General features: G+C 40.3%; 8 protein-coding genes and 2 long non-coding RNA genes across 20 annotated transcripts; 6 read left to right on the forward strand and 4 right to left on the reverse strand.

Moving 5' to 3' along the window:
* Nucleotides 1–9,091: 9,091 nt before the first annotated feature.
* Nucleotides 9,092–12,240, reverse strand: LOC116049464. Its single transcript, XR_004104868.1, has 3 exons — nucleotides 12,016–12,240; nucleotides 9,519–9,654; nucleotides 9,092–9,137 (listed from the first exon to the last, which is right to left on the reverse strand). It is a non-coding gene; the product is annotated as an uncharacterized LOC116049464 (long non-coding RNA).
* Nucleotides 11,476–44,813, forward strand: dgat1b (diacylglycerol O-acyltransferase 1b). Of its 2 annotated transcripts, XM_031299133.1 has the most exons (18): nucleotides 11,476–11,995; nucleotides 12,754–12,841; nucleotides 14,616–14,656; nucleotides 16,019–16,101; nucleotides 18,842–18,894; nucleotides 19,441–19,546; nucleotides 23,010–23,138; nucleotides 23,858–23,926; nucleotides 24,077–24,180; nucleotides 24,726–24,764; nucleotides 24,981–25,022; nucleotides 25,116–25,160; nucleotides 25,709–25,821; nucleotides 26,190–26,255; nucleotides 27,372–27,459; nucleotides 27,622–27,684; nucleotides 28,234–28,385; nucleotides 44,790–44,813. In XM_031299133.1, the coding sequence occupies exons 1-17, from the start codon at nucleotides 11,760–11,762 to the stop codon at nucleotides 28,381–28,383; spliced, it is 1,515 nt and encodes a 504-aa protein (XP_031154993.1). In that variant the 5' UTR covers nucleotides 11,476–11,759; the 3' UTR covers nucleotides 28,384–28,385; nucleotides 44,790–44,813. The 2 variants fall into 2 exon arrangements, with proteins under 2 accessions (XP_031154993.1, XP_031154991.1); XM_031299131.2 differs by lacking the exon at nucleotides 44,790–44,813 and having other exon boundaries at nucleotides 28,234–29,670.
* Nucleotides 30,578–45,888, reverse strand: LOC116049465. Its single transcript, XR_004104870.1, has 4 exons — nucleotides 45,827–45,888; nucleotides 41,494–41,508; nucleotides 35,251–35,255; nucleotides 30,578–30,588 (listed from the first exon to the last, which is right to left on the reverse strand). It is a non-coding gene; the product is annotated as an uncharacterized LOC116049465 (long non-coding RNA).
* Nucleotides 34,663–42,118, forward strand: LOC116049463 (G-protein coupled receptor 20-like). Of its 2 annotated transcripts, none has more exons than XM_036006172.1 (7): nucleotides 34,663–35,198; nucleotides 38,837–39,116; nucleotides 39,222–39,488; nucleotides 39,591–39,835; nucleotides 40,068–40,152; nucleotides 41,019–41,144; nucleotides 41,317–42,118. In XM_036006172.1, exons 2-7 carry the CDS (start codon nucleotides 38,919–38,921, stop codon nucleotides 41,500–41,502), a joined length of 1,107 nt encoding a protein of 368 aa, XP_035862065.1. In that variant the 5' UTR covers nucleotides 34,663–35,198; nucleotides 38,837–38,918; the 3' UTR covers nucleotides 41,503–42,118. The 2 variants fall into 2 exon arrangements, with proteins under 2 accessions (XP_035862065.1, XP_031154994.1); XM_031299134.2 differs by having other exon boundaries at nucleotides 34,664–35,223.
* Nucleotides 43,287–60,239, forward strand: slc45a4b (solute carrier family 45 member 4b). Of its 3 annotated transcripts, none has more exons than XM_031299128.2 (13): nucleotides 43,287–43,440; nucleotides 45,523–45,745; nucleotides 50,387–50,575; nucleotides 50,855–51,034; nucleotides 51,449–52,119; nucleotides 52,369–52,518; nucleotides 52,609–52,857; nucleotides 53,048–53,167; nucleotides 53,577–53,676; nucleotides 55,463–55,543; nucleotides 55,688–55,818; nucleotides 56,860–56,928; nucleotides 57,209–60,239. In XM_031299128.2, the coding sequence occupies exons 2-13, from the start codon at nucleotides 45,529–45,531 to the stop codon at nucleotides 57,488–57,490; spliced, it is 2,439 nt and encodes an 812-aa protein (XP_031154988.1). In that variant the 5' UTR covers nucleotides 43,287–43,440; nucleotides 45,523–45,528; the 3' UTR covers nucleotides 57,491–60,239. The 3 variants fall into 3 exon arrangements, with proteins under 3 accessions (XP_031154988.1, XP_031154987.1, XP_031154989.1); XM_031299127.2 differs by lacking the exon at nucleotides 43,287–43,440 and adding an exon at nucleotides 45,186–45,371; XM_031299129.2 differs by lacking the exon at nucleotides 43,287–43,440 and having other exon boundaries at nucleotides 45,470–45,745; nucleotides 52,372–52,518.
* Nucleotides 60,240–60,840: 601 nt separating this feature from the next.
* Nucleotides 60,841–80,088, forward strand: LOC116049456 (DENN domain-containing protein 3-like). Of its 4 annotated transcripts, none has more exons than XM_031299119.2 (28): nucleotides 60,841–60,987; nucleotides 65,207–65,354; nucleotides 66,125–66,299; nucleotides 66,497–66,574; nucleotides 66,747–66,862; nucleotides 66,999–67,123; nucleotides 67,239–67,350; nucleotides 67,580–67,699; nucleotides 67,790–67,888; nucleotides 68,791–68,910; nucleotides 70,766–70,881; nucleotides 71,083–71,238; nucleotides 71,332–71,428; nucleotides 71,529–71,632; nucleotides 71,846–72,033; nucleotides 72,185–72,344; nucleotides 72,577–72,772; nucleotides 72,905–73,073; nucleotides 73,946–74,205; nucleotides 74,290–74,460; nucleotides 74,801–74,930; nucleotides 75,563–75,670; nucleotides 75,949–76,088; nucleotides 76,675–76,835; nucleotides 76,987–77,123; nucleotides 77,494–77,612; nucleotides 77,945–78,082; nucleotides 78,490–80,088. In XM_031299119.2, exons 2-28 carry the CDS (start codon nucleotides 65,271–65,273, stop codon nucleotides 78,706–78,708), a joined length of 3,798 nt encoding a protein of 1,265 aa, XP_031154979.1. In that variant the 5' UTR covers nucleotides 60,841–60,987; nucleotides 65,207–65,270; the 3' UTR covers nucleotides 78,709–80,088. The 4 variants fall into 4 exon arrangements, with proteins under 4 accessions (XP_031154979.1, XP_035861968.1, XP_031154976.1 ...); XM_031299116.2 differs by having other exon boundaries at nucleotides 60,842–60,987; nucleotides 66,494–66,574; XM_031299118.2 differs by lacking the exon at nucleotides 60,841–60,987 and adding an exon at nucleotides 61,872–61,907 and having other exon boundaries at nucleotides 66,494–66,574.
* LOC116049457 (potassium-transporting ATPase alpha chain 1) lies at nucleotides 79,447–90,755 on the reverse strand. Its single transcript, XM_031299121.2, has 24 exons — nucleotides 90,040–90,755; nucleotides 89,278–89,379; nucleotides 89,034–89,093; nucleotides 88,592–88,795; nucleotides 88,244–88,357; nucleotides 87,963–88,097; nucleotides 85,651–85,768; nucleotides 85,263–85,531; nucleotides 84,962–85,040; nucleotides 84,696–84,815; nucleotides 84,429–84,538; nucleotides 84,179–84,313; nucleotides 83,780–83,972; nucleotides 83,386–83,561; nucleotides 83,098–83,234; nucleotides 82,701–82,851; nucleotides 82,238–82,406; nucleotides 81,770–81,924; nucleotides 81,385–81,508; nucleotides 80,913–81,058; nucleotides 80,644–80,777; nucleotides 80,161–80,262; nucleotides 79,879–79,970; nucleotides 79,447–79,771 (listed from the first exon to the last, which is right to left on the reverse strand). Exons 1-24 carry the CDS (start codon nucleotides 90,049–90,051, stop codon nucleotides 79,743–79,745), a joined length of 3,066 nt encoding a protein of 1,021 aa, XP_031154981.1. The 5' UTR covers nucleotides 90,052–90,755; the 3' UTR covers nucleotides 79,447–79,742.
* Nucleotides 90,756–92,517: 1,762 nt separating this feature from the next.
* tbrg4 (transforming growth factor beta regulator 4) lies at nucleotides 92,518–98,966 on the forward strand. 4 transcript variants are annotated; one of them, XM_031299126.2, is made up of 11 exons: nucleotides 92,518–92,646; nucleotides 93,228–93,728; nucleotides 93,847–94,167; nucleotides 94,642–94,816; nucleotides 95,324–95,481; nucleotides 95,573–95,683; nucleotides 95,778–95,922; nucleotides 96,975–97,208; nucleotides 97,602–97,713; nucleotides 97,826–97,940; nucleotides 98,601–98,966. In XM_031299126.2, the coding sequence occupies exons 2-11, from the start codon at nucleotides 93,312–93,314 to the stop codon at nucleotides 98,700–98,702; spliced, it is 1,890 nt and encodes a 629-aa protein (XP_031154986.1). In that variant the 5' UTR covers nucleotides 92,518–92,646; nucleotides 93,228–93,311; the 3' UTR covers nucleotides 98,703–98,966. The 4 variants fall into 4 exon arrangements, with proteins under 4 accessions (XP_031154986.1, XP_031154984.1, XP_031154983.1 ...); XM_031299124.2 differs by lacking the exon at nucleotides 92,518–92,646 and adding an exon at nucleotides 92,664–92,731 and having other exon boundaries at nucleotides 98,601–98,704; XM_031299123.2 differs by lacking the exon at nucleotides 92,518–92,646 and adding an exon at nucleotides 92,766–92,786 and having other exon boundaries at nucleotides 98,601–98,704.
* Nucleotides 98,967–101,160: 2,194 nt separating this feature from the next.
* Nucleotides 101,161–113,985, forward strand: nacad (NAC alpha domain containing). The gene is made up of 10 exons (XM_031299114.2): nucleotides 101,161–101,484; nucleotides 104,830–105,113; nucleotides 105,229–110,635; nucleotides 110,904–111,152; nucleotides 111,535–111,626; nucleotides 112,321–112,389; nucleotides 112,513–112,659; nucleotides 112,751–112,885; nucleotides 113,052–113,174; nucleotides 113,702–113,985. The coding sequence occupies exons 1-10, from the start codon at nucleotides 101,400–101,402 to the stop codon at nucleotides 113,714–113,716; spliced, it is 6,606 nt and encodes a 2,201-aa protein (XP_031154974.2). The 5' UTR covers nucleotides 101,161–101,399; the 3' UTR covers nucleotides 113,717–113,985.
* Nucleotides 113,986–116,052: 2,067 nt separating this feature from the next.
* On the reverse strand, nucleotides 116,053–120,641 carry glipr2l (GLI pathogenesis-related 2, like). The gene is made up of 5 exons (XM_031299115.2): nucleotides 120,305–120,641; nucleotides 119,619–119,727; nucleotides 118,173–118,276; nucleotides 117,650–117,727; nucleotides 116,053–116,379 (listed from the first exon to the last, which is right to left on the reverse strand). Exons 1-5 carry the CDS (start codon nucleotides 120,315–120,317, stop codon nucleotides 116,213–116,215), a joined length of 471 nt encoding a protein of 156 aa, XP_031154975.1. The 5' UTR covers nucleotides 120,318–120,641; the 3' UTR covers nucleotides 116,053–116,212.
* Nucleotides 120,642–130,856: the final 10,215 nt, after the last annotated feature.

The following is a 130,856-nucleotide window of genomic DNA, read 5'->3' on the forward strand; positions in this document are numbered from 1 at the left end:
TGTGACTTGTACTTTATTCTACGATTGTTTTTTGTCAAATAACTTTTAGTTGTATGTAAAGCTCTTCTGCCTCTAAATGTGTTATACAAATGATGTTTGATTCAGATTGACTGAAGGTGAAACAGGCAAGACCTGTTACATTTATTCAGCAGGCGTCCTATAATTCTGTCACCTCAACAGCTTTAGACACTCTCCTGCTCAGGCTTTAAGCATGCGTGTGTGTTTGTGTGTGTTTGTGTGTGTGTGTGTGTGTGTGTGTGTGTGTGTGTGTGTGTGTGTGTGTGTGTGTGTGTGTGTGTGTGTGTGTGTGTGTCTGTCTAGCTAAGGAGGAAATTCAGGGAGACTGTTGCCACCGCTGTTTCAGCACCCAACAGTAAAGTATTGATCTCTTGTTTCAGCAGCTCTCTCTTTTTCCATTTCTCTCTGATCACTCTTCCTGTCCTCCATCCCTCTATTCACGCTCTTTCGCTTTTCCACAATTTATTGCCACTATATTTAATTAAATGTTATTTTCTATTTCCATTTAGTGCCTTCCCTAATCATCATAAAACTCAATCTAATGCCCTTCCCTTTCTTTCTCTCCTCTTTCTCTCTCTCCTCTTTCTCTCTCTTACTTTCTCAAATTCTCCCTCATTCCATCCTTATCCCTATTCTCCTCATGCGGTTTTTCCGCCCCTTGCATCCCTCTCTTCCTGACTCCTACAGATGTTAACCTTGTAGCGCAGTTTCCTCAGGTTGGAGAGACACAGACAGAGAGAAGAAACAATGCAGAGCTCAATACCTCCACCCTCAGGTGATGATGTGAACTTTTCTCATCGCTAATAAAATCAAACCTTGATGATTCATGGATTTTTACAGCAGCTCTGTAGAGGGCTGTAAATCATTTTAAGATATCGTCCTCATAAACCTTGGCACGGAATCATGGTTCTTTTGCAGACAGAGATGTATAGTATCGGGATGCTGCGCTCAAGAGTCTCCTGAAGACTTTGTTCACCTGCAGACTTTGAATGGAACTTAAACACCTTTTTCTTCGAGCTATTATTTTCAATACAGCTAAAATACAATGTTGCAATAGTTCTAGGACAGATAGATAGGCAGACAGACAGACAGACAGATTACTGCACTGCTTAGAATTTCAAATCAAGAAAAAAAGAAAAAAGACCAAAAGTCATCACAACTTAACATTGTAAGTGATGTGCGTCGGTGTAGGTGTGTGCGCGTAAGAGAGAGAGGAAGAAAGTGTGTGTTGTCAGTCTCATTGCAGTTTCTGCTCCTTCACAGTCAGCCTGCGTCAGTTAAAACGCTGAAACTGTCATTTTCCCTGGAACAACACACACACACACGTGCACAGACACACACACAAACACAGGTAGTCGCACACACACTTTGTTGTTGTTCATATTAAATTCTGGAAAGAAGTTTTTCTCTTTCTGCAATAAATAAGTGGACCTGTTTTAATTTAACAATCCTCATTATTCTGAACACCCACATGGACGTGAAGTGTGATGCTGCTGTTTATAAATTAACTTCCTGCATCTCCCAGGACCAGTTTAAATGATTGAGGTCTTATAGGGTGTTTAATGCTGGAACAAAGTGTTTTCGTTGTTACCAGCAAATTTCTATGAATCATCACAATTTATCAGTTTATATTTTACTGTAACAAGAGTTACGTAAATCCCAGCTGGTTCATATTTAATGGGACACTTAAGTGAATGAAAGTTAGGAAGAAATTAAATTCCTGCAGATTTGAAGCAGTTAACAATAACATCCTTCCAATCAACTAACCCTTCATAAAGATACTACAAATAATCCCTGCTATGCCCTTGGTAGCCACACACACACACACACACACACACACACACACACACACACACACACCTCTTCTGGCAGCAGATCAAGAGAAGAAAGCTTGCGCGTGTCGGTGTGTTTTCCTGTATTGTGTGAATTGTGTCTGTGCTTGTGTAGTAAGTAAAACAAAAACGGCTTCTTGGACAAATCCAGTCTAAATAATCTTCCTATCCTGGCCGTCCAGATACCAACACTGGGTCCCATGTGGCTTCATTACTGTTGCTGCTAATTAAGCAGCTCCAAATAAACACCATCATATGCCTTCATTAACACAAACACAGCAGCATCAACACATGCTTAAACTGGATGCATTTGTTGGTGTTGACATGGATAAGTGTGGAAATACATTATATGTTGTGGATAGTGTAAAAAAGTAACACTATATATAATAGAATGCATTTACTATTCCTTGTGAAGTTTATATTCTCAACTACGTTTACCATACCATTTCTGCATCGTCTTACCACTTAGTAATCTATGTCTAGGAGCCTAATAAAGATGCCAGACTTTCATTTGTTGATGTGAATTTGTTGAATATCATAAAGACAAACCCTTTTAAAATATATACTTTACATTTAGTGTAACAGTACTTTAAAATACTATTCATAATGGTGAAACAGGTAACAGTGATGGACTTAAACTTTTTTGAATGATAAATTCATATTCCTGCTTGTCTGGAAAACATGGCTATTATCAGTGAATATCAATACCAAGAATTATCGTTAACCCAAAAGTATAGTTGAAACCATAAGCCGATTAATTTATTACTTGATCAATGGAAAATTATGCAACAATTTGGGCAATCGATTAATCATTTAAGTAATTTTTCAGGCAACAAGACGAAGAGTCTACAGCCATGCTAGCAGCTCTTTGAGGATGTACTTCTGCACAGCAGTGCTTTGAGCCAAGTACGAACGACCGCATGCTAACATGTTCACCCTGACAATGCTGATGTTTAGCAGTTATGTTTACCGTGTTCATTATCTTAGCTTAGAGTTCGCTAACATGCTAAACACAAGGTACAGCTGAGGTTGATGTCTTACATTTCGCAGGTATTTTGTTATAAACCAAAGTACTGATGATGGTGCTAGGTGAAAAGTCAAGGGCTCACCAAAGTTATTGCAATTCATGGAGGGACATTAATGACCAGACCAAATTTCATGGCAATCCATCCTACAGATAGGGAAACATCTCATTCGAAACCACTTACTAGAGGAAAAGTCCAAAAGGATTCATCCTCTGGAAACCGTGAATGTAATCCATTTGGACCAAAGTAGTGACCAAGTGACTGGCGTAGCTATCCCTACAGTCACACTGTACTTTACGGTCAAACAATGAATCAAAAAAATAATCACAAAATGAATTGATATAATACAAATAATAGTTAACTGCAGCCCTACCAAATTTCATAGAGGTATGATATGTACCGTAACTACAACGAACAAATGGAGACAGATCTATGGTAAAACCCCTCAATGTCCACATGTCCACACGTGTACTGTATAAGCACTGACATCACAAATAATTAAACTGTGCCAACATTAGTGACTCATACTGGAGGATAAAGCTGTCCTTTACCCATATATCAACCTCATGACCATTCACTCACTGTATGGACAATATAGGAGAGTCAGAGTATATCCACCTCCTAGAATGCATCACTGGATGGCGATGTGATTTATTAGCAGCCGGCAAGAGGGTAGACAACAACTGAAGATCTAGTTAGCTTAGTTAATATAATTAATTTGCAGTAAAAAAGAATGTAATTACAAAAGAGCTGAGCGTAGAGAAATCATTGAATTGAGGTGAATTACATCAGAATGCAGAAAGCAAAATGCTTTGAAGTCCTTTAAGGACAAGACACACACTTTTTAAAACTGTGTCAGGCTAAATAGTAACATTTGTGTCAGCGCATATACATACTGTACTGTACATGTCCTTCTGAATTCATACTCTGTCTGCACAGCAGTGTGTGTGTGTGTGTGTGTGTGTGTACGTGTGTGTGTGTGTGTGTGTGTGTGTGTGTGCGTGTGTGTGTGTAATAATGAGCAGAAGATAAAACATAATTGTATGCTAAAATCTCAGCACTTCAATTTATTCCTCCATTACAGCTCAGAATGCAGAGAGAGAGAAGTCTTTGATTATGAAGATGTTAAAAGCTAGAACACAATGTAAACAACAGCAGACCGCCAGACTGAACTTGTACATTTTCTTTCATCAAAAACAGAATTGATCCCTGATTTGCATACAAAGACATTAGGCTACAAAATGCTTGGAATGTGCAAATGTTTGAGGACTGCAGTGTTGCAGTTTTTTCACAGAGTTTTGCTTCTACAAAGTGTGAGGTTGATAATGTCAGAGGAGCTGCAGAGCCAGAGAAAAGCTGTGATAAAATGCTTCATAACCCTGTGAATAAAGGACACCTCGCCTCTCTTCTCATAACCCTTCAAATCTCCATCTTTCCCCACCTTTTCCATTTCCAACAGTTTACCCTTGAGCACCCTTTAAAGTAAAAAAAAACAACAACAGTATTACCAGTATCCTATGTTAAAGTCACAGACCAGAGTGTGTTGCAGATAAAGGGAGGAGAGATTATCTGTACCTGTACAAAGGTCGAAGTGAAAGCATTGTTGCCTCACATTTTGAGCTATTAGTTTTTAACGGAGGAGGAAACTGCTTTTAGGAAATCAAATAAACTGAGTTTAGATAACAGGTGTCACAAACTAACAAACTAGCATGTTGTGTTGAATCTTGCAGTGTTAATGAGTGATGATTTTTCAGTGACAATTATATGGAGTTGACAAGTTGATTGGAGTGTTTGTTCTCTCAAAGAGTTGATTTCTGACTCTGGGGCAAATGTTCAAAACTGCTTCAAGTCTCCAATGAACTCTAAAGGGTATATACAGTTACCCTATGTTCAAAATGAACACTGTTTATTTGTATGTCGTATTTGTTTAAATGTCACTAAATATATGATTATGCTGAAGTTCAAATGTCAAGTCAGATGTGAGCTAAATATGCACATGACATTGACTTAAGTTGGTTTTCTCCCCAACCTTCCTGAAACTTCATGAAACCTCAAAAGCATATCTTTACATTTTGAATTTCAGTCTGTTTTTCATTACCACACACTTGTCACATTGTGGAAAGTAGTAGCTACAGTAGAAACGGTTCATTTACCTGCAGCTACCAGTAGCTAGTTTTTTCAGGAAAGCCGAATCAATTAAAGAATTATTTTAGCAATTACCTCGCTGCATATTTATGTAAATATATTTTGTAATTTTCTATAGGGACACTAATTTAGTGAGATTTTCCATTGAATTGATAGGGAGTAAATCACAGAGAACAGATTGTAGCATTGTCTGTGGTGATGCAATTATTGGAAAAGTTTCCCAATTAATAGCAAAAGAATAAAACATTCTACAAGAAACGATCAGCATACGACCGTATTCCCGGGTTGTGTGTGTGTGTGTGTGAGGAATATTACTCACTCTTTCAAAAGTAGCAACATGACATCATGACTTCGCATAAACATACACGCCCACTTTCTAAAGCCAAGTGGCGTGTTATCTGTACTCATTTTGAGCGCCGTATACAGCGGACGGGTTGGGTTTAGGAAAAGAAGAAAGCTACGGTTGGGTTTAGGAAACGTGACACGCAGGTTGAGTTTAGGAAAAGAAGAACCGGATGGGTTTAGTAAAAGAAGAAAGCGACGGTTGAGTTTAGGAAATGTGACACGTGGGACACGAAGGAAACGTGACACGCAGGACACAATCCTCGGTCTCCTGGGTGAGAGTCCTGTGTTTGACCCATCCACCACCATGACCAACCTCCCTATGCGGATTTTTGCCCTTTCATACTACTCGCTACGACGTAAATTCACACGCAATCGCAAGGTAATGTAAGTCAATGGAGGCCAATGGCTTTGATAAACATGCTAAAAAGCGAGTATGCGTCACACCAAAAATGGCATACGAACTGGCGTGTCATACATACGCCACTTTATGAGATCAGTCTGAAGTAGAATGACTAATGATGCCACACAGTACCAAGCCGAAAAATAGAAATAAAGTTGGACAAATATTACCTGAGGAGATATTAGCAACCAATATTTCTTTTTTTACAACGTGCTTTACGATTTAGGCGTTTATATATGTGTTTTTTTTCCACTTTGAAATATATATTAGAGGTGAATAGTTAAAAGCAGCTAATATTTTGAACCCATGAACCTTTTCTCAATCCCTCCCTTTGCGCTTGATGTTTTACACCAAAACACATCCTCACCAAACCTTCAAATGCATGCAGGTTTGAAGGATGAAATTCTCCAAACTCAACCTATTTCACAGTAGGAAAAACACTGCGTCTCCATTATGTCCCTATACGAAATTGTTTCCATTTTACATCACGCTCATATAGCGAGTGGTGAATGACATTTCCCCGGGCCAACTGTTAAACATGGTCTGCTAAACACACACACACACACACACACACACACACACACACACACACACACACACACACACACGTATGAAAACAAACTGTGTTGTCTCTCTCAGCTCTCTGTCTAACTCCCACTTGTGCCCTTTAATATTCTGAAGCAAGTCAAACTATTTGAGGTGGCATTATACTGTGCCTGCTGCTTGCATGTGTCCAATAAATATCACAACAGTGGTAAACTGCTCTGATTGTAACCTTCTACATGATATAATTAGCTTTGAGTTTAATGGAAAAAAACAACACTAAATGACATGGGGTAAAGAGTGAGGAGTTTAGCGCAAACATGACATCTGACGGGTTGTGATTCATACTCAAACTGACAACTTTGTCAGCATGAAGCATGTGTTTACAGCCAATGAGACACAGGTATTTAACATCACGTTGCACCCTGAATGACAGCGATGTTATGATCACATAAAATATGGAGGTGTTTTTTTTTATTTTATATATATTTCATCAAGACAAATTATGACGATGATGGCAGGCAAACATTTTGTTTGACTGAGAGGTGTTTTTTCCTAAAGTGCCGTTAAAGGTATTTTTGCAATAAGTTTGTCAAAGTTCAATAAACACCAAACTGCTGAAGCTGACTAGAAAACAGAGTGTTTATTGACTGGCTGTGAGGGTCTGATGCAAATGAGGAAGTTGCGCTGAATAATCTGAATGGACGAAACACAAATGCGGTCCTCAGGCACGACAAAACATTTTTTTAATACCATACCTCTCAAAAAGAGGCAAATGCAGCACTTTCAATCATTTATACACTGGTAAAAATCACTTATGTGATTAGGATATAAATCCTTAATAACTAATTTTCAACAGTAAAAAAAACCCCTCAGATGATGTCTGGGAGAAAAAATAAATTACACCTACACACTACATGACACTATTAATCAAGAATGAGATCCATCGAATTACCAATACTCCAACTAAAAGTCCCCAGAGTCATAGCCACAGCACTCTCGTAGATGTAACATCATTCTCACGTTCCTACAATAATCAAGTTTAAAAAATAAGCATAGGATCATAAGCTCAGGAGAAAAGGTCTGTTTTTTTAACCATGATAGAAGGATTTCCAGAGTGCAGTGTGATTCAGCAAGGAAGGGAACCTGCAGGGCTCTTTAAAGAATATGATTTCAGATATACAGAATAAGAAAATAGAAGGTTACTCTGTAATTCTCACTATCCTTGGAAGGTTATTCCACTATTAGAAAGCTAAGAAAAGTAAAAGCACCTGTGGTTATTTTCCCGCAGGGAAAGATGTGCTAAGAGTCCAGTAATACAGCATGCTGCATGGGCCAGAACACTAAAATGGACCATGATCTGGATGGGATAGCTCTGCCAGGAGCTTGGTGGTGCTTTCAGTTTGATACATGCAGCTACATGCAGCAGATCTATTCCAAGGCCCTTGACAAGAGGAAGTTTGGTATCAATTAATCCCTTCAGCTACTATTTTCCCACTCTCTTCCCAATTCCAGCCATCTAGCAGGAAGTCCATCTCTTTCTTTCTCCCTCCCACCCTTTCCCTCCCTCAGACACGTGGAGATGGATGGACAGTGTGTGCAGGAGTCCTTGGCTCAACTGCAGAAGTGCTGACGTGGCGCCAAGCCCTCTAACAGCGTGATGACGCCTCTATCTGTCTCTCCATGGTGCACTCTCTCTTCCTCACACGCATATAGACACCCACAGGTGCATTTACAGATAGGTACTTCACTTACTAATGTGAGGCTGAAAACACATAGACAGAAAAGTGCACTCTCTCACACATTATATTTGCATATAGATTGATGTGCTCACACATGCACATGAACAGGCACTGGTGCATGCACGAACACACCTCTCTATCACTGTCTGTCCACTGACACCTTTATCACTCCATCCAGTCTCCTATATAATCAGCATCAGTCTCTATTGTCACACTCCTACCATCACCATCACAAACACACAGGCTGTCACACAGACGCACCCACACACAAACACACTCAGGTCAGCTGAGTGATGTTGGTGTGTATTGCTCTTCTGCTTGTGTTAAAGTGAGTCATCTATCCTTCCACAGCTTCATTACAACCTGCAAGGGCAAACACTATCTCTCGCTCCCTCTGCCTCTCCAGATGGAGGGAGAGAGAGACAGATATTCAGTAGATAGTAAGTGAGATCTCTCTCTCTCTTTGTATCCCCCCATCTTGCTCTTTCTCTCTCGTTCCCTCGTCTCTATATTTATCCTCTGTCTCTACATCTACTGCCTTATGTCTTATGTTTTCAATCACACAGTCTTCTTTCTTCCTCTCCAACCTAGCCTTAAGCAAGTGCCAGCACGGTTAAGCAGCTTGTGATGTAAACATTTTAACCCACTGAAAGATGATGCAACAGAGTAGATAAATGCACCTAGACAGATGTGACAAAAGTATGTGGACACCCCTGTCCAGATAACTGTTTGTTTGGGGCATTGTTTTATGGTTTGGGGAACACAGCGCAGTGTCAATTAAGGGCTATCTTAATGCAACAGGATACAAGGATATTTTGTACCATAGTGTGCTTCCCACTTTCCAACAGGAAAAAAAGAAAGAAAAAAAGAAATGTTTTTCTCACTTTCATGTTGAAGAATAAGAGCCCCCAGTAAGCTGTTACTGTACAGCCTCACATTAGTGCCTATGTTTTTGGAATAAGATGTTCAAAATGTCCCATATGGGTGTAATTTTCAGGTGACCACCCCTAGACAGGCAGCTAAATGTAGAATGTTACGGATTCGCAGCTCAGACAGAGAGCTTGTAGAAAGCTTCAGTTTTTGAGGCCTATACAGAAAGCATGAAAAATGCATAGGTAAAACCTCTTATTCTCTAAATTTTGAATGGCTAGCTGTTATCAAAAATAACTGTATCTGTAGAGCATTAAGCAGACTCGCACGCAACAGTGGCTTCTACAGCACACTATACATAGTTCAACATCGAATCATATTTCCAACTTTCTGAATGTGCCAATGTCCAGATCCATCTCAAAATAAGAAACAGTCACTTATATTACTTATATATCACATATATACTAATGTATTCATGAATGTGTTTTGACTTATCACCAGGGAAGGCTGTGACACAGATAATGTTTTCACGAAACACAGACTTTAGGTTTTTCAGCTGGGACCCTCAAATAAGACACAACACAATGGCATGACTCACCAAAATGTTGAAGCAAGATTCAAGTCTTGGACTCCCTCTACTGGCTCGTAGCAAAGGCTGATAGAAAATGCTGTGGAAATTGTTGCACTATCGTGGCCGAGACGTCTCTTCAATGTAATCATGCTGCTCAGCTTCCCTGAGGAAGATTATAACAAGTTGTAAGAAAAGACGCCAGCCAAATGCTGAAACTCTGGAGGAACTATGCTGCTTTTATCCCTTTAAAATCAAACAACAGACCAGCTTTTAATCACACTGTACTGTCAGCATGAACAAAAGACAAAAAAAAGCAAGACGGAAACGGGTCAAGCTTAATGTATTTTAATGGTTCAGGGGAAAACACTGTAGTTCAGCAAAGACTTTAAGAGTTAAAACAATTAGTCATAAGTTTTCTATTGATCCCTCCCTAAGGTCGCTTATCCCAACAACTGCAGACAGGCTCATTACTCCAAAAGACATCCTTATAGACAGTAAGGACTGATAAAGCTGGATCAATGCCACTGATCAGTTCACACCACAGTATTGATAAGCACACAGAACTAGAATAGACAGAAAGGGCATTCTAATTAAACGAAAGCTTTCAAAACAGTCTTTTGGCTGCTATACACAAGGAGTAACAGTAACTTACAGGGTGAAATATAATTACCCTGTTTGCCACAGTCTCAGGGAAGATAGTTGAAATCCCAATTCATTATAGTACTTTGGCCATACAGTCAAAAGAGATCTGCATCTTTAACTAGACTAAAAGTCCATATTAGGCACACTAGTAGACCGGTCAAGCTGTAGTGCTTATTAGACACCACAATACTATGGATGGACAAAAAATAGAAACTTAACTTTTTTTTAATCTGTGCCAGTAATGGAATAAAACAAATAACGTTTGGCATGTTTGGAGGGTGAAACCAGAGGAAACGCCATGTTGTTTCCTAAATCATAAGAGATTTACTTATTATTGTGGCCATTGTGTGTGAGGTCATACTGAGCTTGTCAGGCCCAGCTCTACATCATCAGACTTAGCTCAAATTTCATCTGCCTAAACTGCAATAAGCTCAACATCCATCAGGCTCATGCATATGTGGCTGAGCCACTTCACCCATATTTGTCAACTCGCCCACTTAGATCTAATATGCTAAATTTACTGTCTGCCCCACGCAGCCAGCTTAAGACCCGAGGTGATTGATCTTTTGAGTCTTAGCATCTAAACTATGGAATGCTCTGCCTCCACCCTTACTGTCTGTGGTTTCTGCGGATTTTTATTTTAAAAATCAGATAAAGACCAAGGCTACCTGTTTAGACAGGCATTTGGCATTATTGTGTAATACTGAGTGTGCATCATGTTCTCGCTGTATTGTGTTTCTTGAGATTGCCTCTTTAAAGCACTAGTTTGTGACTTATGTCTGTGATAAGTGCTTTTACAAAAACATATTACTTACTTACTTGAAAAACCCCTCAATCATCAAGTTTGTGCCCAACAAGCCAAAAGCAAGTATGCCATTGCTGATTGCTGAATAACTTTCAACTAACAGCTCCAGTAGGCCTATAACTTGTATCCTTTGTAGAACCACTGAGAGAGTTCTAGCTAGTCATCTGACTTTCTCTGTGGACAGGCACTTAGACCCACTTTAATGTGCCTACAAAAGCTGCAGAGGCACTGCTGAACATGCTTAACATCACTAGCCTACATTATATGCATCCTAAACAATGTCAGTTTTTTTGTGTGGATTTAAGTTCAGCTTGAAGACACATCTGATAACTGAGCAAACTCCATGATGATCATGTGATGTGATAGAAAGCCAGAACAGAGCTACTAAATGGTAGAACGCTGGTATTTATCATGCATCAGATGCACTGGGCCTGATGACAGGGAGTCAAAACAGTTCTATTGTATCTAGGTCTATTTTGGGAGGAGCCCAGGCTTGCATGCAGCCTGGCACCTAGTTAAATGCTTCCACGTATAACCTCAGGGTCTGACTCACCTGTTGGTTTACAGTGTGCAACAGTCAGTCAGACAAGTTACAGCAGCAGGCTGCGCACTGTGGCGTCATGAATACACTCCTACCTCCTTATGTGAACTGTACGGATATTTGAGCTTTGGGCGGATTGTTTAGCAATAGCAGGCGCAGCCCATTGGCTTCCCTTTCTTGGGCTAACGTTACCAACCCTACGCTACTATCACAAGTAATGTTACACTGTAGAAGTAAACTTTGAGTAGATTTAACTAGAGTTGTTTTTTTCTCGGTCATTATGGGGGACTCGGGCGCGACCGGGGCCTTAACTCGCAGGAGAAGGGCAACTTTGGCAGCGGGTAAAGGTGCGGATCTGCTGCCGATGAACGGGAGGTCTGCAGCTGTGCGTCAAAGCTCAGTGACCACTGACATTACCAGAGACAACGGCCAGGCAAAACGAAATCGTTCACTGGAAACAGTCCAGTCTAAATCAAAGACTGAGAAGCGCAAGAATGACATACGTGAACGACTGAGGTGAGTTAAACTAAACTTACCAAACTGTTGTTTTGTATGAGGAAAGTTCAAAGCAGTCGTTGTCAAATATCTAGCTAAACGGCTAACGGCTAAATTACATTAAGTATTAACACCTTATTTAGTTATCATACGTTGTAACGTTAATGTTAGCTAATTTGCAGCAGACCGTGATGGGTTACGGTCACGGTGGCTGGTCAGGGTCGTTTGGGGTGACGTCCCATAAACCCTGTTGATTTTGTGTCTGTTGTCGTTGTTAACGTTGTGTGTGCGTCTGTGACTGTCTGGGGCTGTTCATTGATTAGGGGCGTATCTAATAAGGTCCCAGGGTGAATTGTGGGTTAGCTTGATAACTTAATATAAAGCCAAAGTATACCATGTGAACTGATTAACGTTAAGCACTGGTTGGTATTAAGTGTACCATTAGGCTAACTAGTCGGCTATACTTTATTGTGGTGTTCTCGAATTAAATAATGAAAGTAACGTTAGTTTGGGGACAGATTGAACCACACCTTCGAAAATTAGACCAATTCCCCCATTAGTTTTCTGAACTGTTGCCACAACAATGTTATTATTGGGTGTAGCCTATTGTTTTTGCTGGCATATATTCCTTTCTTTCTTCTTACTAAAACTGCCAGCAAATCTAGAGGTCAGTGTGTATGTTCATAAGACAACAGTCGATGCAGTCGATATGATGCTAGAGTCAAATTAAAAAAATGTGGATTGTTTCACCCATTTATTCATCTAATTTATTGCCGTAGCTGTCATAAGACACAGGAGTCCCTGCTGAGTTCTGCCAGTGGTTACAATAACTACAGAGGAATCCTCAACTGGTGTGTGGTCATGCTGGTAAGACACAAGTTTGCATACACACAAATAAACATGCATGTACAAATATTTGCATACATACAACACCTAAGCCATATCCACATGATGGATTGAAAACAAATCTTTTTAAATCTGTTTTGACTCCCAACTAAATTTGTGTCCACTACTTTTTGAAAGCATTCTGCAAATTGGATTGGATGTAAAATTAACATTTTAAAAAACATAGCCTAGGCCTACATAGAGGATGGTGACAACTCATTCACAAACATTGATAATCTGCTTCCAGTTGGTTAGCTGTGTTAGGAAACCATATTTCTTGTTACTTCTGACTTGATTTACAGATGGAACGTGATTGTTTGTCTTACGTTTCAGTAACAACAGAGAAAAGACATGTTGTCACTGAATTATTTTTCTGTATCTGTTTTTAGATGACTGCATGAGTACGAAATAGTGATAGAGTAGGTCTTGACCACACTGTATAATTTAGAGAAACCCAACAATTTCCCCAAGAGCATGCTTTTGGTGAAAAAAAAAAAAATAATAATAATATAGCAGGTTGCTTATATATCTGAGGTAGGTGGATATGACATATTTACATGTTTAAATTATGTGTTTAACACTAAATAAATATAGTATTTACTTAAAAGGTGGATGCTTAGTGTTACAGGGTTATTTCACAGGTATTGATCCTGACACTATGGACTGGTGTTATCATAGTGACTGTGGGAAGAAATTGTTCTTGTGTCTGGTTGTTTTGGTGAACAGTGTTCTGTAGTGTCTACCAGAGCAGAGAAGCTGAAACACGTTGTGTCCAGGGTGTAATGGTACTGTAGTGATGCCTCCTGCCCGTTTCCTGACTCTGGAAGAGTGTATAAGTCCTGGATGGAGGGCAGGTTGGTACCAATGAATTTCTCTGCAGTCCTGACTGTCCGTTGCAGTCTGTTCCTGTCCTGTTTGGTGGCTGATCCAACCACACAGTGATGGACGTGCAGAGGACAGACTGGATGATTGCAAAGTAAAATTGTATCAGCAGTTCCTGAGGCAGGTTGATGTTCCTGAGCCAACACAGGACATACATCCTCTGGGTGGTCTCCTGTGATGTCCTGCAGGCCTCTCCACACAGACGCAGGGTTGTTGGCTTGTTTTTCAGTTCATCAGAGTAGCTTCTCCTTGCTACTCTGATCTCGCTTTTTAGTGTTTGTTGGTGAACATCTCCTGTAACTGGTGATGTCTTGCAGGCCCCTAATGTGAATGGAAAGTGTTTGACAAGTTAACAGCATTTTCAAATCCATCTTTTTTTTAATCCTAACTGAGATAATGCCTTTAACATCACCCGTATACACTTCCATCTTCCTCTGTGTCCTCGTGCTGCAAAGCCCTTCTGTTAATCCAGGCTTTGAACACAGATCGTTGTGTTCATCGCAGGAGGTTTTTCTTCATTCCCACCGAACTTCTGTCCCATCCCCAGGCATAGAGCCTTTGTGCTGGGTAATGAGATATTACAATTTATTTAGAAAAAGGAAGAGCGGGGAGGAGGAGAATGAAGAGGAGGAGAAATAGGCTGAGGAGAGGATAGACATGAGATATAGGGAGAGGTAGGAATGCAACAGAAGGAGAGAGAAAAGTGTAGAGAAGGAGAGAGGGGATATGGAAGGATGCATTTAATGGATTAAAAGCGTAGAAATTACAATATGAACAAATGAAAGAAACATACAGAAACAGAGAGGGTAATATTGTGGAAATACATACATGAGACAGTTGGGTGAATATCTTCAACTCTTGCTTTGTGTTACAGGTGTTGAGTAATGCTCGCCTCTTCTTAGAAAACCTGTTAAGGTGAGTAAGTTTGGACTCTTTTTTTTTTATTCCTGTCTTTTTCCTTTGTGTGTCAGTGTCCTGGTTTTGTGCATGCTGGTTCGCTGGAATGGAGTATTATGTTATTAGTCACACCTGGGTATTTCCTGCTATGACAAGTCTGCTAATGTCTGCTGTAAAAAAAAGTCTTTATATTAGGGCTGTCAGCATTAACGCGTTAATCGCGATGCGATTAAGGGCTGAGCATAACGCGTTCATTTTCTTTAATCGCATTAATCACATGGCGCCATTCATTAATTTATTTTACACTTCACTCGGCTTTGCGTCGTGCCTAGCAACACCCCTTAACTGTTCTAAAATCACTAGAATCTAGCTAGGCTACTATTTTGACCCTTTGCCACACTTTTACTTATCATCAAGCTGCCATACTTCCTCGTAACACATCCTGCTGCTGCAGGCTGCAGGCATGATGGAGAAAGACAGCAGCAACACAATTCTGAATGGCGCTTTTTATTTTCCAAAACTCCAGGATGGCTCAGTAGACAAGTCGAAATCCATATGCACATTGTGTAAACCCGAAATAAAATATCACCGAAGCACGTCAAGCTTGAGCTACCACCTACGAGCTAAGCATAGTAGTACAGTTAATGTGACTCAGGTTGATGCTAGTAGGCTCAGGCAAAGCACTATTTTGGAGAGTGCTACTTGCCGACCTGCGGATGAAACCAAATCCCCAAAAATTACTACAGCTCTTGCAAAATGGGTGGCAACTAACTGCAGACCTGTCAGCATCGTAGAAGTCTCGGGTCTTAAAGACATACTACGGTTGGCATGTTCTGAATTGTGCAATAATGACAGATTCACACATTTTTCTTTTGTTTACAGTAAATAAATAATAAACAAATACTAATCTTAAAGTCAAGTTCATAAAGCAACTTTCTTTGTATTCATTTGATTCACAATCAAGATACACTGGTAAGAATTGCTTTCCATTGTTAATATGTACTTAAAAACAGTTCTGAAATGCAAAATAATAGAATTATAATCATGTGATAAAACATGCGATTAATCGCAATTAACTATAGAAATTCAGCAATTAATCGCGATTAAGAAAAAATGTATCATTTGACAGCCCTACTTTATATGAAACATGAAATTAAACCGTAAACAATTTACTAAACTAAAAATAATTAATTTATCTTGTATAGTAAATAAGTGTGCAGTGCGTAGTTCTTAAATATTTCAATTGGGGGGAAAAATTGACTTTATTAATTGACTTTAAAATCAATTTCTGTATTCCGGAAATTTACACATGCATTTTCATTTATATGTATCTTTTTTAATCTGCCATTTCCTTTTTTTTCTTTTTTGTTTGTTTGTCAGGTACGGTGTTCTGGTGGACCCTATTCAGGTGATTTCCTTGTTCCTGAATGATTCCTACAGCTGGCCAGCCTGCCTGGTGATTGGTAGGTACACTTTCCATCTGTCCAATAAGTCACCTGCTAAGAAAGCAACAACATAATCACAAACACAAAATTAAACAGCATAATTCCTGTGGTTAAGATAATAAAAAAAAAAAAAAAAACTGTTGAACATTAGGAAAAATAACCTTAATTTGTAATTAGTAAGGGTTACAAATCACATAAAATGGCACTTTTGTTAAAAAGAGTTTTAAAAAAGAAAATGGGATGGAAATAAAGGGATAGATGTTGAACCAAAACTAGAATCACTCCTAATCACCAAAGCCTAAAAATGATATGATATACATGGTAGTCAAATTCACGCATATGAGTGCAGAGTAAATCTACTGCTAATCTGAACGTGTCCCTAAAACAAGCAGTCTAGCAATAATACTTAAAAAACACAAAGAAAAACTACTTTTTTCAGTTATTCTGAAAATAAATCATAGCATTTAGATACAAATTAGGTAGAATACCTCAATTGCATTTAAAAAAAAGCCCTGGTTTAAGACACACACAGGCACATGCTATATTCAAAGTTTTTTCCATATTTATTTTTATGGTATATTGCAGTGAAGGTCTGCAGTGGTGCAGCTTACAGTGTCTCTAGAGGGACAGTCACCTGCCCTATATACTGCACACTGGTGCTACAGAGAGAGGAAGAGAGTGAGAGAAATACGGGTGAGGAGAGAGAGATGAGTGGGGGCTGAAAGGAGAGAAGCTGCGAGTGGGGAAGCTTTAAATGGAAGAGAAAATGAAGTCATTTAAGGTCTATAGATTGGGTTGGTGGGAGGAAAAAAGTGCAGGGATGAAAAAATAGAGGCAAGTTGGAAAAGGGGGAGAATGAATGAGTGGGGAAGCACGAGAGAGAGGGCTGATGCGCAGTGTAAGAGGAGAGGGAGGGAGGAAGAGATGGATGGAGTTAAGGTAAATGACGTTGGTTAAAAGACAGCTGAGGATGGGAGTGTGTTTACAGTAGCATCAACAGTAAAGCAGCTCATTCCCAGAGGGTATTCAGTACTTATAGAGTCACTGCAGCAATTTACACACCCACGTGCATGCACGCACGCACACATGCACACACTCCGACACACTCCGACACACAAATACCCCAACAAAAAGTCAATAAGAAGTCTACAATTAGCCTACCAGCAAAATGGGTAAAGTTTGGAAAGCCGGAATGGAAAGTTTTTAGGCAACTGTGCCTGTGAGTGACCAAAATAAAAAATAATACTTGACACTAGTGTAAGGTATCTCATTTTCTTGCAAGTCTGTTGCTGCCAAAATATCTCCCAAAAGCTGATGAAAAGTTTACGTGTGTCTAACAGGTGCTAAATGGTGCTGTTTGTTCCAGTTTCATGCACTAGTGGGCTCAATAGTTGCTGTTTGTCAAAGATGCTCAACACAGGCCCGTTTCCAAAAGAGATCAAATAGAACATTAGCAGCAGCAGCGTGCTATGCATTTCCTGAGGTCTCTGCTCTGTGTGATAAATCAGAATCAGAAAAGGATTTATTGCCAAGTAACACTTACAAAGAATTTGCCTTGGTGCATACATAAACATATAGATATTAAACATTTATATAAAATAAACAATAAATACACACACACACACAGTCAACTAAAAAAAATTGGTAAAATGTCAGACAGCCCTTTTGAAGAACAACTTATGGACCTTTTTTCAGTGGCGAAAATTTGCTGAAATGAATGAAAGTTTTGCACATCATAATGTTTTATGATAAAGTAATTAGCATATTAAAAATATGAGTGGTCTCTGCAAGAGGAAATTACAGATAGTTGTTCTCCTGGCTGTATGTTATTTTGTAGAGGTGCCTTTAAGGGTAAGATAAAATGTGACATTTGCCTAAATACAAAATCTCATGTAATCTCGTTCTATAATGAACATTTTTTCATAAAAACTTGGTGAAGTGATGTCTACTTTATCTTACTAACTTTAAATGGTGACATGTGGAATAAAAGTTTTCCCTTGTGCATGATTAGCTTGCCTTATGGAAAAATCTGGTTAGCGTCACATGATAAACAGTTTTGCCTCGAAGGCATTTGTTCCCTCTACCCTCTTGTCTCTTCATAGTACAAAATATACCATGAATTCAAAAACAAGCATGTGACTGCACCATTAAACAAATTGATTTGGAATGGCAATGCTGATGGGTAGTTGCATTGATGACAGAATGATAAGAACCAGTAATAAAAATGTCTCACAGTTAACACATATGCCCCCTCGAGATTAGATTGATTGACATGCTAATGCACTGATTAGGGTCTTAAAATGGAACAATTGCTGCAATGATGTGCTATCAGTGTGGCTCAGCCTGGTTAGGGTAATGAGCAATCTACATACCAGTGGTTTCGTTCATTCAGCAGTGAGTTACACTGCAGTTTAAACTGACACTGACACAAGATTAAAAAAAAGGAAAACATCTACATACTATTCAGCCCAATTTGCTACACACAAAATCAGGCTTAGTGGCAACAATTAATGCATAATAACATGTGCATTAAATAAAAAAAAAAATGGGGCACTAGAAACTTACTTTGAGTCCAAACTTTATTTGGCGCCCAATAGTAGCATTTTTTTTTTTTTTTTTTTTTTATAAAATCAGGATATTGTTCTTCTTTTATTTCCTTTCCTAAAGATCTGAAAATGGCAACTTTGCGTGTGAAACCAAATTGAATCTAGATTTTTTTAAGAGGAACTGACAAAAATCTCTCCTTGTGTTTTGACAGTTTCCAACATGTTCATTCTGGTGGCTCTCTACACAGAAAGGCAGCTGTCGAAGGTGAGTGGAGAAACTCTGCTTGCACTTAAACATCAGAGCACTGGGGATTTTAACTGAACTGTTGAATATTGAGCACTTTCACAACTCCCAGGAGGGATTATTTTTTTCTAAAATTGTTCTCTAAAACTGACTGGATAGCTGACCCTCCCAATTGCATCTGCAAAAGTTAAATGGTAAAACGAGAAATAAGTTAGTCACCATCTGCATTTAGGGCATATTCAATTATGCTCTGTCTCTTTGAATAAATGAATTGAATGAATATGGAACATTGTGAGCTTTTTAAAACTTTAATAGGCCACCATAACTCGAAATGTGGTTCTGTTTCATTCCAATGATCTGTTTAAAAGCAGAGCAAAGAAATACTTACAATGTTCATGTTCAGGCACTGTATTCTTTTCATTGTCTTTAGAATAAGCTCACCAACAAATGACTAAAGTTAAAAATCTGCAAACAAAATAAAGGCAGTTAATCAGGTGACAGTGGTTTAAAATAGGACTGTCTTTAAGATTTAATATAAAAAGTCCTTGTGTCCCTCTTTCTGCGCAGGGTTCATTCACTGAACTTGTGGGATTTCTGGTCCATTGCATTAACTTGGCAATCATGCTAACATTCCCTGCTGCAGTGGTCCTATTGGTCCCCTCCATGACCCCAGGTAAAATGTTTTTTTACTGTTATTAAAATACCATCTCTGCAGCCTTGCTACCTGCTGTTCATAACACAGTTGACTAAAATAGTAGCGTCTATTATGCAGCCAAACCATTATCATTATCCATTCATCGGTAACAATATTGCCATGTGTATTAAACAGAAAATAATGTAATTGTAATAAAGATTAAGAGGACATTCACATCCTTGCCCTTCAGAGAAACAGTCGACTAGTTTGATAGTGCAGTAAAAGACATCTCTTATACAGAGACATAATTGGAGTCAGTTAGTGGTAATGGACCAGTTGGTCATGACTGGATTATTTCCAGCTGGCTCTGAGGAGAGGAGAGGAGAGGAGAGGAGAGGACAGGACAGGACAGGACAGGACAGGACAGGACAAGACAAGACAAGACAAGACAAGACAAGACCAGAGAAGGGAGGAGAAGAGAGTAGAGTGCAGGAGGGTGTAGAGGATAGGAAAAGAAAGTAGATGGTAGAAGAATGGATGAGGGGAGAGGAGAGGAGAGATGGCAAAGTAGGTATGGTTTTCAGTACAGGGTCATCCAAGGGTCACCTTCTTCTGTCTTCATCAGGCTGCCTGACAGAAACCATGGCCGCCCTCCACAAACTACACAATTTACGCATGATGAATACTTTACACAACATGATACACCAGCACACTATATTCCTTGGAGTGATTAATTCAATTACTCATTAATGTAACATTATAGATTCAATTTTGAAGAAAGTTGCCTGATGTGCTTTGGTAAAAATGTATGTAATGATGTTGCTCTTTGTTTGGTAAGTCAGTGACTCAAGATAGCATTTCAAGTTCAAGAGAGAGAACTCAGTTGCAATCAACAGGTCATTTGACGGTCACCAAATATAATAATAATAATAATAATAATTTATTGTAGCAAACGCATTATTTTGGTGTAATGGGCCCCCAGGCCGACTTGCATGTATTAATGTAAAAGTAAAATGTAGGACTTTTTACCGGGGATACATATGAACTTAATGAACTTGAAAATGTAAAATATTTCACTGCCACTGACGTTTCTCACTTAACCTACAAATGTTCCACAGTAGCAGTGTTTCACACCATTAACATAATATATTTAGGTCAGATTTTCTGGCAGTCTCAGTCCTCTTTTCTTCAAGCCTTAGTTGAGACACCTCTAACTTTACCTTGATCATTCATGAGAGAGACGGATAATAAGTATTAGTGTACAATTAAATGATTGTTTTAGTCTCTCCTCTCTGCTCCTTTACTCTCTTCTGTTCTCTCACTGGGAGGTAAAGGAGTCAGTCCATCTGTCTGTTCTCCTCTCTGCACTGCTGTTCACACAGGAAGGGCAATGACAGAGTGTGTGTGTGTGTGTGTGTGTGTGTGTGTGTGTGTGTGTGTGTGTGTGTGTGTGTGTGTGTGTGTGTGTGTGTGTGTGTGTGTGTGTGTGTGTGTGTGTGTGTGTGTGTGTGTGTGTGTGTGTGTGTGCAGATATGTGTGTGAAGGGAGCTTTTGCATATACTGAACACTGCTTATCCAACGGGTATTCAGCCATTGTATATGAAGCAGAGTGCATTGATCTAAAAACAAACTTAATTTGGAATTGTATTAAATTTCTTTTGAGTAATACTGTAGTGATGAGGGGAACATATTCTTTCTTTACTGTCATTATTTTGTTACCACCACATTTGATGTCCTTTTAATATGTACAAGTATGTTGCAAAGAATAGCTGTGTTTATCTGGGTTTTATTCTATACACTTACAATATAGTCAGACAATCTGGAGCATCGCATACAGTGAAGTCCTTCATACTTGGTGTGTTCTAAAGTAGGCGTAAAACACACTGTAACACTGCTTATGCAACCAGTATTCAGCCATTGTACATTTAGCAGTGTACAATGTGAGGTATTAAACTGTTTTGTTGAACTTCATTCAAGTTTCTTTATCATAAAACCTAAAGCTTGCTGATGTTCCTGACAATTGACAGAGAGCTACAAGTAACCAATGAGGGAATAAATCTTGTGACAGACATAAGGACTCTAAAGGAAGACAAACACTTTGTCAGCTTTTTTGAATGCAGGTTTAATGACAAAAGTAAAAAATCTAGTCAGGTGCTTCCAGTCAAACACAATGTCAACACATCTCAGATCCAAACTTAGATAATTATCAATATTGCACAGGCTTGAAAGCAAGGTGTGTCAAATTGTGTCATGTGGGGTAGGCTACATACATACTGTATCATGTTAGCTGATTGAGCTAAACATGGCATTTCTAGTGGCAGAACAAGTTTAAACTGTTTACCCAGATATAAGCACTCCCCAAAGAGCAGAGGCACATCTTACTACAGAAAATGAAGCATGTTGATTTTACCTGGTGGATCATTTCTAGAGTCTGCTGACAGAGGGAAAACAACAGAAATAGTACAGAGATTTTTGACATTTTAAAGATTTTTAAAGTGAATGGTTGTGAGTTCACAGACAAATTCATGATTTTGTTGGGAAATTGTCAGTGGGTAAAGATGGGCTCCTCTGGTATGTTTCTTCCACTTAAGCTCCACCTCTAGTTGTTTCTATGATTTGTATCTACTGTAGCTGTGTCTGGAGCCAATCTAGTTGTCTAGAAGTGACATAGAGCCAGAGAGACAGATGGTAAATGGAAAAGATCTGATGTGGATTGATGCCAGGTGTGCTGACCTCCACCTCACCCTATTGGCACAACAGGCCGTTTTTTATTTGTGTGTAAGTGCACAGTGTGTGTAAGTGTGTGGGTATATGCTTGTTGGTGTGTGTCTTCCTCTCTGTTCAGCATCATCCTTTGCTATCAAGCATATGGTGACCATTGATAAAGCCTTGGCAAGTGTGTGTGTGTGTGTGTGTGTGTGTGTGTGTGTGTGTGTGTGTGTGTGTGTGTGTGTGTGTGTGTGTGTGTCATTGGGTTTTGTGAGTCAATATAAAAAATTATGTTTTATTAATTAACTTATTTTTTAAATCTTTTTCTCTCACACACACACACTGGTAAACATGGCTATACTGTATAATATTGTCCTTGGCATAGTTAAACTGCTCTCATAGGTTGAGCTGAGATGATTTATTTTACTGGGCTTGTTTTGTTTATTTAAGATCATATGACAACCTTTCTTTCTCTCTTCCCCTTTCCCTTTTCCACTCTTTAAATCCTCCCTCCTCTTTTTTTTCCCTCCTGGTTTCCACTCTCTCCTGGTCTGTCTACCCCCTCCTCCTTTCTTCCTAACTATTTTCTACCCTCTGTTGGCTTTTTCTCATCTCTGCTTCTCATCATCCCATACTTCTAGGCAGTATATCAGTAGGTTACATGTTCCCACATTACAGCTTTATTCACATCACAGTGTTAACTATCATCGCTCTCTCTCTCTCTCTCTCTCTCTCTCTCTCTCTCTCTCTCTCTCTCTCTCTCTCTCTCTCTCTCTCTCTCTCTCTCTGTCAGTTGGCGGTGCGGTTGTTCTTGGTACTTACACCATCCTCTTCCTAAAGCTTTACTCCTATAAGGACGTCAACATGTGGTGCAGAGAGCAGAGCACTGTCAAGGCCAAGACACTGGCGAGGTCGCTGTCTTGTAAGTCACAAACACGTGCACATACATATTTTAGAATAGAATAATTTATTTGTCATTGCTTTACAGACAACGAAAAGCAGTTTAGCAGCTCCGAATTGACGGCATAACACATGCCAGGATAAAACGATGCCAGGATAAAATAAATAAATAGATTTAAGTTAAAAAGTTGCATAAGGGATTAGGGTAGATGAAAGTGCATACAGTGCTAACAGACAGACAAACCGGAAACATGCACAAACAGAACAGTTCCAGGTGTGATAGCAGTTCTTTTTCAGTGGCCATTTGGTGTTGGATAGAAGCTGTTTTGTAACCTGTTTGATTTGGACTTGATGGACCTGAACCTCCTATCATCTCATATTTTGGCAAGACTACTACATTTAAAACCTATTTGAGAATGAATTATTTGCTCATTTTAAATGTTTTACATTTCTTACCCAAAATGATCTCTCAGCCCCTTGCTCATGCTGTTACAGTGACGTCTAGTGGCAGATACTTGATACTGCAGCTCTTAGATAAAATGAAAGTTGGTCAGTTATTTACAGAAACCGTCACATTCGCTGTGTGCAAATCTTAATTATATAACAGAATCTTTTGTATGTCAACATCCACACTTGATTGTCATTATATTATTTTCTCTGTATTTGTATGTAATGACTCCCTTACATACTTTGCAACACCATGATATTGTGCATGTGTTTGTGTATTAATTCTTCCCACAGGTCCCTCAGCACAACACTTCAATGGAGGCGACCGTAAGGTGTTTTACCCTGGCAACCTCACAATCAGAGGTACTCAAATACATCTTTGTATCTAGTACATCTAGTGCATTTCGTGTTTGTATGAAACTTTATTGATAATGTCACGTGCCTACCTCTTTTTCCTGTTTCATTATGTCACGTTTTGACTAACTGTCACATTGACCTCCCCCCTGTCTGTAGACATATACTACTTTGTCTCTGCTCCAACTCTGTGCTACGAGCTCAACTTCCCTCGCTCTCCTAATATTCGCATAGGTTTCCTTCTGAGGCGACTGCTTGAGATGGTGAGTAAATATCTCAATTCAGCATCAGCCAGAAAACAGCACCTTTGCTGTAGCTGTTTTTTCAAGTCAAAAAGAGACCCCTTTTCCTGATTAGGATGGATCTTAGTGCCCAAAAAGTACTCAACAACAACTACAAGAACACCTGCACACTTTTTAAGAGTTTAGTGTTTGCTTTGCATGCTGGTGAAGAGGATGATTAATTCATTTTGAAGTAACTTTGCTTATTTAAGGGAAAACGCTGGGTTTTATGTTTGTAGTTTTGGTCATCATTAACGGTTATGATATTTTACTCATCAAGTTAAATGCTGAGATTTGGGTACATGGTGACACCACAGTCCGACAGGGCAAGGGTCATGAGCTGTTAGACAGTCAGACATAAACCATTTCTGTTCTAATCAGTATAGGATAATTACTTTCCAGTGATGATACATAACTAAAAAAAAACATAATTTAAAAGTTAAACGCTTCACTGTTTGTTTTCTGATGCGCTCCTCATATTTTCGTGTCATGTCACTCACTTTATTGATGTTTGTCTTTGTCCCCAGCTGTTCTTCACCCAGCTGTTAGTTGGTCTCACTCAACAGGTACTGGTGCTCGGTTTGTCTGTCCATCCACATTTCAAGTTTTTTTAATGCCATGATAAAAGGTGTTGTTGTTGTTGTTGTTTTTCCTTGATTGCCAGAACTATGAAAGTACTATGGAAAAAATTGCGCTAAAAATTAAGCCAATATGCAGAATTCACAGTTTCCGGTGCATGTCTGAAAATTGCATAATTGTGCTTTTTGCTTTCTTTCCATCAGTGGATGATTCCCATCATTCAAAGTTCCATGAAACCACTAGAGGTGAGGAAGACAGAATGAAGCTAACACTGCACAAAATGCAAAGTGCTGCTGTGCATCATTTGTTAATCTATTGGTCTCTCCTCTCCTCTGTAGGACATGGATCTGTCCAGGATGACTGAGAGACTCCTAAGATTAGCTGTGAGTAAAAAAACATATATACAAAATGTTTTTGTCTTCATGTGAGTTGATGACAAACACATACTGTATGATGAAATAGCATAACACATAGAGCATAACAAAGCCCAACAGTAGTGGGGATAATCACACTATCTAAAGGCCATGATTGTCAGCCCTTTTGTTTCAAATATACCTCACAGTCATTTCTAGTGGGAAATCATAGTAACTCTGTAACACTGCTCCATAGTCATTGTTACAGATAACAAATACATTATTAGAATCAAAATCAAACATTTACGTTTCATTGGTGTCTTTTCCAAATGTTATTGTTACACCAGGATCACAGCCACAGGGATAATGCACTGCATATTGCACATTGTCATATGTATGCTAGTGATTAACTCACTGTACATGAGAATATACCATGACTTTGTTGAGAGTATGGGAACGAAACAAGTTTTGCATCTGGCTTTCACTTGTTGTTAGTTTGGACATCTCCTCTTAAACATCTCCCAGTCATATAATTTATTTTTAATTTGAGTCCTTCTATTTCTATAACCCTACTCCAGGTTCCTAATCACTTGTTGTGGCTGATGTTTTTCTACGGGTTCTTCCACTCGTCAATGAACTTCACAGCTGAGCTGCTGCGCTTTGGAGACAGAGAGTTCTACAAGGATTGGTGGTGTGTGTGTGTGTGTGTGTGTGTGTGTGTGTGTGTGTGTGTGTGTGTGTGTGTGTGTGTGTGTGTGTGTGTGTGTGTGTGTGTGTGTGTGTGTGTGTGTGCGTGCGTGTGTGCGTGTGTCTGAAAAATTAAAAAGTGTATCTAAGCATGTGTAGTAGATAATTTCAATATCGATATTAGGAAATCAATTTCATCAATAAATGTACTCTAGGATATATACTATTATTTCCTTATTTCCTTTTGCATGACAATAGACTTAGGCATATAATTTAAGTTTTTCATGTTCATCAATATTGATGAAATTATCTTAGATCCATTGTTTAAACCCTGTAATGCTTCAAAAATCTATTTGCTGACTCTTCTTTCAGGAACTCTGAGACAGTGACATATTTCTGGCAGAACTGGAACATCCCTGTACACAAGTGGTGTCTACGGTGAGTTATTCGCACACTAACACACTGTGGAGTGGAAGCAATGAAATCTATAGAACTGAACACAGGGGAGAGCAGTGGGTTTGATGCAGGGAGACAGACTCAACAAGGCACACTGATGTATTTGGGAAATTGATTCATCTGGCTGCAAGAGAGTAAGTGCTAGTAATAAATATGGGGCCTGCAGCCAGTTCCACATGCACTAACACAACAGCAGGAGCAAATGCAATATTAAGCCAGGCAAAGCAAATGAAATTCTATTTAAAGGGTTTGAAGCCTATTTACTTTGAATTCCTGTCAGAGAGGGAGAATTACAGCACATAATACAGTGGTGCTCATAAGTTTATGAACCCATGCTAAAGTTGACTAAAAAATGGAATAAAAAAATCATCCTTTGGAAATTGATCTTAGTGCCATAATTAAAAAAATTAGGAAAAATTAAAATAGCGCCACATCATCACATACCATTCACCATACCTAGAGAGTGGCATGGTTTTGTTTCGGTTAGCCTAATAGCTGGTTTGATTTACATTGAGAGATGATTTTATGGAAAGTACCCCATGCCAATCTCTAGGTATGGTGAAGAGTATGTGATGATGTGGGGCTATTTTAATTCCAAAGGCCAAGGGAACTTTATCAGGATGCATAGTATCCTGGATCTATGAAATAACTGGCCTTTAAAAATAAAAATCTGCCTGCCTCTATGGGAATTTAACATAGGGGTGTACTTACTTATGCCCCCTGTATTTTAAGGAAGAACATTTATTTATTTACGATACATTATTCATTCACAAAGACAATTGGTGTCCTTAAAGGTTGGATTTTTCCTAATTTATTTAATTAAGGCATTAAAATCAATTTCCAAAAGATGATTTTTTTATTCCTCTTTTTAGTCAACTTTTGCATGGGTTCATAGCACCACTGTAGATACAGTATAAGATATTTCAACATACACTATCACACAATAGGAATAGGAAAACAGATAGTAAACGTCTGACAAAGATTTTACTTATTTGTTTTGTCAGTGTATTTGTCGTTCTAATTTACAGGATACGTCCATCCACACTATCATCTGTCCATCCATCCGTTTTAACATCTGTTCTTCTGTCTGTCTTGCAGCCACTTTTACAGGCCGCTGCTTAGGAGAGGATTTAGTAAAATGGTCAGCCAATCAGCTGTCTTCTTCTTGTCGGCTTTCTTCCATGAGGTAAGCGCTGAGACCAAGACCACTTTCTCTGCTTATGTTAACACTTTAGATGGAATACACTGCACCGTAGGTCTTCAATGTCCTCAGGTCGGATTATGTTTTATAGAGAACCAAATTTATTTGATGTAATCATTTTGGTTTCCCCATCTGTTTCTGTGTCAGTACTTGGTCAGTGTTCCTCTCAGGATGTTCAGGCTTTGGGCCTTCATGGGCATGATGGCACAGGTAAGACCAACACATATCACTGATGATAAACGTAAAGCTGTTTGCACAAACCTCTACTGTACTGGTATTTCAAAAATAAATTTTTCCATTTAAAACTGCATAATGTAAAATGCATAATAATGATATAGGTACGAATTTTTTGCTAAAAAAAATCCTTCTTAATGTTTGAAAAAGGTTAAAGAAAATGAGTGTAGGTAGGTCTGGCATTTAGGAAAGGTTTGTGTAGCCCAATCATACTAAAATTCAAAATAGTGGATGTTCCTTTTGACTCCTATGGGACATTTTAAACGGTGTTCTCAGTGTTTGGCCTTGGCTTCAGTGTCATTAACTGAGTTAATTACCTCATTAGCATGACAGGGCATATTTGATGTATCATGGGGAATAAAGTAGGACAATAGGCAATTTAAGTGCCTCTTTGCTGACTGTTTGTTATTAGTTTGTTATTCATTAGAGTGTGCTGAGTCATAAAACTGAACAGAACCCAGAAGAAAATACAGTCATTAAAAACCCACTCCGTTTATTTATTTTCTAATTTTATTTACTCATCAGCTTCCATTAGCCTGGTTTGTTGGTCGCTTCCTGCGCGGTAACTACAGCAATGCTGCAGTGTGGATCTCACTTATCATTGGTCAGCCATTCGCCATTCTGATGTACGTCCACGACTACTATGTCCTGCATTACAGACAGGAGGCTACCTGATGTACACACACACACACACACACACACACACACACACACACACACACATACACATCTACCCTCTTTCTCTGACTTTGTCTCACTCTTTCTATCTGTCACAAACACAAAAGCACTACGTGAATCCAGTGCAGAAAACAGATATCATACTTTACATGTCAGGATGAACTGATCATAGCATGTTTACATTAGACATTTGTATCTTCCTGCAATGTAATGTTTTTTCTTCTGAAAAAAAAATGTTTCTTCAAGCTAGGAAAGGTAAGAATAGCTAACAGGGAAAATATTTAAAGTTGAAAATGTAGAAAAATGTTAAATCTTGAAGCACTACTGTAACCTAGGAAGGAAGGCTTCGCTTCTGGTTCAAGTGATTTCATCATGCAGCATTTCACTCAGGTGATTTTTCTTCCAGTGCCTTTTTAAAACGTCAGATGGCCAGTTTGGGCCAGTTTGGGTCAGTTTGGGTACTGTGTGTGGTACTGCAGAAAACCTTTGTTTTACCAGAGAGGTTTGCTCCTCTTCTGCTGTGTGCACGGACAGTATAATGACTGTGGCTGAATTGTATCTATTGTCCAGTTGACAACATGATTCAAGTGCCTTTGTAAAAGTTGTGACTTTGTGAGATTTATGTTGCACTGTGTTTCTTTTTTGTAAGCCAAAGGGCCCTTAATTTGTCTGGTTTGACTATGAAATAGAACATCACTAGGACAAATGAATGTATGCTGGTAGGATTTTATTAATGTATGATTTTTATTTTTTATAATTGTTGTCTTTGTCAGTTATGAAAAGGCCAGCTAACTAGATATCTTTTTTTTAAATTTTTTTTTTTTAACCTAGAGTGATATTACAATAACACAGGTCATATCCAATCACGGCAACATTGTTTGTGTATTGATTTTTGTTTTAGATCAAAACAAACAGGTACTATGCAAAATTACTGAATTAGTGTGTTTTTGTCATGCTACTATCTCATTGAACTGCTGTCAAGTAATGATGTCTGATTATGTGTCCAAATACAATTTGTTTGTCTGAAAATAAACATTCAGTGTTCAAATAAGGTCTTGTTTTTAAGTGTGTTTTTGTGCCATTTTTTTTATCAGACTTAATTTTTGTTCATGTGAGTAAATTTCTGTACATTCGTTATACAGTAGCTGACAAATGAATGCAAACATTTATCCAATCACAGATAATGGACATACTGTATATGAAAGTAACAAGGGATTTTACTAGTTATGTGACTGCTATAGAAGGGTACAAATCTTACCTGCAAATAAAGTTCAATTCAACATATGTTTTGTGGTCTAGCAAACTTTAACCGTTCCAGTTGATACTGACTGAACTGATCACGTCCAAGGCATCAATAGTAATCTTGTCACTGTGTGGCAAAGTGACGTGAAAGTCACATAAATTTTGATTTGACTGTTCAGACTGAGGTTGCAGTGCAAAAAAATCTGAGCTGTATCTGATTTAGGATCACATATGAATTGAAAAGATCAGAATTAATGTGATTTGTGCTGTTCACACCAGAGTCACTCTCTCGCAGCCACTGACATTTAACACATCACATTTAAAATGGCTTACAGTTTTTTTGATTGCTTAAGCATTATTTTGAAAACAGGGACCGTTTTTTCAGAACACTACACACAAGTAGCACAACCACACACACAATTAGCAGAACACCTCAGACCCTTTGCAAAATGAAACACTCTTGCAAAAACTATACACTAATTCATAAAAAACATATTTTGTTATCATATGAAACATATGAAACATTTCATATGACTTAGTTCAGTTTGAACCAGTTGCACACTACTGTTGCAGTGATAAAGTGATAAAGCACTTTAAGCAATTCTACTTCTCAGTGATTAGAGTACTGTAAATGAAGTATACAGAGAAAGTGCAATTACACAATAAGTTCACCAAACACTACACAAGACCAATGCTGCAGACTGAGGAAAATATAATGTATTTCTCTCCATATGCCCAAATCAGTCAACACGTCAACATGGAGAAACACAACAAAACATTTCCCAGTTTTCATGCTACTACAGTACCGTGCATAACACTGTTAGCTCAGCAAACAGCAGACAAACATAAAATACTGTATCCAGTACTGGCTACAATTACAGTAAAAAAACAAAAAAAACAACAACCAACAAAAAGATCTGAAAAGAACTGAGAATACAGTATAGATAATACTTAACTTACCTGCTGCATTTTTATAGTGCTTAAACCTGATTGGTGTGTCTACAATTAAGCAATCATGTGTTTGCACACCTGATGGCTGTGTTTCACAGATTGGCTCATAGGTGTGGTCATTTGACAGTCAGTGCTTTGGAATTGCAAGGAAGTGACATCATGACATACTTCTGTGTCTAATGTATACAAGTGTGTTTAGTGTTTTGCAAATCACTGTGTGTATTGTTTTGCAAAAAGTGTGAGGCTGACATTGTGCTTATAGTGGTGCACATCTGGGCCAATGTTTATCTCCTCAAGTGTAAGGTTTTGATAATTATGTAATACTTTTGATTTCAGTGTGTGTGTGTGTGTGTGTGTGTGTAGATTTGTCATCCAGAAATGTAAAGACAGGATTGTGAACCTGTATTATGTCAGCTTGACAGTGAATTAAACAGCAAGTCTGAGACATATCACAAAGTTTCTGTAGACGTGTGTACTTGCTCTTCTGTAGTGTGACATTTGGTTAAACAATCGTCAGTGGGGATTATAGTGTAGATGTGACAGGAGACGTGGCTTTGCAGGATACAGGATACAATGTAGAGAATCAGCTCACACTAAAAACATACTACCTTGTTTTCTCCATCAGTCTAATGTATTCTTTATTCCAAGAATTAAGATGAATTAATTCCAAAAAAAGGACAATGTTTCAGCAAAGGGTGCAAATCTAGTCCGGGACATGTGCTCACGTAAGGACTCACTGGAAACAAGCACAAAACCGTTAATTGTCAAGGTTTAGGAAATTCTGACCACCTGTGCGATACTGAGGTGAAAGATTTAATGGCCAAATCCCTAGACTGCATCACACTGTAAAAATCATAAAAGTAATTTTCCTCAGGGGTCATTAAAGTCTCACTCTGTTGAACATAAAGTGGTGGGTGGTGGACAAGCAATGTGATTGTCTGCTTGCATCTCAACAAGAGGGATATGTGCAATTATTTGTACAAGCAATCAATTCCTCACATCTGTCCTTGTAACTGCCACCAGTGCCAAAAAGTAAGCTTTCGCTTCAGGACAGCTGTAATCCTCTATTCATCCCCCTCTCATTCCTGACAAATAAACCATGAGAGAGAGAGGACAAGGGGGAGTAAAAAGTACAGAAACCTCATCATCTCTCATCTATCATCAATATTCAGACGGTTCCTGACATAAACAATGCTTTCCAGTTCCCCTGGTTGGACTGAGTCACACGTGTATGCATACAGTATATGCACCTCCCTCTCCACCTGCACACACAAACATATGCCATATAATGATCCATCTGTCATTCCAACACCTATACATCCATACAGACATACTGTCCTCACTCTGTCTGTGTCTAGCTTTTCTTTTTCTTTTACACCTCCCCTTCTCTCTCTCTTCTTTCCTTTCTGTCCCCATCCTGCACTTTCTCTTTGTGCTCGTCCCCAGTAACAGGTTGATCCATGGCTCTTCTCCTGACATCCGTTATTCCGGATCTTTCCGAGGAATGCTGACAAGCTGTGAGAGATGATGATCCTCTAGACAGGAAACCAGGAGACACACACCTGTCTCATTCTGCTAGATGGATGGAGCGTGGGTCCAGGGACACGTTATAAAGAGACAGACTGAGCCTTACATTTAAATACAGCTTTTGGACTGGCGTTTGTGTCTTTAGATGTATATAGTTAAGTGATACACAAAACAATTATACAATACTGTATGTCCTAAATAGCAGTTGAAAGGAGACAGACCTGAGTTTTACCCTGATGTTTTTTTGCTTAATTAGCACATTCACTATACAGTAATTTATTCCTCGTATTTGACAAAGTACCACACAATACAAACATTTTCTGGTATAAATGAGGCAATCCGCTTTCTGTGTTACTTCTTCTGTCAAATCGTCTACCTCCTAAGATAACATCCACAATGCAAATTACCTGAACCTTAACACAGCATTTACCGTAATTTTTAAAATCCTGATCTTATATTCAGTCTCAATCTCTGATTTCCCCTGATACAGTTCAGTCAGGGAAGGTTTAACCATCTTGAGAGAAGTGATTACCCCCATTAAGGTGATATTGTCTGTCTCTGTTTTTTTCATGATTAGTAAAAACAAGTGTCAGGATGAAAAGAACATCAAATCAACTTGTGAAGCCTGATTTGTTTTGTAGTTCGAGCTCATCAAAATAAGATGAAAAGGTCTGTTCAGGTTCAAGATTTTGTGTTTTGAGTTTATTTTTAAGATATCACTATGAATCATGACAGGGCACTGGTGTTGTATCACAATAACAAACCTTTCTTTTTTTAAACCTTTTTTAATGATAATGTTAGTGGAAGCATGATGTATACAGGTGTACAGATACACGTCTTTTGTGAGTAATGTTTTTATTTATTTTTTAAATCTAGCACAAATCAGAGGGTCTTTGTCTTCCAGTTCAATCCCATATTTCATTCATTCCTATTCACATTTATCATGAAATACAGATCGGGGTTGACACCTAATATATTATTTTATATCACAAAAGGAAGAGATTCATGTATGCACAACAGACAGTTTTTACAAATGAATTGAAGACTTCTTTTCTTCATCTACTTTTAGAACTCTAAAAGTAGATGAAGAAAAGAAGAACTCTAAAAGTAGATGTAGAAAAGAAGTATTCAATTCATTTGTCTGTTGTGCATACATGAATCTCTTCCTTTTGTGATATAAAATAATATATTAAGTGCCAACCCCAATCTGTATGTCATGATAAATGTGAATAGGAATGAGTGACATATGGGATTGAACTGGAAGACAAAGATAGAAAACCCTCTGATTTGTGCTAGATTTAAAAAATTAAAAATGTGTATCTGTACACCTGTATTCATCATGCTTCTACTACCATTATCATTAAAAAAGGTTTAAAAAGAAAGGTTTGTTATTGTGATACAACACCAGTGCCCTGTCATGATTCATAGTGATATCTTAAAAATAAACTCAAAACACAAAATCTTGAACCTGAACAGACCTTTTCATCTTATTTTGATGAGCTCGAACTACAAAACAAATCAGGCTTCACAAGTTGATTTGATGTTCTTTTCATCCTGACACTTGTTTTTACTAATCATGAAAAAAACAGAGACAGACAATATCACCTTAATAGGGGTAAAAAAAATAGGGGTTTTCGTTTTTCTCGCTACTGACAGCACTCCAAATTTCCAAACAACAGAGCTACGTGTTGAAATCCACCAGAATTCTCCTTTAAGGCTAAATATTATTTTCAAATTATTTTTTTGGTCTTACAAAAACATCAGTTTTCACAGTCAAGTTTTGGCTCATGGTGTTTTAAGCCCCCACCGTTGACTTCAAGGCAGCGCTGCAACCATCGACTTCAAGGCACCTAACTCTAACCTTAACCCTAACCGCCTAACTGCCTAACCCTAGTGCCTTCCATACAGCACTGCCTGGAAGACAATGTTGGGGGCTTAAAACACCAAACACCCACGTTTTGGGGGTTTATTCTGGTGGTGATGGGTTTTCAAAATGGGTGTAATTCAATTTCCTGAATATATCATTGCACTGTTTAACATTAGAATAAGGTTAACAAGATTTTCTTTACTTGTTTGTCTGGACCTGAAACATGTTTCTATCCACCTGCTGTACAATGTTTTAGACCATTTTTAACTTTCATGTCTCTTGAAATGCAATGTACTGCACATTCAGTACTATTTCACAATGGTTACATACCATAACTCCAGTTCCATTCTTTATTTTATTGTAAGGGGACATGCAGATGTCATCCATCATTTGTGTTTTACAGTAGTCCTTTTAGTCTAAGCTTTATATATAACAATATTTGATGGTTTGGAAAAGGACTTTATGGACTGACACAGTATATCACATATTTAATATATGAATTGTTCTTGAAACATTGTGTGGCTGAGGATATCTTGTGTGTGTAGATTTGTGCATGCGGGCTCTAACATTGGTGTGTGTGCATACTGTAAATGGGCATGCATGTGCGTGTCCCAGCAGAATGTAAACACGTGCTAAGACTTCCTGTCTGAAGACCAAACTGAGGGAAGATTTACAGCAAAAGGGAGGGAAGTAGAAAGAGATTCATTGAAGGGAGAGAGAGAGAGAGAGAGAGAGAGAGAGAGCACTGAAAATGATGCCAACAGGGAGAGAAAAGGAAGGAGAGAAAAAGAAGAAAGACACATTGAAAGGGGTGAGACGTACAACGGTAGAAGAAAGATCTGAGGATGTTTGAGAACTCAATGCACTGAGTAACAGCAGACAGGCTGACAAAGTGACAGAAATGACAGGGATGCACACATCTGAAGGAGTGCGTTGATTACTACAGCCAACTGGCATGATTAGAGAATCTAAAAGGAAAAAAACAACTGACACACTGACAACGGAAATTATATTGTAACTGAAATGCTGAACCTGCTCCAGACAGAAAAGCGACTGACGTACGTGGATGTTCAGAGATGATACGAGGGTAGAAAGGTCACTGAGAGTTGAAGCATCCCTACTTGGAAAAGATGCAGCTTCAGCTGGTCGGACACTGACGGGCATGAGGACAGCTTCACCAGACACAGATTTGACTTGTCCCAGAGTTAGTCTACTGGTTTGACTGGTTAGTCTCTCCTTTTTTTCTAGAGGTGAGTTGTCTTCAGCAGTAGATCTACTGTGTCTACATACAGTTTATTGTTTGCAAAAGAGAGGTAAAGGAATTCAGTTATGTCTCATTGAGGAAACCAGGCTAATCCCAACATGCAAGTACAATTGTAATGCCAATATTACATGATAAGACCCTGTCACAACTAAATTCAGTGTACGGAATATTAGGTGCATAATTGTCGATGACGTGAATCAATCAATCAGCATTAGACTGCCACTGCACACAATGACCGACAGACAGTTCAGGCAATTTAAGCTGGCGTTCCTGGAAATATATGGACATTAGTGATAAGAAATTAATGTCAAACTTTTTACTTGCCAAAACAGTATTAAAAACTGACTTGTTGCTTGATTTGAAGGCCTGTCGAGGCTACAATAAATAAGCCTATCAGAACATATCAATTGTGTTTCATTGATCCACTACTTACTTTTCATCATAGTGATGATAGGTACATCATAGATCAAATTTGACAGTTGTCTTGTCCTACACTGTGCCACAGCAAAAATAATAAAGCTAGATGTGCATCAATAAGAGAATTGAAACAGATATTTAAAAGTAACGCAAAAGTTGTTTTCCCTAGTAACTAACTATTACTTTTACATGCAGTAATTGTAATTAAATTCCTTTTGAAAAAAAAAAGTAACCCAATTACTTATTTTCATTACCTTACACAACAACATGTTACAGGGAAATGCCCCTGTGGGCTTTTACTGCAAGTACAAGTGTAACAATCACTAAAATTAGAGTTACAGCGGCAACCAAAATGCTCCGTTTGCCTTGAGGGGCTTTCTGTGAAGCTATAATTTGATGCAGGACAGCGTGAGATCTGTATTCCACTATCCCATCCTGTCCTTCTCTCTTATTGTGTATTTCTCTTCGCACACACACACACACACACACACACACACACACACACACAAATGGGACTCCCACGCTACTGGAATTTATTTGGACAGTGTTATTTGTGATCTGCCTCCAGGCCCTCTGCTCCCCTCTCAGTATCACTTTACAGTCATTACATCACCACAGTCTTTGATGTCGGAAAAGTAAGAGCAACAATAAGATTGCAGCAGTGATGCATTATCTGTGTAGACGTAAATCAGAGGCCCGTCACAGACTTGTATTTCAGTATTTCATCTATTTTCAATTAGTACCTCTGACGACAGTTTAGCCATCCCAACAGTTGGTATTAGCATTTTATTTGATATCTGCATTTTGGTTTTATAATGTTTATCATGTATCATTCTGCTGGCTATTGTTTGTGCCACACGATGATCATCTTAACACTTTACATACCGATGCACAACATTTGTAACAGAGCACTCTTCTGACCACACGTAAGCAACCATACTGAGTGATTTAGCTTTGGATAGTTAGGTCAGGATATGTTGGCACTCAACCTTCATCTTTCCAAAGACCAGCTTTGACAACACGTCATTGCAAACCACTGGAATGTGTCATTGTAATTTGTCACAGATGAAGTAAGCGGTTTATTACACAATTTCCCCACAGCAACGCTCATAACACTCGTTAGCAATGCTTATGATGATGAACTAGCTCCCAGTAAGTTGAACAATATCAGGAGATGTTACCGTGAAAACACCCATTTATTTCCTTGTGGTCTTAATACAGATGAATCACATTATTCATGCCTCACCCTCAGCTGAGCATGTTATTCTCATTAGCTTGAATAGACTAAATTTTTCACCAGCCCGATGATTATTTTGCTGGGCGAGATTAGTTGTGAGCTACGAGTATACACAACATAAACCTATCCAGTCTGGGACTCCCATAAGCAATTAAACTACATTTGTCATGGCATGCCAGCCTCCAGACAATTTTGGGTTGACACTCATTGGGATGCTCCTTAGAAAATATGATGTTTAACCTCATATTACTTGACAGTTTATGTTTAAAATGCCTGTTGATTTCTCATGAGTTTGACTCGATCAAGCGTTTTGCATCTGCTTCATAGTCCTCAACTCATACTCTACTGTCATAAAAAGCCAGTGTGCACGAGACTCCAAAAATCACCTGCCTTACCTTTTCTTTCATCTTTTTCTAATTACAACTATCCTTCATGGACCCTAAAGGCTCTGTCCTCCTCACACATTATATTGAGATACACTATATGTAACACGGTCACTGACTGCCCTCTGCTGTCTATAATAGTCACGCCTGGTAGATTCAAGTTCACATTTGCATATTTTTCTCCTCACAGCTGAAAACACCATATGGAAAGGGTCGCGTAGTTAACTTGATTGTCTCATTTTATAGTCTCATAACAGCAGCATTTTTCCTGTGCGCTATATGGAAATTATCACCACACTGTGAACATGTGAAATGTAGAAGGAAAAAAAACCTGAAGATGACATGTTGCATTTTATCCTGGTGACACCAGTTTCTTGTTCACCTTTGAAGTAATCTACATTTTAACTGTTATCTGCACTTATAATCAGCAATTGTACATATTGTAGCTTTTATTTCACCTTTATCCACTTTGCAGTTTATTTACGATCATCAGTGAAGATTTCATCTACTAAACTTGAAATTGTAAATATCTGGGAAAGAACTGTTATCTTGTCCACACACACACACACACACACACACACACTCACGCACGCTGTTTACAGTTTACCCAAATCCACTCTGTTTATCCCAGTTACGAGAAGAATGCTCCATCTTTCTTAGAGGTAAATAAACTCAAACAGGCCATACAGATCATGATTGATTCACACAGGCACAAAACGACTATTTGTACAGATCTGAGCTATTTAAATTAGGTAAAACCACGCAGGATTTCTGTTTCTGTTATTGGCCAGAAAGGGGTAGATGTGTTTTACGAAAGGGGTCAGCTCCCTGCCAGTAAGAGTTCAAATCTATATTTTCTAATTCTTACTGTAATAAACACTGCTTGAAATAAATACACCCCTCACAGAACATTGCTGTAGGTACAAATAAACACAGTTACAGTATAATTAAATTATCTAAATAAATCTAATAGTGGTGGCTTTGTCAGTGTGGCCTTGCCAACAGCAACAATGAGGTCATAGACGGGGGAGTGACTGGACACCAGGCCAAGAGAGTGAAGAGGGATATGTGTAAATGTCTGTTTATGTGAAGGGTGTTATTTAGGAATCAGCTTCATTAACCAGATAAACATGGAGTGGAGTAAGACAGACTTATGATAAAAACAAAATGGCAGTTCAAATTTTACACAGATTTTACACCAAAAAAGCCTCTAGTCGTATTGATGTAGTCAAAGTTATCAAAAAACAATTCATTACTGTAATGGTGGTTTAAAAAACACCTCAGAACAGAACAACAGGTTGAACCCTAGCCCTGCTCTGTGTGTTATCCCTGTGTTTTCATAAGGTGTACATTATTCCCACAGTCTTTTGTAAGTGTACATGTGTGTGTCCCTGTTGCCTCATGCATGCTGAGATAGCCTGCAGCATTAGGCTAAATGGATATAGAAATGATCTGATGGGCATTATAGCAACCTTCGATAAAAAATATTACATTTTGCACCCAGATTAAAATTTAAAGTAAATGTTTACTTTATCACAACATTGTGTGATTTTGTCTGACAGTTTCTGCGCCAACTCCGGATCATCTTCATCACCCTCACCATCATCACCTACGTGCCTCATCATAATCATCATCATCACTATTATGATGGCCTTCAACAGCACTGAGTCCTGGCTTTTAATCAATACTTCATTTCCCATCCTGCCTGTAATAGGCAGTCCAAGTAACAGAAGTGGGATTGAAGCATATCTTCAAAGACTGGCTCATTTAGACGAGGGGCTCTACAATGACTTTTACGGTCTTTGGATTGCACTGATGGTCATAAACTCTCTCATATTCTTGGTAGGCACTTTTTCAGAAGCCCTAATGGTATAAGTTAATATTGTTATACGAGTTTCAAAACTCTGTACAAACTGTCCAATTCTCCTCTCCTCTCCCCTCCCACAGGTGGGCATGGTGCTCAACACAGTTGCACTTTATGTTTTCTGTTTCCGCACCAAGCAAAAGACCACCTCTGTGATCTATACTATCAACTTGGCGGTGACAGACCTCTTGGTGAATCTCTCTCTGCCGACTCGCATCTTGCTCTATTACAGTGGAGGAGCTTGTCTCACCTGCTCCTACCTGCACATCTTCAGCTACTTTGTCAACATGTACTGCAGCATCTTGTTTCTGACCTGCATATGTGTTGACCGATACCTCGCCATCGTGCAGGTAGGTCTAGCCTGTAGTTTGGTAACAGAATTGGTCTCGACATGGAAAAACTTGACACATGCTCATCCTGACTTTAAATCAAATTTTCTTTTGTCCCTGCAGGTTGAAGCTTCCCGTCGTTGGAGGAACTCCAGTGTGGCCAAATGTGTGTGTGTCTCTGTCTGGCTGTGTGCAATCGTGGTCACCTACTCCTTCCTTTCTACTGCTTTCCAGCACCCAGGCTGCTGCCTCTCAAAGCTCCTCTTTCTTACCATCACTGAGTTCTTTCTACCCCTCATCATCATTATGGTCTTCACTTTGCGGATTATGTGGGCACTCGCCGACCGCCGCCTGATGCAGCAGAGCAGGTTTAACCAATGTTATGTTACCAACATACATAGACACAGAAGTAAAGAAGAATATTCTGACATGTTCAGACCGTCTTTAACTTAAAAAGGACAGTGTTTTACGTATCTAAGCTTTGGATACAAGACCATACAATGGATATAAGAATGAAAGGACCGAGATAAAATGACTCACATTTGCAGCATTGAAAGCACTGCAGGCTTACAGATGATGTTTTTACCTGTATTTCCTCAGGGAGAGGAGAAGGAGGGCTGTCCAGCTCCTGACCACGGTGCTGATCATCTTCACTGTCTGCTTCACACCCTTCCACATCAGACAGGTGTGACACATTGTTTTAAAATATCATCATTATGTTTTGTAGCCTTTAAACCCTCAAGCGGTCCCAAAGGGTCACAAGAATAAGAAAGAATATACTTCTGTTACACAAGATTATTATTTTTTCTCTCCCAAAAATCCTTCAAATTAAATAATCCAAGAGAGCATTCTTTGGTTGAGCTGCTCACAACTCGTGTCCATAATCTGTGACAACTAGACAATGTTTTGTTTTAAAGTGCTCATATTATGCTTTTTGGCTTTTCCCCTTTCCTTTATTGTGTTATATATCTTTTTTGTGCATGTTATAGGTTTACAAAGTGAAAAAGCCCAAAGTCCACCCCAAAGGGACTTACCATCTCCAACAGAAAACACTGTTCACAAACTGCTCCAAACAGCTCTATTGTAGTCCAGCCTTTACTTCTGTGACGAACGTGTGTTACTTTGTAACACGTTATAATGCTCGTCTAGCTGCTAACGTGGTACGCCCTCATACTCTGCTTCTGACTGGCTGGTGCTTAGCTACTGCGCTTGTGCAACTCCCAACAAAGATTAAACAGAAGTGAGATGCCTCACTCTGTAGCTAAAACAGAGAGCTCAACACACAGGGTGAAAAGAGGAGCTCCAGCAATGTGCAGTACAACAAAAATATGGTGTTTTTTGAAAATTAAACCATATAAGCCTATTCTGGTACAACCTCTAAATACAATTATGAACCTGCAAATGAGTATGATATGAGCACTTTAAGGTTGGGAACTACTGTGTTATCAAGATGAGTAAATGATAATGCAATATTGGTTGCTCCTTTTTTTATACATTTTTGGTTAAATGTAACATGATTGTGTGTGATCTCATAGCTGTGTTGTGTTGCAGGTGGTGGTATACTTTCACCCTGACATGCCTCATCATGTGATAGCCTACCACTTGACTGTCACTCTCAGCAGTTTGAATAGCTGTATGGACCCTGTCGTCTACTGCTTTGTTACGAATAATTTCCAGGTAAGACTGGAGAATTTTCCTTCCTCACTTTCCTTCATCCCATTTATCCCAACATTCCTCCTCTCTGCCACCTGTCCATCTATCCATCCAGCCATCATTTGTTCATCGCTCATGTATTTGCTTTTTTTACTCAATGATTCACTGAATAATTTACTGCCCTTTTCTCCCTCAGGCCACCATGAGAAATATTTTTCGCCGCGCAGAGCCCGAGCAGACAAGTGGCGACATCATCAGCATGCAGCACAGCTCCAAGGCCTCAGGGCGGACAGCGAACGCCATCACTAGTAATATGATTATGATGACCAAGATCCCCACTTCACTGCAGAGAGACAATCTGGGGAAGAACCACTCAATGTAAATCCCCCTTCCCATGGGGTAAAGAGAAACTTTGAGTTACTGAGATGTTACATCGCCTGGGGAAAGGTCTGATATTTCTGGACTCTGTAACATGCCGATCAGTGATAACAGCATCAGTGTATGATGGCACTGCTCAGGATCAACAGCCAATGCTGTCGTTAATAATAATAATAATAATAATAATAATAATAAAAGGACCAACCAATTTAGCTGATTTAGCAACCTAAAAACTTTTATTAACTACTTGAATTAATTCCAACAATGACAAGAGACAAATGTAGTCTGCAACTAAACATTATCATCACGCAAGAAACCTTCCCACTACTTTGGACCTGTGACAATCTCCCTCTCTGCTAGACCATGTTGCAGCCAAATTCAAACAATACAAGAGAACACAAAGCTGACTTAACATGTATTATTACTTGAATCATACAACTGACATAATACCAAGTCTTATTTAAAAAACAAACATTTTATTTGACATATTCTACATCATCCACATTTTAATCTTATATGTTTTTACCTTAAAAGTGTCCAATTACACGGCCCTAAGTCAAATTATTTTTGAAAACTGAAAAAGTTTCCATTTTTGGTAACAGAGATAGTAACTGTTGCTAAACAAATCCTCAGGCTGAGAGGACTGCAAAAAGAACAATGATAGCTGTGACATCTGTTATGCAGAAATCTTAGAACTGGCCAGGAAATAAGTGCTGGTATTACAAAAGAAGATATTGATGAACACTCTGATACCTGCCTAGGACCATAACACCCTTTTCTTTAAAATGTGGAACATATACCATCAAACAGACTTGGATTAACTCCTTATTGTTCTGTCTGGTTAAGTGTGAACAGGAGGGGATTTAACCAATTGGAACATAATGTAAAACAGACTACAACTGTATCTGATTACATGGAAGGATATAGTGATATGTTTTTTGCCCATTACATGGTGACCACTTCAGAAGATCCACTGCAAGAAAATATTTGGGAATGAGAACCACTTTTGTGCAGCAGAGGGCAACATTGCAATACCTTTCAAAGACCATTACAGTAAGAGACCAAAGAAAATGTTATCACTTAAATGGAAACTGCTTGGATGACTCAAAGCAGACACAATGTGAATGTTTGGGCTGTAGGCTAAATAATATTGTTTTTTATTATTGTTTGATAGTATGTACTGTTAAGTAAACAATTTGATCAACAATCATCAGAACCTCTCTATGCAGGAACAAATGACATATTACGTAAATTGAAGAAATTGTAGGGGGAATAAAGGTGTGTTCAAGTGAGTCAAATATTTGGCTTTGCCTTATGTGTTGATCTGGTGCTTTGGTGTTATTTCCTTGTCTCGTGTTGATGGGATCAAGTTAGTGAATGAGTCAAAAATGTAGGCTACAGTATATAACATATTAGTTAAGCCACCTCTGGCAGGTGCTACAAATAGTTCTGCCTGGTTATTCATATGTAAAACCAGTCTCGTAAGTCTTAATTTTATATTTGAGGAATGAGGTTTTGAAAAAAAAGAAGCTAAAACAAATACAGTTAAATGTTCCATTATTGCAATTTGAAATATAACATGTCTTTTGAAATTATTAATACATTATTATATTTTATACATGATTATAATTGTTATTATTAGTTTTATTTGATCATTATTTGTTATTATTAATTGATGAGTAGGCTAATAATAACTGTAAGTAAACCACTCCCCGTTAGTTTTGTAGCTCGATGACGTCATATGCGTCCGCTTAGACCACGCCTCACTTTGTTACTGTGGAAACCGTGGAAACCAATGAGATTGATGAGTGTATTGAACCAGATGGGCATGGGCACTCAGTTAGCCATTGCTAACCCAAACGAAGAGTTTTCCTGTCACGTTATCGAAAATTGACATAACGCGAAACTGATTTTACTTTACCTTAGCGGAGTAAAATTTCAGGTATGTTACATCTTTTTGTCTTTAATATACCGTTAACGTTAACTGTTTTTCTCTGTCTTAAGTTAAATTGCTAACGTTAGCTGCCTAACTAATTTATTAGCCAACCTAGCTCGCTAGGTAACGTTAACGTTAGCCACAACTAGTCAAACATCAGTGAATGTAAAGTTAACATTGATGTGTCCAGTCAGGTCTTTATCTGTCGTCATGTGCATTATCCTCACACGCTAAAAATGACTAAATTGCCTCGTTATTAATTACGTAACGTTAGACTGTAGAGCAGGTCGGTAGGTAGCTCAGGTAACGTAGGTTAAGTCAGAGTTACCGACCGTTAGCAGAGCTGCCCTCATGCAAAACGTTTCCTTACTGGTTCAACAAGCCTTTCAAACACACACCTGTCATACTTGTGAAAAACACGCATGTTCAACTCTAACGTTACTTATGTGAAGTCAAAGACTCGTGTAGACTAGCTAGTCACTACACACAGGAACAGGTTACTCTGTCACTCTGTGAAATCATCACGACAAAAAAATCATTTTTGATATTGTTTAAAAATTAACTTTTATTTGGAATACCTAACACATACTAAAAGTGATTTAGGAAAGACGAGAGAGACGTGGGGCTTAACTCTATATCCCAATCAAATCTACCTGTAACCATTAAACCAATTATGCAAAAGCTATTATGTTGTAATAAATGTTTATTACTTAATGTGGCTTTTGTTCATGCCTCTGATGTCTTTATAGCCTGCCAGTTTTGTGGTTTAAAGGTTATGGTTACACCTGATGCCACTGAGTTTAACAGACTCGAGAGGTAACGTCACATGAATGAAAACCTTTATAGTAATCTCAGATAGTTAAGGTGTGGCAAAATTGCTTCATCCTTTGTTCCTTTATTCTGTTATATGATGCCTATTCCATCTATAAACTTATTACACAATGTTAGTTGTGTATTACAGTTATATATTGAGTTTAAATGTATTGCCAGTGTACTTCATTGGGACAGGGCATCATTTTTCTTAAGCCAAGAAGATAATTTTAATTTCCTATCATTGGACCCAAACTGCACTGAAAATGTTTTACACATGGGAGCCCTCTAGCATTTGGCCTTGACCAATGTGCTTTGTTAGTCTTATCTGTAGAGTATAAACACAAATATAGAAAATAAGTTAAGACAGGGAATGATAACAAGTTAACCAAGTGGCAATGCTACCATTTGGTTTGCATTATATTTTATAGCTTTAGCTTACTGTCTTACTGATGTCTGTTTTTCTGCAGGTTGCTTTGTCACTCAGTCTGTCTTTGCCACGCTTCAACATGCTTTAAACCCCAACTTGCCTGGAAGTGCACTTACGCGCGCACGCACACACACACACACACACACACACACACACACACACACACACAGAAAGACATTTGTTTGCAGAGCCACACTCTAATCTTACACAATATACCCAAATACTCCATGCACACAACCAAACAACACACACTGACCAGCCACAGCAAACACATTCACAGACCTATTCTAACCCTACTCACAGCTTACCACAAACACAGCTACTGGAGCCTACAACACACATATTGCCACCCCCCTTTCTCCCACCTCTTCTGCTCCTCCCCTCTGCATACCTCTGGAGCTACACAGAACTTCTCTGCTTTTCCTGAATTTTTAATCTGCAAGCCACAGAGAGGAACACCGTCACTCTTCCATTGAGCTCCTGAGCCGTGCAACTGCGACTGGTCACATATCAGCATGATGGCCAGCGGATAAAATGCATGGAATATATTTTTACCACATCAATTTTTTGGACATATTAATGTCATTATAATGATGATTCCTGCCTCCTCCCCAATTATTTGCCTTGAACCTGGAAGGTGCTGCAGCAGAGATGCTCTCTGATTAACTTTCTGGATATCTTTGGCTTCTCCTACACAGTGAGTGATCATTATGAAAACCATGGGCACTACATGTTCTGTTAGCATATAATAACACAGTACAGTGTTGCTTACATATAGGAAATAGTAGCAATAAGTGTTATATATTGGTATATACCAACCATTCAGAAAAATAAAAACCCATTACCAGACTGTAATGGGAGGAGAAGCAGAGGAGAGAGAGGCTTCTGGCCATTCCGAAAGGAGGAAACCCAAAGAAGAAGCAGAAGAGAGTGAGAAGGAGATGGAGGAAGAGGGCAGAAGTATGCAGATCCCAATGTTTCGCTGGGTAATGCACGGGGCAGTGATGTTTGGACGCGAGTTCTGCTACGCAATGGAAACAGCCCTGGTGACACCAGTGCTGCTGCAGATAGGTAAGGAGACACAATACGTTCACATAGAGACAGACACACTCTTGCTCTCTATCACTTGAACACATGTTCTCTTAATGTCACTATAGCCTCTTTCTGATAAAGTAGTTACAGGAACGTAGTTATAGGAACAGTCCACTTCTAAAGATTACATTTAGCTGACGCTTTTATCCAAAGCGACTTACAATTGCTATATATGTCAGAGGTCGCACGCCTCTGGAGCAACTAGGGGTTAAGTGTCTTGCTCAGGGACAGATTGGTTGATGTATCGCAGTGGGAATCAAACCCAGGTCTTCCACACCAAAGGCATGTGTCATATCCACTGCGCCACAACAGTTCTACTAACTACTCTCCCCCAAAACCGTTTTTGCCATTTGCATTCGCACTGGCCAAGTGGCCATAGGAACTGGTAGGAGGGGTAAGGGAGTGACGCAAGCACGGCAACGGTCTTTATGTTCCTGTTGTGCCTTGCCGGGATCCTCATAACGGAGATCGAACGGCGGCGTTTAAAAACTAGGCTGGAGTACTTAACAGAGAAACACAGAAGACGAATGCTCCAGCTTAATATCCTAATTAATATGATGGAAGAAGATAGAAGAGCAGAGCGCAACAGGCAAACGAAACGACGGGTAAGTTTAACTAGCATTAACAATTAGCTGGTTGAATGCATGTTTGTCTTATGAGTTAGCATACGTAGGCGAATTGCAACAGAAGAATATGTACTGTTTGTGTTTCAGATGTTGCTAGGTCACTAAGGGTTCCTATGCGGAAAAGGGAAAAGACCCTGCCCTGAAGTAAGAGCTGAAAGAGTTACAGGAACTGCAGTCAGAGGAACTTAATAATCCCCAAATTGGTCCAGTCAGAACAGGGTTCTAGGAACGTTATGTTTTAGGAACTGCAAAAATCCCTCCGGTCGGAAAGAGGCTTATGTCATAGATATCTACACATGAAAAGTCAGCAATACTGGCACCACTGGAATTTGTATTTTCTAAGGGTTACCAGCCCATTTTGTGCACCTTGTTGTGATAGGAATGGGACACAGCCATTAGCAGAACAACTTTGGGTAACATATGGGTAAGTGCCACATATACACTTTCCAGTCTAAATACACATTCTTCAATTTATTCAGAGGTGTTAGAGTTTTTAGACCCTTCCCACATGAGGTACACAGTGGTAGTGTAATAGCACTGTACTGTATGATGTTTCAAAGCTGGTGTTTACACTAGATGTAATGAGTAGCACGTTCTGTTTACCCTGTCAGGTATTTTAGTGATACATGTGTGGCAGTGTTCCCCTGGTTAATGTCAGGAAATAGGCAGACCCACACTGACTCTTTGCCCAAAATTAGCTATGAGCATCTTGTTTTTATTCGTTCATTTCAAGGAGATGCCCATCAGTCTGAATTCCAGCTGTAACATCCAGGTAACAGCGGCAACACATTAGACTGTTGTTTCATAAGCCACTCTGGATCTATTGATTTCCCTTGGCTGCACCACTGTGTCATGTAACCGGTCTGCCCAGCAGTAGTTAACTGGAGGCTATCCAGTTAGATGTCAGGTTTGCCATCATAGCAGAAATGGAACAAAGGCATTTTCCCCTGGCTAGGTATGGCAAGAATGTCTAACACAGCACATTTTAGTCTCTCTGTTTTTCTCCCTATTCACAATATTGTAAAAAGATTGTTTTAAAAAACTTTCAAGCAAACCATATTCAGGTTTTTGAAAGCATTTTTTAAGGCATCCAGTTTTGCTTGGTTACTTACCAGTAATCTCTGAAAAATGCTTAGTGAGTGAAATGTATTCCAATCTGAACAACCTCAAGTGTAACTGAGCTGTCAGCCACTGCAAAGTACTGTAGCTTTACAACATTGAACTCAAGCAGTTTGTGTTCAGCTGTGCCTTCTTGCAACACAAACCTACAAAATGAGTGTGTCATAGTAAAGGTAGGCTTAATGGGTGTACTGTGGAGTTTTCTTTAAACAAATATAAGTAATGTTGACACAGTGTTACTCACCAAAATGTATTGTGTTTTACCTTGACTTCTAACAAAATTGCATGCATTCCCGTCCTCAATAAACATTTGCAGAGCTAATTTTTTTTTTAAAGCTACATTGTTAGCATCAGTGTTGTTTTCTATCCAGCAGTCTTCTTCCCTGCCTTTGCTGGAGCATTGCTGCATGTATTGGCTTATTAGTGCCACCTGTCGATTAGTAGAATAGTTTGAAACCATTGGTAGGAATGTGTATCACGCACCTGCACATGTGCTTCCTCGTGCATCCTCATCCGTGTGTATAAAACAAACATAACCAGAACATCTCCATGAGAGCCACTCATTAAAAAAATTGTTTCATAGTGCTACTAGAGGTCAAAAAATACACAGGGTCCTTAAAGGGATATTTCACCGTTGGAAAGATGAATATATCTTTAAATTGGGTCACTTATGTAGTAGAAATGTGAATTTTTTCTAGGCCGAGAAAAGCCAGAAAATGTGTTTTTGGCTCATGTGGATGAAAGACACCAAATCCCAGAATGCACTTGCTTCGCTGCTTTAGAGTCCACTCCCAAGCCACGCCTACTGTTTACAGACAGACAGACAGACAGTGAGACAGTCAACTCAACTCAAGTGTGTTTCATTGTCATTTCAACCATATACACGAAACAACGTTTCACCGTGGCTCAAGTGGTGTTACACATTTAAAATATATAAAAATGACATTATATAAAAATGACATACGAAACAGGCTACGTTTAGCGCACACACATTATAGGCGTAAAGTTCAGCTAACGCATACTAGCATTAGCGCTTGGTGGGCTGTAAACACAGAGTATAAACACAGCCGTAAATTTGCGTGGAATGTAGCATGGTCGGCATTTAACAGTCACAAACTCCACCAGCAGTTAGCAGTTAGTTGGATACAAGCACCCCATTTCTGCACCAGTCCGTGTTAACACAGCCCACCTCCACTAGTCAGAGCAGCCGGCCTGGTAGCTGGATAGTCCGGTACACTGTTGTTCAGCCATGTTTCCACAACAACAAAAACAGCAGTCTGAACTCACGTTGGGAGTTTCGTTGAAGTTGGATGTAGTCCAGTTTGTTGTCTAATGAGCGGACACTTGCAAGCAGGATTGATGGAACAGGTGGCTGGCTAGCGTTAGCTTTCCACCTAGCTGCTTTCCACTCCTGCACACCGCTGTCGAGGTCCCTTTCCCCGGCTAGCGGTATCGGGCGACACCGCAGGCTGAGGTGCTGGTCTCCGTAGCAGGTGAAGCTCGCATAGTGTGTTGAGTATTTCGTCTATAATAAGTGTCCTGTATATTCTCCAATCTGTACCAATGTATCCCGGTGGTACACATGTGCGGTAGTTTGAACGCGCATAATTGTTGTAAAAGTTTTCTGCTGAAAAGACGGAGCTCCCTGTTAGCGAAGCTTCAAGATGGCTGACACTCGTTTTGCTTCGGCAAGCTTCGGGTAAAGATGACAGTCCAACCCACTATGGGTGGGTTGAAAACATGCAGAAGTAGCTCCTACTACTGGCTGTAGTCTATTGCCTCTGGGCAAAAAATCTTCCGATGACGCAAAAATCGTCGTTTTCCGTCATCGGAAGATTTTTTCCAGACCCACCATACAGAGATCTCTCGTCTCAGGGGGACATGAGAGAGGGAAGCACGGTCATTCGAAAATACTACAGTGTTTTTACTGATACAAAGCTTAATGCTAAATCGGTGAAGTATTGTTAAGTATATGGATTAGTATTAGTTAAGTATTGCTGTAGTCCCATTGACAACAGAGAGAGTGAAAACATTTTTCCTACTGCAAGATAGTCATCTGCTGTTTTGTTGACTTAAGGGAGAGGAAAGGCAGGAGCAGAGCAAAGCAGCCTGGGTAACATGTTCCCATGAGAACCACTCAGTTCACCCCAGCTGACTGAATTTGAGTACATTAGGTTTGTACACTTCTTTATAAGGGGTGGAAAATGAGGATATTGTCATCTAGCAGAGACAGTTGTTTGAAGCCTAGTTCTATCTCATGACATTCAACAGCTGGAGGTGATTTCACTATTCTCCTGTCTGGTTGGTGCATATTTCGGTCCGTGTTGTTGTTACAGGCCACCTCTGTTTTTGCCCCCCTAAAAGCCGTTGGTAAAGGAAGCTGCTTAAGTGGCTTTTCAGCTATGCTTTTATAAACAATGGAACATAGGAAAACATTCACCCTTTTTGTGGAGATTAAAACATTTTTTTTTAGTTATTATGGCAAGTCCCTGCATGACACACATATGAATAGGTTGGCTTATTGATGAGTTTTGTACCAAGATGGCAGGACAAAACAGAGCCCAGTGAATGAGTAATTTATTACAAAGAACTTTGAAGCTTGAGTCCTTCCATCAGTGGTTAGTCAGCATTAAAGACATGGTTTATAATAAAACACATGTAAATCAAAGGAAATGCAATGAAAACATTTGGCAGATCTTATCAGAGCTTATTTAACCATGTGGTCAAATTTAATAAGAGAGAGGCAAAGCGTTATTTCATATCAAGTCTTTCCTAAAAATAGAATTTAAAAATCTGGCTTCACCTCGTCCAACAATAGTATACGTTGACTGGGTTCTTAGTCTTGAATCTACCAATTTGTTTGTGTGTTTTCTAGGTCTTCCTGAGCAATATTACAGTTTAACCTGGTTCCTCAGTCCTATCCTGGGTCTCCTCTTCACACCTGTGATTGGCTCAGCCAGTGACCGATGTACTCTGCGATGGGGCCGGAGAAGACCATTCATTCTGGCCCTGTGTGTAGGTGTGCTGCTGGGAGTGGCGCTGTTCTTAAATGGATCATTAATAGGTGAGTAGAAAGTTTCAAAGGAGATCACCACTTAAAAATTATAATAATTACTCTTTAACAGGAATGGTATGGGGAAATTAAGGTCTATTGTGTTTTTTTTTATTTAGTTTCTTTTTGTTTTATATCAGTGTTTGCTTTAGGATTTTTTTTAGCAGTGGGGGCAGGTCTGTCCCAACAGATTCAACTATGTTACTGTCTGTACAATAATCTTTGGCTCAATAAAAACATTCTGATAAAAAAAATGACTGAATCTGTATACATTTTGTGGTATTCTGTTAGGCCTTTCTGTTGGTGATAGTCCTAGCAGCCAGCCAATAGGCATAGTCCTCACTGTAGTTGGTGTGGTGGTGCTGGATTTCTGTGCCGATGCCTCTGAGGGACCAATCAGAGCTTACCTTCTTGATGTTGCTGACACTGACGAGCAAGATATGGCCCTAAATATTCATGCTTTCTCGGCTGGTAAGACAACATGCATGTATGGACACACACACACACACACACACACACACACACACACACACACACACACACACACACACACACACACACACACTGTCCACATACACCTGTTTAAATATCAGCTATTTAATAACGCATATAAGTAGTACACAGCGAACAAAGCGACTTTGAGTCCTTGAAAAGCGCTATACAAATTCAATTTATTATGATTATTATTATTATTATTACATATACATCGTCACATATACATTGTCGTTCATATACAAATTATTTGACACCTTTCTCAGAATGTGAGTTTTAAAAATGTTTCACACACATAGGCAGTGTAGTTTCAGAAGCTGCTTGTACTTGTCCTTGTTTCTTAGACTTTGCACAATAATTGACTTGTTTCTGTGTGTATACCTGTCTCTTCAGGGCTCGGCGGAGCAGTGGGCTACATGCTAGGTGGTCTAGACTGGACTGGCACAGCTCTGGGCCGAGCATTTAAATCACAGGAACAGGTCCTCTTCATGTTTGCAGGCATCATCTTCATTATCTCTGTCACACTGCACATGCTCAGTATCCCTGAGCAACCTTTAGCTCCTTCCAATCAGCTTAAAGTCACAGGAAGTGGGGAGTCTACCAGCCAGTTGTCTTTCAGGGCCGTTGGTCACACTCCACCTTTACTTGATGTGATTGCAGAGGAGGATGCTTCAGCACGAGCTCCGTCCCGAGAGGGCAACAGATCAGATCCTGAGGAAGGAGAAATGGACTTCCTTGCTGTGGAGCGAGTGCGGAGTAAAAGTGATTCAGTCTTAGCCATGCCAGATGCCACAATTGAGTTGGATTCTGACCTCGACCCAGATACACAATTTTTCCAGCCAGAGGTGCATCGCTTGCAGCGAGAGCTAGAAGATGATTATAAGCCATCAGACCACAGTATTGGGCCTTCGTCTACTTCCGGTGGACCACCCGCCCTTACTGATGGGATGGTGGTCTTAGAGCCTACAAATCCAGCTTGGCCTGAGCTTAGGGGTCCAACAAACGGCCCTCCTTCTCTCCTTCAGATCAGTTCTGGCTCAGAGGACTCACATCTGAAAACACAGGTGAAATCAGCTGCTACAGTGGCAGATATTATTTGTCTTGGCATGCAGTTACATTGCCAGAACAATGTTAATGTTACGGGTAGCTTGTGATCAATAGAATGTGATTATTTTCCCTTTTTTCAATAGGCAATATATGGAACTTTTTAGAGACAGAAAACTTCTGTACTGGGTTTCAGATATGTTGTCCCATGTCTTCAGTTTCCCTTTGTGCTTTTTAATATATACGTCTGTGCTTCTCTCCTGTCCCAGCAGGTCAAGGCTGTCAATGGTGTCAATGCTGGCTTGTCCACTTCTGACCACTCCAATGAAATGAAAAGCCATGCCTCCAGTAGGCTGCCGAGCCGGCCCTCCAACACCTTAGTTTCATCACGACCACACCCACACACCTTCTACAGACAGGTACCATTGCATTTACCAGTTTTTGAATTACTTTCTGTAATAGTAATTTTACAAATGTGAAAAAGCTGATGTTGGACTTTTTCTCTTTAGCCCTCCTTCACTTTCTCCTACTATGGACGAGTGGGATCACAGCGCTATCGACTGCGAAGGACAGCACCATCAAGCCCTCGGCCGATTACCACCTCCCAAAGTTTGAATGACCTGAGTAAACTCCAGCGGTGTGGGGACAGGCGGGAGTTGCAGCTGTCAGCTAGCAGTCTGTCATCTGAGGGCTCCAGCAGTGAGGGAGGACCAGACAAGGGTACAACTGTTCGACTGCTCTGGTTATCCATGTTGAAGGTGAAGTAAATTGCAAATGTACTATTAATATATGTAATATTGATGTATTTTTTTCTCCTATTTTACTATTGCACTGCATCACATTTACAACAATTTAAGGTCTACTGATGCAGATTAACAAACCAAACTTTTTTTTGCGGAATTCCTTATTCATGTCAAGTCTTCATTGTTTCATTTCTGTCCTCTGTAGATGCCTAGGCAGCTGTGGAGATTGTGTGTGTGTCACCTCCTCACATGGTTCTCCATTATAGCTGAAGCTGTGTTTTACACCGATTTTATGGGGCAAGTCATCTACCACGGAGACCCCACGGTACACGCACACACACACACACACACACACACACACACACACACTTGTGTGTCTTATTGTTTAAAGACAATTGTGACTGCATTTTGTGGGCTGCTGTCATTATAGATGTAATGTAATTTATTTTAATTGGTTAACAATTGTATTTTAGGATGCCTATTGTCAGCTGGCCGGAGACTACAGCTGGAAATTAGCCGTAGAGGCTAAAGCTGCTCCTTTTATTGTACAGTTAATTAAGGGGGACTGTCCACAACATTATAAACTAATAAACTAAACTAAACTACCATGGAGACCACATAGTAGAGGGACACAGACAAATAAACCCAGCATGCTACACAAAGTCATGTATGCTAAATATTTACATGTTTACAAGTCTACAATTACATTGCCAAAATTATTATGCTTTTTTCAGGCACCAGCCAATTCCACAGAGCTACTTAACTATCACAAAGGAGTACAGATGGGCTGCTGGGGACTGGTGGTCTATGCTGCTACTGCTGCTGTCTGCTCTGGTAAAACACAAACACTGTTTGCATTTTAATGCCTCCGCGCTAGCAACAGCCGTGGCCGGAGGCACATACGTCTGTCTGTCCAGGTCAACTTCACTGCGAAATCATAATGTTCTACAAAAATGCTTTATTGGCAATTATTCAACGCCATAACTCAGGAACAGAAGGGGAGATTGTGATCATATTTCACATTTGGTCAGATACTGAATTGGTGATACTAATCTGCCCACCTTGAACCTGTGGTGATTGTATAGATCTTCTGGGCTGCCTGGTTGAAGATGTGTGTGAAGCATCCACATTTTGTCAAAAAATACACTTCATACCTTTTATTAAAGGTGCAATATGTAATACTGACAGCTAGTGTTTAAAATAGTTACTGCAGTACAAATTCAAAATACTGGAGAGAGTCGTCTCCCCCGCCCCCTCCTCCCCAGACTCGAAGTTCACGTTGGTTGCCAGGCTGATACCGGAGCATCCACAACAATGTTGCTAGACGCTTGTCTCACATAGCCAGACATTACTCCACAGCACAGCGGAGTAGCTAACGTTAGATGCTGGCTATATTGACAGTAATATAAGCCTGTGCTCACGTGGAGCTCTGTACCCAACTGACAGACACACTTTTTCGGCTTAGAATTACCGTAGGAACTGCTAAAAATCCCACAACCTCGCCATCCTCTCCACACGCCAGACAGACACACTTCCTCGGCTTAGAATCACGATAGGAACCGCTAAAAATACCACTACCTTGCCGTCCTTTTCCACCTAACTGAACACACTTTATTGGCTTAGAATTACGGCAACAATCGCTAAACACACTGCAAACTCAAGGTCCTCTCTTTCCGATTTACAGCCCCCCTCTCTTGGCTTCAAATAACTCACCGTTGTCAGCTACGGCTGCTGAACAGGCTACATGTTGTAAATAGCCGTGGCTGCTTGCCTAGTCCTCCGGTAACGTTAGCAGTTAACAGGGTTAGCATGGCGGCGTTAGCCAGGACCAGTCGGGATCACTTCACTGGCTGTGTTTCAGTTGTTTTTGCGAGTAACCAACTCGGATACTCTAGCTATATAATTCAATGTGAGTAGCTACATAAATGTTGAAATGACATAAAATGCCCGTCCCTAGTAGCTGTGATAAATTAGCCGGAAGCTAATGCTTACCTGTTCAGGAGGAAATTAGCCAACTCTGCGTCCTTTTGGGCTCTAAGCTGTCTCCATCTTTCAAATACATCTCCAATATTTACCCAGACGGGTTTGTTACGTCTCTGGTCACGCAACTATTATTTTGGCAACCCGGCCTGGCTGACAAACTGGGCAGTTGATAACAACAAACAGGCCAAAACACAAACAGAAATTCCGTCACAGAACGGAAATTTCAAAAGGAGAATTGCTGGCATTAGCATTGTTGTCAGAAAAGATAGTATTTCAACTTAGCATGTTTCCTTAATATCTGATGACGCATTGGGGTCATTTTTTGATTTATTACAGTAAATATATTACATATTGGACCTTTAAATTACTTCTCCCTGTCTTCACTACATGTATTATATGAGTCTGGACAGACATGGATGTAAACTGCAACTTGACTGGTTGGCAGAGGCATACAACCGCAAGGCGGTAATTCTGTTTTATTTAAATTTAAATCTCTGTATATACTGCTGTATTTACATACAAAAGAAGTGGTCAGTGATACAATTAAACTTTTCCCCTCCATTTTCTAACCTGCTTCACTATGCTGTCTTCAATAATTGATATTTCTCTGCCTCCCTCTTTCCATCTCTCCACTCAGCAATCCTTCAAAAGTACCTGGATAATTTTGATCTGAGCATTAAGATTGTCTACATTGTTGGAACTCTGGGATTCTCAATAGGTCAGTTGCTACAACAGAGTAAACCGCTGACAATAATAGAGTAAAGCACAGTGGATTTGGGAGCAGTTGCATATTGTCTTAATGGGTATGCAGAATAAATTGAAATACAATGTATTTAAATAGCTTTCATCTCTCTAACCTTAGGAACTGCTGTTATGGCAATCTTCCCTAATGTTTATGTTGCCATGGTGATGATCAGTAGCATGGGCATCATCTCCTTGAGTATCTCCTACTGTCCCTATGCATTACTCGGGCAGTACCATGAAATCAAAGAGGTATGTACACAAACAGACAATACACGTATTAGGGCTGCTCCCTCTTAGTCGATTAGTCGACTAATCGGTCGTTTTGGTCTTAGTCAACTAAGATTTCTTTAGTCGATTAGTCATGTTTTATGCTTTTTTCGTGCTGAATGACTTATTTCCAAGAAACGTACGAGCACATCTCTGGTAAACACAAGAATTAAAGTGGTGCTTTTGCATGACTCTTTGCGGAGAAACTCAGATTTACAGATCTGTCGATTAAATCAACTAATCGATTAGTCGATACAATTGAATGAGTGTTAGTCGACTAAGAATTTCTTCAATCGAGCACAGCCCTAACACGTATCCATGCACGCTTTCCCTACCTGGCAACACAAATACTGCATTTGGGGGGGGGTTAGTCAATGTCCTCATTTAGGATCCTAGTGGCCTGAGGGTAGAAGCTCCTCCTCAGCCTCTCTGTGTATCCGACCTCAACAGGGAGAGCTTTTGCCTGGTTGATTTGGATCTTTAATGAATCTCCTAGCCTTTTTCTTGCAACGCCTGGTGTAAATATCCTAAAGGGTAGGGCACCGCCTATTGTGTGTTGAGCCAAAGGAACCACTCTTTGCAGGTTGTAAAATGTGTTTAGTTCACTTGCTATAGACACATCAGCACTTGCCAAGGAACAAGGGGTGAGCCTGTCATAGTCTTTAGACCTTGCCACATACTCTTGGGGTTGCCCTCCTAGAATTGTAGTTCCACTTTCTTCCCGTAGACCCATTTTGTGTCCTTTACTGCTCTTTTCACATTGTCAGCTGCTGCTTTATAATTCTCTATGTCTCCAAACTGTATTCCTAATTTGTAGGCGGCAGTGTGTGTGTGTTTATGGCATTGCAGATGGTTTTGGTAATTCATGGTTTCTGGTTGTGGAAGGATTTAATTGTAGTTTTGGGTACAGTTGCTTCTGTTGTGTTATAAATGAAATCTACCACAGTTTCAGTGAATCCGTTGATGTAATCAGTGACATAATATGCTTAATATGCGATTCTCCTTTACTGTTCCTCTCCTCAGTACATTCACCACAGTCCAGCAAACACTAGAAGAGGTTTTGGTATTGACTGCGCTATCTTATCCTGCCAGGTGAGCATTGATACTTTTTTCTCCATCACCTTTAGACATGTAAGATTTTGCTGTTGATAAAGCAACACCCAAACAGATCACAGTGATTCTTGGTCTTTTTTTTAACTGATCCAGACAGCATGGTTTAGGCTGTGAGCTAAATTAACTAATGTATTTATTCTAAATTTGTGTCATTTTCAGTTGCCTTCTACTTCTAGGGGTGTTGATACAAATCTATGGGAAACATGAGTTTCATTAAAGCGTATACTATTGTGTTGAATTATTATTTTTTCATTTCCAGGTCTATATCAGCCAGATTCTGGTTGCATCGGCCCTCGGCGCTGTGGTAGACGCAGTTGGCAGTGTGCGTGTCATTCCTGCAGTGGCCTCTGGGGGCGCCTTCCTTGGCTTCCTTACTGCCTGTTTCCTCGTTATTTATCCTGATATGGAGCCCACCAGCTTAGAGAAGGGCTTGGTGGGTTTACCTGGAGATTCAGACCCAAATGGAGGAAGGACCAGTGACCAGAGATTGGCTCTGCTGAGTCTCACAGATGGAGATAGTCTAAAGAGGACAGACAATTAATGACTCTGTTTAGGTTTCTTCTCACTAAGCACAGGCCACAGCATGTGAGGGTTAAACCAAATGTCTGTTTTTTTCTGAAGAAGGAAAGAGGAAAAACATGGCAGAACAGTTGACTCCCATCTACAGATATCTGGGTGGGATGGATTTGGATGGATAATATATTTTTGGAGTAGAAGACTGATAAGAAGAAACAGTCTCTGGGCTGCTATGTTTGTCTTATTGCTACCTCAACCCTAAAAACAAATGGATGGCTAGATGGATGGAAGTAAGCCATTAAAACACAAAGAGACACGTACCAGTGACTTGGCGAGACTGTTGAAGCTCAGACTACTGAAACAAATATAAGCCTTTATTGCGAAAAACATAAATGGAAAGCACACAGAGCACTTTCTGTCTCACTCCTGAACAGTATTGTCACACAGATGCTGCGTAAAGTGTGATATTTTAATTCACAGAAGCTGCTCTATATACTGCTTAATGGACAATCATAGTGCTGCAAAATATGCACCTCTGCATTACATGTAGACTGAATATGTTAATATTTGTTCATGTCTGTTAATAGAATACCTTGATATTATATTGTTATTTTATAAATGCCAGAAAGTTTCCAAACTACAGGTAAAGCATTCAACGTTTGTTGCAGACATAACAGTTCCTACACTTTTTATTCACATTTATGATTTTGGTTACATAGCAAGCTAGTGTGCAGTTAGAAGTGCCCTTTTATGATGATTTGATAACTCTTGCCTGTACTGAAAATGACAAAAATTCTGAAAGAAACATTTTATCATAATGTAGTTAAGAAATTAAACCAGCAGCTGTGACAATGTATTTTTGGCACTATGGTTAAGTCTGCAGATGGATCTGTTATCCACGTTCCTTTATTCAAATTACAAACCAATTGCAGTGCAAAGTGTTTCTCAATGAAGACAGATTTTGCATTGCAACTACTGTAAATATACACTGTAAATGGTAGTGTATCATCTCTCAAATTTGACCTCAAGTAGTGTTATGCTTCAGTGTGATTTGTATTAGATGATGGCATTTGTTTTGTTTTCTATTGAAAAAAAGTGTTTTGAAATATACATTCCAAATACAGGTGACATAGTTGGATAGAAATGCTCTGATGTTAAAGGGGATTGCAGTTTTTGTTTTTACTTTGTATTAGAAGCAAAATTACACTAGCCCACATTAGTTTAGTGTGCCACGCTCATCATTTGACAGCTGTGAAACTGTCCTACAGTAAGGACAAATAAGAAGATAAATACCTCCCATACTGCAAGGCTTCAGTTTACATCAGAATAACAAACATGAGAGGTAGCACAGAGTCTGTGGAGGAGTATTGTGAACATGTAGCAGCATGCAAGACAATGTTTAACATACTCCCTACTCCTCACACTTTAACATATTGGCAGTGTCATAAACGGAGTGCAGTATACTAAGTTTAATAAGCTATACAGACCTATGCCAGTCCTAATTGGACAGCATAGTATGTCCTTTTTGAAGGCTTATCTTCAGTAGAACTCCATCACTCTGAATATTAGACTTGGTGCAAATGCCCAGAGCAGCCTTAAGTTTCACTAATAAGAGCTTTATTTCTTTAATTGTGGAGGTTTACATGGTCTGAAACTGTTTCAGAAACCTGTAATGCTGCATGTTGAATAGTAGAGAGGACCGCTTCTATGCAAGGCCAACAACTGATCTTTGCAAATTTGCAACCATTACCAAGTGAACCTTAAAGAAAAGCACAGGACCTTCTCATTCACTTTCCTCCTTAAAGGATTGTTCAAGTCAGAGTGAAAACAGCACAAGCATGAAAGGTGTCTATCGTTGTTGCAACCTTGAGGCTTTACTTTGTTTATGGGCAATGCCAACACTGTATTTGTTGTTTTGGACCTTGTATCCTGGCAGCTTTGCCATTGCTTTGCCTGTCATGTCAGAAAAGTGTCTTCTATGGTGTGATTGCTTTCACTGAGGACTTAAGGCCTCCTTATTTACAAGCACTACAAAGGGATCAATCTGTGGATTTTTGCATGAGATATTGAAGGGAAAGTGTTGAGAGAACTAATGCAAAATGATATAAACAATCACTAATATCCCTGTAAATAATGCAGAGATTCTGCTTGTGTGTGACATGGGCTGTGTGCCATTGTGTTCCTTGGGAATTGTACTGGGCCTGTTTTTTAAAAAGCACCTGTTGACAAGAGGTTAGGGTATATAATATTGTTAGTTTTTGGAGCTATATATTTTGCTAGTATGTTTTCCAAGCAATATGAGGTACTTATTCTTTGTTAATCAAAATAGAACAGTCATGGGATCTGTAGACACGTTAAAACGTTATTTTTCACTTTTCTATCAGAGGACCAGTAAACAGGCAGGTTAACCAAATCCTCTTTTTTACATACAGCTTTGATGCCTTTTACATTAACTTAGTTCAATGAGTAATTTCACTTTAGCTGGTCTAAATGTTTCAGAGATGTTTCCATCTTACGAAGAAGCTTTTCTTGGGGAATAACTCCATTTTTAGTGCCAAACTACTGTAGAAGAACAGTTTCTTGGAACAGGCCCCCTGCTTATTGAAATTGTTTTGATTTTATACAAATGTTAATAATTTATGAATGATATATTTTATGTTTTGGTTTGATTTTGTGATTTTGGTTCTTTTTTGCTGCTGCTGGCAGACTTGTACAATGTAGACAAGGTATTTTTGTACCAATTATTTAAAAAAAATACAATGATTGCACCTTCACTTGTGTCTGTGTTTGTATGACAATTGCTCACACATGCTACTGTATTTCAACATGAATACTATGATATGACTATGATAAAGAATGTACATGTTATTTTCACACATTATTTTATTTTGAATCTGTCACTATCTAGTACTCACACAGGTGTCTCCTTAAGCTGAAAACCAAATTAGATCATTAAGACAAGAGTTTGGTTTTATCAGGTGACATCATTTTAAAGTGACTGTCAATTAGTAAGTTCCACATAGGCTCCAATATTCTTTTTTAGAGATATTAGCACTGTATGAGTGTTTCAATGTGGAGCTTACAGCTGCTAACGCCTATTTTATTATAATTTAAATAATTTGACTTAACGTGTTAGCCACTTAAGTTTTCAATGCAGACTTACTTTCCAAATTATGCAAGACACTGTACACCCTAATTATGATATTACAAATGTATAAGTAACAACCAATATCTTGGAGGCTACTGGGTCTTTTATTATTCTATAGATGATATGCTTTGTATGATATTGCATTGTGCTTCCTCAAACCATCAATGCGCATGTTAATAGCTACGTCCACACAGAAACAGGAAGTAGAGTGACAGGCGTAAACATTGGAACTGTATATATCTATGGGAAGCGATGAGCTCGTGCCATTTAGTCGAGCAGGAGTCTGCTTCGCTGTTGGAGTGACTCTAGTTTCGGACTGCTGCCATGAATGTGAAGGGGGATAAATTAAGAGCCGCGCGGTAGCCTGTGATGAGGTTAGTAACCTGAAAGAGAAGTCTAACTTTTTAATGACAGCTTTAAAGACTTTACTTTAACGTTATATTGTTGACAAGTCACGAGGTAGACTGGAAGCATCCTCTCACCTGTACAGCTTGTGACTCAGCCTCACGTGTCGCAGCTGCAATAAAACAGTATCAGCTAAATTTCGAACTTTAATTTGTAAAACTTTGCTAAATTCTACATTATTTGCTAAACTTGTATCCTTGCAATGTGCCTACAAAATGATATTTTGTAACACGATGCAGACAGTTACTTTGGATCATTCAGTGATGTTAGCTTGACATATTCGAGTCTAAAGGGTTAAATTAGTTTAAAGCGGGATTATGTAAACAATGATTTTCTTGTTTTGATGTTGTGTGACACTGGCCTATTTTTAACTATATGCCATAGCGTAACAACTGAAACAGTCACTCAGTATTTCCTTTACAGGTGAGATTCAGATTAGCTTTATTTTCAGCCACAATTGTGCAGAAAAAAGAAAGTCATGTGGCTTTGCTCAAGATGTACATGACTAAAATTGAATAGTACCCTATTATAATATATAATAATTATAATATTCTGTATTTGCCTGGGAGCAGACCAAAGGAGTGGCATGTGAAGTTGGAGACATCAAACAGTGGCAATTGCTCTGTCTGCACTACTTTTTTATTTCCATCTAACTGATCCTGAAGGTCAAATATTTTTCAGATCATGTTTTTGTTTGCCAGCTTGTGCCACAAATGACCGTTGTCCTTCTTGTCAACTTACTATTTGTGTAAATGCTTGTGTTAGTTTTCCCCACTCCAAACATTTTTCCTGTGTTTTAAGGGCACATTTGTTACAGGCTAAGCAGAATTTCAATTCCATTGCGAGCGTGACCACCAGATTGTTGTGTGTTTGTGTCCTATCAGAAGATGTAGGCTAACACTATTAATGTGTTGTTATGGTTTGATGTGGAATGTGCCCTGTTCGTCAAGGATCATATGATTGTATTGATGATTATGATCATGTCACATCCTTGGACCAGTAATGGAGGGACAGCAGCAGGTCATGTGGCATGTTCATTTAATGGGTTATGAGTTCAGTTATGCTGGACATTCCTGCAGATTAGTTATCATTTAATTTCAAACCAGTGAACAGTACTACATTGTTACAATTGGTTGTTGCAATGATCAAACATTTTTTTAAGGACAATTTAACCGTAAAATAATTATAAAACCATAATAAATATTTAAGCAAACCGTATTTTTCCTATGGAGCCAAAAAAAAGTCTTACGATATTTTTGTCACCTCGCAACAAGTCTGCCTCTGTGAAATGTGCAAGACTGTTTAAAGGTGGACTTGATGTTAACATTTCATCCATGCTGCTCATTAATTGTGGCCTGGTGTGTGTGTGTGTGTGTGTGTGTGTGTGTGTGTGTGTGTGTGTGTGTGTGTGTGTGTGTGTGTGTCCGTGTCCTCCTTTGCACACATGAGCCTAATTTTCCAAGAAGAGACTAGACCAAGAAGCATGGGAAATGTGATTTAAAATAATTTGCTCCTCACTGTGGTGACTCAGTTGTAAAAGAAAAGAAAAAAGCAGTATACCATAGACGAAAAAAAATCAGCAAAGATGGGATGTGGAATAATGTGTCTGTGCTTTATCACATTATGTGGATGTGTGGTGAAAAATACTAATTAAATGATGAATGACATCCTGTTTCATGTATTTCCTTCACATAGCTTGAATCAGCTTAACTAATTCAGTTGTTTTCCTTTTCTCGTCATATGGATTCCCAGGAACTTCATGGTGCCACAAACTACAGATGATAAGCTTGTAATCTGGCAACAGTGTTTTGTTCCAGAGACTGATTTACACAGCAGTAATCAATATCACAGTGTATTAGATGGATGAATGTAGACATTGTACGGTAGTACAAGTCATGAAGTACATTCAAAATCCACAAATTACACTGCTCATTTTAGGACTTGCTTTACAAATTTATCATTGGTTGCCCTCACATCATAGAAAAGATACTGCATTTTGGACAGCATTTATGGGAAAGTAATGCCATTCTTAGTGGTATTAAGCCATGTAGATAGTTTTGATTTGATTTGTTCAGGTTTTGAGATGTGAAACTTTTGATTCAGTTGTAGATATAGTATATTAGAGCTGTAATCGGGCCTTAAAAGTTCGGCCCGACAGAATTCCGTTTACAGCCGTCGGGTCCCGTCGGGTTCAGGCAAAGATCTTCAGCTCTATAGTATATCTGTAAATTGATCCATGTAGTAACTTTTTGTTTTTGTTGAGTTTTTCAATACATTGTCTTCACATTTTGAAAATGTATTAATTGCTAGTTTATTTTCTGTATTAAAGCTTTAGTGCGTAACTTTTTTATATTAATGAACGTCCGTTAAATTCGAACCATTGCCAAATGAGTTGCTACAAAGCTAATTAAGACTATCAGCTCCACACAACTCCCTCTGTATTTCTCAGTATGGCTATGTTCCGGCGACTTTCGCGAGCAGAAAATCGAGTGAAGATAATTACCTGAAGAGTCCATCATGTTTTTTTAACTCTCCGTGTCCTCTGTGGCTACTAGCAGCTGCGTGGGGGAGGGGTGGGGGTGTTGGGTGATCACGGAAGGCTCGTATCATGTGAACGTGCCGACAGTTTTGTTGTCATTACTTAGAATTCCTCATGGGGGAGACAGAAACTACGCAATATAGCTTTAAAGGTCCCATGGCATGAACATTTCACTTCATGAGGTTGTTTAACATTAATATGAGTTCCCCCAGCACTGCCTATGGTCCCCCAGTGGCTAGAAATGGTGACAGGTGTAAACCGAGCCCTGGGTATCCTGCTCTGCCTTTGAGAAAATGAAAGCTCAGATGGGCCGATCTGGAATTACCTCCCCTTTCTCTGCTTTCCCCGCCCAGAGAATTTGACCTACCCATGAGAGAGAGACATCATGGCTTTCAAACGAGCAAAGTGGCAGTTGGTCAAGGCCACACCCCCACCCTCCACTTTGCCCCCCCCCCTCTCTCCTCCTCAATCGCTACAGACACAGAAATGGCACATACTAAGGAAAGCTCATTGTGGGACTGGCTCTAGTGGCTGTAATTCTGCACCAAGGCTGAATTTCGGGAAAGAGCCTTCAGATACAGTATTAGGGGACCACTAAGGTCTATATAAAAGCATCCAAAGAGCACCATGTCATGGGACCTTTAAACACAGTGAACACTGGAGAATGTCAGCCATAGAGAGAAATGTATATCCTGAATTAGAGCTGTAATCGGGCCTTAAAAGTTCGGCCCGACAAGGCCCGAGCCCGACAGAATTCGGCCCGAGCCCGAAAAGTATATTTTGATTGACAGATTTTTAAAAGCCCGAACTAGTTTACAGCCTGACTGTACAAAAGGCCGTCTATCAGCAGTGATTAGAGTGCATGTCGGAAAATAGCACGGACACGCGCTTTACTCCGTGAGCGGGCACACGCACCACTCGGCGGAAAAGGGAGAGAAAGAAAAAAGAGACTGCGCCGCACGCACACAGCTCTTTTGTCTTCCGTCAAGAATGAGTAATTTATACACGTTTTAACATAATTTATTCATGACTAACGTAGGCTATAGGCCACTTGGAAGTTGGAACAAAGAAATAAAATAAGTCCTCCAGAAGCCAGCCTCTGTTTCACCTCCATTTTCACGCTAATTGAAACGCTTCACCTGACCGCTCGTTTACTGCGCATGCCCGAGCCCGGCCCGAGCCCGTGTAACATGATAGAAATTAAGACCGAACCCGTTCGGGCAAAGATCTTCAGCTCTATCCTGAATTATACAGTGTTGTGCAACTCCTGTAAATAACAATGTGGGAAATATGATAATTGCACCATGTAATCTCTGGTTCAAATAAATTCACAAAACCAAATTAGATCAGATTCTGATTATCGTAGCTGTAATAATTGCATCATGGAAGGATTCTGGTGGAAAAAAATTCTCACTGGGCCTTCAGAAGTTGTTGATGAGAACAGCAGTGGTGATAATGAGCTGGAACGAGCACTCATGTGTCATGGGATTTTATTAAGCTGATGTTCTCATGCAGAAAGATGAAGATGAGAAAACTGTCTGCCTTATTAACACACAAGCCATTTCCATTATCTCTATCTCTTCATGTATACCTTTCTTTGTTTGACTCCTCTCTCTGACTGACTTCTCTGTCTTCTCTGTTACTTTCAGCGGTCTGAGTTAGCACCTTGGCCCCTTTTCTACTGGTCCCACTGGGTCCTGGGCTGGTGTCAGTATGGCGGACCATCTGCCTCCTGCTCTGCTGGAAGCCTGTGTGGTAGTAGGAGCATCTAGCGACAAACTTAGGGAGGTCTACCAGGTATTTGCCCTGACCCACACATATGACTGATGTACTGTAAACTTAAAATGGGTAGTGGTATTTTCATCATAGAATAAATAACTTGTGTTTGCAGCCCCATTCCATTTTGTTGTTTTTATATTATGAGATTAATTTCTTTTGCTAGAATGTTCATGATTTCTGAGTTGTTGTGAATAGTGGTAAACCCCATGTTTTATTACCTTTTTCTTAATATATTATGATATATAAACGATCATTTTGGCCATTTTGACCATCCTGGTGGCCCAGTGGTTACATTCCCAGTTGGATTCCAGCCAGGAACCTCTGTATCTTGACTGTCAGTATAATAAAAACAAAATTTGCCCCCAAAAAATTGTTAAAAAGAAAATCTAAATCTAAATATTTTCTGAAGATTCCCGTTTACCAAGTCTCTTTGCTATTTTAGACTCACCGAGAAAGACCATCTTTGGCACTGAATAATTGTGCAATGAGCGAGGGAGAGTGACCCATTGGTCCAGACAACAAAAATAATGCCTTAATAATAATAATAATAATGACGATATAATGCCCTCATGCTAATTATGCAAAAAAAGCCATGTCACCCTTTTCAAGTGTTTCAAGATTATGTAATCAGCATTTTTTTTTTAATTAAGTTTTCTTTGTCTCTTCTATTAAATGAGCCACATGACTGTATGTAGAATACGTGTAATGTAGATTAATACATGTATCAAAGCTAATTATGATAAGAATAGAGGTCCCCACCAATCCTTCCCTGCCTATCTCCCACTCAGGCCATTAACAATAATGGAACTCCAGAGCAGCTTCTGTTGGAGCCGGAGGTACTGCATGTCCTGGCCCCTCCCTTCGTTAACAGACCACACGCTGAGAATGAAGCAGTGAGGTCACATGGGAAGAAGCGGCGCTCCTTTCTCAGAAAGAAAAGGGAACAACTAGCTCCCAGCCAAGGTCTGTACCTGCTTGTCTGGTCTGGTACTTCTATCCACACATGCCATACAACAGGACAACACAACAGGATTTTGTATATATATTTTTTATAAATACAACACGTTTTTTTCTTCAAAGTTTTTAGTTTGTCCCTGGCCTAACTCTACCCATGTTATCAGTGGTGATTTGTGTAATTTTGTTTGATATCATTTTAGCAGGCGGAAGAGGAGGTAGTGAAGATGTCAGTGTCACTAAAGACATTGATCTCATGGCTTTACCTCAACTCTGCTTCCCGGGTATTTGATATTCCCTGGCATGCACAGATTTGGTTAAAAAATGGAGATAATTGATTTTTTAAATGCATGTTGTTCAGCCATACAGTAGTGCAAAACTGACATCTTGTAATTGTAGTCTATCATGCCTACAGTATGTGTGAACATGTTTTGATATTTTTTTTCTTGTTTCCAGATGGGCTCCAAGTAACCAATGAACAGAAAGATGAACAATTCCACTTCCTGGTTTTCACTGATGTCTTTGGTAACAAGACTCATGGAGTAGTAATGCAATGTTACCGACCGATACTGGTACACAGTACTCAAATAATACTTCACACACAACTATGTTTTACTGCTACAATCAGATATCTAACCTAATGCAGACATTGAAAGATTACAAAAAAACATAACTAAAAGCAATTCACTGTTCACTGTGTTTTTACAGGAAGGGACGTCTTTCTTCCAAAATGGACCTGGGTCCTTTAAGTTTTCTACACTTTTCTCTGCCTACAGTTTCTGTGTCATATCCAAGTATCCTTACTTCACTGCACTCAAAGACTGTCTGTCATGGTGAGAAGCAGTGTGCTAAATTTAAAGTGCTTAACTAAATCGGTTTAGCTTTACTATAAAAAACACAAACACAATCTCTGTCTCTTTCTGTTTGTTCTACTTTGTTTTTTGTTAGTCTGTTAATCCAGCTAAGAACATGTTGTTTGTCTGACATGGAGGAGACAGTGAAGGAGTTTGCAGCCAAACTGGCACTGGTGCCTATTCCCCCTCCTGGACAACTACATTTGGTGTGTGTGTGTGTGTGTGTGTGTGTGTGTGTGTGTGTATATGTGTGTTTACACTCTGTGGTTACTGTGGTCCTTAAAATGTTTACACTCATAGTATCATGAGCCAGGAGTTATCAGGTTCATGTTGTGTGCGTGCGTGCGTGCGTATATATTAATTTTTAGTGCATCCTTTGACCGTGATACAGCCAGACAGAAGAACACAAACTGTAATGATGTGTATGTTTTGCAGATGTTTACCTTGCGTCCTCTGACCATTGTATTACCATCCAGAGAAGACAAAGACCACCCAGCTATAGATTTAGACCTCCATCTGCCTTTCATCTGCTTCAGGCCACAGCAACTACTACAGGTACTACACACACCTATTGTGTAGCTGTTAGTGAAACAAGAGGAGGCTCACATTAACTCTGTCTCTGATTGTCTGTCCCCTCCTCTGTAGGTGCTATCTTGTCTCCTGCAGGAGCAGCGCGTGGTGTTATTCTCTGCTGATTGGGCCAGACTCACGCTGGTGGCAGAGAGCTTCTTGCTTTTTCTGCAGGTCAGTTGAACATCTTTGTCTGCATATCTGCAAAGGGCACGTGTTAAATTTAATTAAAATAACTATGATATCATTAATACTTTGTCATTAATACTTTGCTCAAATCAAATTAAGTTTTTTTAAATAAGACTCAAACATTGGTCTTAAGACCGAGACAGACCAAGCCGATAATCGTCCGTCGGACAGTCTGGCGAGGTCAGTGACTCGAGTCTGTTGGGTGTGTTCCGTGCCGTCGTCCGTCGGAGGGGCTGTCGGCCTTCGTTTTGGCCGATTTGACATGTTGAATTGGAAGGCGGGCACTGCTGGCAGTCGGACTCAAATGACCAATTTGATTGGTAGAGTGCTAATCCGAAAACGATGAGTGGGATGAGCGTGACTAGAGTCTCTCAAAATCTGACGAAAATCTTTTAAACTGACTTTTGTCGATCTGAAATGAAGACAGATTCAGCAACTGCATGGCCTGTTCCTCGCTTAAAATGTTTTCAGAAACACGTTTTGGTGAACTATTTTAGTACAATATGAGATCGTATTCTGAACAAGCCGGGACTATCTGTTGATATTCAGGAAAAAAAATAAAAGCCCCTTTTGCGTTAACGTGTATCTTTGGATGGTGAAACTGAATGCACATTGTGAAAGAAGTTACAGCATAATACAGTAAATACTGTATTATAATAATGGAATTTGAAGCCATTACATTCAGTTTGAAATAGTACCTTATTATTGAACATGACAAAATCACATTTACGCAATTTAAGACCAATCTTGTATAGAAAATGTGACTTGATATATCTAATATCTAATAAAAGGTGTTCAATCCTTCATAATCCTTCATCAAGCGATCTGTTATTTACATTGTTGATCCATTAATTTGTCCATCCATGCCTCACTAATCTTTCTTCCAGCCTCTGTCGTGGCAGCAGCCATATGTTCCTGTCCTGGCCAGAGGCATGTTGGACTTTCTCATGGCTCCTACTGCCTTCCTCATGGGCTGTCATCTTAGTCATTTTGAAGAGGTTGCTGCTGTGAGTACACGATCCTCCAAATCAGTTAAAACCTCCAATGGGAGTGGAAAATGAAGGGAATAATGGGAATGCTGTTTGGTGATTGTACATTAAACCTACTGATAGTATATCTTAAATGCATTGTACCTTTTTCATCCAAAATATCCATCTCTGATTCAGAAATAATGATGAAAAGAGTGAGTGAAAGTGAAAGGACAGAGTTTAGCCTTCTGCTTCAGACTTGGTTGGATTATTAGAATCAGAATCAGAATCAGAATCAGAAAAAGCTTTATTGCCAAGTACGTTTACACACACAAGGAATTTGTCCTGGTGCTGTAGGTGCATGTCACATTAAAGCAACACGCACAGACACACCGAGTCGCCATATATGCGGCGCCAAAACAACTCTCTCTTAACTCTCGCAGGGAGAATACAGCATCACATGAGGAGAGGAGAGGGAAAAAAAGCAACTCACAGACTATCCTCATAAAGATAAGAACAGTGTGGGAACAGGAAAAAAACACCTCAGCACATAGGCACACAAACAGTACATTTGCACTGCTGAACATAACATAACATAACATAACATAAATGTACAGTTGCACATTTGGCTGCGAAGGCGTTGGACTGGGGAGAGGGTAGGTTGGGGGAGTTTGGCCTGCTGAGAAACGCACAGCCCGGCAGTCCCACTAGTGACCCAGTCCGCAGAATGTTATAGCGAAAACACAGCACGTTGCCATGGTGACACCCTTGAACAGTCCAGAACCGATACGACAATCAGCAGGCAGTGGGGAAGACGGGGGAGGAACCAAGAGCATCTCGCTTGCAGAGCCCCAACAGGGTGACTGTTTGTTCCAAGATACGGCCTTGGCAAGGCCGTTCAGGATAAGGGAGCCGAAAGATTAAATTTGTTTTGTCTACGCGAATGGCTGCTCTAATTTAAACATTCATTCTATTGTCCAACTACACACTGTTCAACTGGTCAATTTTTCTTTCCAAATCCATGACCTTCCTCATGATGGTATCCAAGCCGCGGGTCATTACCATGTTGGTTTCCATCACGCGATTAATAGTTCCAGTTTGCAAACTGATCGCTTTTCCGACAGCTTCAGTCAGGCCAGGCAGCTTCCTTGGGCTTTGGACAGCTACCAAAGTCTTTCCAATTCTTCGATAAACCAGAGCGAAGCATCCTCCAATCAGCAACATTCCAGTTATCAGGGTTCCAAATAGGTAGATATCCTCAACGTCCTCCACGGAAAGAGCAGAGAGACACACGACACGCCATTTCTCCCAGCCGTCCATCGTATACCCCGCAGCAAATTTCCGTCAGGACATGCTGGCTCACCCGAACCAGTGCTCCTCCTCGAGAATACAGTGTCAATTGCGTTGAGAGACCAGTTAATCAATTCCATGATTTTTAGGTATTTGTAGAGCCTTGCAGGGAGAGTCTCTAAAAAGTTAACAGCAGACAACACAAGACAAGATAGCAAGCAGGGTAGGCCTGGGAGGGAGAGGGAGAAAAAGCGACCGCCTTCGCTGAGAGCTGGAAAGAGAGGATTAGGGCCGCCATTGTTTTAGGTCTCTGGCCTCAAAGCAACTTATTCATCTAAATAAATGTTAAACTTTAAGGTTATCTACAGCAGGTTTTAGACAGTTTAAGCAAGTTTTAGTCACAGTTCCAGTTGAATACTTAGCATTACATTTGACTCATTTCTTTTTGGTCATGTTCACAAATGTTGACTACATTTTCCTAGATCACAAAAATAATGTTTTTTGTTAAAATATTGTCATATTTGTTTACAAAATAAGCTTATCAGTTAATTCACAAATAAAATGAGGAAGGGATTGATTTTATTCTCGATCTTCCTCTGTCCAGGAAACAGATGATCTGATCCTAATCAACATTGATAACGGAAGTGTCTCCACTTCTTATTCTGAGACTCTTGACCTACCAGAGTTTCCACCGGCTGCTGCAGACTGCTTCACACAGAGGTGCTCACTGTCAAGAATGATACAACTAGTGTTAAATTCTAATAGTACTATACAGAAATACAAACAAACAAACCTAAAAAAGTGCTATTTGGATTTGGACTTGGACAGTAGATGTGAGACTTTATTGATCCTTTTCTTAAACTTGACAAGAGATATGAATGAGTTTCTATTAGTTTCTACAGTATGAGTGTGTTTCTGCAGGTGTCAGTCCCTGCAGATACATTTTGACCTGCATCAGTGCCACCATGCGAGCTGCGCTGACATCAGTGAGCAGCGGGCACAGAGAAGAGCGTGGCAACACAACCTCAACCACGACATCCAGAGGATCACACTAGAACTGATTGTCAACATATTCAGGTTCTGTGTGTGTTCTTTGTGTACTGAGATCTAATGGGATGGTTCTCCTAAAAATATGTATTTTGTTAATGGATACATGTATGTATATAATAGGGATGTTAGCAGTCATCTGAACTATGAACATCGAGTGTTTAACAGTGAAGAGTTCCTGAAAACCAGAGAGCCAGCTGAACAGCTGTTTTACAAAAAGGTAAATACTAACTTGGTAAAACGGGTAATATTGTTCTGTTATTTTAACTTAGGACTTAGGACCAGGTGCTCATCTTCAAAGGAACATGGCTGTGTTGCAGGTGTTGGAGACACACATCTTCCATTGCTTCCTCAGGGATCGTCTCAACAGGAAAATGGACAACTTTGCTCGATTGGAACTCAGCACTCGTTCTGAGATGCAGAAGTAAGTTATTAAACCCATCAACTCTCAAACGAACTGATAATATAAAGGTCACCAACACCTGTTGTACTGGTTGTATTCGACTGCATTAGTTTAAGCTTAGGGGTCAGTCAAACAGTTAATATGTTTATGCCAAACAACTGACAACATTTTGGAGTGGTGAGGTACCAAATAAAAAATAAAAGTAATGCATTGTTTCTATCATGTGTCGTCTAGGATGAAGGCCATGATTAAGGTCCCACGCAGACCCACCGTGCAGGAGATTCAAGCCCGGAGTAAGAGCTCCATTACAGAGAGCAAGCTGAGTAAGAGACTGGGGATGAGCCTCCCTAACCTCAGAGACGACCAAACTATCAGCTTCCAAAGAAACACACTGCTGACCAGGATCATCTTGTCTGACCCCGGTGAGACTGCAGCAGAGGCACAAACTGTCAGGATATACTGTAGACAAAGTAGCTGGAAAAGATTAAATGTTTCTTTGTTTCTCTCCCCTTCTTGCCTTCGCCCCCTCCTCCCAACATGTTCTCCGTGCGCTCCCTACCTCTTGTCTCCTAGCGCTGAGAACTCCTCCTAAGCTGCCAAATGTGTTTAAGCTCCCAGAGTTTCCAGCCTCTCTCTCCTTCAACTCTGTCCAAAATTATTACAGTGAGCTGATCCAGCAGCTTGGCAAAGCCATCTTCTCTGTCCAAAAAGAGAACTCCACTCTGCTGGCGAGGTATTCTGCTTTTATTATTCCTTAGGCTCCTCTTGTCATCCTTCCAGGAACAACCCTGTCATTCCTGTCATTTTAATTTGTACAATCAAGTGTTTAACAACGTTACACTGTTGGTCTGTCAGCATTTCTTGTTTATTATTTTCACTCTCAGTTGTTGGTCTTCTTTATTCCACTAAAAAACGTTGTTACTCCAAAGACTTGATGCTTGATTACAATAATTTCCCCTCTGCAGATTCTACTACTTGCGCGGTTTCATTAACACATTGTGTTGGCGGCGGCTGGACGCTCTAGGTGATTTCCAGAACCTCTACAAGACGGACACCGCCATCTTCCCCACACAGCTGGTCACATGGCTCGTGGACACACTGCACCGAGATGAGAGGCAGCAAGCTGACAAACGACCTGAACTCAGGAGACTCTTACTCAAGGCCAGTCAGTTTACACAACCATTATTCCCATCTTGTAGAAGTGGTGGTTTTAGGGAGAAACTCAAGTCTGCCTTTGTTGGTGATAAACTAGTAATGATACATGTGATATCATCTTTGTTCTCCTTTTATTAGGTGAAGACAGAGAATGAGAAGCTGTTGGTGCAGCCTGATGACCACGTTAAAAAGTTTGCGCTTCCCCGAAAGCATCTGCTTCAGGAAGAGTTTGTGCGTTGCGTTCAGGAGTGTGGGATTGTTCAGGATGTAGCAACCATACACCGATTATTTGATGCTCTTACTGATGGTAAGTGAGGACAGGCAGGCTCATGTGTGTGGTTTAGAGATCTCTTTTGATATTTTATATTTTTATGAATTGTATAGAACCTTGCAATATCAAACCTCAGACTTACAAATGCCGTATTTTGCAACCAGCAGTGTGAGTCAAGGCGAAGTGCTAAAAATTGTGTACCATCACTGGTGCTGATTCAAGGTCCAAATCGACGGTGAAAGATGAGTAAATCTTGAAGGCATTTTTCGGAATCCTCTGATTAGATGTGCTCTGAGCCGACATGTTGGACACACGTGATTATACAGTAATTATTTTCTCTACCAGCATTAAATTAAATAATTTTTAATTGATTACATCACTTGTTGTGATGGTTGAATCAAGCCACAGTTAGATGATCTGTTGCACTTCTTTAATGCTCTGCGCTAAGGCTGTACAGCACATTTTTGTTGGTTTCTTTAGATGAATAATAAACCTCTTTACAATATGTATATGTATATAAGTGCACTGATTTGCTTTGGTGTTGCAACAAAACATTTATCAGCTTTCTAATGTGCTGATAATGTGTAGGTATAATTTATTGCTTTCAGTCAGCCACATCACGAGATATTAGATAAGGCACTTGATCTTTGGAGGGAAATGAAGTATTACACAAAGTCTTTGAAGCCACTCTCATGAGCCATGTGAATTCAGACGGTCATTTAGTAACACATGAACGATAATACGCACTATTCAGAGATATCTGAGGTTGAATGTGGAAATAACTTGATTGTGCGAGTGGGAATGTTTTCAGCTGTATTTGCATGTTTTTTTTCCCCCACCGAATGTGTCACCGTGTCTTTGTCTTGTATATCCATCCATCCATCCATCCATCCATCCATCCCTCCCAGGCCAGCTGAAGCAGGTGGACCCTGAACTCTTCAAAATCTTCTACACCTTCTGGAAGGAGACGGAGGCCGAGGCACAAGACGTCAACTTGCCCCCTGAGGTCATCGACCATCTTGACAATAGTGAATGTGTCTACAAGTTGTCGTCGTGTGTCAAGACCTCCCATGGGGTTGGTAAAATTGCCATGACGCAGAAACGTCTGTTCTTGCTCACTGTGGGACGACAGAGCTTCCTGGAAATCACAAAGTTCAGAGACATACAGGTCAAGTGTGTGTTAATCCCCTTTCTCTAAAATCATGTTATCTGCACTCTTGTTTCAATAAATTACTCCCCCATCTTTGTGCAGGACGTGAAGATTGCCTCAGCTCCCTTTCTACTTGTGCGTATTCCTTCCCTTCGTATCGAAACATCTGGTAGGCTTGAGGTGTTTGAGGCCAATCTGAAGACAGAGACGGAACTCTGGAACCTTGTGGTGAAAGAGATGTGGGCCGGGCGCAAGATGGCCGACCAGCATAAGGTACAACAAAGGCTGACGGCACACCACTGGAACAATACACTCTCCATTTTCAAACACTCCACTATCTATCAAGACAACACTGTTTGGGCCCACTGTGCACATTCACAGGTCAAATTTGTACAATGGTGAACTCTGACCTGTGGCTTCAATTACAGTGAATACATAAAATAACAAATATTTGCAGAGACTTGTGTAAGTGTGACCTCACCATTACTCTTCCATATAACCTAATATGACCACTACAGCAGTGATTTTGTTACTTTTTTTTGGACTACACAAGTCACTTTTCAATGTTTTTGTTAAACATTCCATTAACATGGTTTATTTATTGTGTCTTTAGGACCCTCAGTACATGACTCAGGCTCTGACCAACGTCCTGTTAATGGATGCTGTCATGGGCTGCCTGCGGACACAGAGGTCCGTCATTGCTGCCTCAAAGCTGGCCTACTTTGATAAGATCAAACATGAAGGTCTGGGCTCACCCTTGTACTGTTTCTTGATCTTTTTTTTTCTTTCTATACACACAAATAAATACTATCATTTTGCTTATAGGCTGAATCAAAATCTGAGTCGCCATCTTTTCTTTATAGAACTGCGTCTAATCGAACGAATGATTCACTCAGACTAACTAATGATAATAATGATTAATTAGTGTATTGATCATTTGGTCTATAAAATGGCAGAAAATAGTGCAGAATATCACGTCTATAAGCCCAAGGTTGCTACAGGCCAAAGCTCAAAGATATTCAGTTTACTATCTCACAAAGAAACACACAAAATCCTCACTGGTGAGAAGCTGGAACTAGAGAATATTTAGCATTTTTGCTAAACAAATGACTTAAATAATGAATCAATTATCACAATAGTTGCTGTATAATTTTATGTGGAACAACTAATTGATTAATCAACTAATCGTTTTAGCTCTAATCTTTGTTTCTCTGTTTCTTTGTCACTCTCTCTCTCTCTCTCTCTCTCTCTCTCTCTCTCTCTTTCTCGTTCTCTCTCTCTCTCTACTGTGCCTCTCTTTATAGCCTTCTCCATTTACCTTTTCTGTCATATTCATTCATTCATTCATTCATTCATTGTGTTTGTCTCTGACCAGTACCCATGATGGTGCCTCAAACTACCTCAGAGACTCTAAAACACAAGATCAACCCATCACTGGACCTGGCTGAACCTCAGACTGTACATGTGCTGCTTTACACACCAGGTACCGCGTGCAACACTGACGCATGCTGAGATATAGAGTGTGTATTGATTTTTTTTAATTTTTTTTTTATTTCTATCAAAGTCCCTGCCAATAAGTATAGTGATGCAAATGTGTTTAAGTGTCAACTAACTAATTATTATCTTTTCTATGTATTTCTTGTCACTGCCACTGAAGACGTCTATGAATGCTGTGGACCACTCTGCTGCACAGTCTGTTTTTTTACAGCTATCACAATTCACTGGTCCTCTGGTCTCTTGTCTCTTTCTCACTTACTTCAGGTCATTTGACTTGCAATGACTTGGAGGGTGAGATGAACCCGAAACTGTGGGTGGCTCTCAGTGGGGGCAAAGTGGTTGTGTTTGATGCAGCTAGCTGGTCCATGCTGCAGGACTGCATCCAGGTCGGAGAGTCGCAGCTGGTGAGGAGTATATTTAGTTAAAGAGGAACTCCACCAACTTTACACATCACTGTCCATCATGAGTCTGACTAAGTTATAGGAGTGCAATGATACATCGGTGGAGTACTCTCTTAGACTTAATGTATTTAAACTGTATATAGTAAATCCAACATAAAGCCACTATGTATAAAATGTATGTGAAAAAAGAGACATTTTTCAGCTCCTCTGTTCAAATCTGCCACATTGTCTTTGTTGTTGCTACTACTGGAGGCTGCAAAGTTAGAAAGTGGCTTTAATACAATTGTATTTAAACATAATGTTGTTTCGATGAAACTACAGTAAGTATTAGGATTTAAATAAATGCTTTCAAAATTATTCACATTAATACAATTAGTTGTATCTCTTTGTGCAGATGTTTATTACAATTTTGCTGTTGAAGTTATTGTAACCTCCATAGTTAATGGAAACAGGTGCACACACTGTACATCTATACTGTGTATTTACAGAGATACAATACAGTAATATTATTATACTGTTTTTGAGACTTAGTTAGTCCGCCTTTTTCTAAGGGAAGTGAAACTGAGATGTCACATCTTCTTCTATGTAGAACTGTATGCTGGGATTGGTCCAGGAGCAGGTGTGGATTGGCTCTCAGGACTCTGTAATCTACATCATAGACACTCACAGCATGTCCTGCAACAAACAGCTGACTGAGCACAGACATGAAGTGACCGGACTTACAGTGGACTCCAGAGATAAACACAACAGGTGGAGACATGGTTTTCTTTCATTGAGTTGTCAGTTTTATCAGGTTAAACATTACAAGCAGTTTTATAAAGGGGAGTCTAAATGTGTAAATAGAAAAGTGTTTTAATCATCCTTTTTAAATTAAAAGCTTTACTCAAACTGTCTTTCCCAGTCAGCAGACATACTCCTGCAGCTGTGATGGGACGATTCTGCAGTGGGACTCGGCCAGTCTCAAAGTGAAGCGACAGTACCACCTCAGCTGTGACCGTCTCTCCTCCATACAGATCTATGATGGCGCGCTGTGGTGCTGTAAGTGCACACATTTTCCTGCGCTTTCTGCTCCTTGACAGTTTCTTTCACACACCAACACTCAAATAACAAACTACAGTAGCATTTATTGCTCTCCACTGCAAGCTTCTTCGCTGCTCCCTGGCTGAATGTACCTGATTCTGTGTCTGTCAACGTGGCTGTTAATTTTCTTTCTTTACTGTCGCAGTTATCCTCATTTTATAGTGTATATAGTATATAGTGTATATAATATAACTGCATGGCAACTATAAGACCTACATTCCTCTCTGAACATGCCTGAACTCGACCAATTGCGTCTGCTCGTTACTTTCAATATGTACCTCACCTTACCCTGATAATGGCTTGATGAAAAGTATCTGTGTATGTGCAGGTTGTAGTGACAGCATTGTGGAACTGAAAAAGAGTGGGACACCACAAAGAAGAATGGCACTTCCTGATGACATACGGAGCATGCCCAGTAGCTTCAGCAGCTTTATCGTCATCCCAGAGGTGACATTGCTATCCTAATGTGTTCATCAATTAAGCAAGTTGGCTTCCATTTAGTGGTTTAGCAAGTCAGTCATTCACTCTGCTTTTCAATCAGCAATTCAAGCATGTCAGTCAATTAGGAAATTCAGGTATTTACTGACAATTTTTTCCAACACTTGAATATGCTGATACAACCATATTGTAATTGATTTGGCAGCCAAATATGTTGGTGTGCATAAAAACTCGCTGGCTACAGATGAAATGCTTTTGGTCACTGTTTCACATTATCAAAATGTTTGCACATGCTAACAGCATTGATGCCACTTCCTCGTTATTGTGTGCGTTTGTTCCAGCGAGGTCAGTTGTGGACGGGCTGTGCAGACTCAGGGGAGCTGTGTCTCTGGCACACTAACAGCCACAGACGGCCATTTAAGAGAATCTCCCTGCCAGGCAGTTCAGGAGTCACCTGTATGATTCGAGTCAAGGACCAGGTGAGCTATGATACATGTCAAATTCTGCAAATTCTGTTACATCTGAGTGCTAACTTGTTTGTATACGTAATGTGTGTTAAACACTTCCATTTTTTTTTTGTGGTTCATGGGAACACAAAGCTGCCGTTGCTTATTGAGGAAGTAAAGTGGATTCACATTGGCAATGATTAATTTGTTTGGTGCATATGTGTTCAAGTGAAAATATATTTTTTTATAGTATAACAAACATGCATATTGGAAAGTATCCTTCTATTAGGCAAGTGGTCATGAATTTTAAGGTACATTTTTAACTCAAACAGCATTTTTTGTTTTCATCTGTCTTGTGGACTCCCCTTTTTTCACCTTTTTCAATTTCTTTTTCCCCTCTTCAATCATCACTTATCTCCTGCTACTTGTCCTTCTCCCAGATCTGGGTGGGCTGTCGTGGCCGGAGCAGTGTCGGAGGTCAGTGCGGCGGTCAGCTGAGAAGTCAGGTGTTGGTGATGGACGCAGAGAGCCACACTGTGGCTAAGGAGCTGCAGGCCCATTCAGACAGCATCCAGACGCTCTGCTCTGCTGAGGACCGCTACGTCCTGAGTGGCTCTGCACGCCACGATGGCAAGATCGCCATCTGGAAAGTCGAGTAGCAAAACAGAGATGGAGAAAGCAAAAGTGAAGCAAGAGAGAAGAAGTAGCAAAAAGGCACTCGTGAGTTAATACAAAAGACCTAATAAATGTTTACACTTTGGGTATTTGACTGTGATAACAAGATCTTCCTGTGGGAGGTTGAGCAGAGCAAGAGTGGAGACAGGAGGACAAAATGAAGAGTGAAAATGAATAGAGGTGCAGAGGAAGGTTCTTTTCTTTCACTTGGTGGAGTATCTTTTTGTAGACATATTTCAATGGTAATTGAGTTTTTCTGCTGGTGGTTAAAACAAAATGGTAAAAGCATCCTTTAAAATAAATGTCATTTTGAGACTTTAATGGATAAGAGAGCCCTTAAACCAAATATATACTGTATGTGACAGAGATTTGGTTTCTGACAGAGCAGATCATTAACTTCTTGTCATTTGTGTTTCTTTCTAAAACATTGGTAATAAATTACATGTTCAGGTATTATCATGTACTGCTATGTGTAAGCCTATGTGCAGTCCTGCTCTAGGTTGCTTACTTCTCCAGACGGATGCAGCCTCCTGTTTCACAGCCTATTTTAGAAAATTATTGTAACATGATTTAATGAATAGATTGTGAATTCCATGTTCTTGAAGAGATCAAATGCAAACTACAACTCTACAACAAGTAAAGATACAACCTTCAAAAACACACAGCAATATAGAATATACAAAAATCAAGTTGATACTAATGTTATTGATTTGAGGTCGTCATCAGTCTTCAAGTTCTTTATTAGTACAAATACAATGCAGCCACAGTCAAAGAGCTGGAACACAAGTCTGTGTGAATTATTCATTGATGACTTTCAGTAATTATTACCTTTTTACTTATGTAGGCATTTTACTTATTTTTATTATTTACTTATTCTTGAATATTAATAAAATCGTAATAATAGACTAGTTTAAGATATAAATACACGCATCACAAAGTTTGCAGCATGATGATGCTTTCATGAATATGAATGGATGGATGAATGGATGGATGGATAGATGATAGAGCCTCTCTGGTCTCAGTAGTATAATTCCTGATCCCACCAGCCTGAGATAAAAGAGATTAATGAATACTGAATATTTGCAGACATGTTAATGATGATTGATAAAAGGATGTCGAATGGTTCGAAGGAAGGATAAAGATTCATGGCTTACTTCCTGGATATCTTCTGACTCCTAGCTTCCTGATCTCATCATAGACAAAGATTAAAATACCATATGGAACAGGAACAAACCACCACTGGACTCTGGAGAGAAAACACAGCATGTAGCATTAGAGCACAGGCTACATTATTGTAGTGGGAAATGACCTGCAGGCTCCATATTCATGATGTTTCAATTAAAATTTGTATTCTCAATTCATAACACACGGACCACTTTTTCCTTCTAATCCAGTCTGAGCTTTGATTTCAGATGGTCACAACTGTGTGCCTTTACCTGATAGGCATGAAATTGAAGATATTGGGCATTCCAGGGCAGTAACAAAGCAGGTTACCCAGAAGGAGCTGGAAGACTATGGCAGAAACCAGGACACGGTTCCTGCACACAAATAAACACAATAAAATAAACAAATGCCCATATGGATATCAATCACAAGCAATTGCCCACACAAACTATTCATAAATCACAAACTATGCTATACTCAGTTTGTGTATAGTTCCCCCAATTATTTTTAATGATGTAACTACAAGACTAGCAACAATTCGTGAATAATGCATGAACACACTGAAGTTGGAATAATGGCAGGTTTTCCTGTTCTTACCATTCTTCCAATAACTGTGAATGGAAAATAAGCTTTGCACGTGTAAATGTTAACATGATACAGACACAGAATTAACCCTGTAAATGGTAATGCTATAACTTTGGCTATTAAGATACATTATGCCGAGCGATGCGTGTTTTGGATGGGTCTTTACTGACCTGAAGAAGCCTTGCTGGAACACAGACAGACGACGAGTTTTCCTGATCAGCACATCTGAGATCTGACAGATCTCTATGCTGACGAAAAATACAGTGTAGCACGTATACTCCTGGTACAACCTCTGACTGAAGGTCTGTAAACAGAGGAAATAAGGGAGTTATTTGGTTACTTTGCTGATTAAAAATACAGATATTCCTTGAACCAACCACTTTCTGTTGGATTAACACATGAGACAAAATATGTCGAGAGGTAGGAAGTCTGTACTAACCCATTCTTGTCCATAGCTGTCCTGTACATCTTGAAGATGAACATTCTCCCACTGAGAACGCAGGCCGACACACAAGAGTGGATACCAGCCCTCCTGCGCCATGGCTGTGAAATAATCTGTAAAACCTGCAAAAGACTGGATGGCTCCTGGAAAAAAAAAAAAGTGGAAACAAGAAGTGAAAAACGGGTCAATACTATATAAAGAACGTATACAGAGAGCACAGTGTCTCAGCCTCCTCCATAGGGATTCTGAGTGCACTCTTGTTACAGGTATTGTCTTATCTGCTATATTGTACAAGGGTGTAACAGTGGAAGACGTGCCTAGCAAAGTCTGTTAGCGGGCTATACATGTATTCATAGAGCTGGAGATACATTCAGGTAACCTAGGTTTGTCTGTTGTATTAAGTTTAATGTAACTGGGATTAAGATACAGTATACATGTTTTGCACACACACACACACACACACACCTACCTATCTGGAAGTAGGAGTACACAGCCAGGGCTTCGTTTACCAGACGATGCTGACGAGGGTTTCTGGGCTTCAGGTGCATGATGTCACTCTCTGCTTTCTCATAAGCCAAAGAGACAGAGGGGAACTACAGAAGACACGGAAATAAAAAGCAATATATCACTTTACAGCAGATGGAGGAGCGAGGAAGATTATGATGCTAATTTACTATTAAAGTCACCAAAGCACTCGCTGTAAAGGATAAGGCGGGTGTGTGGTGATTCAATATCAATCACAATGTACGGGTCACAGTGAAACAAATAGACACAATTATCTTTGATGAAAAGAAGTAGCCAGTGTAATGACCATAATTGAGAAAAGAACTGGTACTAATGACATAATTACTCACAATGTCAGTGGCCAGTTCGATGAAGAGAATAGTGATGCAGCCCAGAGGAAGAGGCACGCTGACGGTGATGTAGATCAGATATGGAGTCAGCTCAGGAATGTTCTTGGTTAGTGTGTAGGCGATAGACTTCTTCAGGTTGTCGAAGATAAGACGGCCTACACACACACACACACACACACACAATAAAATAGCCCACTATAGTCTGGATCAAGATAATGTGGTAACAAAAAAAAATTTGAGTTTTAGGGGCTGGTAGGCCTACTGTATGGCAATCTCACTTCAGATGTATTGATAATATCTAAAATAACAGACAAGATAGGGAAAACAGAGACATTCATGAACAGAGGAAGGGTACGACCATACGAACACCATCACACGTGCGGAGATCCAGGAGACCCAGACTGTGAACCTTCAGTTTTAAGATTGTTTTGTCAAAACACACAGACTTTCTTTTCTTTTAAGTCTCACCTTGCTCTACTCCAGTGACAATAGAAGCAAAGTTGTCGTCCAAAAGGATCATGTCTGCAGCGTTCTTGGCAGCATCTGACCCGGCGATCCCCATGGCGACACCAATATCAGCCTTCTTAAGAGCCGGAGAGTCGTTCACACCATCACCTGTCACGGCAACGATGGAGCCCTGGGGGGGAGGGGATGAAAGATGAAAACATAATCTGATCACTCAAGATGGATATGAGTACATGCAAACCAATCTCTTTTTTTCTGCTGCTTCCTAATACACAATCCTCCACATTGAAACAAAATGTTAGCTTCATAGTCTCTATCCTTGATAATCTTAAAATGATATGTATAGGAAACTTGCTTTGGAGGCATATTGTTTTTAAATTATGAAATAAATGTCACTCAATCATCACAAGATTAAGAGGGCACAGGTAGTAAAGTGAGAGGTGTGTATGTTTTTGTGTGTATTTACCAGACGTTGACAACTCTCCACAATAATCAGTTTCTGCTGAGGGGATGTTCTTGCAAACACCATCTCAGGATGGTTTCGCAGTGCGTCATCTAGCTCCTCACTGCTCATGTCTTTCAGCTGACCACCACTGATCACACAAGCACGGGCGTCCCTGCACACACACACAACACAGTGACGGACAGAGTTACATTACATACAAATAGACAAATGCACAAGCTTGCATTCAGACACAACAGTCCAGTGAATCTGGTGTCAATCTTTATAAGACGATGTAGGATTCTGTAGTTCTGTGTTGTAGTCACACCATAAGAAATAAACATTATACTGCAATGGATAGACCCTTAGATCCTTGATTTGTAACAGAGATGAGCACTGTGGACAGCAGTTATGCAAATACCTCTTGTTGACTTGTTCGACAGGTATGCGCTTCCTCTGCGCTATATCTTCCACTGTTTCACTGCCTTCTGAGATAATACCAACGTTAGCTGCTATTGCTCTTGCTGTAATTGGATGGTCCCCAGTCACCATGACAACCTAAAGTTACAAGTTATACAAAAAAAAGTTACGAGACAGGGAGATATACATAAATTCACAATGTGAAAACGCAGTCTCTTGCAAGCATTTCTTTTAATCTAAAACAGCCCAAACAAGCCGTTTACGTGTATGTGGGACAATGTAAACGCACCCTGATACCAGCAGTACGACATTTCATCACTGCATCAGGTACAGTGGCTCTTGGGGGGTCAATCATTGAGATGAGACCAGCAAAGCACAGTCCTGACGTGGTGAAATTCATCTCATCAGGGTCAAATGCATAGCCACGAGGAAACTCCTTCTCATTCAGATAGATATGACAGAAACCTGGAAGTGGGAAAAAAAAGGAACAGCAGATAGTTAATTCTTATTGTGTATCGCAGAAGATGTCTATGTACTAATTCATGTGTTGTTAGCTACAAAACTAAATGGTAGCATTTGCTTGCAACAACTTCAGATTAAAGAAGTTTTTTTTCAATATACTGTAAGAAAAGGGAAATGATAGTTTTGGGAAAACATCAAGGTCATAAGAAGTACTCCCTAACCCAGTACTCTCTCTCCCAGTCCTCCCAGGTCCATATAAGCTGTCTGAAAGGCTTCACTCCACTGCTCATCCAGAGGCAGCTCCTGGCCTTTAATCAAAATGGTGGAGCAGCGCTCTAAGATACGTTCTGGTGCTCCCTTCATCACCAACAGGTAGCGTAGGTCCAGAGGATCCTCCAGTTCATGGATAGACAGCTGGAGAAGAGAGGGGTGGTTGATAGAAGCTGAATCAAATAAACCAGAGCTCTTAGATCCACCATGAATCCCAGGATTATAGTACAGTAGTATCACATTATCAAAGTAGGAAATTCAGATGATAGAATTCAATATTCAATATTTTGCCCACTTATCTGGTTTACAGTGTAGTAATTGATCAAAATGGTACACAGCCCTGCTCTCACCTGAAACTTGTTGGTGGAGTTGAAGGGCACCTCCACCACTTTCTTGAAGCGATTACGGTAGTCCATGATGTTCCCCACAGTGAGCTCGGTGAACTTCAGCAGAGCAGTCTCTGATGCATCTCCTACCACCAGCCTCTGTATGAGATGGTAAAAGTGAGATCCAAAGAGACAAAAAGAAACAAATCTTTTCATCAAGATGTGACATTTTGCCAGCTCAAATGGATGTAGACAACAAATGCTGAACTTGTACCTTGGGAATAGGAACACCTTCCTGATCCGGTCTGAATGTAGCTCTGTTACACAGGGAAGCCACTCTCGCCAGTGAACGCCATGTTTCTGATGACTGATCAAAACTCTGGCCTGGAAATCACACAATAAAAGAATACTTAAATGTAAAATAACATGAAACAACCTTTTAAAAAAAAACATGTAATAGTGTAAATAACCATCCACAAGTTAGCTTATTATAGCCTGTATTGATTTTAACAATAACAATAACTTTTTTTCATGCGTATACCTGACTGATCTTCAGTGGTATCGGCAGCGTGGACGTGGTTGTCAAACCAAAGGTGAGCTACGGTCATCCTGTTCTGGGTCAGGGTACCCGTCTTATCAGAACAGATCACTGAAGTGGAGCCTAAACACAAACAGTTTAAAGGTTAAACGCATATACACTGTACATACATGCATGCTGCAATAACTTAATAGAGACCAAACCTTTATGTCCCTGAACTCAACAAAACTGTCAGGAACAGGATGCTTCTGGTGTTAAGACAAACTGACCTAATGTCTCCACAGCCTCCAGGTTCTTCACAACGCAGTTCTTCCTGGCAAGTCGTTTAGCAGTCAGTGACAGACATACCTGTTAACAAAGACACAGGCTGTTACAGACTGACAGGTTAATATAGAGCCTCCAGCACATGTGATGAACTAAATCATCCACACTCATTTTGCATGCTATTTACTAATACACAGGATGTGATTTTGCATTGGTGCCATCATCCCAAATGAGCATTCATACAGGGAAACTAGACACCGTACAACAACGGTATTATAGAAATTCACATTTGTTGCAGAGACTTACAGTAACCGTAGCAAGTAGCCCCTCTGGCACATAAGCCACCACGATGGCCATGAAGAAGATCATGGCTTCCAGGAAGGCATAGCCGATGAACATGGCAACCACAAAGAAGGTAAACCCGAAAAAGATTGCGAGACCGGCGATGATGTCAACAAAATGTTCGATTTCTATGGCGATGGGTGTCTTTTCGTTCCCGACGCCGCTCGCCAAGCTGGCAATCCGACCAATGATAGTGCGATCACCTGTGTTAATGATTACACCAGTAGCTACACCTGGAGAGAAGAGAAGAGAGCTTATTCTTAAGTTCACCAACAAATAAATACTTAAACTAATAGATGATATCTAGTCCAGGCTATCTATATGCATGTACAGTGTGTACTGTTTACTGTACCTTCCAGACAGGTTGTTGAGAAGAAAGCAATGTTTTTGGTCTCCAGAGGATTCTCATGAGTACATTCTGGAGTCTTGCTTTGCGGTTCAGACTCGCCTGTCAAGGACGAGTTGTCCACCTGGCACACAATGTATATTCACAAAAGGTTCATTACATGTCCACATGATAACATGGGGTAGCAAGGGAGGATGTCTAATTGGGCCACACGTTTAGTCTTTCACTGTCTTTTATGTATTCAAAAACATTACACCAACTGGCCTCATATGCTGTTAAACACTGTAAAATACTAGGTACGTTACACTGGCTGACCTACTGAGGATGCTATAATTAGGGCCCGAGCGCCGACAGCGGCGAAGGCCCTATTGAAACTGAAGGAATTATTATTATTTTCCCGGCAAATGAATTGGCTTTTTGAGGGGCTTAACATATTCAAAAACTCACCAAATTTGGCAGTCGCATCAAGCCTGGTGAAAATGTACGTATTTTAAGGGTTTCGGGAATAGGCGCGCAAAAATTGCTCGCTAGCGCCCCCTACAATGTTAAAAAAAATTGAGCCCCTGCAGTGCGTTTAACGTAGACTCACGAAACTTGGTACACATATGTATCATGTCAAGATGTACAAAAAACGTCATTGAAGCCATACCCTAAGCCCAACAGGAAGTCCGCCATTTTGATTTCAAAGTTCGAAATTAGTGCGATTTTGGCCATTTCCACATGTCGTACTTTAACGAACTCCTCCTAGAGATTTCATCCGATCAACTTCAAATTCGGTCTGTGCCATCTTAAGACATTAAAGATGAAAAGTTGTTAAAAGAAAAACTTTTCGTCATAGGGCATGGCCGTGGCGGGGCGGCCATTTTGTGCGTTTCGCCGCCGAAACAGGAAGTGGGTGTAACTCGAGTGTACATTGTCCGATTGGCTCAAAACTTTTCAGGATTCATAAGAGTCCAACCCTGAGGACAAATAAAGGCCGATATTTACTTAAAGTCATAGCGCCCCCTAGTGGCAACAGGAAGTAGGCCTAAAAGTCAAGGTGCTATACTTTAACGAACTCCTCCTAGAGATTTCATCCGATGTACTTCAAACTTGGTCTCTATCATCCCAACACCTTATTATATATACACCTATTAAAAGAAAAACTTTTCGTCTGACGGTGTGGGCGTGGCGTGGCGGCCATTTTGAGTGTTGAGCGATGAACAAATAAATTGTTGTAACTTGAGTGTACGTTGTCGTATCTGCCCGAAAATTCTCACGATTGACAAGGGTCCAGGCCTGAGGACACCTACAGGCCATATTTGACTTTTGGTCATAGCGCCCCCCGCTGGCAACAGGAAATGCGCCTTATATGACAAACATCATCCGATTTACATGAAACTTAGAATGTGTGGTCTACATGTGATAATGAGCCGGCCCCTATAATATAACCACGCCCACTTCCGCAGGCCACGCCCCCTTTCATAACATTTGTATTGTTTAAGGTAGACCCTTGTGTGAGGTATCGTTGAACTCAGCAGAGAGTTGCTTCTTCATTGGTGATGGTTTGGCCCACCCCCTATGCTTAAGCCACGCCCCCTTTCATAACATTTGAACCGTTTAAGGTAGGGTCTTGTGTGAGGTGTCATTGAACTCAGCAGAGTTGCTTCTTCATTGGTGATGTTTGGCCCGCCCCCTATGCGTAAGCCACGCCCCCTTTCACAGCTAATGAACTGTATGGCGTAGAGTCTTGGGTGAGGTGTCATTGAACTCAGCAGAGAGTTGCTTCTTCATTGGTGATGGTTTGGCCCGCCCCCTATGCTTAAGCCACGCCCCCTTTCATACATGGTGACCCGTTTATGGTAGAGTCTTATGTGAGGTATCAATGAACTCAGCAGAGACTTCCTTTTTTATTGGTAAAGGTTTGCCCCGACCCCCATGCTTTAGCCACGCCCCCTTTAACAGCTAATAAACTGTATGACGTAGCATCTTGTGTGAGGTATCATTGAACTCAGCATGGAGTTCCCTTTTCATTGGTGACGATTTGCGGTGTCTGAGTGCCGCGCAAATGCACGGTCGCAAGGAGCGGCGACCGCCGGTAACCCCGACACGCGCAGAGGAGCGAGGGCCCGTCCATCGCTGCTTGCAGCTTTAATTAAAGTTGTATTTCAGTTACCAGTAATCCAACTTTGACTAAATGTAGACATTTGAAGAAAATGTAATGATTTTTTGTGGACTCAATAATAAAACATGTCAAAGTCTGAACTTGAACTTGCATCATGACACATTTCATTAGTCCAAATATATGTATAGATACACAGTATATGTGTGTGATCTACCTTGCAGGCCTGACCACTGATAATGCGAATGTCAGCAGGGACTCTGTCTCCTCCTTTGATCTCCACCAAATCCCCCACTACCAACTGGTGGGCGTTGATCTGGTTTTTCTGGCCGTCACGGATCACAATGGCTTGCTATTTTTGGAGATTTGAGAGTAAAAATAGCAAAGATGAAAGGAGATGAACGACATGAAGAAAGACACAGAGTGAGAGGGAAACAAGAGAGGAAGGAAAGAGATAAAAAAAATAGGCCTCATTTTCATTGGTTATGTGCGATTTACCTGTGGCACCAGATTCTTGAAGCTGGCAATGATGTTGGTACTCTTGAATTCTTGGTAGTAACCAAAACAGCCAGTTACCACGACGACAGAAATTAGGGTGATGGCCAAGTACAGCTGGAGTGAGAAAGCAGATGTAACCATAAAAACAGGCAGCTAGCAATGACAAATTGCTGTCCTCCCTTTCTTTATCTCTTCATTACTGCCCTTCTCTGATCCCTCCTGCTCAAAGCAATCCACATAAGCCATAGATTCAGTCTCTCAATTTTTTTTTTCCACAGTGCACTGAAGGAGAAAAAACTCTCAATGGAAATATAACTCACATTGTCAAAGGCGCTGACATTCACTCACATTGTCAAAGGCGGTGACATTCCCTCTCGCAACTTCAATTCCAAAGGCGATGAAGCAGATGACAGCTGCGACCCACATCAGACACTGCAGCCCTCCAGCCAGCTGCCTTGCAAACTTCACATACTCTGGAGTTCCTTTGGGAGGCTTCAGTTCATTAGGACCGTCTCTCTCCAAGACTTGACTGGCAAAGGTGGAGGTCAAACCCTGTGGATGGAGAACAGAAAAAAAGGATTAAAAAAATGAGTATTGGTGGGAAAAAGACACTACAAAGAAATGAAGCTTTGAAAGCTTTGTCTTTGAACCTAAAGGACCTAGAGAGGGAAAAAGGTGTGTTAGATATGGGTGAAGAGAAAAGGAATTAAGCGCATAAAATAAAGGAGAATGAAGTGAAAAAAATACAAGACTCTAACAAAAGACAGACAATAGAGAAAGAAAGTCTTACCTTGGTAACACTAGTGTTGTACCTCGTTTCTAGTTCTTCAATTGTAATCTCATGGTCGTCCTGCAGGAGGAGACAGATCGCAAGATTCATTCAGAGCAAGCCAAACGTTTAAAGGGCAGTTCAGAGTGAATCAAGGAGATTCATTCATAACTGGTTATTATAAGTGGACAGAGAAAGATCATAGACAGTTCATTATTACATATTCTGAGTACTGTGCAGCCATGAGGCTTCTGTCTTTACTTACTATATCCATTTCTTTCTTCATGCCCTCCAGTTTCTCCTTCTTCTTCATCTTTTTCTTCTTCTTGTCCATATCTCCATCCATCTCAAACATGTTGTAGGTGTCCTAAATGCAGAAAATTGACATGCATATATTTATGCAGGCAACGTACCTATTTTTCTTTTTCTCTTTAAAAAAAAAAAAGATTAGGCCTTCATGTGTTAGGACAATTTAGACATGAAAGGGGAGAGAGAGGGGGAATGACATGCAGAAAAGGGTAGCAGGTTGGAACCGAACCGGGAGTCACTGCAGCGAGGACTGAGCCTCTATCTATGGGCGCGCGCTCTAACAGGTGAGCTAACCAGGCGCCCCCTTGTGGCTTGGCACTCTAGATGATATGTGTACCAAATGTAGCACTTTTATATATCTGATCTATATGATCTTCAAAGGTACTGTTAGGTCATTATTTGTGAATATGTGACCAACAGCTCATTGAATTAAAATATTTGCATGCTCATTTGCATTAAACACATTTGCATACACATTTGGCTTGTTGTAAATAAACAAAACAACACTTCATAGACTGGAGTACACTATGTCCATGCCAGTCTAAGAAAATGCATTCTGAAATTAAATGAAAGAAAAGATAAACAAAAAGGCAGATAAAAAGTAATAGCAAAGTAAAGGTCTGGTCAAGGGTTTTGAATGAAGTGTACTACCTAAGAGCCCAACTAACACTAAACAAGGTGAATGGTCATCAGCTAATCTGCTGGGTGGGTCGCCTACCTTTTTACTCATGGCTGCAGGTTTGTAAGGGGACTGCTCTCCTAAATCAATGGAGGTCCAGACCACTCGATCCTTCTTGTTGGTCCCCGAAATTTTGACTGTCAGTTAGAGTCCAGTCCCAAACACACACTTTGTTTCTCCCTGTCCCTCTCTCTTTCTCACACACACACACACACACACACACACACGCAATGGTTAGAAACAGAACAGATTTTATGGAGAAGCCTTTTATACATGACAACTCCCCTTTTTATACACACATGCGCACAAACTTGCTTTGGACACATCCACACACATTTATGTTTAAACATGCACTTTAATACGACTACCTGCGTAAAACAATGTCACCCCTAGGCAGGTCACACACAACACACATGCATGCGCATGCGCGCACACGCACGCACACACACACACACACACACACACACACACACACACAAATACACTCATATCACAAGCTAGGCTGGTATCTCTTATCTCCTCTCTGCACGTTTCCTTTCCTGATAAACTGATGTGAGTAAAGAGCAGAGGAACAGTGAAGGTTAATACAGACCAATGTCATTCCTACTAGTGTGCCTGACATTGCACTGCATCAATTAATAAATACTGCACTACGCAACTATTACTATTGGCCTTGAGTCATTCTGGTGGTTGAAATTGAATTGGTTGCATTGATATAATAAGCATTAATCTTTTCTGCTGCCATATGCGCAATATGTACTAAAACGGCCCTGCAGCACTACAAAACCAAAAACAAAGGGAGAAGACATCAGGGAGAAAATAGGCTGCAGCTGGAGTTAATCATTAGTCACACCTGATGCCAATTCCAGCTCATCAGCAGTGCTACAACAGGTAGCACCAACCACAGAGGCAAGTTAATGGTGTCAGCATGTCCACTGTAGGTTTTTTCTTCCTCCTCCTCCTGCAGGCTAAGTGGCACATGTCTGGCTACGTGTTTATTCTGAAGACCACACACTCCTTCTGCCAACCACATTTGATTACAGAAATATACTCCTCTCTACAGGTCCTTTTTTGTCATTTTGTCAACAGACTGTAATTTAGAGTGACGGAGGATTCTACTTCTAAAATTGAGTTTTGCTTATGGGGCTTTTGGATAACAGACTATGTTTTATTAATGAAACAAAACTTAAATGACCTAAATGATTATTCAAGAATATCAAGAACACAATTGTTGAGTGACATTAAAGCCCAGCACTGTGCTAGGCTGTTGAGGGTCATTATATCAGATAGGCGTCAGCAGGCCTCTCTACCATGCTCTCTAAATATCCACAACCACAAAGGACCACTACATTTGTAGAGGTTAAAAAGGCGCACTATTGTAGATACAGTTGCAGATAGTGACTCTATCATAAAATATATTTAATCTGTAATATTGGCTTTACAAGATATGTCCCACCCAAACACACATCCAGCCAACTAATTTCAATACAGTAAGGCAAATCACTCCACAATATGGGAACATAACTCCTATTTTAAAAAATGCATTATTTTGACTCCTATAATATCGTACTATCCTGTATTGAAGAGAAGTGAGTAAAAATGGAGGTCACCCTGACTGCTCAGAACATATGTTGCATGCTGGGTAAATAAGAGCCAGGTAAGATAAGTTGTGTTTAAGAGAGTCAATATCGTTCTGTACTGTAACGTTATACTGTAGAGTGACAGTGGCTGAGTAATCAAAGCAACGTCATCAGCCCGATTTTATCAGCTCTAATTACAGATTACTGGGGACAGGTGCGTTAGGAGGGAGATAATAGAGGGGATGATGGGGTAACATAAGAGTGAGAGACAGGCACAGATAGAGAATTATGGAAGTGCGATATTAAAATGCTGGAGTGACCATTTAAAACATTTATTTTAATGTTTTGCTCACATGGTGCATATTTTTAAATAAATGTGTTTTTTTTTCAACTAGGGCCTTTGCAATTCAACCATGTCTTATTGGGGTCCGAACGAAATTATCAAGGAACTACTTCAAACCTGGGCAAGTAAAACAAAAACATAATAACCTTACTATCATTTCTTAAACGTAGCTAACGTTAGGTAAAAATAATGCACTCTAACGTTATATGTAGTTTCTAATATTTCGTGATAACACCATATATATATATATATATATATATATATATATATATATATATATATATATATATATATATATATATATATAAGGTGTTACTAATATTTTACCAATTACATTTATATCACGAAATATTAGAAACTACATAACGTTAGACTGCATTATTTTACCTAACGTTAGCTACGTTTTAGAAAGTTATTATCCAAACTTTGCTAACGTTGATATTGATTGCCCCCACACCTAAAGGTTACACCAGAGCTGTCACGCCAGTTGTGACAGTAAACGGAGCTAACGCTACTTACCCAACCTTAGCATAATATTAGAGAATCACATTTTAGTTGTGACTTTGCTTGTTTGAAGTATAAATTATTTGGAATGAGTCGAACATTTCTATCCAATCACAGCTGCGTCCGCGGGTCATGTGATACTGCCCCTTGACGTCATTTTCTTGCGACTACAGACAGCTCCATGTGAACAGCTTTCACCAAAGTTATAGTTAATTACGGGTAAGTCATGTATCAGTATGATAGCTAAGGGTGTTATTAGTTGTATCTGCATTCTGCCATTGCAAATAAAGCTCAGTCTTATTAGGTGAGACGAAATATAGCGCTACCGGTCAGCGGCGTTTCTTCCTTTTCGCGACAAGGTCAGGATTTAACGTTACATGACAGGAGGAACCTCCACTCTGGCTTCACGTTCAAATGGCATTTATAATGCGAGGGATGTCGTTTCAGTCAACGTTACAACAACAGACATATAGCTAATCTCAACCCAGCTGCATTATTGTCATTGTGTACCTCGACTAAGTGTCTGTGTTATGGGTTATACAAGTTCCCTCATTGGAGCTCTAACGTTATATCTATCAAAACCATATGTATACTGTAAAAAAGAATATATACAGTCATTGATCAAAACTGACCAGTGAGAGATGGTTTGGTCGACATGAAGATGGATATTTGACAGTATGTAATTGTTGCTACATTTAATTGAGCAATTGAAGGATCAGCTCATTGTTGAAATGTTTCTTTAACTCGTTAACCTTTCCTTTTAACCACACTTGTTGCTAAAATCTCCACTGCCTCCTTAGGTTTTGTGTGGGATGGTGAAGCCAGCTGCTGAATTGTGAGAAACCTTTTCTCTCCTTTCCTTCCTGTGGCCACTGTCCGACCCAATGGCCAGCCGCCTCTTGGGCAGGTATGCCCGTCTGCTCTTCAGAGCCTCCTTCCAGACTCCCGCTGCTGCCAGCCTGCCTCCCCCTGTGGCTGGGTCTGCAGAGGTGCAGAGGACTCAGGGCTGGCCACGGGTCACAGAAAGGTTAATGTGCGAGGGAAGGACAATTACTAAGGAAAACCCCTTTCCAAACATGCCTATACGCACCCAGCTGGATGAGTTGGTGGAAAAGGCAGCAGTGCCAGAGGACATCCTGCTGGCCTGGGCAGAGCATGGACGGAATGGTAATCAAGCTGCTAATGCACTGATGAAGTGGACTCAGTTGGTCCTAAGGACGAAGGGCAAGTTTAAGGGACAAAAACCTGAACTGATGATGGATTCAAGGCTACTGGATATGATGGATACTGTATCTCGGCAGGTAAGGAAGCCATATACAGAGGTGGACTGGCGCTATCATGGTAACTGACATCTTATTCAAGCACTTTTGTTTGCCTGTTAAGATTAATTACCAATTTCTATGTGTGGTTTTCTTCCAGGTGTCTGCAGTGTGGAATGGCAATCTAGTGTCTGTCTTGCGAGCCTTCTGGATTATGGGTGTGCCGTCTACTCATTCAGTACTCAATTCTGTCCAGACTGAGGTCCTGTGGCGAGTCCGCAGGCTAACCTACAAGCAGCTGGGCTTCCTGGCAGATTGGGGAGCGGGCAGGAAAGGACAGCAAGATGTGGCAATAGTGAATGCTGCAATAAAACAGCTGGAACTGCGCTGGACTGAAATCGCTGATGCTAAAACTGTCAGTGCACTGATATCCAATGGACAACGCATGTCGCCTACCTTGATAGACCGACTTGAAGACAAGGTATTAGAGTTTAAAACATCTCATCATTTAACACAGCGTTAATGGCTCGGTTAAACATGTTAACCTTGCCTTAAACTCTCTGTTTACACAGCACTAGGCCAGGTTGGTAGGAAACAGAATATGAATTGCTGTCTATAAAAGGGAATTTGAATGCAGTGTTGTAAGATCATTGAAAGGTGAAATTACATGTGTTTAATAGTATAACATGGTAGCATATAACTAAAAACATAGTGTAATTTACTTGGTTACTGATGAGTATGCAGGTTAGAATATATATGAAGTCTGGAGAGGCCAGTGTGTAAAAACAGTGGCCGCTGTATGTCTTGGAAGATGAGCAAGTCCAAAAATTGTACACCTATAAACAACACATAATGAATCTACCCTAAACCTATGAGATCACCTGTAGATGGAGGTGTGACAATTAGCCCATGATCCCAAACCACAGTGCAATACTTCTATCTGTCTATATTGCAGGCTTTGGAGCTTGCAGAGGGATTTTCAGCAGAAGAGATCCGCAAAGTCTGTTTATCTTTGGCAGCTCAGAGCCGCAGATCTGTCCCGCTGCTCAGAGCTCTGTCCTACCACCTTCTTCAGAAGCCATCCTCAGAGTTCACCACTCCACTAATACTGGACATGGCTTTTGCATACGGTAATAACACTGTTCTTACTGATCCAGTAACATTGACATTATGCATAAACCAAATGAACATAGCCTATATCCACGTCTTGATTGCCCCATCTGTCATTTTGTCTTTTGCTTTTGTCTTGCCTTCTAGACCTGATATAACGATGTTTTAAGGAATAGCTTTAAGAATTACTTTTTGAATTCAGACAGCAGCTAAAGTTAAAATCAGGTAGGGAAATGGAAGCTAGTTGAGATAAAGTTTCATGCCTGAAATCATTAAAGACCATAGACAAAGGACTTAAAACTCCCATCATTCAACACGGAAAATGTAAGTTTTAATGTCCTAATAACTGGTTTGTTAATGATTTGTTAAACCTGAATATTGTACGATCTATGCTGAGCTAGTGGCAAACATTGTCATGGGAAAAGAGTGTAATATCTAGTGCAAGTCTGATAAGTTTAATGCACTGTCTGCTCAGTAACACACATTATAATGCTAACAGTAACAACTTTGTCTTTGCCTGTCTGTAGGGAAGTTAAATTTCCACCATTCTCAGGTATTTCAGCGAATGGCCTCTGAGTTGTTACCCAGAGTCCCTGAGCTCATTTCTGCTGATGTCACACGCTGTGCTAAATCACTGGGCTTCCTCAAATGGCTCCACATCCCTCTCTTTGAGGCCTTTGCTGAGGTCAGTCATACGCCTAAGACAAATTCTAATTCACATTATTTTGAAAAATGCTCAATCTCTGATCTCTAACTCTGTACATTTTTTTTACCAGCACTACACAGCAAACAGTGAGAAGTACAGTACCCTTCAGCTCTGTAATCTGCTCATGACTTTTGCCAGACTTAGCTTCCAGCCCAGCAATGGAGAAGATTTTTATAGCAAGGTACTAATGATATTAAAGGCTGTCTGTTCTGTTGAATGCACAGGGTTGCTTCTACTTCCTACCTTAAATGTATTCACTTGTCATTTGTGTAAAGGTTCACTCTGTGCTGGAGCACTCTCTCTCAGGCCTGGAGCCCTTCTTGCAGACAGATGTGGTTTGGGCTCTGTGTGTGCTGCAGCAGGCCAAGCCCCACTACCTCATCCCCCTCACACAACAGAGTCACGTTACCAAACTGTCAGGTAAGACACATAACTTTGGGCGTCCATTCTTCTTCTATACTTTCATGTTTTTGATAAATAGTGAAATTTTAAATATGCAGATACATATGTATTAATACAGTTAAGCTCACACGTGTTATGACATTCATACTGTCAGCACGTTCAAACCACCGGCTCCTCTAAACTACGGTAGGAGAGGCTGGTGAAAGTGGTTCAAGTGTCTTCCCTAACTTAACAACACAGCACAACACCAGTACGGCTATTCAGTCCATGGCAACTTTATCAACTGTAAAATTGTACATTAACAAATATTCCACCAAGCACAATAAACAAGTGTAGTGGATAGTTCTGAAAAAACAAAAAGTTAATTTATTAGTTATTCAATGTCATCAAGTCATCACTTATCATCATTTGTCAAATTTGACTGGTTCCAGCTTCTTAAATTGAAGGATTTGCGGCGTTTCTCTATTTGATATCAATGTAAGTTGAATGTGTTTAGACTACACAGTGTTAATCAGACAAAACAAGCAATTTAAGGAGGTCACCTTGGGCTCTGCAAACATGTGATGAGCATTTCTCACTCATTCTTTTGTGTGCAGATTAAATGATTAATTAGGAAGATAATGCATACCGTATATTAATCCATGATGCAAATATTCTTTAGGTTCAGCTCAAGAAGTATATGTTATATCTGTACATACCCTGTTGAAATATTTTAAAAACAACAAATTAAAGAGATTATGATTTAATTATTAGTATGTCATGTCATCATAAGTTATTAGGCCAAAGAGAATTGGTATGTTTTTTTGGGACCATAGAAATGATACGACTCGTTTACATATATTTTAACATCCTTACAAAATGCTGTACAAAGCTGACTGCAAAAATACCATTCTGGCTCAGTAGATGGCAGTACAGCACCAATAGATTTCTGGTTAGACAGGCACATTAAACCCATTGTCTCACAGATATGAAGCATTGCATTGATTACTAAAACAATCTTGAAGTGGAAACTAAGCACTAATACGGGCTGGCAGCACTCATTCTCTTTCTGGTGTCTTTTCTGTCTGTAGAGGGCAGTCCAGCTCGAGTGGAGAACTATCAGCTGAAGCTCCTTCACATTGCTGCTACACTCCACTTAGAGCATCCGGGTTCCTCAGAAACTCCATCCTCCCCGAATTCCCTGTCTGTCCCGGCCAGTCTCTCCCCCCTGCAGAGCAGTCTAAGAGGGGCTATACAGAGTTTGGTGGGTGGGAGGACAGAGGCCCTTCGCACTGGAGTTGACACTGTTTATGGATGGACTATTGGTAAGGGTAGCTTTTATATATATATATATATATATATATATATATATATATATATATATATATATATATATATATATATATATATATTTTTATATATATTTTTATATATATATATATATATATATATATATATTTTTATATATATATATATATATATATATATATATATATATATATATATATATATATTTTTATATATATATATATATATATATATACACTTTGAGATCACATAACATGTCATGCTGTCAGTTCCTTTTATTACTGGAGTTTTACAAGACTTTTACACTGAGAGCAACATTTACCGCATCTCTATGTAAAGGTAAAGGAGTGTTCTGTTGTGTCATTCAGTCAGAGAGCTTTTTTACAACACACTTGCCCTTCTCTAATCAGATGCTGAGCTGGTGGTGGATTGTGACAACAAGCCAGTTGACATGTTGATGCTGAAAGCCCCTCATCTTCCCAGTGGTGGAGGAGACCAGGCTTTACCTGTAGGGGCACAGCGGTGAGTCATAGTGGAATATGTTCTCCCTTTGAACGTCGCATCTGATTTTCTTTTGCTCTAGCTGTCTAAAGTTATGCTTTGCTCTGTGTTTCACATCTCCATCTGTTTTTAGGCTTGCTTTCTTGGCTTGGGAATTTCCAAACTTTTGCTCAAAGAGTAAAGACCTTCTGGGGCGGTTTGCAATGATGAAGCGACATCTCCAGTTGGCTGGCTTCATAACAGTGGAGGTAGGGAGAGGCAAGAGAATGTGATAATCCATCTTTGTGTCAGTGTTTGTGACCGTGGTTTAGTTACTTCAAAGTAAAAGCGTTGTTTTATTTTTAAACAGTGATCAAATCATTTTCTCTATCCCTGCAGATAGGGTGTACTGAGCTATTTGTTCTTCAGATCAGTTTTCATCCTTACACACTCACTAATTGCAGATTGAATATTCTGGTGTGTTGTGTTGGCTGTGATAGAGAGTGATATTTCAATGGACAGAGGCAGAGAAGCAGCACTACTGCTGCTGTATCTCACAGTAAAATGCAAACAGTAGACCCAATACTTCAGTAGAGCTGAGAGTCAGGTGGGTTCCGCTGCAGCCTCTGGTATAAATAAAGCTCCTGCCGCAGCTCTCTCATCTAGGCCAATCCAAGCTCTCTCTCTCATCTAGGGCACTCTCCTTAGCCAATAGTAGCATTGCTTGCCTCTCAGGCTTGGATTGCTGCAGGATGTGTTAACTGAGCAACTATGTCTACCTGAGACTGAAAACCAGCATTGTGAATATATGACTATAAAATTTGTTTTACACGTGCGTTCTCTTAAGCACTAACTGATAATGAGATGGTACTTGCTCAGTAGCTCTTTAAAGAAATGTTTTCAAATCCATCCTTTTTGTCCTCTTTCAGGTGCCATATTATGAGTGGCTGGAGCTAAAGACAGACTGGCAGAAATTGGCATACCTGAAGGATAAAATGGGGAAGGCTGTGGCCGAGGACATGGCTAAGTGAACCGATCAGTCTTGAGCAAATCTGCAGACTCAGCTGAATCAGAGCTTTCCCAACCAAATGGGACCACGGGGAATACACACGCACACCCACGTTCACACTCTGAACGGAGCAGCATTGCAGAAAAGCTCTCTCATACTTTGCCACAGAAAAAAAAAATCCTATTTTAACTCTGGTTCCCTTGGCAACGTGTGGGGCTTTCCCTGTTTCCATGGTGATGTCGAGCAAGAATTTTTGAGCTAGAGAGAAAGACGGAAATAAACACAACAGTGAATCTTTCTGTAGAAATGAAATAAGTCTTTGCATCTGCGAGTGACATGTCAAAACAGAAGCACCCAGGCCATTTGTATAATTTTGGCCAGAACGTTAATGCAGCTTAATATCATCATGTGAATTGAAATAACTTAATTATCTCTGTGAATGTGTGTTGTCTTGTAAAGAAATAAATTGTTTTATTTCCATTTTTTTACCTGTTTTGTCTTTTAATTCCCACAAGATTGACTATATGCCTTGTAGATTTCTTAGGGCGCATCAAGTCAGGGGCTTGTTGCAGTCAATAGTATTTGGTGAAAAATTTAGACAGAATATGCTTAATTTCACATCTGACAGTTAGTGGCACATCTCTCTGGCATACTGGGGTGTGTGAGTGTATCAGTATTATTAGCAAACACTTTTTGGAGCAGGGTTGAGTCTTCTCATAGCTTTGCTAACAACAAAAAAAAGTTTATTTTGTTTATCCAGTGCTTAGGTCATTTGACATGAAATAAGATGCATTAAAATCAATATATGCAGCAGGTTTTGGCTGTGGATAAATGTGTACATGTTTAATGTCTACTCTGTAAAATTAGAATATTTTAAAATGTCATACTGAATCTATATTTGTTTAAAAAAAAAAAAAAAAAAAAAAAAAAGAAGCAACAGCTGAGGTAAAACTCACAGATGAAAGCTGACCCCTGAAACTGCGTACACAACATCACAGGCAGCAGAAGCACTCTGACATCAGAGGCTGTTAAATGGCAGAGGGAAGAAGACTGACAAATGGAAGCCAGGGCAGAGGAAAGAAAAGGAATTCAACTAGGGAGGGAGCCAAAGAATAATACAAAGCCACAGTGGCAAATGAGGTTACAAGAAAGGACAACACGAAAATGAATTGTTACTCTGATAAACTATCACGTGATCTAGGGCCATGATGTCTACCTCATTCTTCCCGATATTGAGATTAATGGATCGATTGATGGACTGATGACAAAGAGCCCAGCTAGCACTTCCAGTATTGAACCCCTTGGTCGTAGTATCTCCTGTCTGATGGGATAGCAGGTGCAGCCAGTCTCCTTCTCAATAAAGCAATGAAGCTGTATTGCTACTCAATACATCAAATAAACAGTATTTTAATATGAAACAGATAGTATTGGTAAAACATATTGTTCCTGCTCTGCTTTTGACTGATACCTGATAAGTGCTGCAGTGAACAGGAGACCTACAGATGATAATGAAAGTAGAGAACTCACAAACACGTTTTTCTTCTTTTAATCTATAATTCTATCAGCAGCTATATTTGTTGAGGTCAACTGGGTTGCTCGGAGGCTATTAGACATCCATTAAAGCAGCACTTCTGCTGAGCTGGCTTTTTATCATGGGAACTTTTAGGTTGCCATGGAAACTACCACTGCTGATCATTTGCCTCAGTGCTGCCGCCCCCTCTCTCTCTTTCTATCTATTTAACCCTCACTTTATATTTATAAAAGTAGAGGAAAGACAGGAGATGAAGCAATAGTGCTGGAGAGGTGGTTAAGATGGAGAGCAGAAACAGATGCTATAGCTTGCCCTCGGGGGATAATGTCTCCTTGTTGATTCCTTGGAGATGCAATCAGAGCAGGAGGCAGATGGTATAATTAGCAGTATACTTGTAGGTTTCATTTCGGCCCTTTTAATTGTCTGTGCTTTCTGTTTCTCTTTCCCTCTGTTGGTTTTGTTTTCTTTGAATCCAACTCCTTTGCTCAATTTCTCCATTTTCCTCTTGTTTTTGCAGTACTGGTCCTTTCCTTCAAGGTTGAGGGCAGCACTGAGAGAGCAGTGGAAATCTGCTGACATCATCCCACAAGATCCAGTCATAGCTTGGCTGAAAGAGGAGGAGGGGCAGAGAAGAGGGAGCGAGATACAGGGTGGAAGGATGGGAGAGAGGAAGGGAGGAAAGAAGGAATTGGGGAAAGGATACTGCAGCTCCCTCTCAGAACCTACACTCACACACTCTCTCACACACACACACACACACACACACACACACACACACACACACACACACACACATTCAGATCATGAGGCTCTAAAACACACGCCCACAACAGCATCACTGTGCTGCACCACAGAGAGAGACCAGCATATACTCCCATCTCTCACTCTCACTCTTTCTCTCTCTGTCTGTCTGTCTGTCTCATTCTGTCTCATACACAAACACACACACACACACACACACACACACACACACACACACACACACACACACACACACACACTTAGACACGTGCTGCAGGGAAGAACTGAGTGTTGGGTCGCTGAGCATTCAGGTCCCCCCTCCCCTTCTTCTTCCTTCTCCCTCTCCACTGTCACTCTCACTCTCTCACTCCCTCTCCCTGTTCACCTTGCCTGTTCCGGCTGTATGGTTTATTGTTGCGTCAGAGCTAAAGAGAGCCAGCAAGAAGCATGCCGGGGGAGAGCGCTCACAGAACTGTCCCCACCGACAAGCATCCAGAGCATGGAGCTGAGGAGACAGGGCTCCCTGGACCAGGTAGGACATCTGGGGTTGGGGATGGAGAAGGGAGAATGAGGTAATTAAGCAGGTAGATGCGATCGAACACAGACAAGGACATATTTCGAGGAGAGCGGATGAGGGAAATGCAGAGCAATTAGATAGTGTTAAATAGATTGGGGCGAGGAGGGGAGAGTTAGCAGGATAAAAAGCATATGGCACATATAGACTACTGGGCTAGTGAATGTGTAAGAGACTGTTAGGTAAATACTATCTGCTTGAAACTGCTGGGATCATTTCTGTCTGTCTGTTGACATGTGCAGTCGGAGTAAGCTGTGATACAGCTGCATGTTAGCGTCCTTACTTAACTGCATGTTGTCTCCCCTTCCAGCTCCCAGCTATTAGCAGCCTCCACCCCAGAACTGTCAACTCCCAGTCCACCTCTATCCACTCCTCATCACCAAATCCCTACTAACAAACATGCTCTTGTCTAAATTATTTCAAAAAGCTTTGTGTAATTGTCCTCCCTCCAGCCCCCAGAGCCCATCCTCATCAGAACCCCATACCCATCTTCCCCTACCCTAACCTCCTCACCCCATATCCCTCGTCCTGCTGCCCCATCTTTAACCCCGGCGCCACCCCATCTGCATCCACATCTCCCCAGCAATTTTGCAAGCTGTAAGCGTAGAGTGGCTCCTCCCTTCCCCCAACCTCAGCAGGAACATGACACAGCAGCATGGCAGCACTCTGTAGGAACACACAAACCACACAAGCACAAGAGCTTTAGTCATAAATCTATTGCTCACATTGCTGCTGTGTATCTGACGTGAAATTATGAAATAAGTAAAATGAGAATAGGGATAGAGAGATAGGAGAAGATAATGTTGTGTCAGTGCAGATGAGCGATTGGGAGGGTCAAGATTGTATTATATATGTCACCTTATTTACAGCCAGGCAATAATGGTCAGAGTGAGAGTGTCGTCATTGGAACAAAGTCTTGTGACTACTGTGTCATTTACAGTTATTGCACATAATAGGCTATAGCTAGCTAGCTAGCGAGTAAAGTATACTGTAGTAAACATCTGACAGTCATGATGGATAACCTTAATGGCTATTACAGAAACGCCCTGCCTCCTCTCTGCTGGAAGTATTTTACAGTGGTTTGCTATTTTGGAAATTTTCCTGCTCTAATTTTATCATTGCCCTGATCTGTTCATAGGCTTGGAATTATTTTAAGCCTTCTTGGCCTGAATCTTGGGAGGGGAGGGAGGAAAGAGAATTGTCGGATGCTCTAGTTGCAACTTGTATTTTGGCACATACTTGATGAAAAAAGAGAGGTTAGAGGCTTGATTATGACTAAAGGGGGGGGGGTTCTTATGGAGAGAGACAAAGAAGCATATGAGACTATTGGGGTGTCTCTGCTGCAAGGCTTAATCGGAGCAGTAGATGAAATAGAGACTCCCCTTGGGGCTGACAGGCCAGCGCTGCAGCCTCTGTGACGCAGCTCCAGACTGCTCAGCTTGCTGCGGCCTGCTCATCCTACGGCAAGCCAGGTACTCGATTTCACTGCCTCCTCCCAGAGAAGACTTGCAGGCCGGACCAAGGAGGGGAAGAGAGGCACACATCCACAGACTGTTAGCAGCAGTGAATCTGCAGCAAAGAGACGGAGACTGCCAGCAGAAATAATACATGTCACTGGCTTATTTAGCAGCCTAGCAAAACAGTAGCTCCAACAATGTGCAGTTCTTACATTTGATTCTAATGCCAATATACAGTATTTCTTAATGTGTTCAAAGTAGTTGTTGTTTTGCTTGATTTTCTATAAGTCAGATATAGATTAAACATTGTTTCTTGTTTGCATGTGCATATTGCCACTGAAGCTAGGCCTGGCCTTTTTATTAGACAATGCAGGAGGAAACAGTGAACTGCCGTGAGACTGGGTTGACATATAAGTGTAGAGCAGGAGTTGGCTTTTGTACATGCTTAACAGTGCATCTTTCCGATTAGTGGCAGGTTTTAGTCTCTGACAAATGACTCAGCACGCACGCAAACACACCTAAAGCTTATAATTGGGGCAGCAATCATGCAAGGCTGCTAAGTGCTGATGATTGCATCTGCCACCACCACAGGCAGGGCAGGAGAGCAGCAAGGGAGGAGATATACTATGTGCAGAGAAAAAAAAAGAACATGGAGGCGAGAGAGTCACAACTAAAAGTGAAACAAGGAGAAGCAGCTTTATATAATACGGAAAGGGTTTATAGAGTAATTTTGAGGAAATGAGACAAAGGAAGGGATAACAGTGAGTGAATTAGTAAGTGATATCTGGGTTCTTGGCAGAGCAAGTGTGTGTGTGTGTGTGTGTGTGTGTGTGTGTGTGTGTGTGTGTGTGTGTGTGGGGGGGGGGGGCACCAAGCTAAGCCACTTGTGTGTTATAATGGCCAATCAGCATGTGGACTGAGGTCACCATGGCAATGGCCCAGTTAAGAAAGCAAATGAAAGTTCTGTTCCCTCCATGTGTGCTATTGAAAAAGAGGCTTATGTTGCATCTTTCAGGGATATTTCAGTAAATGTATACTTTTGTGTTATGGTAATCAATCTGACATAACAAAATCGTTAAAGATAAGCAGTGGAGCTGAAACAAATGAAGAATACAGTCTTTTATTCCATCTTCTCCCTCCATTTGTTTTTCCTTTCTTGCTCCCTCCACTCACCCCTGACCCCATTTCTCTGTCCTTTTCATCTCAGTGATTTATCCATTCCTTATGACAGTTATGAAGATGATAGAATGGTCTAGAAGGCCAAGAGGACATAATTCAATGCCTTGTGTTTGTTTGCCTCTGGATAATTGTGCAATTGTGCATGTTGATACAGAAAGAGAAAGAAAGACAGAGAAACTTGGAGATTTAAAGTAAGATATTGTAGTGTAGCATTGTTTTCCATGTTTTGAGTCTAGCCTTATGGTGGAACACTACAGGCAGGTTTAATCACATAAAAAAAAAAACCACACACATCCAAAACAGCCTGTTCATATCTGTCTATGTTTTTCATTCTTGGTGATTTCTTTGCTCTCCAAAGCCATCTGCACTGGCATTTTGGTGATATTTTTTGGAGTGTGTGGGAGAAGAAAAGTTCAACTGAAGAGATTAAAAAGTATATTCTTGTACATGCAAGGAGGCGTAGCCTTCCACATTATGTCTAGTGTCGTGTTACTGAGATAATTCAGTCAGTGTGATTGATCTCACTTATTTGTTAATTCCTTACTACAGTTAACATTTATCATAAATATGCCAAAGTAGACAGTTTCTTTAATTTAAAAGTTTGAAGCAACTGCTCCTTCCTTTTATTTAAACTGTTGTTTTGCATTCGCCCCCCCTTGTTTTTCAGACATGACTGGACACCAGTCTACTGACTCCACCCCTAGTGACAGTGGCTCCTCCCCTAGTGACAGTGGTTCTAGCCCTTCGCCCAGTACTCCTCAGAAGCTACTCCCAGCATGCACCTCTCCATTTGGACCACGGATATTTCATGCAACACCTAGCTCCTCTGGTACTCCAAGACCTCAACCTGAAGGCTCTGACCATCGCAACAACACACCGAGACTGTCTGGAAAGTTAGGTGGTCATGGACCTTGTGGCCGCCATGTCCCTGTTAAGATGGAGAGAATCAAGGTGTGTGTTTTTTGTGTGTTGGATGTTTGCAATTTTACAAAAGATATGCCACCAGACACATTTTATTGGTATGCTGATATGAACTTTATTATGTATGTATAATTTGTTTCCCCAGGTCCTCACTGGTTCTGAGGTGGAGAGTGACTATCAAGAGCCACAGACCATTGACACAAGGGTGGTGATGGGTCAAGAGACACTGCTCAAAACAACAGAGATCCAGAAAAGAAAACCCATGGTTGAGCCAAGTGGTCAGGCTATCCCTTTGCCAGCTATTCCAAGCTTTTCAGGTCCTCAGTCACAAGCAAAGGAGACCCAGCTGGAAACCAGCAAGGAGGAAAACCAAGCCCAAATCCCTCAAAAACAGCAGGATCAGCAAAAAGACCCTGTGCAGCCCCCAATCACACTCCCTTCCCCTTTTCAGAACCCCATATTCCCTCCCTCTTTCTCCCCAGAGCCAATCAGAACAGATGACAATTTGAAAGACAGCCAGGAAGAGGGTCAAACCCTTTCTCAAGACAAAGTGCCTTCCCTTTCTTTTTCTGAGCTCGTCTGTCCAGTTGCTTTGTCCTTCTCTGAGCCAGCCTATGCTGTTGACCCACTACGAGTGGGTGTGCCCTCATCTCTTGACCCTGACCTATACTATACCGCTCCTTCCACCCCAATCAAGATGGCCTCCCGCTCTTTGCACCTTAAACATCATTCATATCCTGGTTCTCCAGTCTGCCCACTCTCCCCTGGCTCTCCCTCAGACAGCGAGGACCTCTGTTCCCCTCTCACCTCTCCCTCTGGCTCTTATATCACAGCAGAGGGAGGCAGCTGGACCTCCTCTTACACATCTTCAACCTCCCCCTCCACTTCTCCTAACCTGCTCCTCACAGAAGAAGCACAGGAGGCCCCTGCTTGCTTTGTGGGCTCCTTATCAGAGATTGGAGATGAAGTTGCGGAGGAAAAGGGACGAGCATGTCCAGAACGGGAGGAGGAAAAGGCAGGAGGCTTCTGCCGCTACCGTCCTGATGATTTTGTCATGAATTCACGGATGGGTATAACAGGGACAGTGATCCTCGAGGAGGAAGAGGCTCTAAAAGAGGAAGAGATTAAGATTTCCAGAGAAAGTTGTCGTCCTTGCTGGGTGATTGACAATACATCTCCTTTAAGGAGCAGTAGCAGCCGTAGCACTGACTCCCAGGAAGATGGGGGAGAGTCTGAAAGCTCACTCTGCCCACTGGAAGAGTCTAGTGCAGGGAGAGCAGAGTACTCTAGGGCCTTGCAGACAGGCCTGAAACTTCAACTGGAGGCATGTGTATCAGAGGAACATTATGGACAGATGGATGACCACCCAGAACTACCCTCCACGGCCTTGACTCCTGACACAGAGAGCATGACCATGGCCTCATCTAGCCTTAGCCCTGACTCACCTGTCAGCCCCCTGGATGCCTTCTGTCCTGGAGCCTTTGGTAGGTTCGGACCCAGTTCTTTCATGCTCTCCCAGGCAACTTGTGCTGATGATATACCAGTGGAGGAAATGATGATCCCTGCCTCCCTCATCTCCTTTCCCCTCCACACCAGCCTTATCTTTAAGGCTGATTCAATGGAAATCACCCTCTTCCCCACAGAGGATGAGAATGATATTGGAGAAGGTAATGACATCAATGAAGGGAAGGATGTTAATGCTTATGCAGCAGGAGAGGAGGAGGCAGATGTCGAAGATGACGATGATGATGAAGATGAAGAAGAGGATGATAATGATGATGATTATGATTATGATGACGATGGTGATGGCAATGCTAATGGCTCTGCTGACGGTGGTGACAATGATAAAAATAATGAAGATGATGATGGTGAAGAGCATGATGAGACTGGTGAGGAAGCTAAGGTAGAGGTTAAAGTGGTAGAAGAGGAGGAAGAGGAGGAAGAAGAAGAGCAAGAAGAGGCTGATGAGAAGTGTGATCACAAAGCAGTGCAGGATCCTACAGAGGAGGACAGCTCAGCATCCTTCCTTCATTCACTTTCAGAGACATCTATCAATGAGGGGTTGGATGAAGCCTTCTGTTTCCAAGACGATACAGATGACTCATTAGATTCTGCCTCCTATAATGGGGAAGAAGATGAACGTCTATACAGCACTGAGAGGCATGCACAATCAATAGAACCCACACTTGATCTAACTGAAGTCCAAACAGAACCTGAACAGGGGTCTACCACTGGAACAGGTCAAACTGAACCTTTACACACACAACTGACAACAGACAAAGTTGTGGATCCCCCCAAAACGACCTGTCTTTCTGAATCCATTGCTCTGGATAAACCTACACCCCTGGATGAACCTGAACTGGAATCTACCAGTGGAATAGATCAGACAAAACCTTTGCACATGCACATGAGCACAGACAAACCAGTGGATCACCAGACACCATTCAGTCCTTCAGAAGCTATTTCTTGTCAACCAGAGTCCTCCAGCAACATGGACGAAAGTGGGAGTGAAAGTGAGATGATGGATATCTCTGGTTCTTCCAACCCTCTTGAGCACCCTAAAGACAGCTCTCATGTGAACCCTTCCACCACTACTGTTGTCATTTATGCTCCACCTGACCCTGCTGCTGAGTTCCACACCTCTCCTCCTTCTGCCGCTTCTGCACAGGAGATGGCAGACCTTAACAGTTCAGTTCTTCCGGAAGAATTGGCTGAGGAAAATCCCCAGATGAAAGATGATGATTTGCAAGAGAGCAATGATTATTCAGGGGGGGAATCCACAGAAAAACCAGAAAGAGACTCTTTCAAATTGCTCATCAAACCTCGTCATTATCAGCCAGAAAGCCACAGGGCTGTAGGAGCAAGTAGACTTGTATTATCAAAGTTTTTCTCCAATAAATCAGATGTGCCTGGAGGGGCAGAGGACACATGTAGGACCAGTATTCACAGGGAGTCTGACATTGAGCTTGACCAGAGGAATGGGAATACGTCAGCTGAGTCTATGAGTGTGGAGTGTAGAAGCATTGATTCTGCCACCAATGACTTGAATAAAGGTGTTCTTCTTCTCTCCTGCCCCAAAGAACCTAGTCCCAACCCCAGTAATATCCCTGTTTCTGCCTCTCCAGAAGTCATCTCAGAACTTGCTGACAATCTGGCCCTGACCCCTGGTGACTCTGCCCAGGAGAACCTGAGAGAAAACACCCTGAGTACTGATGAAGGGGTGCTGGGAGCTGTTGGATCCCCACACTACCCCCTTGCCATCTCGCCCAAAAGGGAAAACTCAGAAACAGACAGCAGGGGCGGGAACACGGAGATGCGTCCTGGAGCTGGGGCGTGGTGCGATGACAGAATGGGGCTGGGGTTCGGTCTAGGATTAGGATCAGGGGCTGGGTTTGGTGTCTGGGGAGCAGGGGAGTCCCTCTCCCTGTCTCTGGGGAAGAAGTATGAGAGTCTGCTCATGTGTGACACAGAGGGCCAAAGCACACAGACGGCTGTAGAAGTGTGTGAAAATTATGACAATGTTCTGGGGTCTGTTCTGGATGAGGAAGACAACAACAGTCTGTGTGGAAAGAGGGACCAGATGGCAGATGAAGAATTAGTAGGAGAGGGAACTTCTGAGTCCAACTTGGCTAGCTGGAAGTCCATTGAGGAGATCTCAGAAGCAGGCGGAGGGGAGGATGGAAGCTCCAGATTTCCGGAGGATGATGTCAGTAATCTAAATCCAGACAATGATGGAGATAACACGCACACACAAATACAAGACACTTGGAAGAATTCTAACAATAACAATGACTCTGCCTTTGACTCCTTGGAAATAGCCATGTGTGAAAGTCTGAATGCTCTATCAGAGGAAGTGAGACCCCAGAGTGTGAGTGTCAGTGTTAGAGAGTCTGTGTCTAATATTCCACTTGAGGAGATGCCACCTCAGGTTTCTGACACAATTGCAGATGAAGGGGAACAAAAAGACAGCTCCATAAACCAGGCATCAGACACAACACAGGCACCATCCTCGAAGGAAGATGCCTGTAGCATCTCAGTGCCATTAGTTGAAACTCACATGAACAAAGCTGTAACAAACCAGCATCTCAGTTCACCAGATAAAGCCAAGTCAAGATGTCATACTAGTCCAGAGTGTCAGACAATCACTCCAGAGAGTAATACAGCATTTTCTTTGCTACACGGCTCATTTGGTTCCTTTACTCCTAAATGTAAATCTAACGAATCCAGACCAAGTAGAGCTTGGCAAGACAAGATGGAAAATACTGGTTCCCAGTCAGAACCAGAGATGGTGACGCCTCCGACTGAAGGCCAAAGAAAAGGTGATGTCAGTCCTGTGACTGACAGACTTGTTGATGAACCAAAGACTACAGATGCCTTTCGAGGACAGCAATGTGTTGTTAGTAACTCAGGAGTAAAAGACGAGGAAGAAAAAGCAGAAGAGAAAGCAAAAAAGAGAGGTGAGGAAAAAGATAGGAAGAACAAAAAGGAAAGAAAAACCTCTCCTGCACAGAATGTCCCAGAGCACTTTCCGTGTCACACCCCTAAAGGAGAACTTTGCACAGAAAAAACAATTGCTGCTAAGAAAGGGAGGAGAGGGAAGCAGAACAAACACAGGGCATCCGAGAAAGGCAATCATGGGGACTCTAGCCCTGAATCTGTTGATGATCCAAAGAAACCCTCTGTTCCATTAAATACCACAGCAGATGGATGGTCAAAGGGGGACACAGACAATTCTAAAACTAAGACAACAAACAACAAAGCTTCATCGTCGGACTGTCAAGAGAAGACATCTGGGACAAACAAAGATGAGTTTGGTTCACAGATGCAGGGGGATAACAGTCCCAGTCCTGAGGTCAAAATTCCTATCCATGGACTCTGCAAATCTACCACACATACCCCAGACAACCTAAATGTTGTCTTAGCAATTAACCAAGAATTACATCAGGAACAGGAAGTGCTTGATAACAGACCCCTGTCTGATAGTCAGAGAGGAATCACAGTGGATATTAATGACAACAACATAGATGCTGGCCAAATCCCACCTACCCATGATACCATATCATACTCTCTGACTCCACTGTCTTCCTCACCATCTCCTGTTTCCTCTTCCTCCCCTTTACCATGTTCCTCAACAGAGCCAGAGGATGATCTTCCCACACCTGTGCAGGAATCCCAACCTGTCCTCTCAGCCCAGCAACAGCCTTCACTGTCCATGTGCCACACCACCCCACCGCTTTGCTCTACCTCCCCCCAGACACAAGAAGCCCCTGATCCCCAATTTCTTCCTCACAACAACCTCCAAGAGGTCACTGTTGTCCTTTCTGCATCAACTACTTCTACCACAAGTGTCTCTTCACCCTCATTCTCCACTGCCATGGTGTTAAGCCTGTCCCAGCCTACCCAGGAGTCGACTTCACCTGCGCCTGTGACTCTCGATTCAGCAAGTGTTCCAGACTCAATTTTCCATCCCCAGTCTCAGCCTAATCTCAATATCCAGCCTCACAAACAAATCAAGCAAGGTTGCACATGGACCACACAAGACAGGTGCAGAGGTGAGTATAGAAATGATGGCTTGTTAGATTAATAGCACAGTGCAATACACACTGAGGAATCCTTTATCTTTTTTGTTACAGTCAGTTCTGGCAACAGTAAAAGGGTGCTTTGCAAATTGGGATTGTTATCAAAAAAAGAAAAACAGTCACTATATTTCCCTGGTTTGTTGGTTTGAAGCAATACCAAATAAGCAGAACGTTTGTTAAAACAAAGTCAAATGAGAGCTACCTAATACAAATATGATCAATTTTCTGTTTGCCCTGTAAGGTCCCAGTTTGGCTAAGGAGGAGACAGACAGTGAGGATGATGGTGGAATGCCTCGACGTGGTCACAGATCCCAGGCCAGAGGAGTGGCAGGAAACAGGAATGGAGCCATGCAGAGAGAGTCTTGTCCATCCAATCAGCGGGAAATACAGCCTTTCTCTGCCCACCAAATATCCGACAGACAGTCAGGCTGTCCAATCAACCACAGCCACGAGATTGCAGAAGAGATCGACCTTTCTTTCCAAAACAATTGTGAGTTGTTTCTGACCTCCTATGCAACATTTATTTTTCTATGCTTTCATGACATACACAAAAGACATACATTCTCTGCATGATATAGTTGACTGTTTAATTTATGGATGAAGAGTGCGTTGCCATTAATGCGTTATTATAATATAAAAATCACATGGTATGGAGATATAATGAAATTATATTCTCCATAGCCTAATTAAATTCCCTGATGTTGATTAAATGAGCTTCGGGATTTAAAAAAAATGAATGCTCATCAGCATAGCACTAATCAGTCACTAATGCCCTTATTACTTCTACTATGGTGATTAGTTTCTATGGCCATAGGATATGGTACCCTTCACTTACATGTACTTGAATGTGTGTTGGATATGTTCTTGTGTAGGTTCCATATTAGCTTCCTGTAATGAGTCTGAGAGTGAGGGGTCAGTGCCTGAGCTAGAGGAGCCAGAGCCACTGAGACCATCAGAGCCCCAGGTGAGACTGTTCATGCTACTTTATTGGAAATCATTTTTTTTCCCTGTACTGAGTTACCTATATATTTTTAACCTCTTTTGTAACAAGTATTTTCTAATATTATTTTATAACATGTAACATTGGGATTGAGTTAAGAAACTTGTTTTTTCAAGATCCCAACACAATGATTTTGAAATCAGGAGGAAACTGTTTGCTTAAATGCTGAAAACTTGAATGCACGTTATGGGGAGATCTTGACACTACAATTAAAGCTGAGGAGAACATAAAATATGATTTGTCCTTCTGTATATAAGGAGTCATGGTATATAAGCTTCTTTTTACACTTCCCAGAGATTACCTGCTATTGCCCAACCTGCTTTATATTTTCAGTCGATGAAGTTTAAGAATCTTCTTTTTTTAGCCATGGGAGGTCATGCTAGTTATGATACATTTGTATTTTTTTGTACTTTAAGCAAATTGCTCTTACTGTTGTTGCTATGAACATAAAATGGATCGCTTCCTGTGTGTGCAAGAGAAAGCAAAATTGTCTGCCATCAGGAAAACAGCAGTGAAAACTGCCGTTTACAAGATGAGTCACATTTGGTGATATTAGTAAAATTGACAGATGGCAAATTAGCACATTAGCGAAACAGCTTTATAAAATGTCCTAGATTTTTACAGTAAAGTAATTAATATATGTTTTTTTTTCCTACAGTCTGTCTCCTTTGCAGATGAAGGGCTAAACAGACCAAAACAGAGCCGCAGTGAGAAGAAGGCCCGCAAGGTTCGACTACTGGCTGTATGAAAATATTTTAATATATCAAGTGGAGTGTATATTACACCAGTGTTTCATTTGTGTTATTTTCTCTTCCTCTCTCACTCTATCTGCTGCTGTATGTGTATGTAGGCCATGTCTAAACTTGGTCTAAAGCCAGTCCATGGTGTGACCAGAATTACCATTAGGAAATCCAAGAGTATCTTGTTTGTCATCAGCAGACCAGATGTGTTCAAAAGCCCTGCATCTGACATTTACATTGTATTTGGAGAGGCAAAGGTAGGTCTTTCTTTCTCTTTCTTTCTTAGATATTCAAGCTTCATGTATTGTATTGTCTCTCAACCTCTCCTCTCCTCTCCTCGCCTCTCAGATTGAGGACCTATCTCAGCAGGCTCACAAGGCAGCCGCAGAGAAATTCAAGGTGCCTGTGACCTCTTCTCCCTTGGCCCCACCTGTCCCACCCAGCCTCACCATCAAGGAAGAGAGTGAAGAGGAGGAAGAAGAGGTACTTTCTGTCTAAACTGTTGTTTCTGAACACCTATCAAACTAATGTCAGTACAGTATGTTGTAGCGTTCTGTAATATTTTTTATTCTGTTGTTAACTATCTCTCTCTCTCTCTCTCTCTCTCTCTCTCTCGCTCTCTCTCTCTTTCTCACTTTCTATACATCAGGTGGATGAGGGAGGTCTTGAGCAGAGGGATATCGAGCTGGTGATGGCTCAGGCCAATGTGTCACGAGCCAAGGCAGTCCGTGCACTGAAACACAACAAGAATGACATTGTGAATGCTATCATGGTGAGGAGGAAGGAGGAGGGAAGGAGATAGTGAGAGGAAGAGTGAGAGGGTAGCGGGAGGGCAGATGGTGAACAAAATAATGAGTCATAGCCAGTGAGCGGGGAGTGCATGGAGGAGGGAGGGTGGAGTAAAGAACAAAGAGCAGAGGACAAATGACAAGTAGAGTTTCTCCCCAGTAACTAAGCAACCTCTACCATTCTGTAGGTCATCAGTGCAGTTTGATGTCCACTAGGTGGCAGCAACAACTCACACTGAGATAACTGAGTTGCCTAAGTGACGCAGTTGATTTTGTATGGGGTGGAAAGCAAGATGAAGCTGTCTTTAGATTACTGGCAAAGGTTGGCTAAGTAAAAACAGAGCATCTCATTCTGAGACTGTTTTGTATTCTAATTTAATGAAGGAAAATCAGCTCAGTTTTATTTATTCATAATGATTCATATTTTCATTTTTACCAACTGTACCATTCTTCTTTGAATCTCTTTTTCTCTTTTTGTCTTATTCTGTCTTTCTCTCCCTTTTCCACATAGGAGCTGACCATGTGAGTGGTGAGGACGATATGACTCCTGACCCCCTCCTCCAGCCTATACAGTCTAAATGCCACTGACTCTTCTGTATCGCTGCTACTGTATGTTGCATCCCCAATATCTGCTAAATAAAGTTTGTTCCTGCGTGGGCTGGGGCCGCATTGTAAGATTGATTTTACTGAAAAGATAGTAGATGGCTTGTAACTTGTTTTAACATTAGGAGCAGCACAGTCCTTCACATTTTGCAAACTCACAAGGCCTATTAAAACTTTTTTCGTAAAGTAAAATCTATCAATTCATTGTCAATTGTAACAACATAGTCTAAGCTATTGTTTTATTGATGCTGATGTTAAGGGTTAAAGGAGAACTCCGGGCAATTTTTACGTTAATCTTGATCGCTATACTTTTTTGAGTACTGTCTATAGCAAAAACCATGAGCCGAATTGGTGCTAGCAACATGGAGCTTCTGTAGCTAATGCCCAGAGCTCCCGTTAGCTAAAACGGCAGTTATGGGGGCATAAGCTAAAGAGTGCCTTTGTACCTCTTAACAGACTCAAAATGCTATGAAAATGTCTGTGCAACATGAACAGGGCCCTTACATGACAACAAGATGCATTTAGTATCTAGCTGTAGTATCGCTAAGTCCCGTGGAATTTTAGTTTTAGCTAACAGGAGCTCTGGGCATTAGCTACAGAAGCTCCATGTTGCTAGCACCAATTCGGCTCGTGGTTTTTGCTATAGACACTACTCAAAAAAGTATAGCGATCAAGATTAACGTAAAAATTGCCCGTAGTTCTCCTTTAATAGCCCTATATTTTTAAGCGTGAGCAAATGAAGAACACACAAAAGGTCTTCACATGAAAAAATCATTTATATTGTTAAAACATTTTCTCATTGGGCTTTTAATGTGAAAGGTGTTATATCATCATGTTGTTCATGTGTGGCAGATGCCAACGGCTGGGTGGATTCTAAAATAGGCAAGACAAAAACAAAAACATGAAAATGTAATGGCTTTTTAAAGGAAGCATTGCAAGTATACTGCATTGTAATATTACCATTACATATAATTGCTTTACATGTAATGTTTTTGCAGAAGCAGCCTGCAGATATTAAAGGAATACTTTGCACTGCTAAATCGTTTTTGGACCCAGAAGATTTATGCAAGTCTCACAATTATTCAGACCCTTTAATACCAACCTCAGAAAAAAGCTCATTAATCAGTGTTTACGTATACAACTGCTTACATTGTCTAAAATGTTCCTATATTAATCATACTCCATAAAGTTACACTTTGCCAGCACATGTGCCAGACTCACATGTGCTATCACCTTTTTAAGTAAATGTGTCATTATGAAATTAAACTCTCATTTTGTTCAGTTTCTTACTCTCTTATAATATCACACAATACAGATGACACAAGTGTACCCAGACAGATGCCAACTGCATTTCTGACAATCTATCAACTTTATTGTAGAAAACTGATTAGAGTACAAAACACATACCTGGGACTGCAGGGTTGGCTTTGACAAGTAGTCACAATAACACAAACACATACCACGCATGTTGAGTCATCAGCTTTGAATTACAAGCAATGACTCCACGTGTAAATGCGTAAAGCCTGTCCCTTTGAATAACTTAATTCTCATTTTTACTCAAATACAGATGTGAGGCTATGATGTATTTCAGTTAGAGATGTTCCAATACCGATACCAGTATCGGTATCGGCTCCGATACTGCCTAAAACGCTGGTATCGGTATCGGGAAGTATTGGAGTTAATGCACCGATCCGATACCACGTAAGAAAGCCCTAAAGAAAATCTACATTAAAGTAGTTTATTTATGTTCTTTTTCCATTTTAATGGACTGTCAAACTGGATAATATAAGAAAATTCTGTGGCGTTCATTATTTGTGTTTGTTCATGTTTCACAAAGAGTTTAACCTGAGCCAGGCCGACAACAAAGATATAGAAATCATATCACATCCACACAGGGATAGTAGTATACAGTTGTTAAAACATAATAAAATATATGATACACTTGTATCGGATCAGTACTCGGTATTGGCCGATACGCAAGTTCAGGTATCAGAATCAGTATCGGGAAGCAAAAAATGGTATCGGCCCATCTCTAATTTCAGTGTGTAAAAGTAAAGAAGCATTGACATTAATGAATGAAATACTGTCAGAGGCAATGTAAATGACCATCAAAATCAAGATTAAACAATCCAAATTGTTACTGAAAATGTTTTGTTAGCAATGTCATAGTGCTTTCTTCATTCTAAACACTGTCAAACACAGGTCTTTTTTCAAATGACAAACATAGGACTGGAAGCCTGAGTGCATTTCAGCTTTAAAAAAAAAAATCTATACAATATAGTATGGATCTCTATTAGGCAAGAGGTGGTGCTCTCCTGAGTATCCTTGATAACAGTGCAGGCAGATAACTTCAGACTCTCCTGGAAAAATGGAATAAATGCCTTTGGGCTTGAGTCAAGCGTTGGGGATCGAGACATCGTTATGTGGTGGATTTAGCTGGGAGGACGTTGTTTTCAAAGTGTCCCTGGTTGGTGATATTTCCAGCGGGGAAGTATCTGGCCACCACGAAGGATGAACCGTCTGATGCAGTAGCCTTACCAACACCCAACTTATTACTGCTCTTCCACACCATTGCTGTGAAATGACCTAGGTGGTGAGTGAAATGAGACAAAAATAGAAAGAAATTAAAGGCAGAAAAATCTGTGGAAAAAAACAAGACTGTTAGGACATGGTTGAAGCTGAGTGCAGTTCCTCTAAATATTTAAAGATGAAGGAATCTTAATTCCTGTCTCACTCATCAGTCCCAAACCTCCCTGTACACTTTCTTATTTTCTTTCTCTATCAGTCAACTTTATATGAATCAATGTGAATCATTGTGATGTCTCCTAGGAGTGATCTGCTTCATGTGTGATTAAGTTACACAAACTTATGCATACTAGAGTCTGGGGCTATGGGAAACCATCTAGAGGAATTAGGTCAGACTTGAAATGACATGGAGGCTGAGAAGTGATACAGAGGACCATGATTTCCCCTTAGTTTCCCCATTGCTGGTCACTGACTCAGACAGTCACACATTGACGGAGGTGTGACATCAGCAGGGGAATAACAACAACCTTGCCCATGCCTGGGTAAACAAGATCAACCAAGACACAAGAAACTGACCATGTGTAAACAGAAAATGACAAAGAGAAACAGAGCAAGAAATAAATACATAGAGATAAATGCATTGGGAAAGAAACACAAGGAGAGATGAGACAAGACAATAAGACATGAAAACATATGAGAAGGGTTTGATATAATATGTAAGGGCAAAGATGAAGATTTTAAGTTTACATATGGTGATACATAATACTGATGTTTAATTTAATGTTCACACCTTCAGTTTAAACTAAAAAAAAGGTTTGAAATAATATTCAGTTTTCCCATTGTGTTCAATGTGATGAGCAAAGTTGTTATAATTTCAGGGCTTCTATGAATGATTGATTCTTTTCAGTATTGATTGATCCTTTGATTATTACCCTGATTAATTGATACATTTCTTATATATTAACTGTCTAAAAAATAGTTTACAATGCCAATCACAATATCCCAAAGCCCAAGTTCACATATTCAAATTGCTTGTTTTATTCAACCACCAGTCCAAAACTCAAACATATTCACTCAATTTATGACATGTTTCTTAAAAATGACTTCAACAATTAATTATTTAATCAACAAAATAATGCTAATTATTAATAATTATCAATGCATCAACTAATGCTCTCAGTCTTTTTTATTTTTTTTCTAAATTATATTATTGATTGTTATATACTATATATTTATATCGGAACATTTTTAATGATTACTTGATGATTACTAATGACACCAACTGAATATGACAGAAAGTAAGAGAGACACTCTCTTGTGTAAATCCTACCAGTGCCAGAGGAGAATCCAGGACGGTTGAAGTTGTACTGTTTCACTTCATCATACCAGCGGTCTGTAACATCCTTTCCTGCACGGGACAAAGTGTAACCTCAACTTCAAGGACAATCAAATCGGTCTTGTGTCGTACATATTGATCAGAATGACAGCAATATAAGAAGAATTCCCCCTGGAGCTACAAATCTCTTTTGGGGCACATGTTGTTTACAATGCTGCACTTTTTCTCACCCAGTGCTGCACTGTTGGAGATGTTTTATGAATCACACCGTCCTGCGCTGACATATTTCTGCAGTGAGTCATGGTGTCTGAGCTCTCAAACACAGAGCCAAGTGGAGGGGAAATACATCCCAGCTGTTCACTTTCAGGGTAGGACAGTCTGCATTAAGCCCCATAGACTAAACTATTGTATGGATGTGTATCTCAGGAGGAAGACAAAGAGGGCATATACACAAAATCATTCAGTTTTATGAATAGTATATTGAGCATGTGTGTATGAGTATATATACTGTATATACCTGATTGGTCATAGGAGGCCCACGCCAGGTTCTCTCCACAGCTCCCTTTACTGGACTCCACACTGTGTTTCAGGATCCGTGTGCTGGCCAGACTTTCAGCATAACTGAAAGTCAGAGACAAAGAAAGATGTGGATAGCACTGTTGAAATTGCTATGAATCCTGCAACAAAATCCACTCCTGCACCCAAAGATTTCCACTGTGAGTGGCGTACTTTAAAGCTCTTTACTTCTTTAGATTTAGGCTTCCCAGAAGTCTCAGTTTTTAAAAGCACTGTGCTGTCCTCTACCCTCCAAGATAAACAGTGTCAAATCCTTACCTCAGGTTTAATCTAGTGCAAATATGCAAAGCAGGCACAGAAACTAATTCCTCTGAACAATTGCTTTTGGTATTGTGTTGATATTATTACAGGTTAAAAGACCATCAGGGGTGTATGCAAAATTTCCATTAAGTTCAATCTGAACAATGACAAAAATGTACATGCTAAGCTATAGGTTTTATCAACACAGTGTTGATTTAGTGACAGTATTTACTCAAATTTACAATCGGGGGTGTTACTACACGGACAAGGTTCAACACCTGGTAAGTTATTCATCATGTCTCTATTTAAAATATGGTGTGGATAAACAACAGATGTTAAATGCCACGGGTGTTCCTCATCACAAGAGTTAATGATGCTTTTCGGATGAAAAGACAAACTCTTCAATTACAAGTCCAGTGAGCTTTTGTTACTGATTTTGTTGGATTAGGTTCTAAATCCTAACTATATTTATAAATCTGCAAATTTTCCTCGAAACACGCAGCTGTGAATGAACGAATGATGGCTTTAACTGAACAGGGGTGAAACCGTTGCATAATTTTGGTAAGTGCCTTAAAAACGCCAATTGACACAGAGGGAGAGGTAAAAGCACCATTCATCATGTTCCAATGAACTGTGCTGCGCTTAAATGGTAGATTATCTGCAAACTCAAATATTTATCATCATAGATATTACACAGCAAATACAGTATTTAAAAGAGGCACACGTTACCAGAGATGTAGAGTGTACACTGTATCATTAAAGTTAAGCAACTGAGGAATAAAGTTTTTTTTTTTTAATCATAACAGTAAACTTTGTTTAGCAAACCAATGTTGCTGTTGATATTGCACCATTAGCATGCTTGAGGAAATGGACTGAAAGTCTATTATCCAAGACAGTTAGTTGCCTATTTCCTTCCTGACAGCACTGATCAAGTTTTCATTTACTCAAAACAAGAAATTGTCAACACAACTGCTAATCACAATAAAAACAAACCAAGACCCTCGATATCTTATTATATTTTGTTGTTATTTCATTTGACAGGTTAGGCCGAAGCTGTCACTGTTATCCAGAGCAGTTTGACAATGACTGGAACGTGTAGTCCTTGTTTATTAGGTTTCTAATTTAATCAGTGTGTGTATTAACCTACCGGGTAGCCTCTCTGCTCAACTTGCTGCTTAGCTTCATTGGAGGAGCCTGGTGCTTCCTCCTGAACTCATTATGGCACTGCAGCACCTCCTCGGAAAACTGCTTTGAGGCTGATAGACAGAGAGGAGAGAGGCAGGAAGGGTTAGGCAGCCAGAGAGAGAGAAATCTGACAAAGGACACGTGATGATGCAACATGAAAATTCGTGCATGGCTGCAGAATACAAACTCGAGCTGAAGTGTGAGTTCACCACCTGAAGACTGACTGACCTCAGACAGTGAGTATTACTCGATGGAGAAGAAAACGTCATCCACATCACCCCCCTCTCTGCCCGGTGCCTATCACTCACTGGGCTTTTCATAAGTAGCCTACCACAATCTCTTGAGTGCTTACACAATAGGCACATTGAAATAGCCACACACAAACAATACAAATACCAGTGCTGCCTAACAGCCAGCATCGACTCAGCCTGCTGCAATATGAATCTTAACTAATGATCAGTAAAATTTATTTTAAAATTTCATTGAAAGGAAAAGAATTTAGTCTTTTCTTTTGCAAGTTTGCATTGCCTTGTCCTACTTTTCAAAGATAGCAAAGCCCACAAACACATAGAGTAAACAAGCAAGTTATAACTCCGGCCAAATGGATACAATCAGAGTTAATATTCTCAGGGTGCAGTTTCCACTTACCTGACTTCCCCATGGTGCTGACACAGGAAGCCTTCAGTAAGATCAGAAACACTCTTAGCACTGAAAGAAAGCAGCCTCTCCCCTGACTTGTTTTTTTTGCTCCTCCTCTCTTTTTCTCTGTTGCTTGCTCCCTCTCTCTTTCTTCCTTTACTGCTGTCTATCTAATGCTGATGCTTTGAAACAGCTGCCAATGCCGTTATTTCGGGGGCCTTTCCTTCAATTGCTGTCTCATTCAACCTTGAACGTACAGCAGCAAACTTCCCCTTTAGCTATGTATCTAGTTGTGAAGATTATTTTGTAACATGCTTCTTCCTCAAGTTTTGTTTCACTTCATTTAACTAAACCTGTCTGTCTCTGTTGAAGCCACAAACACCACTATCTGCATTCCCTACATATATCTGTATGGCTCAGAGGAGTACACACCCACTCCTTGTCTTTACATTCCCACAAATGAGAAGGGAGCCCCTGCAGACGTTGGTGACATCATCTCTGTGAGACACATGCCCATATATGGCTCTGAGATTCTTGTAACTCGGTAGCCATGGACAAGAGAATGTTACTCCTAGCAACTGTAACCGAGACAGTGGCTATTCTCACAGTTCACACTGTAATGATGCATCATTGTGCTGTGCAACAGAAGACAATAGCAAACTTTGAGATAGGCCACACAGTGTATACTGTACTGTACATGATGCTCACTTTTTCAAAACACCTTTTCACTTTTACTAATGCTGATATCGTCAAGGTGCTTCAACATTGTCTTCAGAAACTTCTGTGTCAATAAGTTACCCCCACACACCCAATTGTAAATGAGTGATCCCTTAACCTCCACTCTGGATAAAAAAAAGCAATGAGTGAACAATTTACCTACTGCAGTTGACACACAGGGAGAGGCAGAATCATCATCCATCATGCTGCAGAACAGGTTTCTACTATTTGTTTTGTCTGCATGAAGTATGCTTCCCTCTGCACTTTAATAGTATTTACGAACTGGGATATCTATTATTTCAACAACAAAAAATACACCTGTTTTAACAAAGGCAGGACTGGTGTGTAACAGAACCTCAAAATGGATTATCTCATATTTTACTGTGCATCTCATAACTCAGCTTTTGAAATTGTGTCTCCACTTTTTGTACAGGCTACAGCTTGTATAAAGAATGTATGAAAAATGAAATTGTACTTTGTCCTTTTTTACACCCTTAAAATCAATAAGACATCATTGTGTCAGCACCAAAGTGTTCTGATGAAACTGCTAAACGTGTAACAGTAGAATGCTGATGCTTGATTGCTAATCTCCCAGTTGTGAATGTGAGTTTATCACTTTGTTAGGCTTGAATCAATCAAAGTTAATAAACACACACACACTACAGTCACTTTGGTCCAAACTGAAATATCTTAACAATTATGACATGGAATGTCATGACATTGTGTACAGGGATCCATGATCACCAGGGGAGGTATCCTACTTACTTTAGTGATCCCTTGACTTTTCTTCTAGGAGCTATCATATCGTCAAAATCTCAATACTTTGGTTTACTATTATTTTACCACATCATCACATTTCCATCATCCTCAGCTGTACTTTGCATGCTCAATGGCGCCCTCAAGGGGTGGCCATGGCCACCCTGATACAATTGCTGCCCCTGAGCAATTTCCTAAACAGAAGTGGTCGCCATCCAATCACTGATAAATGCAATTCTTCATTTATTTGAAATCTCCAAATGTCAAATGTTTGTGATACCAAATCACAGCATGGATTTTTCTATGGTGTTCCTTAAGGTCTTAGTGTCTTATTGTGGTATTCTGGAGGGATTCTTAAATCTTTTTTTTTAATCAATTCTCAAGTGGTCAGAAATGGTTAAATATTGCAGCAAATCTGTGTAATAAATGGATTTAACCCAAAAATAAAAATAAAAACTCTTCAGGTTCCCAACTTTCAGATGATGTATACCACTTCTATGTGTCATCAATTCATGCTGTCAATACAATCTATATAATTCCAAAGACAGCTTTGTAAATGAGTCATGTTAAGTTGTTAGTTGTTGGGCAGTATATTTGTCAGCTTTAAAAGTGGTCTAACAATCATCATTTTTACTTGTGATTTCTTGAGTCATCATTAAAAAAATCCTACAGATAAGGGTCAGGGTACTAAGTCACATAATCGATGTCTGAACTACTGATACATCATTGCACCACAACACCACAGGGTAGCAAGAAGGACAATTCTAAAACAAATATGATGCTATAAGGAGAAAAACACTGTGGTCACAAGTAGATATTCACCAACACTGACTGAAGACTATAGTGTGACAACTAATTATTTCTAGTTATTGGTGAGCAGACCAAACATACCCAGATATTTTGAGGCATCATGTTAGTCATCAGCCCATGTAGCCCACAGTGTATAGTACATACATTTCCTGAACATAAAATATTCTAACATAATAACTATATAAGTAGCATTTTCTGTCTACAGTACTGCTGTAATTAACAGCTCATCTGTTTTTTTTTCTGGCAGATGTCAGTCCTTAAAGGCAAAGTCTTTTCTGAGATTCAGTGTTAAAAGTATGTATGTGCTTATTCATGTATCATCATTAAAAATATAACATGAGGTACAATGGAAATGTTTGTGCCAATCTGGATTAAAAAGAGTATACGTCTAGGTAATCCAACATGGTGTGTACAAGTTCCCCTGTCATAATTAATATACAAGGGGCAAATGGGTGTGAGACAAATATTTCCTGAAGGGTCAAGCACTGATTTTAATCCACATCATTTTAAAAGAAACAAACATAATGAGATCAAATTATTTTTTTTAACAGGATTACTGTTTTGCATTGTGAGGTGTTTCAGTTATCATCTGTGATCCTTTTAATAATAATAATAATAATAATAATAATAATAAAAATAATAAGCTTTATTTGTATAGCGCCTTTCATACACAGAGTGCAGCTCAAAGCGCTTTTTTAAGTGTAATTATTGAAAATACCACAAGGTGGGACTGTTAGCAAAGACACTGAACAAGGACATGGTTGGACCATTATTCACACTAAGTGCAACTAATGACATCTTAGTTTCATAATATGAGTGGACATGATGGGATTCGTGTGAAAAGTCAAGCCACTTCATTTCTTATTAGCTAAATAGTGCTATCTTAACAAATTGATTCCTTCTTGATTCCTCCTACCATCTGCATAGTGATGGGACTGGACAGCTGGAAGAAGACATTTACATAGTGGTCTCGAGACACTGAGGCTTTACAGCCATACATCTTAAATCATACTAATTGAGATAGCTGTGGAGTGTGTATCTGTGTGTATCTGCGGTGTGAATGTGTGTATTTGAGTGTGTGCACGTGCACATGCAGTAGGAGGGATGGTGATGTGATTTATAGAGAGTGAACCCCTTTTAGAGGGACAGTACAGACATCGATCCATGCAGATATTACATCATTTATCTCTGCACATTGGCTATGTCTGCTGTACTTATTGCTTGGCTCCCCTCCCTGTCAGCTGCGACATCGTTCCTTCACTTCTCCTCTCCTCCCCATCACTTTAACTCTGTGTCTCATCCCCTCCTTACCTTCCTTCCAATATGTAATTATCATTTTTTTCCTTACCTGAAGCCCCTAATAAAAATATTCCATCAGATCCCTTATAAAAAGAAAGAAACACCAAATTATTTCTGAGCCAGATATAATTCTCCACTCCTGTCATGAATGAAGTGGATGTGGATTTATGGCAACAGAAATGTGAAATAACTCTAACTGGGGCTGTAAGTGCACTTTGTTGCATATAATTCGTCTTTAGCGGTCCCAGGAGGAAGGTGAGGACTTTTTAATAACTCCCTCCATTCACCTCCGTCCTCATTAAGAGGTCTAGTTGAGTGAAAATGGAGAGATCTACTTGGGGTAGGATTGATCTCAACTGAGAGAAAGAGGAGTGAGGGGGCTGTACTTTTCCGAAGGAGTTGTTGAAAGCTTCCTCTCCAGAGCTCTGCTCCAGAATTTGACACATCAAGAAGCCTTTTATGGTGTCATTAGTGTAACTGTTCCACCGAGGACAAATGATTCTGCGGGTTAAGAGGAGTTAATCACCTGCCAATCAAACCTCATCAAGCCGCCTCTACGGATGAGGCTCTATATAAATCTCATCATATTTACGGAGCCTTCAATTAAGCAGATACAGGCAAGGAGACACATGCAGAGAGGAGAGAGTGACAGGGTGAGCAGAGGGCAAGCTGAGAGGGTAGGAAAGGAAGAAAGACAGAGATAGAGGGAGACAGAGACAGTAAGCAGAGTTGGACGACTCCTGTCTGACACTAAGCAGCAGACACGTAATGTCTTAAAAGGCCATCGCAGTCAATAAAGTTCCTAATGTGCTTAAAGCAATTACTGTGTCCGGAGAGGAGCAGAGTGCATGCAGGATATTAACCTCAGTAACCTGCTCTATCTGGTCCATAATTAAATTATCCTCACATACTCATTCTAATACAGACACACATACACACACATAAACACACACACACACACACACACACATTCATGCTAGCATACAGTACATTTTGCATGTTCACATAAAGTATGTGTTGAACCGTATCACTACCTGACAAGAGAAGAAAAAAACAAGAATAAAAGTGAAAGTAAAAGATAGATGATGATTTGGGATCTCAGCGCTGCACAGTAACAAGTTTGATGTTTTGATGGCTGTTATATTTTTATAACATACTGTCGGTTTCTATGCATCCATTTGAGGACAAATGACCAACTCTGACAGTGTCAATGGTCTCTCCTTCTCTCTATAAGAATTCTTGGTAACAATTTATTTCAAGGGTTCCATAGTTTCCTATGTTCTGGGGAAAATTGAGAAAGTGTTCAACTGGTCTTTAGAGAGTCAAGCAATTCAATCAATCAATTCAACGTAGATAGGTATAATTACATTTCCATTGAATGTAATGTATGTAATTAGCATTTCTTTCAAGAAAATTACTCTTGAAATAAGCAACTCAACATATTCAAATCGACCAGCCACTTGCAACTCAACTCTTTTTCCTTTCTCTCTCTGCATTACTGTATGTATATTCAAATTTAAATAGCTGTGTCCAAGTAGTGTAGCTAATAAGCTCTTCAAGTTGATTTAATGCTGTTTAATAGTTGTCATACAAAAGGCTATTTGCAGAGCCAGAGAGAAATCTTGACACTATGGACCCTAATTATTGCTTCTGAAAATAACAAACCACCCTTAAGCATTATGCATGGGCCCCCGTTGGAGCTTTCCTCAGCATCTGGGACGACTTTTGTGGTTGGACTGGGCAGCAAGCTAATTTAGTATGTGTTGATGGTGCCTTTTTGGCTTATTTTGCTGTTGTGTTTGCATTGTTAAGTCATATTTTTGTCCTTGCTTTGTGAATTCTAAGCTTCTGCTTTAGGGCCAACAAATATCAAAGCTATCTGTTAAATAAGAATTGTGTGCATGGTTGTGCTTATGAATATGTGTGTGTGTGTGTGTGTGTGTGTGTGTGTGTGTGTGTGTGTGCATTTCTCTAGGTGTGCATTTTTTACCATGCTGGGGAGGCCTTCACTGCTCTGGTGAGACGACACAGGAGGATAGGCTGTCTGGAAAAAAAGGTGTTAGCCCATCAGCAGATTGTCAAGCACACTCTCTCACACACACATTTTCAATGTGCATACACACACAATAATAAAATACAGCCATCAACTACTGACTGAGAGCTGGAGATAGGAAAGGTATTGCCAATGCCAATATACCCTCAAGTAAGCTTTATCACATGAACAACAATTTGTCAACCTGTTTTGTTTAAGATGTCGTGATGAACAGAGTGTGAACATTATGAACTGGGTTAGTGCACTGAATTTAATCAAATCAACTACTGCAAACCCAGCAGGAATTACAGCTTAAACCACATTACAGCAAGTAAGCAAATTTGGAAGATTCTTACATATGTCCTTGAGGCAGGCCTATTTGAATATCACATGTTAATGAATATTTAATGATGATAATAGTAACCTCTCGAGCAGACTTGATTTTCAAACATGCGTCACTGCACATTAAGGAAATATCTCAGCACGTTAACTGGAAGAAAATTATGATTTGAGTCATGTGAAACTGTATCTATGTTTCACTCTGCTGAGTGCTGTAAAGCGACAGCCTCCTCATGGCACTGGAAAAAAAATAGTTGTTGCATTAACAGCTTGCTGATGCCATTTACACAGTAATTGCAATCATCTCTGGGAGGATGTGATCTTCAGCACTATCATGCCACCTTTAACAAATATAAAGACTTGTCTATCTCAGAGGCCTCTGATGATTGGAGTTAATAACACATGGCTTTGCAGCTTGATTTCTTTCTGCCTTATTAGGCCATTTTCTACAAAGATATATTCTATACATGACTCCAACAAATTATCTCAGACTCATTCAGCCCTAGGATGCAGTATAGATGGATGAATGTGAATTCAACATGCTGTGAATGGCAACATTGTATGGTCTAAATGAAGGACACAGACAGGATTCAAATGTAAATGTATGGTTTCCACAGGAAAATCACACAGCTCCTGTATGTCCTTTGGTGTAAGTGTGTATTAATGAGGACAATGAAGTTACAGAGCAAACATCTACAAGGATACAAGGATCTACTGTAATCTGACTCGATGACATTGAAAATGAGGGTTGCCCCTCAATGATCTCTCGAGGATAAATACAGGTTGAATGAATACAGAGCAAGCACAAAAGCGCAGAAATTGAATCAAATTATTATTATTTTGTTTGCCTTTAGTAGTGGTTGCTTTAATTTCAGCGAGGGATAAAATCGTCGGACAGATGTCTGTACTGCTAATATTCATTTTATTTGCTCACACTGTGTTCTCTCTCTTTTTGTGGTCATGGATCATAGAAGGCCAGAGAGAGCAAACAAAAAAACTAATATGAAGCGAAAATGCATGACTAGAGCCTTGGGGAGTAGAAGGACAGCACGGTAGGGACCATTTGTGTGTGTGTGTGTGTGTGTGTGTGTGTGTGTATATGTGTAAGAGACATAAAGAAAATACAATTTCTCTCAGAGCCAAAATGAGGTTAGGGAATTGGATGGAACACTTTCGTTCCCCCCAATGAAAATGCCTCTCTCATATTTGCAGGACATATGGGCTGTGAAGCAAAGCCATCAGATGACGACAGGGGGAAAAGGAATGCTTGTGAGCTGGAAGAGTTGACAAAGAAGAAAAAAACAACCTGAAACCGAGAAAAGGGGGAATCAGTTGGGAAGACTGCTTGGGAAACCTTGGGCTGGCACCACTGTAAACTTTAATGAAGAAACTTCCAGAGTCCCACCTATGGGGGGGCTGAGTGCCAGTGTTACAACCATCTAAACAAAACACTGAGATTCTGTCAAAACGCTGATGGGCTGCACAGCATGTTCTAACACCGTGGAGCACAATATGCAGTGTCCACCTCACCTCACTCCATCACTGTGAATGTGCTCATACACTTACGCTCGCACATGTGCAGACACAGCCACACAGCACACACACCTTTACACTTGCACACACACAGTTACAGACACACACACGCACACACGCACACACACACACACACACACACACACACACACACACACACACACACACACACACACACACAAGTGCGTTTCACTATCTTTGTGGGGGCCCGTCATTGACATAATGCATTCCCTAGCCCCTTACCCTAACCTTAACCATCACAACTAAATGCCTAACCTTAACCCTTACCCTCACCCTAACCATAACCTAATTCTAACCCTAATCCTAAAACCAAGTCTTAACCCTCAAACAGACCTTTAACCTTGTGGGGTCCAGCATTTTGGCCCCACAAAGCTGTCCGGACCCCAAAAGTATACTGTATTCCCGTTTTTTGGAGCCCATGAATATAGTTAAACAAGAACACACACACACACACACACACACACACACACACACACACACACACTCACACAGGCAAGACAAGGTGGTAGACAGTCAGTGTGGAGATAGATGGGGGAGGTAAATAGGGGTGTCATGGCAGTGTGATGGAATGAGGCAGGGGAGAATTCATCCTGTGTTTCCTCTAGCCTCTGTCCCCTTGCTGACAGCATCCTGAAATAGGGCCCATTGTGTCTGTATATATATAAACCTGTGTGTGTGTGTGTATGTGTCTGTGTGAGAGAGAGAGAAAGAATCAAGAGAGAGAGAGAGAAAGAGAGAGAGAGAGAGAGAGAGAGAGAGAGAGAGAGAGAGATTTTTTTAACTTCTGTGTGTGTTTCTCCCTCTGTGTGTTGTGTATGTCCTCAGCTCTGGGAGCGGGATGAAAGCAGCGAATGTGGAGAAAGATGGAGATAACACCAGGAAGGATGAGAGAGGATGGGAGAGATAGAGAAAGAGAGAGAGAGAGAGAGAGCGCTCTGGGGGAAATTAAACATCCTTCCTGTTTCGTTTTTTATGTTCAGGTCTGGTTTGAACTAGAATCCCACTGGGCCGGTGGTCAGTAAAGTGTTATTAGATCCTGCTGTTCTGTACAGGTTGGCAACACCTGGGGTAATCGTTTAAATATTGTTGCTGCTAAAGGTACAAGAGACATAGCTGTAAATGTGATCGCTATTTAGTGTATGTTTTCTCATTTCTGGCACCAGTGGGACAGGTTTGGATCATTCGAATGGTGTCTTTGTTTAGAAACGAAAGGAAAAAATGCAAAACAGAAAACATCCTTTGGGTGTGGGAGAATGTTTCTATGGTGGCAATGCCACATAAATGCAAATCTAACTTCAGCTACTTTTTAACTATGACTTTAAAATATTGATTTAATTATGCTCAGTTTTACCAATACTATTAAAATTTCACAATCAGGCAGTAGACGAAAATTCACTTTGTTTTCTCTCCCCCACCTTTTTGGACCAACACTAACTGTTGTGTTAAATTATTTTTTGTTTGGCAGATACAACACTGCTCTCTTGGGACATACATACCAAAACATGCCATCAATATGGCAGAAAAAAGGCTTTAAAGAAGCAGTTAAAAACAAAACCCTGGCTTTAGGCAATGCTTTGGGAATGAGTGAGAAATCATTTTGTTCTGCATATTTTAAAACATATAAATATAGATTGTGTGTACTTTGTCAACAGGTGTACAAACAATTATGGTAGGTTTGTGTCTCTAGCACTGAGCATTGTTTAGTGACCTTTTGTTTAGTAATTGGCCTCTCAAATCCAAGTCGACCTGCTGGTTTTAAGAGGCATGTTTGTGATTTTGCTGCTGTGTACCGCGTGAAATAAAATGTGCCTTTCACTCTGTTGGTGGAGCTCTGTGTACTTGTCTGTCATTTAGAAAACAAAGGATTTCAAATCTAGCCATCTGTGAAGTAGTGTTGAGCAAGGCAGTATATTTATCTTAGTTCCACAGTACCTTCCTCTTTTCACTTTCAACTCTCTGTTTCTTACATTCTGTCTTTCTTCTCCTCTCTTTCTGGCTCTGTCTGTCTGCCTTTGTCTTCTGCAGTCTCTCCCTCTTTCTCTCCCAAGGGATAAAGACCCTCCCAGTCCTCAGCTCACTGAAGCCTGTGTGGAGTAATTAGAATTAAAGTATTAGAGTCAAAAAGGAGGATTTTAGTCTGATTATGATGAAGGAAAAACTATAATCCAAATATTCCCTTGTGGGGTTTTCTAATTTCAGTGCAATTCACTCTTTTAAACACAATACGCTAAAAAGACCAAACATTATTTGCTGTTACCTGTTTGAAGCTGTGAACATGTGTATGCAAGTGTTTGTTTTTAGGCATGTGTGAACATGTATAGAATGGTGTTTACAAGTGTGTCTGTATTGGGTTGTGTGGGTGTAAGGGAATGGGCCTCATCTATCTGCCTTACTCTTCATGATGAAGCTGACTTTTCCTCTTGATTAAAAATGAATGTCACACATACCCTGCCACTTTTTTCCCTCCTCGCTCCTCCTGGCTCTCTCCTCCCATCTCATTCTCTACGACCCCCCTCTCTTTCTGAACATATTTCATCAAAGGCCTCCTCACAGGTAACAGTCTCTGATCTCATTAACTACTGCTAAGCACAGAAGACTTGAAAGAACACACCGTCTCAAACACGCACACACACACACACACACACACACACACACACGCTGCTTGTATAACTAACGGTTGCATAGGACAAGAGTATCAAAGACAGGAACCTTTCAGAAGGCTCATGTATAATTCTTAAACTGAGGATAGTTATAACAAACTAATGATTTCAGGCTACTGCACGAGCACTGAGATAGGCTTTTATAATGGCTCTGTGTGTGTGGAGCCTATGTGTGTGTGTTATACTCCCTCTCACTCAGTCTCTGTCCTGTTAGTAGCCGTATTAACCTGGGGTCTCTCCGCTCTCCCGATCACTGTAACCCCATTAACTCCCATTAAGTCTCATTACTACCCTCGTGAGGATCGTTACTGCTGGCTTTATCTAATTTCCTAAACACCACAGTATGCCGGATGTCTGCTTAGTGCAACACAAGTTTTGTCAGTAATTGTGAGTC

This window comes from Sander lucioperca, chromosome 10, assembly GCF_008315115.2.
Source record: "Sander lucioperca isolate FBNREF2018 chromosome 10, SLUC_FBN_1.2, whole genome shotgun sequence".
Taxonomy (NCBI): Eukaryota; Metazoa; Chordata; class Actinopteri; order Perciformes; family Percidae; genus Sander; species Sander lucioperca.

Bases quoted from the DNA above. Each gene is read 5' to 3' on its own strand.
- tbrg4 (XM_031299126.2), top strand. From the start codon at position 93,312: ATGGCCAGCCGCCTCTTGGGCAGGTATGCCCGTCTGCTCTTCAGAGCC. The intron at 95,482-95,572 runs GTCAGTCATACG...TTTTTTTACCAG, and splicing joins TCTTTGAGGCCTTTGCTGAG to CACTACACAGCAAACAGTGA. The intron at 97,941-98,600 runs GTAGGGAGAGGC...GTCCTCTTTCAG, and splicing joins CTGGCTTCATAACAGTGGAG to GTGCCATATTATGAGTGGCT.
- slc45a4b (XM_031299128.2), top strand. From the start codon at position 45,529: ATGGGAGGAGAAGCAGAGGAGAGAGAGGCTTCTGGCCATTCCGAAAGG. The intron at 45,746-50,386 runs GTAAGGAGACAC...TGTGTTTTCTAG, and splicing joins ACCAGTGCTGCTGCAGATAG to GTCTTCCTGAGCAATATTAC. The intron at 52,120-52,368 runs GTGAAATCAGCT...CTCCTGTCCCAG, and splicing joins ACTCACATCTGAAAACACAG to CAGGTCAAGGCTGTCAATGG.
- dgat1b (XM_031299133.1), top strand. From the start codon at position 11,760: ATGGGGGACTCGGGCGCGACCGGGGCCTTAACTCGCAGGAGAAGGGCA. The intron at 19,547-23,009 runs GTAAAATGTTTT...TCTCTCTGTCAG, and splicing joins GGTCCCCTCCATGACCCCAG to TTGGCGGTGCGGTTGTTCTT. The intron at 24,181-24,725 runs GTGAGTAAATAT...CTTTGTCCCCAG, and splicing joins TGAGGCGACTGCTTGAGATG to CTGTTCTTCACCCAGCTGTT.
- nacad (XM_031299114.2), top strand. From the start codon at position 101,400: ATGCCGGGGGAGAGCGCTCACAGAACTGTCCCCACCGACAAGCATCCA. The intron at 110,636-110,903 runs GTGAGTATAGAA...TTGCCCTGTAAG, and splicing joins CACACAAGACAGGTGCAGAG to GTCCCAGTTTGGCTAAGGAG. The intron at 111,153-111,534 runs GTGAGTTGTTTC...GTTCTTGTGTAG, and splicing joins CCTTTCTTTCCAAAACAATT to GTTCCATATTAGCTTCCTGT.
- LOC116049456 (XM_031299116.2), top strand. From the start codon at position 65,271: ATGGCGGACCATCTGCCTCCTGCTCTGCTGGAAGCCTGTGTGGTAGTA. The intron at 67,351-67,579 runs GTGTGTGTGTGT...TATGTTTTGCAG, and splicing joins CTCCTGGACAACTACATTTG to ATGTTTACCTTGCGTCCTCT. The intron at 71,429-71,528 runs GTAAATACTAAC...GCTGTGTTGCAG, and splicing joins AACAGCTGTTTTACAAAAAG to GTGTTGGAGACACACATCTT.
- LOC116049463 (XM_036006172.1), top strand. From the start codon at position 38,919: ATGATGGCCTTCAACAGCACTGAGTCCTGGCTTTTAATCAATACTTCA. The intron at 39,836-40,067 runs GTTTAACCAATG...GTATTTCCTCAG, and splicing joins CGCCTGATGCAGCAGAGCAG to GGAGAGGAGAAGGAGGGCTG. The intron at 41,145-41,316 runs GTAAGACTGGAG...TTTCTCCCTCAG, and splicing joins TTGTTACGAATAATTTCCAG to GCCACCATGAGAAATATTTT.
- LOC116049457 (XM_031299121.2), bottom strand. The intron at 88,358-88,591 runs GTGAGTGAATGT...TTCTCACTCCAG, and splicing joins ATGTCACCGCCTTTGACAAT to CTGTACTTGGCCATCACCCT. The intron at 83,235-83,385 runs GTGCGTTTACAT...TTGTAACTTTAG, and splicing joins GTCGTACTGCTGGTATCAGG to GTTGTCATGGTGACTGGGGA.
- glipr2l (XM_031299115.2), bottom strand. The intron at 118,277-119,618 runs GTAGGTTAATAC...TCTGACTTTCAG, and splicing joins TTGAGCAGAGAGGCTACCCG to TTATGCTGAAAGTCTGGCCA. The intron at 117,728-118,172 runs GTATATACAGTA...TGTCCCGTGCAG, and splicing joins GGCCTCCTATGACCAATCAG to GAAAGGATGTTACAGACCGC.